The sequence below is a fragment of the Pongo pygmaeus genome, chromosome 6, assembly GCF_028885625.2.
Source record: "Pongo pygmaeus isolate AG05252 chromosome 6, NHGRI_mPonPyg2-v2.0_pri, whole genome shotgun sequence".
NCBI lineage: Eukaryota > Metazoa > Chordata > Mammalia > Primates > Hominidae > Pongo > Pongo pygmaeus.
The window spans coordinates 83,499,740-83,622,808 of record NC_072379.2 but is presented as its reverse complement, the minus strand read 5'-3'; the positions used below and the strand labels follow the sequence as shown (position 1 = coordinate 83,622,808).

Here is a 123,069-nt window from a genome sequence, read left to right as displayed (position 1 = left end):
AGCCATTAAATGCAGGCACTCCTCCAGGTCCAGTCCCCTGGCTTTTTTCTTTTCTTTTCTCTGTATTTTTTCCCCCATTGATTCTGGCACTCCTCCAACTTGTTTTCCAAATTGCAGCCATTATGACCTTTTCAAAATGTAAATCTGATCATGCCACCCTTGTTTCAAACATTCAAAGGATTTCCATTGCTTTGGGATAATTAAGGGGGTCTTTAACCTCCCTGAACCTGTCCAGTCTTGCCCACCTTCCTCTCTGGCCATCCCTCTCACCAGGTGCTCTGTCACTCTAGGAACCCTGTCACATGCCCTCCTGTCCACCATGTGCCTTTGTTCTCACCACTTTCTCCTCCTGAACTATACCTTACTCTACCCCATGTCTTAATTGTTCATTTCTATCCTTCACATCTGTGTTTATTCAACACTTCTGTGAAGCAATCCTTGACCTCTACAGTTTGGCAAAATTCTACAAGTTCCTATAGCACTATTATAAGCTGAATTGCATCCCTCCAAATTCATACACTGAGGTCCTAATCCTCAGTACCACAGAATGTGATTGTATTTGGAGACAGGACCTTTAAAGAGGTAATTAAGGTTAAATGAGATCGTATGGGTGGGCTCTAATCCAATATGACTTGTGTCCTTAAAAGAATAGAAAACGAAGACACAGACAATGCACAGATCAAGAGGTGGTCTGGGAAGACACAGCGAGAAGGTGGCCATCTACAAGCCAAAGACAGAGGCCTCAGAAGAAACAAATCCTGCCAGCACCTTAATCTTGGACTTTGACCTTCCAGAATTGTAAGAAAATAAAGTCCTACTGTTTAAGTTACCCAGTCTGCAGCACTTTGTTGTGGCAGCCCTAGATGACTACTACGATTAATTACTCTGTACCTGTCTCCCTCCAATTCACTTGCCAGAGAGTTCATTTTATCTTTTATTTGCTTTATTTTTAAAAAAATTAATGCCCCTCTCTCTCTCTCTGTTTCTCTGTCTTCCCCCCCGCCACCCCCCAACCCCCAGCGCCTCTTGTATAAGTTCCATGAAGGCAAGGATTATTCCTATTCTTATTCACCATTTTATTTCAGGTACACAACAGAGTGATTGGCATAAAGCAGGAATTCAATGTACAGGTATATTTCTTGGAGAAAAATGGGTGAAGAAATGAATGAAAAAATAAATGAATACAGATTTATTTAATTGAACTAAGTTTCTCTTTCATTTATTAAACTTTTTTTTTAATTCAGCACCCATGAAATACCAAGCCCTGTGGTGGATGGTCCCTGTCTTCAAAGAGTTCCCAATTAAGTTGAGAAGTCAAAAAGCAAACAAAAAAACTAAAGCAGAAAGGGCTAGTTCCCCAGGTAGTGACACATACATACTTAATCTGGAGCCCAAATTCAGGAACAAACAACACTGAAGAGTCAGAGGTTTCATTTGAGCAGATGAGCCAGGGTCTAGGTCTTGAAAGAAGAGTGAGAAGAAAGAACCAAGAAGAGTAAAAGGAAATTCAGGCAGTAGAGAATGGAGAAGCAAAGCTTTGATGTTTGGAAACTAACAAGGAGTTTTTTAATCACTAGAATTGCACTTGTCATTAAATTCTGCAGGTTATGATGTAAGAGTTCTTGAAGCTAAAGGGGGTTAAGCTCAAATGTAGTTAATGACAGACTAAAATTAAATAGGTATCTTTACTACAGGACTTTTCTGAGCATTTAATATGCTAATGTGCATGTGAGTTTTCAAAAGAAGAATGCGATATTTGTTTAATGCCCTTTTTCTTTCCATAGTGTACCTTTATAAGACTACTAGTCTGTTTTATACTCTTCGGGAAACACGAGGTCAAAGCACAGTGTATTAGAAGGAGGGTGGTAAGAGATCATCCAGAAAAATAGGTTGCTATTTGATAATAGGTCCAAGAATCCATAAGAAATAGTCAGACCATGATAACATATCATTTAAATATTTTAAAGAAATATGATCCCACTAGACAGGAAGAACTGTTAATGGAATCTGTCAGTAAATATATTATTTGAATCATATCAGGCAGTGAAGCAACTTGAACAGGACACTGAAGATTTAAATCACATTTCAGAATTAAGTAACCTGGTAACTGATATGGTTTGGCTGTGTCCACAGCCAAATCTCATCTTGAACTGTAGTGCTCATAATCCCCATGTGTCATGGGAGGGACCCAATAGGAGGTAATTGAATCACGGGGACAGTTTCCTCATGCTGTTCTTATAATAGTGAGTGAGTTCTCACGAGATCTGATGTTATTATAAGGGGCTTTCCCCATTCATTCTGCACTTCTCCTTGCTGTCATCATCTGAAGACGGAATTATTTGCTTCCCCTTCTGCCATGATTATAAGTTTCCTGAGGCTTCCCCAACCATGCTGAACTGTGAGTCAATTAAACCTCTTATCTTTATAAATTACCCAGTCTTGGGTATGTCTTTACAGCAGCATGAAAACGGACTAACACAGTACATTTAATTTGGGGTTTCTTTGTAGATTAGGGAGCCCATGTTAAAATGAGTGTAAATAGGATTCAGTGTGCCCCCTCAGTGTCAGGAGCAAGAGTCAAGTCATACATTCAAGATCAAGCATTTAGTAGAAATTCCATATAAAATTGGTCAATAATATAAGTAATTAATATAGTTGATGTATAAGTAACATCAGCATACTGAAATAGAAAAGGCACATTGCTTGGAATGACAGAACTATCCCCTTGGTAGATCGACCAGGCTCAGATAGGATTTGATTATATGTAACAAATAAACAGAAATGACACTTTTTTTCTTGAAAGAAAACTCCAAATAGTTTAGAGATATCATAGAAGGTCTATGGTTATCAAGAACTCAAATTCCTTCTATTTTCTACTTCGCCATCCAGGATTATGGCTTGGATGCTCAAAATCACTTTGTGATTCAAGATGGCAACAGGAAGAAAGAGGAGATATCAAAAAGGTAAAGGAAAAAAAAAGAAAAGTCTGATCACCAAATAAGTCATTGCTCTTTAAACAGCTCTCCTAGAAATCACACACAACACTTCCACTTCTCTGGCCAGATGTTGGTCTCATATGCACCCCAAAATGCAAAACAATTTGGGAAATGTAATTTATCTGGCCTACTGTTACTCTAAACAAAACCAAGATCTTGTTACTAAGAAAGAATAAGAGATTAGAAACTACATGGCAGCCAGCAGTCTCTGCTACAATGGATGTCATATAACCCTGGGGAATTTAGAAATAAATACGTAGACAATAAAGTAAACTAAAACCACATTATTAACTTGGGAGTTATAAATAGGAGTATATGTATATATTTGGTATTTTAATATTTTTAATGCATAAGATAATTTGGCATATTGGAGCATCAGATAAATTAGTTCTGCAATTCCCATTTAAATTATATAATTAGATAATTTATCAAACTTTGCACTTTAATTTCAAAGACATAAGAGAATTTTCCTAAGTTTAGAAGTAGTATAAAGGCATTTAAAAAAAAAAACATGTCATCATACTTGAAAATTTAATTTATTGTCTTTCTTAAAATTCACTTAAGTAATTAAAAGATTTTATATGTTATTTAGTTTAGGGTCTTAAAAAATCAAGTATTTTAAATTTAAAAATTCAGTTAGAAATATTTAAGCAATTTTAATTAATTAGGTTTGGAAGACCTGCTTGAAAGTGATTGCTGAGATGTGCTTTTCTAAGTTGAATGTAAACGATAGAGGAAAAAATATATCTGTAATAAGTTAAATATTAATTTGAAAATCCAAAAGAATCACAAGTAGTCTTTTCTGCACATAAAGCCTGGCCTCAAAGACACCAGAAAAACATTATGTTGTTAAGCATGCATTTATGAGAGTGTTAAAATAATGAGTTCTAAGTATTTGGGGCTTTTTTTGTGTAAGTAAAGTGAGTTTATTGGAAGCTTTGGAGCAACAGAATGTCATTATCACATTTTTATCTCACAGGATAATTCTGATGGCAGTGAAATGCCCTTTCCCCACTTTTCTGCCAGGTGACACCCTACTCAATTCTTCAAGCACTAACTTCAACCACACCTCCTCCAAGAAATCCAAACCCACACATAATCAATCCCAGGCAGAATTAAGAGCTTCTTCTCTGTACACTGTTGCACTTTAACACATCCTGTATAATGATCATTTCATTTCAACGAGGTCTTTTGGGTTCTGTCTCCCAGTAAGCCATGAAGCAAGACCATCATACTCATTTTTAGATTTTTTTGTTTGTGCTTAACATGGAACCATATTTCAAGTGGATGGAATCTAATTGAAATGCAAAGCCTAGGACTCCATTATGAATTCAGTACAATTCCACCGAAGTGCAGATATCATATGACACCCTACCTAAGAAAGGGCAATCTCCTTTTTCCTCTTGAATTTTGATTGCAATTATAAGTAAATAGCAAGTCATAATTATTAATTCTTTTTATCCAAGATACATTTAGCACCACAGAAAAAGAAATGGCTCTTCTAGCATTTCCTATCAACAGGTTTTCAGCTGTGTACTCACTTGCAAATGATTATACATTCACAGGAAAGAAATGTATTTAGGTTGGAAAAAGTCCCAGAAGGCCCATAGGGTGGGCATTTGATTCCTTGATAAAAAGCCAAGCCCCACTGTCTGGAAAGGAGGAAATCAGAAAAGGGGGAAAGAACCATTTGCTTCAGGGCCTAAAATAACACCAATTTCAGCAAGAACTATGAGCAGCAAGATAGCAGAATTAAACAGTAGAGAAAAGTTGCTGTCTAAGACTTCTTCAGCTACAAAATAACTTAGAAAATAATTTCAAAATAATTTCCCAATACACAACAATATTTTCACCAAGAATATATCGAAAGGCAATTTGGCAGGATGTTTTGGAGGACTTTAACACAAGAAAAGATGAATTTTTACATTAAGAAGAAATGAATAAATATTAATGTAACAACAAAAACTATTGATGTACATTTTAATTCTGAGATTGCATTTGCGTATGTGAGTTATTTCCTTTTGTGCATGTGTATGTGTCTCTTCTCACCCGACCTCTCTCACTCTCTTAATTATACTGTAAAAATGAAGCCAGCAGGAACTGCTTCTCAACCGTTAATCATTATCTGCCCTGGCTGTTGTAATTTTTTTTCTTTTCTTATGGAGAAATTTTTCTTTCCATTGCCTATACTTCTCTCCAGCACATTAATTATCTTTCCTGTGACAAGCCCCTAATCCATTTTTGTTCTGTGAAATCTGTAGCACTTAATGAAGATTATTCTCACTTTGTAAAGGCTTTAGAAGGGACTTTTCAGATCCTGTCTAAATGAGGGCCTCTTAAGTCATATGATGAGCTTAGATTGGAGCCCTGGTCTCTCAGATTTGATTAGCAGGTCCCGATGGCTTGCTACTACTTTGCTCAGCTCTGTGATTTTAGCAAGAAAAAAAGCAAAAATGAAAAACAAGAGTAGCTATCTGGATAATAGCAGGAACATGTCGGAGAGGAGAACATTCACCTGCCATATGCACTATAACTGAATACAGTCATTAGCTACAGATGCCTGGTAATTTGAAATGGGGACCTTTTTGCCTCTTATCTTAGGTAGTCTCAGACTCGAGACCAGTATGTGTAAATAAGAGCCTCTTCATCTTCCACTGGGGCTTAGAATTAGTAATTCTAGCTTGTGGTTCTCCTTTCCTGTATCTTTGTGACCTTTCTGCCTTTTAAACAATCAGCACTTCATGATTATGCTTATTTTTAGGTCTGCTTTCACTATTCTCCCCCAGGAAGAGAAAAATATATAATGCATTAAATCCCAGTTCCAGGAAAACAGCATCCAGGTCTAAAAAGCAGATGTCATTGTGACTATCACTAACAGAACTTCAATGACATGCTTTCCATCTTCTCTCACATTTGAGGGGTATGCCATTACCAGCCTTATGCTGTTGGAAACATATACACCTTACCAGATGTTAATTAGATTTGGGCTTCCAATATTCCGATATTCCCCAAAATTAGTGATAAACACACACTCAGGGATTTTAACTCAGAACTACACATCAGGCAACTTATGGACCACCTGTGGCTGAAATAGTGAAGTTAAAGGCTGGGAACAAGATGTCATGATTTTGAAATAAATCTAAAGAATAGAAAGTAAGAAATGATAGTTTTCTTCAGTAACTGTGATTAAACTCACTTCTGCTTCTTCAGATCAGATGAGAAAGAAATTTTAACAACAAGAATAACAATAACAATACCTATTGAGAATGTACCAAGGGATTTCTTTAATTGTACCAAGGGATCTCTTTCATTAATTTGTTATAACAAATCTATATGTAAAATATTTTTTTGTTAATGTTTCCATGTTAAATTTATATAAGTTTAGAAAATAGAAGAATTGAGACTCCAAGCTGAGATTTTGTTAGGTCAGAGCCTGCGCTCTTAATCACTAACTTTTTCACCGCAGGGCCACCAGACCCCAGGTAGAACTCTGCACACATTCCTCCTTCCAAGCTACACCTAAGCCCAGGCCTAGGCCTCTGATGGAGTTTCACCAAGCAACGAGCACGGAAAGGAGTGCAACTAGTTTGCAAACCTTTATGATGTGGATGAGGCACGATTCGGAAAACAAACACAGGAAGACTACCTCTCATGGGAAAGGCCATCCTTAGCCTGATGTCCAAGACAATAGAGATTCTAGAACATTGCCTGAAACTTTTATCTTCTGGCCTTCACACTTGCTGTTCCTCTCCCTAGAATATTGTCTTTTTTCCCCCTTTCCTTGCCCCACCCAAACCCTGACTTCACTTGAAAACTCTTATTTTTGCTTCAGACTCAACTTGAAACTCACTTCCTCCATCAAGCCTTCCCCAATCCCCTAGACCAAGTGAGAGAAGCCCCCATTATGGGCTCCTGTGGCCCCCTATACTTTGCTTAGTATAACATATGTCATCATTTATCATACTTTCTTGTTTTATTGCCCTTCTTCCTTACTGGATTATGAATTCCATGAAAGCTGAAAAATTATGTCTGCCTTATTGCTCAATTCCTACCATTCCCTGTATAGGTAATTGCTGAATAATAGAGTCAGTGAATGAATGAAGAATCAACACATCTCCTACCAGTACAGAGTACTGAATTCTGAATTCCTTTTTCTGAAAATCCTAAAAAGCAGGGTCAATGGTTATATATCTAAGATGAACTGTCTTTTCCAGGTCCCTTCTAGTCCCACAATTCCTTTATTTTTTAATCAAAACTGCCAACACAAGTTTTAAATTAATAATAGCATTGTCGTCATTATTTCACCACTTCAGTAGATGAGTGCCTGAGATGCAGGTGACTAGAAGGACTGGCCTCAGCTAATCAAGCCCTGAACAGCACTTGTCTCGAGGTGTGAGGGCAACCATTCCACTCTCCACATTAATGCCATTAGGTAAAAGAGGCAATAAGGAGATTTTTGTGAAGTAGAATTCTGTAGCATATGCAATTTTACCCCTGCCACTGATTAATTTACCAACCTCACAATCTTTACTCCAAGGTAAACAGATTTAAAACAAAAAAGTTGAAGTCTCATGGTAGCCAGGTGAATTTCTGTGCAAATATTTTACTATGTTCATCTAACAAAAATAATTCAGGACATGCCATTCTTAACAATCACCTCTGTCAATACTACTGATTAATCTGCAATTTCTTTCACAGTCGGAATAATGGCATTGATCAATTCAGTGGACACCTTTGAGCATAACATAAAGCATTTGATATACCCTTCAAGATGAACTAGGGGCCTTTGTGTATGGCAGTTTCTATTACTTTCCTGTATGGCCAAATTATGAGACTCGACAGCTTAATCTTGAGTTTGTAAACTGGAATATTCAACAAAAACTAAAATTGCAGAAAAGCATCAGTCATTCATATGCTTTTAAGTACTGCTTCTTAATTTCCATATTCCCTGAAGGAGCCACCTCTACCCATTTTAACCTATGTTAGATGAGAAAACTGAGGCACTGAGGAGTCAAAGTCATAATATATTTGAGTAATCTGACAATCATTTTCATTTTTCCTCTTGACTCTCTTGATGAAGTAATGTTCATTTGGAAGAGAAAATATGAAGAACCTAAGAAAATAAACTGAATTATTACAAATTTTAAATACTTAAATCCAAGAAAAGTCATTGGACTATAATCTTCAGAGACAAACTATTGTCTTCTGTCTCAAATTTCTGGCCCAATGTCTGGAGTATAGCTAGTGCTTAATATAAAGCAAATAAGTGATATACCCATAACATTCTTAACCAGTTTAGGAGGCCTCACAGGATCTGCCCTTTGATTACTTCTCTAGAGTCATCTCTCGATATTCCTCCCTTGCTGACTACCCCCAGAGATAATCAGGACTTCTTCCATTTTCTCAAACTTGCTTTGCATTCTTTTGCCTTGGAAATTTCAAGCATTCTGTTCCCTCTACCTGCAGCACTCCCCTTACTCTTCACCCACCCCCTGGAGATGCTTCCGTCTTACCTCAAATGACACTTCCAGTGAGAAGTCTTCCCTCACACGGTCAGCTTCTCTTCCTATGCATTCCTACCACTGCAATTATCTGTCCCAGATCTTACCCCACCTCCTTGGCATTGCCTACCTAACTCTGGGCCTTCCCAGGGTAGATTCTCTGTCCCTTGAGGACAAAAATTGTGTCTGTTTAATATTAACAAGGTCTCCTTTTGTTGCAAGTGACAGAAAGCCTACTGAAATTCATGTATGATAAAAAGTGGATATATTGCCTATATATTCAGGCATTCCAGATACTTATCTGAAATTATCAGTCTTCTCTTTCTCTTTGTCCATCTCCATCTCTCACCTGCGCTTCTCTCTCTATGCTCCTTTTCTTCTACTTCTAGCTCCCTTCATCATGTATGGTCTCTATATCTCTATCTTCTCTTCATCTCTACCTCACCAACTTTCACCTGTACTTCTTTTGATATGTTAGTGATCTTCTTTCACTATCGATAACTTCCTGCAAATGTTAGGAGAGAACCTAGGATGGGGGCTGGTTTGGCTATAAACAGCTTTAGATTACATCATCACAATTCAATAATCAAAAAAAAAAAAAATTCTCTGTCTCCTAGCATCCAAGTACAAAATCTGAGCTGGGTTTAGACTAATGCTCTGAGATTGGTCCAGTGTTTGGACCAATAGCTATAGCCAGAGGTAGGAACCACTGTGGCTAATCAGTCATGTAGCATACTCCCAGCCATCTGGCCTGGACCAGTGGGGCCATGTGATAGGCAGCCCTACCAGAATTGGAATTGAGGAGGGAGGTTTTCCTCATATGAAAAGGGTACTGTCACTAGAAGAGAGGGGAAGTAATGCTGTGTGAACAAACAATAAAATCCACCCACACCAGATTCACATTTTATTCTCAGACCCTACCATTAAATCTGTCATGTGATTGTTGGTCAATAAATGCTTAGTGAATGAGTGAACTTAGGAAATGCATTTTGAGGCCAATATATTCCCTGTATTAATATTTGGGGTATTGGAACTCATGAGTGAGGATGAAAAGAAACATAGCTATTTCTTATAGCAAGTAAAAGAGAACAACGTGTTTTCATGGCCAAAAAGCTAATCCTATGCTTAATAAAGATTGCAAATGCAATGTACTTAAAATCGTGTCACAGAATGTCCACTGAAAGATCAATATATTTGATTGAAGATTGTGTAATGATTAATTATATAATTGATTATTATATAATGTCCTGCCTGGCTCCCTATTCCTAGTCTCAAATAAGCCTGACTAACAGATATGCCTGTCCTGTCAAACTCTCATCTTAGAGCTTAGGTCTATCTTTTAACTGAGGCCAACCCATATTCTAAGCAGGGGTCACTTATACGTCTCATTTGCATGGGTCCCTGTATTAGTTCATTTTCACACTGCTGATAAAGACAAACCCATGACTGGGGAGAAAAAGAGGTTTAATTGGACTTACAGTTCCACATGGCTGGGGAGGCCTCAGAATCAAGGCAGGAGGCAAAAGGCATTTCTTACATGGTGTCAGCAAGAGAAAATGAGAAAGAAGCAAATGTGGAAACCCCTGATAAACCCATCAGATCTCGTGAGACTTATTCACTATCACAGGAATAGGATGGGAAAGACTTGTCCCCATGATTCAATTACTTCCACCTATGTCCCTCCCACAACATGTGGGAATGCTGGGAGCTACAATTCAAGTTGAGATTTGGGTGGGGGAACAGCTAAACTGTATCATTCTGCCCCTGACCTCTCCAAATCTCATGTCCTTACATTTCAAAACCAATCGTGCCTTCCCAACAGTCCCCCAAAGTCTTAACTCATTTCAGCATTAAGCCAAAAGTCCACAGTCCAAAGTCTCATCTGAGACAAGGCAAGTACCTTCTGACCATGAGCCTATAAAATCAAAAGCAAGCTAGTTACTTCTGAGTTACAATGTGGTTATAGGCATTGGGTAAATACAGCCATTCCAAATGGGAGAAACTGGCCAAGGGAATACAGGGCCAATGGAAGTCCAGAATCCAGCTGGACAGTCAAATTTTAAAGCTCCAAAATGATCTCCTTTGACTCCAGGTCTCATATCCAGGTCACACTAATACAAGAGGTGGGTACCTATGGTCTTGGGTAGCTCCACCCCTGAGACTTTGCAAGGTACAGCCTCCCTCCTGGCTGCTTTTACGGGCTGGCACTGAGTGTCTGTAGCTTTTCCAGGCACAGAGTGTAAGCTGTCAGTGGATCTACTATTCCAGGGTCTGGAGGACAGTGGCCCTCTTCTCAAAGCTTCACTAGGCAGTGCCCCAGTAGGAGCTCTGTGTGGGGGCTCTGACCCCATATTTCCCTTCTGCACTGCCCTAGCAGAGATTCTCCATGAGGGCCCTACCCCTGCAGCAAACTTTTGCCTGGGCATCCAGGTGTTTCCATACATATTCTGAAATCTAGGTGGAGGTTCCCAAACCTTGATTCTTGACTTCTGTGCATTCACAGGCTCAACACCATGTGGAAGCTGCCAAGGCTTGGCGCTTCCACCCTCTGAAGCCACAGCCCAAGCTCTACATTGGTCCATTTCAGCCATGGCTGCAGCAGCTGAGACACAGGGCACCAAGTCCTGGGCTGCACACAGCATGGGGACCCTGGACCTGGCCCATGAAACCACTTTTTGCCCCTGGGAACCCAGGCCTACAATGGGAGGGGCTGCCTTGAAGGTCTCTTACATGGCCTGGAGACATTTTCCCCATGGTCTTGGGGATTAACATTAGGCTCCTTGCTACTTATGCAATTTTCTGCAGCTGGCTTGAATTTCTCCTCAAAAAATAGGGTTTTCTTTTCTACTGCATCGTCAGGGTGCAAATTTTCTGAACTTTTATGCTTTGTTTCCCCTTTAAAATGGAATGCTTTTAACGGCACCCAAGTCACCTTTTGAATGCTTTGCTGCTTAGAAATTTCTTCTGCCAGATACCCTAAATCATCTCTCTCAAGTTCAAAGTTCCACAAATCCCCAGGGGAGGGGCAAAATGCTGCCAATCTGTGCTAAAACATAACAAGAGTCACCTTTGCTCCAGTTCCCAACAAGTTCCTTATGTCTATCTGAGACCACCTCAGCCTGGATTTTATTGTCCATATTGCTAGCAGTATTTTGGGCAAAGCCACTCAACAAATTTCCAGGAATTTTCAAAATTTCCCACATTTTCCTGTCTTCTTCTGATCCCTTCAAACCGTTCCAATCTCTACCTGTTACCTAGTTCCAAAGTTGCTTCCACATTTTCAGGTATCTTTTCAGCAACACCCCACTTCTGGTACCAATTTAATGTATTAGTTCATTTTTATGCTGCTGATAAAGACATACCTGAGACTGGGAAGAGAAAGAGGTTTAATTGGACTTACAGTTCCACATGGCTTGGGAGGCCTCAGAATCATGGTGGGAGGTGAAAGGCACTTCTTTTTTTTCTTTTTTCTTTTTTTTTTTTTGAGATGGAGTGTTGCTCTTGTTGCCCAGGCTGGAGTGCAATGGCACAATCTCAGCTCACTACAACCTCCACCTCCCAGGTTCAAGTGATTCTCCTGCCACAGCCTCCCGCATAGCTGGGATTACAGGCATGCACCACCACACCCGGCTAATTTTATATTTTTAGTAGGGATGGGGTTTCTCCATGTTGGTCAGGCTGGTCTCGAACCCCTGGCCTCAGGTGATCCTCCCACCTTGGCTTCCCAAAGTGCTGGGATTACAGGTGTAAGCCACCGTGCTGGCCTGAAATGCACTTCTTACACAGCAGCAGCAAGCGAAAATGAGAAAGAAGCAAAAGTGGAAACCCCTGATAAACCCATCAGATCTTGTGAGACTTATTCACAATCAAGAGAATAGCACAGGAAAGACCATCCCCCATGATTCAATTACCTCCCCCTGGGTCCCTCCCACAACATGTGGGAATTCTGGGAGCTACAATTCAAGTTGAGATTTGGATGGGGGCACAGCCAAACCATATCATTCCCTATCTCAGAATTGAGGTATTGAGGTATTCTTGTAAACTGTCTTTTGTCTCATCTGAGCTCCTGTACACCTGCACTCTGACCCCAGTTGCTCTAGCTCTGGCTATGTTTTCTTTCATATTTGGATCTAAGTGGTAGCATCACTGTTTAGCTTCCTACAAATTCCTTTGATCATTGGACTTTAGATAGGTTCATGTTTGTTGGACTTCCCTTCATTGTCTATTCCATTCCTAGCTGGATCAAAATGGAAGATTCAGAAACCTGGACCAACTCACTTCACTGTACCCAGTTCAGTTGGATCCTTTCCCCTGAAGTGATGTTTTTTCAATGTTCACTGCTCACAGCTGAGTAACTCCTGGACACAAACCTTGTTTCAACCGATAGGTCTGTCTGGTCCTTTCCATCGTGGTCTATATTTCCGTGTACTCACTCGAATTAGGATAAATGATAATTTTCCAGAAAATTTGTCAGATACATTAATGCCTTCAATTATGTAATCTAGCACTAGAAATTCACCACATAGAAAGAATAAAATATTCAGCACCATTTCATCATGCCTATTGGTTTCCGCATCATGCCATTTTATCCTAAAGCACCCTTATAAAAACTTCTATTCAAGTGAAACACTTCCTTGTCCCAACAAAGAAAAAGCCTAAATGACTTACTATATAGTGTTTTATCAAACTTACTACATAGTGTTTTATCAAGCTAATTTATTTAGTCTCCTGAAGATACAGCACTCGCTTTAAATTATAGCCTTAATATAATTCCCACAATATGCTCATTAAATGTCTGGCTTATTGTTTGTGGTTATACCATTAAACATAGCATCCCTAGTTGTATCTTCCTAAAATCAAAGAAGCTAAATAGTTCCAAAACGTGAATGTTGACCAAGTCCTCTATTCTCTGGGCATACACATGTGTCAGAGAAAGCAAAAATAGCCACTAAACTAATCACTGGGAATAGAAGACTGCTTACCCCTTATGTGTCAAAATAATGATCATTTCAGTCACATATCAATTTGAATTTCCAAGACAAGTAATAAGACACCTCACTTTTCTTATTGTTTTTCAAGACAAACATCTGAGAACTAGCAGGAAAACTGTGTCTTATACATTCATTTGATTTTATATTTTCTATCATGCCAATTGGCATTCATCCACGAAGCAAACACCAGATGCCTAATACATATAAGGACAATGCTAAACACCAGTTTTGATATTCAAATAGCAGATCTTGAACGCTAAAATCCGATATTCTATTTCACCAGTAAAAAAGAAATGCCAAGAGAAATTTTCTTCCCTCAGAGTTTGGTGATAGAGCTACACTTACATTTTCTATAGCTATTCTGAAGAACATAACACACATCAGTGTCATCGTGACTCAGATTCACACAGTAAATCTCACACATGAAAATTCTAAGACATACAGATTCAAACAATAATCCATCAAAAATTAAGCACGAGGGAGCCAAATAAAAGTTCAGATCAATTTGTCTGCATTTTCATTTGTTATTCCTAATTCCTTAATAAGGCATTTTTTATTTGATTACGGAAACCTTAATTAATTGTATAGAAAATGCTCAGAGATGATTGAGGAATGTAATAGAGGAATAAACTTCATTTTGCCTCCTTGGAACTATTAAAATAAAAAGCAGCCATTTAGGATATTATCCTCTGATACAGCCAAGAAGAGGTCCCCAAGAGGTAGGTTTAGGGCATTCTCAGGGATTTCTTTCTGTGATTTACTGGGCGGGGGTGGGGTATCACACAGGACCTGACTCCTTTGGTTTTCTCTCTTTGGTCCAATTGCTATACATCTGTTAAATTTGGGGTTCTGTTCAGGCAAAAGTTTTAGCAGGGAAAGGCTGAAGGAAAGGACTAAAATAAGGACTGACGAATATAAGTTTTCCTTTTGCAATGACCACAAATAATAAAGAGGATATTTTAAAGGTTAATAATTAAAGTCAACTCCACCCCCTTCCCCTTTGGCAGACGAGGAAAATAGGCAGTGAGATGGTGTAGCCTGCAATACTGTGGTTCTGAAGGAATGAGTGCTAACGTGGCCTCCTCCCTCTTGGAACCAAACCTATATCATTTGGAAAACCTTTATTCATTATGCAGAAGCTAAGAGACACACAATATTCCAGCTGGTTTCAGAAACTAATGTTAACAGCCACGTCACCTTTTCTTGCTCCCTTCCTCTTTTTCTTTTTCTCTTTATTTTTCTCTTTCTTCTCTTGCTTATTCCTTTCTTTTCCCTTCCTTCCTTCCAAGTAAGTGAATTTCCAATTTCCTCTGTTATTCTTAGTTCCCATAGCTTGTTCTTGGAAAACTGTTTTTTTTTTTTTTTAATGACAGCAACCAAACCTTATTGAAGACATTCAAGAATTGGGCTTTTTCCTCCCAATCAACTTGCTTTGGTGCAGTTAAGATGAAAGTAAATAAATCCTCTTAGTTGGGCTGTTGCTACTATTCTAGAAAGTCTGCCCTTTGCAGTAATAACCAGGAGACATGGGGTAGAGAGGCAGTATCCAGCTCCTGGGAAACATGAACTGCCAAGAACAAGGCAGCTTTCTGTAGCCAACTGAGATCAAATTCCTCAAGCTTCTGGATGGAACCCCATCCCGGATTGGAGGAAGAGGTCAAGAATATGGCCTGGAATGATGGGCCAGAAATAAGAAGGAACTCTATCATTTCAAGATTATGTGTTTGTGTGTATTGAAGAGAAATAACTTTTATAAGGATAAAGAAATTTAAAAAGAAATAAAGTTAAATTCTAGCTAAAGGAAAAAGCATACAAAATCCCAGGATTTATAACTGAAAGTGTTTATCAGACTCTACAACTACTCATGAGCTTTTAGTCTTCTTAAAAACCTCCCTAGTAATAAAGAGAAAAACATTTATGAGTGTCGAGTTTCTCTAGCACAGCTGATGCTGGTCTGCCTGTCTGGAAACACCAAGAGTGGTGACATATGATTTCAATTAGGTTCACAGTTCCACAAAAATACGCTCTCTACAAAATGGAAAAAGAACTAGAATAAGTACCAATGTCACTAAAGATCCTTTGGTTTATCCTTGGGCATTTTATTGCATTGTTCCTGATAGACTCCCAGTAACAAGATAATCACATCCCCAAAGTCTCAACAAGACCTGACTTGGAACAATACTGACTGATGAACGAATGAATGAATGAATAACATTAGTCACATGACCCAACAGGAAATCAGATGTTGAATGGTTATATTCTGGAGAATCTGTGCTTTCATTTTCTAGGTTCCCAGGCTTTGCCCTGTGGAGACTGGTCATCTGAATCTTATTTGCTTTGTATTCTCAAAGGAATTTGGTGTAAATTTATCAGATAACACCTCAAAAACATTTGAAAATAACAGAAACATACATTTCAAAGCACCATGATTCCAAATAACAAAATTAAATCAGAAGTTACTTTTATGCCTCTCGGCTGCCACTTCCATGAAGAATAAAACCAGAAAATGTCTTTTTTATACAATCATTCTGGTTAATTATATAATCACACCCTAGAATCCATAAGTAGTTATATACCTAGAAGTTACTGCTTACAAAATATTATTTGCTTAAATTCTATATAGAAATAGTCTTTAAGTACTGATTAAAAATTATAGTTTAATAATTATGTTTAAGTAGAGTTCATAAAGAAAAAATGATTTGTTAACTTGATAATTTAAGTTGGCTGTTATTCACCAGTATTGTTTGTGAAGGAAAACAAAGAGAAAACTGATCTTTGTCAGAATTAAAAGTATTAAGCACATTAGACTGGAAAAGAGCCTTCCCTCCAAAAACCTTTTGAGTATTTACATTAAAATATTCAGATATCTATGATTTTCTGATCATTATAGTCACACATAATAAAACTCTCAATTCTAACAGGAAGCTTTCAAACACGTGGGAATGAAGCAGTTGCTGAGTGTATGCATTCTACTTTGTCTTTTTGCATAACCATCTAACACTGAAAATAAATGCACAGGTATATTTCTTAGAGTTGCACTTATTCTAAACTCTGAGGTCTCTGTGGTATGAAAGCGTATGAACAGAACTATAATAAGAAATATCTACAATCATACTCAATGGGAATGGTGCCATGCTACCCAAAGCCAAGGGAGTTTGTCTCTAGTCATCACCTTGCATATGAATATTTTATAAGACCAGTTGAAGAGTCCATCATGACTATGAGGGAAAATGTCTGATTTTCCTCCTTTAAAGGAAGAATTCTAAATCTAGAAAGGAACTTGGAGATCATCTACCACAGTATCCTCATTTTATGGATGAGGAAACCAAGACCCAGAGAATTCTATTTCTTTTTTTAAGGCTTCCCAACTATTCAGTTAGTCAAAGTGACCTGGGACAAGCAAAAGCAAACACACTTTTAAATTAGACTTATTTCAGAAATGCAACATTTGCCTTAGTAAACATCTCATGCTGTATTTAATACTTCGTACAGGAGCTGAGTTTGGGGAAAATGGGACCTGTATCTCCTTCACTGATAATAGACTTTCAAGATCAAATCTAACTATTCAGTTTGGCAGGTTCAAATTGGTCTCATAGAATTTTTAAAATATTAGAGCCCAAAGGGCTTTATGGAAAATTGTGTTTATATCCCTAAATTTATAATGAGGAAGCTGAAACCTAGAGAGAATAAACAAACTATCCAAAACACGAATAGAACTCATGAATGTGAACATAAGATATGCTGTTTCCACTCTAGAGGCACAGATGGTAATTTTTCAAAAGGGCATCAGGGAAGCCCTCATTAAGATGATGACATTTGAAGAAAGACTTGAAGGAGAAAAGAGAGTGAACCATGTGAGTATCGAGGAAAGAGTTTTCCAGACAGAGTCATTTTCCAGGAACAGAAAGGAGGCCAGTATGGCTAGAGCTGCATGAACCAGGTAGAGAGTAGTTGGAGACAAAGTCAGAGAGGTAATGGAAGGCCAGATCATGTAGAGCCTTGGTAGCCATTGTAAGGGTCGTGGCATTTACTCTGACTAAAATGGAGAGATACTTGAGGTTTTGGATCAGAGGAGTGGTATAATATACCTTTATTTTTAAAGGAACAGTCTGGTTGCTATGCTCAGAATAGACTGCAGGAGGGCAAATTTTGAAGCAGAGAGTACTCAGAGGCTCTTGTAGTAAACCCAGGCAAGGAATAATGGAGGCTCGGACTCGACCAGTAGAATGAAGTGGTAAAAAGTGGTCAGATTCTGTGTGCATTCTGAAACTCCATGGATTGAGGCTAGGGAAAGGGAAGAGTCAAGAGTAACTTCCAGGGTTTTGACCTGGGCAACTGGAAGGGTGATGTTGTCATTAACTGAGGTAATGAAGGCTGTGAGGGGAATAAGAATGGATCTAGAACTAGAAATACCATTTGACCCAGCAATCCCAACTTGGTATACACCCAAAGGATTATAAATCATGCTACTATAAAGACATATGCACACGTATGTTTATTGCAACACTATTCACAATAGCAAAGACTTGGAACCAATCCAAATGTCCATCAATGATAGACTGGATTAAGAAAATGTGGCACATATACACCATGGAATACTATGCAGCCATAAAAAAGGATGAGTTCATATCCTTTGCAGCGACATGGATGATGCTAGAAGCCATAATTCTGAGCAAACTATCGCAAGGACAGAAAACCAAACACTGCTTGTTCTCACTCATAGGTGGGAATTGAACAATGAGAACACTTGGACACAGGGCGGGCAAGATCACACACTGGGGCCTGTCGTGGGGTGGGGGGAGCGGGGAGGGATAGCATTAGGAGAAACACCTAATGTAAATGACGAGTTAATAGATGCAGCAAACCAACGCAGCACATGTATACATATGTAACAAACCTGCATGTTGTGCACATGTACCTTAGAACCTAAAGTATAATTAAAAACGAAAATAAATAAATAAGTAAAAAGAAAATGTGGCACATATACACCATGGAATACTATGCAGCCATAAAAAAGGATGAGTTCATGTCCTTTGCAGGGACATGGATGACGCTGGAAACCATCATTCTCAGCAAACTAACACAGGAACGGAAAACCAAACACTGCATATTCTCACACATAAGTGAGAGTTGAACAATGAGAACACATGGACTAAGGAAGGGGAACATCACCCACTAGGGCCTGTCAGGGGGTGGGGGCTAAGGGAGGGATAGCATTAGGAGAAATATCCAATGTAGATGATGGGTTGATGAGTGCAGCAAACCACCATGGCATGTGTATACCTATGTAATAAACCTGCATGTTCTGCACATGTATCCCAGAACTTAAAGTATAATAATAATAATAATAAAGAACGAGATCATGTCCTTTGCAGGGACATAGATGAAAAAAAAAAAAAAGAATGGAGGTGAGGAAGGCCAGGCACTCGGTTTAGGATGTCTGAAGTTTGAGCTATTACTGTATTATGCTTTTCTTGCATTGCTATAAAGAAATACCTGAGGCTGGGTAATTTATGAAGAAAAGAGATTTGATTTGATCACAGTTCTGCAGGCTGTACAGGAAGCATGGCACCAGGCACCTACCCAGCTTCTGATGAGGACTTAGGAAGCTTACAATCATGGTGAAAGGTAAAGGGAGAGCTGTCGTCACATCAGATGGCAAAATCAGGAGCAAGGTGGGGGGCAGGTGCCACATACTTTTAAACCACCAGATCTCTCGAGAACTCACTCACTGTCACAAGAATGGCACCAAGCGGATGGTGCTAAACCATTCATGAGAAATCCACCCTCATGATGCAACCACCTCCCACCAGGCCCCTCCTACAATACTGGAGATTACAATTCCACATGAGATCTGGGCAGGGACAAATATACAAACTTTATCAATTACTATACATAAAGTAGATAAGTCAAGTGTGCAAGTCTGGAGTACAGAAGAAAGTCTAGGCCAGACATGCAAATTTGGGAATTGTCCATATATATTTGGCACAAGTGGTATTTGAATCCCTTTTCTTAAGCTAAAGAAATACAAAAGAAACATGCAATACATGAATTATATTTAACTGTACTTCAATGTCCACTTAAGAAAATAGTTAACAAAAATATCATGAAATAATAAATCAAACCTTATTAAATTTTAGGTTCACTTTGTGGTGGGTTTCTTTGGGATTCTAAATGTTAGTAAATATTTTTTTTCTGGATGAAAATAACAATCAGTCTACAAGATATCATAGGGTTCCCTCCTTATTCTTTAAACAATTTCTTTGTGAATATACATTAGATTGGCTTTTACTATTATAGTCATTGTATCAAAGATGACCCCATTCTGAATTCTTACATGAAATGATGTTTTAATTTGACAACTAATTACAGTTTTCTTCACATCTCATGATCTGAGAAAATCAAGAGACCCAGTCTGGGATATGCAGAGAGACATGAGACCCTGACTGCCTTACCAACAGTTGACAAGGTTTGATTTACTATAAGTAACATCTTGTCTTTTTCCCAAGACAGCTATTCAGAAAATACACAAAAGATGTATTTTGTAAGTATATAATACCCTCTAACAAACAATTTAAAAGTCAATCAAATTGATCATCAAATTTTCCCTATTAGGTACTTTGGGTTATATCTCTATGGTAAAGTCGCTAATGAAAGTCACATACACTGCTGTTTCATTTCCCTTGAGAGAGTACATATCAAATTTAATTAGCCCCCTTTAAGTATATTTAAATCTCTTACATCTAGAATATTTTAAATAAAAGTTCCCACTTAGGTTTACGAATTCTCCACTTAAAAAAAAAAGAAAAGAAAAAGAAGTGGGTCCAATTAATATATATTCCTGGAAGGAACATCCCTGTGATGATTTTATTTTAAACTGAGAAAATAATGAATAAGTAGGATGGTGTTGAAGAAGATACTTAGCATGCAAAGAATCTTTGGGAAAGAACTGAAGTAAGTTAGTTCCACCGCTAGACATCTAAGAGTAAATTATTGTGCTAAAACAGGATTGACTGACTTGGCTTTCTCTGCAAATTCCTTCCTCCCCAACAAAACGTACTTAGGATATAGTTAAAGAAATGGGAGATTGTAAAACAATACTAAAGGCAACACAAGTGGAGGCAGCTGTTGGCTTTATTTTGTTTTGGCAGTGTAGAAACGTAACCAAAAACAGAAAGACATACGGAAGTGGGTAAAAAACAAAACTTACAAAGGCATAAGCCATTCAAATGAACAAAAACACACACTAACAATCAAAACACTTTATGCAGAGACCATGATCAGTGAATAAACAATCTGTACATGACGTGTGTTCTCCTTTTCTATTTTTACTGTAAAAGACTCAACTGTCATGTCATTCAGTCAAAAAATATTTCTAAGCTCCTCCTCTAACCCTGCACGATGCTAGGCATTGAGAATACAATGGGGAACAAGCTCATGAAGTTTTCAGTTGAATAGGAAAGATGCATAATAAAGCAGGCAAGTGAGGCAGGATGAGTGCTTGTAAAGGGAAACCTCAGACATCTCTGCTTTCTGTCACTCTAACTAGCACCACCTGTCACAACTGGTTCTTTTGCTAGTGTCTGCCATTCTCCCTCTGCTCTGCAATTGCCGCTTGATCATCTAAGGGAGTTCAGAATCCTACTGCGCAAGAAGGAAAAGGTAAATTTTTTATTTCGTGGCTTGTCATTGCCATGAGTTGCTCATACAAATCCTTAATTAAATTCGTCCCATGTGTACTTATCTCTTCCTACGTACAAGCCAAGGAAAGCCCAGAAATAACAAGCCATGTTCTTTGCTCTTATAAAGCTGACCCTCCTAAGAAGAGACAGATATGAACATGAGTCATTCTCACACATATCCATATGATAAAGCATCCAAAGTCATGTATAAATAGCATTGTTTTGAGAGGCCAAGGCTAAGGAGGGAAACAGTCAATACAAATCAAAAGAATACCAAATGAATTAATTGTATCTGAGATGGAACATAAACAATGCTTAGAATTTCAGTAGGCAGAAAAACAAATAAACGAGAATCCAATCTATAGAGAAAAAGATAGCCAAACTCACAGATATAGAAAAGTAGAGTGAGATGAAGAGACACAAATGGCCGAGAAGAACTGGAGCACGGAAGGAACACTTCACTTTGTCCGAGCTGTGTTTGTGTTCACTTGTGTGTCAGCGAGTGCTTTTGGTGCATTTCTTGCATACAGACACCCCATTCCTTACCCAAAAGTATTTAAGTTGCAAAGTGCCAGCCATGGACTTAGAAAATCTAAGATCCAATCCCGGTGACTGTGTGATCATGAGTAAGTCATGTTATCTTTCTGATTTCCTCTTCTTTCTGTAAAGAAGACAATCATATCTTACAGAAGAGTCTGAATGTGTAACAATATAATGCCTTTGGAAATATACCACACAGTAAAGGTTGTGGAAATGCTTACAATCTTCCCTGGGACTTAATAGGTGCTCATGAAAGGTTTTGTTGTTTCATAAGTCAGTACAACTACAACCACAAATCTTTATTTAATTTCAAGTTACCAGTTTCACTTGACAGTATCACTGGAGATCACTCTGTCACAGCAAAATAGAACCCACCATTATTCTTCTAAACAGATTTAGTCTTCACAAAGTAATGACACAGATATCAACATGATCTTTAATGCTTAACCATATTTTAATTTTTGGTTTGAGATTTCTGTTAAGGAAAGATGCTGTATCACTTTTATTAAAAAAATCACAGCATCTAACATGGCCGTTATCACTTTCTACAAGAATATTACAGTTTATGAAAGTTCAGGCTAGCACTATAAATTCTTAAAATTAAGGAGGATAAAAAGAAAGTGCAGAGAGGATAAAGGAATAGTTAAGAGGTGATGCGATTTCATTTCCTCTCCATGTCTGGAGGACATATGGAAAATGCACAAGAAGTTGAAGAATTGAGATAAGAGATTTACTGTTTTAAATTCATATATAAACATAAACTTAAAATACAGGTTTAATAAATATTCTATTACTTAAATCTCCAATTAAAAAGTTTGGGGTTTTATTTTTGCCTAGAGTGCCATTTTAGTATACAAAACATCAGAAATAAACAACCACTCTAAGTGTTACGTAATAGAATGTTTTTGTGAACTTCTATTATTGCTAAGTGTAAACCAATCTTTTTTGAAACTCAAATTCAAATTGCATTTCAATTTCATGTAATTCTAGTGCTCCCTTCCTTCCACAGTGGCAAGCATACATTATTAAAATGTATTTAATTTTTTAAATTGAGTATTCCATTGGAAAGAAAGGCCTAAATCTTGAAATACATGCTATTTAGTGTGTATAGTGCTAGCAAAAAAACTGAACTAATACTACTTGGTATGAGCAAATAAAAGAATCACCTTCAAAACTGACTGGGCTCCTCAAGTATGATGTAAGGACAATCTTTGTCACTGGACTTGTGGTGAAATCTGATATGATGTATAAGAAATCCAGGTGGAGTCTATGGTGTTTGCACATTAGGTAGAAGGCAGTAAGATGTCATGGAAAGAGCAGTGGTTTGGAAGACGGCGAATCCCTGCGCTCTTCTCAGTTCATGTGAACTTGAGTAAGTCATTGAACTTTTCAGGACCTTGTTTTCCTCATTGACGAAATGAAAAGCTGGCCCTGGACAGGGTTCTAAAACACATATGCACAGAGAAAAAAAAAATTATTCTAATCATCATTTACTTTCCAGTTACAAATAGGAGGAGCTCCACAGCAAATTCCCACAGAAAGTTCCAGAAACAAAATTAGAAAAAAATCACATCATTAGAATTACAAATCCTCTTTCCCTCATCTTTTCTCTCCTTTGCACCCCGTAATTTGTATGGGGGTGGCAAAGAGGGAGGAGAGAATGGAGGTGAATTGTTGGAATGAGGCTCTGAGAGGATCCTGAAATATTTTAGAAAGGAGTAAAGCTATTTGGTTTGGTTCCTGTTTGGTTCCAAGTACGTCTCCAATAGTCAGCCTTTAATGTCTCACTCTGTAGCAACTGTGTCAGATGGGAGCATGTCTCTCTCTTAGATTGAATATAGTTCTTAAATTGTCTCCACGGTGAGTTTTTCCCGCCTTCATAATTGTCTGAACACTTAGTATATACTGACGTTATTGCAGGATATTTTTAAAGTATAAATGTTTCTTCTTAGATAGATTGTAAATCACATTTTGAGAAATACAACACATTATATACTCTTTGTTTTTGCATTTGGGAACCATCTAAAACCTTAGTTCATAGAGCAAAGCTTTCCTTGCATGTCCTTAATAAATATTCGCTTATTAATTAATAAATTAGTATTGTAGGAGGTTCTATAATAGCTCCCAGTGGGAGTGATTTCCCACCTACTGATACTCATGCCCTTGTGTTATCCCCTCTCCTCAACTGTGAGCTGGATTTAGTGACAGGAGTCTAATGAACAGTATACAGGAAAAGTGATGGGATATCACTCCCAAGATTAGGTTACAAAAAATGTGACTTGCATCTTCTTTGACAACAGTCACTCTTTCTCAGAGCCCTTAATCTAGGGGAAGCAAATGATTAGGTTGTAAGTACCCCTATGGAGAAGCCCACATGCAAGAAACGGATGTCACCAGCCAACAGCTATCACGAGTGTGCCAACAACCACATGAGTAACTCTGGAAATGGATCCTCCCCAGGTAAAGCCTTGAAGTGACCAGAGCCCTAGGCAACACTTTGATTGCTATACTGTGAGAAACTCTGAACTAGAGGAACCAGAGAAGCCACCTTCAGATTTATGACTCACAGAAACTGAGATTAGAAATGTTTATTGTTTTAAACCTCCAAATTTTGGGACAAGTTTTTACACAGCAATAGATAACTGCAAAGTAATGAGAATCTCCAAAGAAAACATTTAGGAATGTAGCATCCAAGGATGTATAAGCTTCTTGTATTGATTTGCCTTGAAGGAATATTGAGGAAAAAATCCCTTTCCCTAATCTTCCTTACCACTGCCTCCTACACACATATAAACCTTCAATTAAAATGGGCCACAAAACTGTTCCTGCACTTGTCAGAATTTTTTGTTGGTTCATAACCATATTCATGCTGTTAAAAGATCAATGTTTGCATCAGTTTAAGAATCTTTTGCAAAGCAAACAAAACAACAGGGTAAAGACACAAGCCACCTCATGGGAGAAAATACTTGCAAATTATATATTTGAAAATGGGTTAATATCCAGAATATATAACGAACTTAAATAACTCAACAGCAAAAAAATTAAAATGGACAAAAGACTTTATTAGACATTTCTCAAAAGAAGACATACAAATTACCAACAGGTACCTGAAAAAAGTATCAACATCATTAACCATCAGGAAAATGCAAATCCAAACCAAAATGAGTTATTACCTCACTCAAATTAGAATGGCTATTATCAAAAATAAGAAAGAAAACAAGTGTTGATGAAGATGTGGAGAAAAGGGAAGCCTTACACACTGCTAATGGGAATGTAAATTAGTACAGCTATTATGGAAAACAGTCTGAAGGTTCCTCAAATAACCAGAACTATAGCTAGCTTATGATCCAGCAATCCCACTACTGGGTATATATCTAAAGGCAATGAAATCAGTACATCAAAGAGATACCTGCATTCTGATGTTTACTGCAGCACCATCCACAATAGCCAAGACTTGGAATCAACCTAAATGCCCGACAACAGATAAAGAAAGAAAATGTGGTATATCTACACGATGGGATACTATTCATCCATAAAAAAAGAATAAAATCACGTTATTTGAAACAAAATGGACAAACCTGAAGGAGATATATTAAGTAAACTAGGCCAGGCACAGCAAAACAAGTACCACATGATCTCACTCATATGTGGAATCTAAAAAAGAGTTGATCTCATAGAATTAGAGAGTAGAATAGTGATTGCCAGAGTCTAGGGAGGAGATGGAGAAGGGAGGATTGGGAGAGGTTGGTCAACGGATACAAAGTTATGATTAGATAGGAAGAATAAGTTCTGTTCTGTTGCACAGTACGGTGATGACAGTTAACAGTAGGGTGTTGTGTATTACAAAGTGGCTGGAGCAGGGGAGGTGCTGGGTGTTCTCATCGTGCAGAGATGGTAGATGCATGAGGTGATGGATATGCTAACTACCTGATTTGAACCCTACAATGTATAGATGTATCAAAACATCAAATTGTATCCCATAGATACGAATAATTATAATGTGTCAATTAAATTTTGAAAATAAAAGAAAGATCAATCCTTGAAGTAAGAAGCAAACAAGAATGGAGAGGTTCACATACAGTCTTCACTAATGAAATAATTAAAGATATAGTTTTTCCACAGGCACAGTCCATTATGACCCAGATGAAGAGGCTAAGTGGCTGTGGCTTCAACTATCCTCAAAACCAGTCGATGACTGAGTGCTTGTGTCCAGAATTCTCTCCTCAGGACTTGGTAGAGGAGACAGATGGGATAATGTGAAAAGCATCTCACCTCAATTCAATGATTCAGTCTGGACATGTAGAGACATGAAGCTTTACACTAATGCCTCCACTTTGAGTTAAACCTTTAAGTCCAGAGAGAGGAAAACATCAGGCTTGCTAGCAGTCAGCCCATGGAAAAAGAAGAGCATATTTGGGAGGAACCATGAAAACTCAAAACCTTTAAATACTTTTTGGGAAAAGAAAAAAAAAAAACCAGCATCTGGGATTTTCATTAAGGCCAACATTTTCAGAAGGCTGGCCATTCTCTGCAGAGATTCTGCTACTTTATGCCAAAGGATTCTTTGTTGTCATTACAGGGGAGGGTGTGTTTATTTTAAAGCTTTCTCAGCTCATTGCTTATACTTCACCCATCTGGGGCACTTTCTTGTGCCTATGTGCAATATAGTGGAAGTAGTAAGTCCAGGTTTCACCACCTTGAAACAAAAAAGCCCTACCCCAAAGTATGGCAAGCACAACTTCCTGCTTTCCTAAATGGACAGGAAGTCCCTGTTTCTCCAAGGTTCCACTAATCTAGGTGTGTATAAAAGTCCCAGAAGTAAGGGTCAGGTGCCCTTGGTGCTGGCTCCTAGAAATCCACACAAGCTTTGTATGCTAAAAGCTAGTGCAGCTGAAGATCAGCACGACAGGACCAGGCCTTTATGTAGAGATCCACAGCTCAGGGTTTAATGGGCAGAGACTCAAAGAGCATCTTTCTTAGAGGTGCAGTTAAAAATGAGCAGTGATCACGATGTACTACGCAAAGGTCACAGACCTAGAGAGGTATCTCTTTTGCTCTCACCCTCCTATCTTGATTCTTCTCTTTTCCTCCCAAACTTTATCTAATCTAATTCTGTGGGCTTCACTTTCAGAGTTTATCCTCAACGCAGCACTTCTCACCATCTCCACTGTGACCACCTATGTCCACGTGAATGGTTCCTTTTTCTTTTCTTGCTTAAACTAATGCAAGTTCTCCACCCCTGCCACCATCAGTTACAGTGTCAATGATTATTCAGAAAGATAAATCTCACCTGCTGATGGTTTCCAGACTTGCATGGCTCTTCAGGATCCATCATTTACTCACCTCTCCAGCACTGTCTCCCGCTACATTCTCCTTGTTCTCTCTGCTCCCACAATGCTCCTCAATATGCCAATCTCCTTCCCTCCTCAGGCTTTGCACTGCTTCCTCCGTGGGGCCCATTCTTACCCACATGCCCATGTGCTTCTTGCACTGATTTCATTTCATTTTCTGCTCAATATGCTTTCCTCAGAAAGGCTTCTCTGACCACTCTCTCTCAGATGAGCCCCCCCATACTCACAGACTCACTCGCACCCTACCTCCTTACCCTACTTTGTTGGTTCTTTCTCTCTTCATGGCAATTATCTCTACTTAAAATGATATTTTATATGTATTTATTTCTAGAAAATAAGCTCCATGTGGGCAAACATTTTGCCTCACTTTTTACTTTTATATCCCAAATAATGAAAGAAGTGTCTGGCATATAGTCGATCCTCAATAAAGAGCCTTGACTAAATGAAGTACTGAACAACACTCCGGGGGGCTTCACAACCTGATGGTCTCGCTGACATATATTTCTAACAGAAGCATTTGCCCCGGCTGATCCCTGTGTCTCAGCTGTTATCATTCCTAACTGATTAAAAGAAAAAAAATGCCACAGGTGGGCCATCTACTCTGTGCTCAAACCCCCCCAACCTGATAACCACCCACATCAGAGAGTCAGGGGTCTGCCAATTAGTCCCCAGGCATGGTATTCCCCTCAGTGTGAAGGTGGTAGAATCTTCCTTTGATATTAGGCTCACTCAAGAATGCTTCCTGCCAAGCCTGGCATTGATAGTTTTAATACAGCTCTTCAAATTCACTCATGGCCACTTTTCTCGGAGCTAAGGCTGCTACGAGAAGAGAGGCCAGGATGGACTCTGGTATCAATTGCCACAAGAAAGCAGAAGCAACTCTTCAACTTTTGTACTTCAACCCTTGACTCTCAGTACTGAACACACCTGACATATACCCTTCTTCCCAAACTTTGTTCATTCAATTCTCACAAGAAACTCAATCTTTAAAGTGAACAGTTTGGAGCCCTGATCACATTTCTCCTGAGAGCCATGCCTGCTTATTATATAAACCTGTGGAATCAAATAAACAACTCCACTGAGTGGTTTCCTAGCCCCCATATATCACTGGATATGGATATGTTAAAATAAGTGACATGCACCTACACAACCCCAGCCCAAGACTTAAGTTAAAAAAAGTTTCATTACCCATGGAAAAAACAGGACACTTTAAAAAAGCGTGACATTAGCAAATGTTCCAGATTGAAGGCCCCTTCATAATCGTTTCCTTGCTAAAACAAGGGTGATATAAAGACAAATAAATTATCCAGCTTGCCCTCCATGAGCTGACCCTGTAGTCAGAGAGACAGATATTGTGATATGAGTGTAAACCCAAGTATGAGTTAGATAAAAATTGTACCCCTGAGCAAGGAGAGGGAGAACTGTACAGAGGGGATAATATTTAAGCTGAGTCTAAGAGTGGTAGGAGGCTGCATGGTGGACAGGAGTGGAAAGGACATTTCCAACAAAAGGAACAGCCTAAGTAATGGTCTCAAGGGTCTGACTGTTAAAGAATGTATCTCTCCAGCTTCACCTTCCAACACAGCTCACTCAGCCACTTCTGTTCTAACTGCAATGAACTACTCACTATTCTCTGAACATGAATTACATGCTCTTTCTTACCTTTGAAAATGGTGTTCTCTCTGCCTGAAGCAGTTTCTCCTTGTCTCAACTCCTAAGCACTGGTGAAACCTGAATAGCACTTCTCAACCTTCAGGACTTAACTTGGATATAACATACTTTCTTTGACCTCTTCAAGTCCAAGTTAGGTATTACTTCTACATCCCCTGAGAGCATGCCATAACTTCTCTACTGTAGCGCTTAATACACTCTAGTCTAACCTCTGTGGATTTACTCCATAGTTTCCTGTAGATTACACCTTCCAGGAGGACAAGACTATATCTATCTTGATTATCATTGTATCCCCAAGGTCTGGCAGACGGCCTGCCAAATCGTTGTCAATGCATGCAGAATGGATCAATTGTTCAAAATTTCCAGGCATAGGATGGGGCTGGAGAAAGGACAAGTGATAAGATTAAGATTGAATTGATAGATTAAAACTAAGCCTGAAAGACAACGTGTGCCCTGCTGTGTACATTTGTTATCCTCTCTTCCAGAAGTCATGAAGGTGTTAAACACAAGAAGAGAGCAGCAAGTCAGCAATAAGAAGGCCTGAGATAACAGCAAGGGACTAGGGACCAGAGACAAGACTGATTGCAAGAGATACAGTATTTAAGAAGTTGTAGCTCTAAGACCTGATGATTTATTACAGGGTTAGGTAACAGAGTAGGAAAGAAAGAATGACTCACAAAATTGGTAAAATGGAAGATCTATGGGGAGTACCTTTATTTTTCTCTTACATGAGAGAAATGAGTAATGTAAACAGTAGGATGGCCCTGGGTATTCAAGACTAAAACGTGTCTGTTCTTCATTACTGTGTGTCTTGATATTGGCAATTCTATAAGCTATGGGGACATTTGCACCCCCACAGGTGGAGAATTCAAAATTTGAAAGAACTGCTTCATAATTAAATTAGCAGAGAAATGGGTAGAATGCTTTTTTACAAAAATAACACAAAATAAATCATCTTTAAATTATTTAAAAACTGGATAGTAAGTAGAGTTTAAATCACTAAATCTTGACTTAGGAAAATGACAAATTATCTGCCTATTTTTCTTATTACTTCTCACCTCAGATCACCAAGAACTTTCCAAAGTTGCAAACAAAAACAACAAAAGGCCAATGTCTTTCAGGAGATGTTTATCTAAGTGGAAACATTGAGGAAACAACACTGTAATAGAGATGGGGAAAGATACACTTGATAAGTGAGAAAAAAAACCTCAGAGGCTGAGAGAGGAAACAGTTTTCAGAAAACACTTTGAAGAGATGAAAGAGGACACAAGACAATAACAAAATGCTTGCATGGGGATGGGAGATACGATTTTGGAAGAAATCAGAAAATTGAGAGTGCTGAGTGTTGAGAGAATAATTCTTAAGAAAGACTACAAAAATAAAAGGGGAAAATGGAAGCAAACTTGTGGTTAGAGAAAAAATAACAAAGCAGCCCCCCACCAAATCTCACCCTGAGCTGGAAAAGACAGAGAGGTTAAAAACAGGATTAGAATACTGTCAGTTCTTTAACTTAGTGATCTAAGTAAGCCTTAGGTTCTTCATCTATAAAGGATTGCATTAGTCAGCTCAGGCTGCCATAACAAAAAGACTGGGTGACTTTAGAAAAAAAAATTAATTTCTCACAGTTCTGGAGGCTGAAAGTTCAAGATCAAGGTCTGGTAGGACCAATTTCTTGTAAGAGCTCTCTTCCTAGCTTGCAGATGCCCACCTTCTCACTGTGTCCTCATATGATGGAGAGAGCGAGCCCTCTGTGTCTCTTCCTACAGGAACACTAATCCTATTGGATCAGGGCCCTACCCTTAGGACCTCATTTAACCTAAATGACTTCCATAAAAGCCTTGTTTCCAAATACAACCACATTGGGAAGTAGGGCTTCAACATACAAATGCAGGGGAACATGATTCAGTCCATAGCAAGGTTGCTATAAGAAATCTGAGAAATTATGCAAAGTTCATCATGCCTGGCACATAGCAGGTGCTCAATAAATGCTAACTAATGTTAGCTATAAAATCATCATTGTAATAGGCATCATATCTGAAGTAACTTATGCTTTTTATTTTATATTTTTAAAGGAATGCTACAGATGGAAAAGCCACGTGTTGCCTACTACCCCCTTGAAAACTGCCCAGTTACTCAGTTATATGGTTTGGCCATGTCTCCACCCAAATCTCATCTTGAATTGCAGTTATAAAAATCTTTTTGGGTTGCTATTATTATTATTATTTTACCATTTCACAAGTAAGTAAACCAAAGAGCTTGCCCAAGGTTATGTAACTAATAAATGAAGGTTCGAATTCAAACCATGTCTGAATGCAAATACATCTCTCCTTTATGCCAGAATCATCATCATCCTTAAGTTATAGTGACATGTGAGTATGACTAGGAAAAAAATGGGTCAGTAAAACACACACACACACACACACACACAGGCATTGATTCTTAAATCAAAGTATTTATTTTCTAATGTGGTTCTTATGAGTATTTGCTTACTCGAATTTTTAAAATCATCTGAAAAATGCCTCTCAATACTGAAAAATTGCTCTACCATTCTAGTCATATGATCACATAATGGGCTTTTTCGTTTAGATTCTAGAGCAGAAGATCTGGGTTGCAATTCAGCATTGCTACTTCTGAACTATGTGATTTTGGGTAAATTGCTTATCCCCCCTTAGCATCCATTCTCAAGGGAGCATTCTTGCTCATGTCACAGGGAAATTTTTAAAATTACATAAAACGCAGCCTGCAAAAGCATAGTAAGCTGCCACATTAGCACTCAGCGTCTATATTTTAAAAGTTAATGAAAACGTTGCCAACATCTCTATTTCTGAATAAGGGCAAGCAAGAGAGACTATAAAGATTTTTACAAAGAATTCTAAAGCCTGAGAATTAGGACTCATTACCATGTAAACTGCAGACATAATCAGAGTTGTTTTCAAGCTTCATTGTTCCAATCCAGTTTATCTCTTTTCTTCCCCAGTTATTTTGATGGGTGTTTCACAAACTATGCAGACTTCAATAACTCACTCTCTAATAATATACTCTGGATAATTGTTAGCTTCATGAAATGCAATTGCCTATACTTTAAGTTATAATTAGAGGAATTACTTAAAGCCTCAAGTGGCCTTTGGAAATCTGAAAATGGAAGCTGAATTTATAAATGCTAGGAAAGAATAGGAAATCCCAGAATCCTAAATCACCAGACTCAAATTCATGTGAACTCACTGAGAGACATCCTCTTGCTTTGGTTATAACCACCAGACTTATACTGACATTAACACCAATGCTACAGTTACTAAATGAGAAAACTGAGCTCACAGAGATCAGTTTTTTAATGTACAATACATTTACCGAAGAAAAGTCTTTGTGACTCAGCTCAACAAAGGAAGTGTAGTTTTTAAAACAGACTTGTTGAGGAAGGGGCAACTCTAGTCATAAAGATGGAAAATTAGCCTCTGTAGCATCTGATTCAATGACAATGGTGAATTTTGCAAATTATGTGTCTAAGACTTGGTCAGTCTGGGACCATTTGCCTCCATTTCCATAATATTATTGGCTGTTGTCAGAAAATGACTTGAATAGCCATATATAGAAAGACCCATAAGTTGTTGCTATTATAGACAGTTTGAGCATTGTATCATTTTCTTCAGAGAACTCAGTAATTTGTCTATCTTTCCATAACTTTGTCAGATGAATTCCATTGCACCAACTATTCTAAAACGAAATTAAGATCATCTCACCCCAAAGTCCTGGTCCAAGCTCTACCTTCTTTTCCATCACTACTTAAGCTTAGTTCTCTACCAGACATATGTATATTAAGATAAACTACTTTTACCCTAACTTTTACCCTTTCTACCTACACATATCATTAAAATGTAAAATATAAGTCTCTAAATACAGAACTAATCCCCTCCTCCAATGAACAATAGTGCTGGTTCTTCTTTCAAGTAAGTTCAAATTAATACACTTTTTTTAAAAAAAATTTATGGCCCAAGCAGTGTATTTAGGGTCAGATACACTAAGGTGAATTAGCCAGGAACCCTATCCTCAAAGATGTCTACTAAAAGACATAAATAATACCTCTATTTTGTGAAATGTAAATGGTCTATCAGTTCATACTGTTCCCATTTTCCAATCAAGACCTGTATTTCCAGATTTCCCTTATGTTATCTCTGACTACATTACTCCATAGAACATCATTGTTTTGCCCACTTGTTTTGGTACTTTAAAAAATAAAATTAGAATCAGATTAATAAAGCAGAAAGTAGCCTGAGATCATTGATTTCAGACCATGCTGCGGTCTGAGACTCTCATTTTATAGATGAAGAAAATGAAGTCTTTCAATTCTGATAACATGGAGAATTGAGGAAACATGAACCTGTTCCTGTTCAGCCATATAGAAATATATGATAAAACAGGATGAAAAAAAGTGTTCAATACATAGTCTACCTCCAAAGAAACAAAGAGGAATCCTCAGAGCCAACAGGAGAGAGGGATTTATTCTGGCAGGAATGGTAAGCTCCAAGTAACCCTGCCACAGTTCCTAGAGGTTTGGTACCTCACAATTGGTCAGATCTCTGGCTGCCTCTGCCCTTCTCAGCCACTGTGGGCTGAGGCAATCACTATCTGCACTGGCCATACAGGTGTGTTGCTAAGATTTCCTTCAAGAAAACTATGCTGGCAACTTAGCTGATTATTAGCTCCGGCTGTCACCTTTGGGATTCATGCTTTCCCTAGCTGTCCCTAGCCCATGCCTGAGCATAGCACAGGGTAGTAGAGCTAGCCCATTCCTACCTGACACTGGACTCCTCCAACCATCAACCTTTGGTGGAGGAGTTCCCATCAACCTGAGGTATATCGTCTCAGAACTGTGCTGGGGTCTGAGTTTTCCGATCCAACACTCCCTTTCCTCTCTTCTTTCACAGGTGTCAAAATTGCGTTGACATCTCAAGACTCTTGCTACCACATCTTTCTTTCTCCTTCAGAAGCGCTTTCCAAAATAAATTTCTTATACATCTAATCTCATCTTTCCATCTGCTCTTCCAAGGACCCAAAGTGACACCCAGTCTGAGCACACCATTGGAGAACCTAGGAAGCTCTACGCTAAAGAACTTTCATACATGTGCACAAGAAGACCTGTAAGCAACAATGTCCATTACAGCATGGTTTGAAATAGTAGAAAAGCAGCAACAACCTAAATTTTCAAGCATAGAGAAAGGGAAAATTTGGGGGTGTATTTACTTAATGGTACAGTAGATAGATAAAAAGAATAAATAAAACCATAAGTATCAACCTGGATGCATCTTACCAATATAATATTAAGTGAACAAAAAATGTTGCAAAAACACAGAAACAATATGACACAATTTGTTTACATTTAAAAACACATAAATAATACTCTAGATAGTTTTTTTTAATTACAAGAATTTGGGTGCAAGAACACACATCAACTTCAAGAGAGTGGTTATCTCTGGGATAGGAAAGAGAGAAAATAGGATAGGGTGGATTTTAACTTCTTCTGTAACATTTCACCCCTTTTTAAAAAGGATAACAACTGTTAAATTTCATTGGTGGATATATGAGTGTTTGTTATAGTATTTGTTGTATTTTTCTGTGTTTGAAATATTTCCAGATATTTCAAATGAAATAACATAAATACATCTTGAAAGAAAAGAAACTGAGCCCCAAAGAAATGAAATGACATGACCAATTTCACATACTTAGTTCATGGCAGAGCAGCTGGTAGGCTCCTGGACTGGCCCTCTGGCCATCACATTCTGTTGTTATATGCCTTTCTAATATACAGAACTATGGTCAATGTGTCTTCGGTATCCTTCACAGTGACTGGTACCATTGTGGGTGCAGGAAAGCACTAGATGTACTAGAGCAAATTGAATAATTAGCGTTCAACCTTTAATGCAAAATTATTTTATCACTGGAATTATACCCCAAGAGAAAAAATTCTTGCTGCAGTCTGACTGCTAAATGTTCAGAAATGTGTGGGCCATGCACCCAGCAGGACCTGTGGTCCTGTGGTCCTAATTCCTGGCCCAGAGCTTGTCCAGAAACGCCAAAAACTTTGTGTTAGACATTAAGATCAGCCATCTGAAAACCGTTAAAGTGTGCCTATAGCATGTAGATGATTTCGGAGAGCTTATATTCTTCCTCTGAAGATTCACATCTGTAAGAGTCCCACCAGCAGCTGTACTCAGGAACTACTTTGTTTAGAATCTGGAAAATTTAACTGACTCCACTCTCTACACTCCAATGGTGAGGTAGGCCCCTTCTTCTCCTGAACAGAAAATGAGGGGCATACTAATCCTCTAGTGGTCCTACAGAGCCCAAATGAAGACACACAGTGCCTGCTCTCAAGAGCTACCCAATATACAATAGAATGCGAGGCCAACAACAGCCAAAATGAAGCACCCTTAAATATTTTAAACCTGAATCATGGGCTAAAACCACAAGCAGAAAAGAATAATCAGTATGTACATTTATTAGGGTCATCTTTATATATTTCTATTGTGAAAGGAAATTATTTTTCTACCTTTAGTAAAACGTAACACCTTTTTACTAATTTTGGTTACATAAGAATTTGAGGTGAATACATCCTTGAGGGTAAGCTTTGACTTTTTTATTAGTGTATTTTTAAAAGCTGACAAAGGGCTTGGCACATTATTAATGTTTGTTGATTGAATGAAAGGATGAATAAATGAATACAAGCGAAATTAAGACATATTTCTTACTGACAGACACTAATGACTAAAAAAGGCTTCCAACAAATGAGCAGAGTTGACAATTAAAGTGTAAATAGGAATCTAATGAATGTTCTAATTGATCTTTCCTGCTTTAAAATGTAGCCAGAATTTTTTAACCTTGAGATACAATGCTCAGCAAATTAAGAGACTGTCCTTGTGTGAAAATCTCTCTAATCAATCTAATAGTTTGTCTACTCAACTACAGACTTTAAGACCTCTGCCAAATTAGTGTTTTGTTTTGTTAGTCTTAGCAAAAGTTATGTCTTAATAATAGATTCATATATGAGGTTTAGCTTGGCACTTTGGACTTCTGTGAAAATAAAGAACATATGTTAAATTGTTTTTTAAAAAGTCTTCAAAGGTAATAAAGCTGGGAGGAAAAAGGAAACTTTCATTCTTTCTTGGTGATTCTACCTACAAGAAAACAATAAACCCTTAATATCTGAATCAGGTTTTAACAAGATTTTTTTAAAAATTGATTATTTCTCTTTAGTTGTGCAGTGGCTTCAAGATAATGAGTGTCAAGCATTCCTTCAACCCATCGAGAAGTTAGATACCATCTATACAAGGCTTGCTAAGAGATGGCAAAGCAAAAAAAAAAATTTTTTGACCCACACCAGACCACCCACCTCCAGCCTATGAAGGAGAACAAAGGCTGAAAGGGAAACTGACATTTACAAAGTGGATTTTGTGAGGGAGCTGTTAATGAGTGTTGAGTCCCACACAACTCCCATGGGGAGAAGGATTAGGGGTGTTTTCCTTCATTTCAAGCCCAGGGAATGTGGCTTCAATGGGACCATGTAGAGAGCTCAAGGTGTGCCCCAGGTACTGACAGAGGACAGAAGAATATGGGAAAACTCTAGCTGACTAGTAATTCTGATCTGATGGAAGACAAAGAAAAGCTGACACGAAGAAAGGTTACAACAGAATTTCTTGATGTAAAGAATATGCGTATTTATATGAATTTAACAGAAAAGAATCAACCTTGAGGTCCTCTAAATATTGGCCAAAATAACTTCCTAGAGGCACACAGTAGCCCCAACACAGGAGTGTACCACTAGGAGACTATCATGTAAGTGAGCAACAATAGTGAGGAACGTCCCTGAACATCAAAAGAACTGCAGGCTAGGTACCCTAGTGATTCAGTGTTGGTGGGTGGAAAGTTTTCAAATAATGCCCTGAAGTTTGCCAGGAGAAAGTGTCAGCTTTAAACACCTGCCAAACCCAGAGACCACATCATCATTAGTTGAGAAACATCAACTAATTTCAATAGTGATCAGCTAATGCCTTTGCTTTTGTCTTACCTCCCCTCTCTCTCTCAGCCCCCTCCAATCCCAAAGGGGTCAGAAACTGCAATCAGCAAGCTGGAGGAGGAGGAGGAGGAAGAGGCACAGAAGCAGGAGGTAGAGAGCCTGAGACAGAGCTCATCCTGTCTGCCCTTCCCACTTCAGGCCACCACCTCTTGCAGACCTACGTTAAACGAGATGAGAAGCCTCAACTTTGACTACTATTAAGGTATTACATAGAAGTAGACATTTTAAGGGCCAAAATAAAACTTTCTGGGTGACTAGAAGAGCACAAAGGATCTCTCATTTTCTGAAAGTGGAGTGATCAAAAAAAGCCACTGTGCCATTCCTGGAATTCATTCAAGAACAGAAAAAAATTTGTCCCACTGAGTAGGCTAAAAGAAATAGGGGAAAGATTAAAGCTGTCATGTGATTTCATTCCAGGAGACCTGCTTTTTCACTATAATGAGGTTATTTTCCCACATCAAAAAAAAACCTCCAATAAGTTCTATTTTCTAGTCTTACTGTAGGTATTCCATGAACAATGAGGGAATGGTTGCACTTAATTGTTTGATGTCCATGTAGTCCAGTGGAATAAAATTCTGTCCAGGTTCTCCAGTCCCTACCTGCTGAAGCCCAGTCCCTAACTAACTCATTCAGGCAGGCAAAAAATACTGTAAATTCATTTTGCTGCCCTGAGTTCAGTACCAGCTGATGTTGGGTTGGGTTCACTCTTCACCCCCTGCCCATCACGATTTTTTTCTCATGCCCACTATTAACTGAGCAGTTTGTTTTCTGATGGTGTAATGGTAACCTGCTTTCCCACAGAGACCTGGATTCTTTGGCCCACATGCCCTACCATGAGCAAGGGTCACCATCCTGACAGATTCATCTCTTAGACTCTCAAATGCACATCACCTGACATGAAGTTCTGTCCAGCTCTGTGCTTCCTCTGCTCTGCCCCAACAACCAGATTTGACCTCTTTGTAGCAACACCAGCCCACATCAAAACTGGTCATGCCACACCCTCAGGGAGGAATCCCAGCCCTTCCCAGTTATGCCTTCAGCCTCCACCTGTCCCATCACCCTTTGCTGCTGAGATCCTAGTGTGCCTTGCAGTTGAACCCATAGAAAGTTGGAATAAAAAAAAGAACTAGGAGGCACTCATTTGCAACTATTTCTTGTGATGAAAAATGGTGCAACCATTAAAGGAGAAAGGAGGAAGGGAAAAATTGGGGTCTTAAAAAGTACCCTTCAGTTATCATATAAGACTAGAAAAGCAGCCACAAAGTGTTCTTAATGTTACTCAGTGGTTATCATTTCAATCAGACTCAGACCAGGAAGATGCAAGGATAATCATGAAATATGAGGCACACCGCTGCTGAGCACCAGTTAGTTCCAAATGTGTTCATTTATTCATTTGCAGTAACAGCCTCGGAAATCAGTGGAGTGGTCTCTAGGAAGTAAAGGAATAAAATAATTTTCCAACTCTTATAGTCAGAGGGCTAATTCAAATTTCAAAAGGAACACTAACTTGCTTAAAGTACCATAAAAATAGAGAGGGGGCGGGGAGAGTGGAAATTCCATCCTGCTTTAATCACTGTCCCCTGCAAGTTTCCTTAATGATTTCCAGCTGCCTCCATTTAGGCTGTTGCTTTGACAGAACTTTCATACAAACTTGGAACATTTAACGTATCCAAAATTTTTTTTTTACTTTGCCCTCAACTGCATTCTAACCAAAAGCAGATTTTTCTTGGATTATATAAGAATATGATGAGCTGGATAGGGGCGGAGTGAGGCAAGGAGTCTGCCTCTGCTTTTTGCAGTCTCTACAAACCATTTCACAAGAGGCACAAAGGAAAATGTGAAAACCCAAGGAGAAGCCCACACCCTTGTAGAAAGCCAAAATATGCTTTCACTTCAACATACTACTGCATTCCAAAGAGAAACTGACTATTCAGAATTAGGCTACCACAAAATAAATACCTCCAAATTTTAATATAGTTAAAATTTTAAGAGGGGGAGAAAGAGAGTGTAGTAAGTTGGTGTGGAAATACTTACAGCCAAACTTGTGCTGACCAAATAGCCTGTGACCCTAAGTCATCCATTTTTCTGCATGGGGAAAGGAGCAGAGAACAATGGAAATATGGATATACAATATCATAAAAGATTAGATATTAACACTTGAATAAGGAAGTTTATTAAAAATCATGAGCTTGAGGCTTCAAGACCCTTGAAGGTCATAATTTCCTTTCCAACAGGGTTGTATGCTCTTTAAAAGAAAAGAGTAACCATCTCTTAATAATTTTTGTCTTCTCCCACAACCCCTAGCAATAAGTTCTTATATACGGAAGGTCTTCAATGAAGGCATGTTAAAGCGAATAAAGAAAAGCTTTCAGAGACTGATGTTAATAAAACAGGGGGATACGTGTAAAAAGAAGACTGTTTGCAAGGAGATTAATTAGTAGGCTATTTTATCCTCATGATTCCTTGAATCTGTAATTTACTCAGCTATCATTAAGTTTTCCACATGAAGATAGGTCCTATATTTTTACTTGTGAGACAAAAAGGGACTTTGGTAGGTCTTCAAGTTATTCTCCTGAAAACTACCCCAGACTACTGAAGAGCTACTCTTTGAAAAAGGGTTCTATAAGTTAACCTATTCCTTCTTGTCCAACAGGTCAGTAAGGAAATACTCTATGTATCTACCCCAAATCGTATATATTGCACACTGAATTTTTTGGGGGGGTAGGGTGGGTAGAGGGAAGTTCTTAAAAATATTAAAAAATGAATAATAATTTTCTATTTAAAATCCAAAAGAGGTACAGAGGAAGTATAGGAAATAATAGCTAAGTTAGTCTTTGAGTCACTTCTCATCCCTATCTTCATTCATTTTGACAAATATTTTCGAGTACCTAAGGCAGAGCAGATGTTGAAAATCCCATAGATTTTCCATATAAATCTTATTCTCCATCACTTAGGGACATTCCGAGGCTCCAGAATTTCTGCTAGAAAAGCTTTAGGCCGGGCGCGGTGGCTCACGCCTGTAATCCCAGCACTTTGGGAGGCCGAGGTGGGCGGATCACGAGGTGAAGAGATCAAGACCATCCTGGCTAACACAGTGAAACCCTATCTCTACTAAAAATACAAAAAATTAGCCAGGCGTGGTGGCACACGCCTGTAGTCCCAGCTACTCCGGAGGCTGAGGCAGGAGAATGGCATGAACCCGGGAGGCGGAGCTTGCAGTGAGCCGATATCGCGCCACTGCACTCCAGCCTGGGCGACAGATCAAGACTCCGTCTCCAAAAAAAAAAAAAGCTTTGGGGATAATAATCTGGTTATTGGAAAGAATGCCACCCTTTGTCCTGAAGCTGCATGTGGATGTCAAGCACTGGTTTACTTACATTGCATCTCTATCTAGGGAGCTTGGAAAGTTAAAATCTCCCAAGCCACCTGGTGCTATTGCATTAAGGACCTATTTTTAACATAGTTTTGAGATTTAATTCTGAATCTTTCCAAGTTCTCTATATTATTCTCAAATTCTAGTGCCACAAATTGTACACATTCTAATGTGGGCAAACAGTTAAAAATAAACCAATTCATCAGTTTTTAGTGGCTGAATTTTGCCTATTTGTAGACTCCAATAATTGTACTTGCTTTTTGAACAAATTCATTATTCTTTTGATTCCTTATGACTAATTTCAGCAGAGTGTCACCACAAGCAATCAATTTATTTTCAAAAAAGTGTTATGCAAATGAAAGGAATCAATAATACAGAATGGGAGTATATCTGTATTGAGCCTTCCTTTCTTTTGCCCACTTGTTTTATAAATTCCTACTCCTCATGTTTATTCCAGTATGCCATCTATTAACTATTTAATATATAAAATGTTATTAATAAATATTCCTGTACTGCACTATTTTTTTCTTTCATGGTCCATGGGTCTTATACCTTCTTTATTAGAGTATAAATTTTTTAGTTATAAAGACAGTGCCTAGTCCATTTTTGCATCCTGCTGGCCAGCATCTGGCCCACTGAAAACATCAAAAATGGTTTGTTGAATGAATGAGAGAATGCACTGACCCTTGAACCCTCGAAGAAAAGTATAAAATAAACCTTCAAAACTTTTATAAATGAATTCAAAAGCTGTTTCAGATAAACTATTAGCGAGTCCTCAAGTCTAACACTTCTAGAAGGCCCACTAGGGAGGGTCAACATAACCTGGTAAGGGTGTAAACACAGCTATTGTTCTCTCCCGGATATGCTTACTTTTGATTTATTGCACATGTCCACCTGCAAGGCTTCTCCGAGCACACAGAGTCATAATATCCAAAGTCACCTAGTGACAAGTGAGTCCCTCAGCTCCATTGCTCACTTGGATCAGCAGCTCTCATTTATCTCTCAGGCAGCTCAGAACTGCTCCCAGCCTCAAGGCCCACAAACTCAGACTTTTTCAAATCAAATGGGCAATAATTTACCATATAAGTATCTTTTATAGAATAGTGAGTTATTTCTCTTCTTTGTCATCTTTTTTCCTCACAAAATAAAACCCTGGAATTATAATTCCACATGTAGATTTATAGTTAGTTTTTCTTCTTAAGAAGGTGTGTCCATTATTATTTCATTGATCACAAGGAAGATGAGGTAGGGAGTTTAAAGGATTTAAATAAATATATCAACACTTGCCCTCAAAAGACTCAAAGTACATGGAATAGTTGCATATGGTGATAAGCTGAAGATTCCAGAAGAAAGGAGGGAAATCAGGTAAAAACCAATCTTGAAGTAGAAATGTAAAATCGGAAGGAAAACAGAATAATCCACAAGGAAAACCCTGCTCCCTGAAGAGTTAAAATGCTAAATCCTGAGATGCTAAATTCTACTCAGGCTTTAAATCAAATCGAGCTACCTTGTACACCCATAATTTATCTCTTTGGTGAAGTTTGTTCTTATTTTCAAGCAAAATAATGCATAGGTAAGACTTGACTATGTACAGAGAATGCCATAAATGAAAGGCAAACTGAGCTATGTGAGTCTCCAGTGGAAAAGGGTGAGTTATGGTCGTGGTTATTCTACATGAAGAACACTGCTTAATAACACAGGGTTCCTGGATAAGGCATCCCTTGCAATTAATATTCTCATCAACACAGAATGGCTGTTCCCTTTCATCCTTTCTTAGCAGTCTCTATAAAGGAAGCATTTCAAAACTCTATTTCCCTACTGGTATAGAGTATGCACTGCCACCCACACAAGGTGGAAAGCAGAAGCAGCTACTGATTTTGAGGTTTCCCACGATTATTTTTCTCCATTACACAATAACACTACCTAACTAATTCTACGTATTTGGGAGCAAACTTTATTTGGTGAAACACTCAATTAGGAATTAAAATTTGTGTTCAATTCTTGGCTCAATCTCTTATTACATATATATATGATTTTGAGTAAAATACTTAAGATCTCTTGAATTTTTTTCAACAATAAAATGGGTGTTAGTGATACTTGCCTTAATCACCTCCCTATATAATTGAAATAATCAAATGAGACGATGTAGTTAATGTGCTTTGTAAATTCTACAGTGTTATGCAAATATAAGATCCTAATTAAGCACATTCAATAACATAAATGCCTTTCACAGGAATTTCCCTCTCATCCTATGAGATGAAAAATTGCTTTAAATCTTTCCTATAATAAAAGAGCATAAATAAATGACTCTAATGATACAGAAAGAGCTTTCTTGTGACTACAAACCATCTGTACCTACCAAAAACAGCTACTAAAACTACAGAAATAAGGAAATTCTTCCAGGTAGTTCTCTTTTCTTGTTTCATTGAGCTTTGGGGAAATATTTTTTAAGTTCTAGTCTATTCCTTTTAACTGGTTTTTGATGCACATATGAAGGATAACTCTCTAGATGCTTACTCTTTCCAGAAAGTATTTACTTAGAGAAAATTAGAATTTAATTTATACTGCATGATCAATATATAGACCTTTATGTATGCAATACATCTAATACACCGCAACCAGATTAATTTCCCTAGTCAGTGATTAATTGCCTACTCTGTCCCTGGCTCTGGAGAAGGTGCCTGGAATACAACAAAGAGCATAATGGGCACGGTTTCTGCCCTTCGAAATATCACATCCATAGTCTTGTTTCAGAGCTCATCTTTCTCAACCTCTGTGATATTTGATTTTGTTGCCAATTTGCCTTCTCAAAACTTTTTCTCTCTTGATTTTGAAGATATTATTCTTGCCTAATATAGCAGACACCACTGGCAAAGTGCTCCAACCTGCATTTCCAACCCCTTCTCCTTCGTCACCTTCCAGCTTTCGGTGTGACATGGTTTTGACCAATTAGACGTAAAGTGAAATCTACCCTAATGTTTCCACAAATATATAGGCATCATTGCTTCTACTTCCTCATTCTTTCTGCTAAAACGTAGACATAATTACTAGAGCTGTAGCTGACAACCTGCATCCAGGTCAAGAAAATAGCAAAACTTGGGGCTGATGGTGGTAATCTAAGCACTCCGAGTAACTACCCATGTTCAGACTTCTTGCTTTGTGAAAGAACTAAACAAACAAGAAACTCCTTTTGTTTAAGCCACTATGTTCAGGTTTTCTATTACTTGCAGCCAAATACGTTTCTAGTTGACACGCCCTGTTTCTCTTTTACTTATCTGTCCAATATTTATTTCCTCCAGAAACGTCACATTTTTTTTCAGTCTATTCTTTGGAGGTCAATTTTCAGCACTCTTCTCTTCCTGTATTCTTCCTGGGAAATCTCAATTCACCCATTCTACTTGTTCTTTCATTAAGTTATTCAACAAATAGAGATTAAAAGACTGCCACATGCCTGGCACTGCTCTGAGCACTACGGATAGAACAGTGAACAGTAAAGCTTCCACCTTCATGGAAATTACAGTCTAGGAGTAAAATACATCCACCTAATTCTAATTCATGCTCAGTCACAGATTAAGTCTCTGCAGAGACTTCCCCAAACTTCCCAGTCTAAATTAGCATATCCTGCTAGATATTTTCATAGAATCCTGTGATTTTCCTTTCCATAGCATATATTTTTAGTCATATACTTCACTGTGTATTTATTTTACATCTTTCTCCTCCAGTAGAAAGTGGTAATTAAGTCTTTTTATAACTATCCTATATTCAGTGTTTCACAGATTATCTAGCACATATTACATGCTCAGTAAATACATGTTGATATTTGATGACTTCTCTAGACTTATATTTCAAATTACCTTCTGGACATCTCCACATGAATATTCTGCAGGAGCTTTGAAACAAAAGACCCAAAATAGATTATATTTATATTTGCACTGAATTTTTTTTTTTTTTTTAGATAGAGTCTCGCTCTGTCACCCAGGCTGGAGTGCAGTGGTGCAATCTCAGCTCACTGCAATCTCCACCTCCTGGGTTCAAGCAATTGTCTGCCTCAGCCTTCCAAGTAGCTGGGATTACAGGTGCCCGCCACCATGCCTGGCTATTTTTTTTATTTTTAGTAGAGACAGGGTTTCACCATCTTGGCCAGGCTGGTCTTGAACTCCTGACCTCGTGATCCACCTGACTTGGCCTCCCAAAGTGCTGGGATTACAGGCATGAGCTACCATACCTGGCCTGCACTGAATTTTTATTCCCAGTTAATGGCATCACCAAAAACCAAAGTCAGAAACTTCAAAATCATCCCTGCCATTGACTCCTCCACTCCCTCTCATCTCCAACTGGTACCTAAGAGCTCTATTTCTATCAATCTGATATTTCTTCACTCTCCCCTTCATTCCCATTAGTACTGTCCATCCTTCTTTACTGCAGATCCTCATTTTGCCTGCATTACTACAGTATTACTGTTACAGTAGGCTGCTCATTCGTCTCCCTGTGTACTTGAATCCCCTCCTTACTAATGCTCCTCAACTAACCAGGTATTACACCCATTTCACAGATTGGAAAAACTAGCCTTTGAGAATTTAAGTAACTTTTTCCAGGTCACCCAATTAGTAAGTAGCGAAGCTGGAGTTTATATTGGCCTATACCCCTAATCAAGAGGCCTGGGAGAGACCTTCCAGACCTCAGCATGACAAAAACCCCCAATCCAGATGCCCTAAATTATAAAGGTATGTTATACATGCATCACCCTCAGAAGTCTGCATATTTCTTGGGAAGAGATAAAAGGTCTTCTGCATTTCATCTCCCCCCACCTCCCACCTCTTGCCCAGCATGGCATTCTGCTCCATTATAAGCTATCAAAGGATTTTTGAGACAAGAAGGGGAGAAAGGAGAAAGAAAGATTAAAAAAAATGATTTATCCAAGGTAAAGAAATAAAGGAGGATCAAAGGTGACAAGACCTGAGGGAGAAAGAGATAGGAAGATAAAACATAACTTACTTTGTTTAGACTCTGGTTCAGAAGTTATGCCTTTGCAAAAACTGTTGGCTGGAATTTTGGCTGATGTTTTACTTAGTTCAGCACAAGGAAAATTTCAACTCGGCCTTCTCCTTGAGGAACATTTATGAAGAAATAAGAGTTACATGAAGATGTGAATGAGGAGTCAACTCACATATACCCTTACTTAAAGTGAAAGTTAGCAGTTAAGTGCCACCAAGTAAATCACCTGTCTTCTAAAAGTTCTGCCCTCTCCCTTTCAAAACAATTAGAGTCTAAAAACCCACATCGATTTCTCACTTTTCTTTTTTTTTTTTTTTTTTTTTTACCATTTTATGCTCTAAGAGTAATTTGGGACTGTATCTGGGACTGTAGTATCTCCTCTATAGCAACTAAAAGGCTTTCAATCTGATAATTAACCTACCATGCCATTTCACCCAAATAATCTTCTGGAAATTTGCCAATGTACTTCCAAATCTTTCATGGGCTGGCTTTGCCTCAGCACCACTAAATCACTCAGGATCATGTTTCTCACAGGCGGTGGCTGAAATAAAATATGCATACCATGTAATTGGAAAAAGATTGTCTCATTTGCCCCGGCTGTTCTTCCTTGTTGGCAATGCAGAGGGAAAGAAGGCAGCAAGAATATCTTCCTGCTGACAACTTAGAAGACAAGCCATCATCACAGAGCCACATCAGCAGGGGTGGGCCTGAGTCCTCTGAAAGCATCTGATGGGGCCCTTCGCCCTGGGGACCCTCATCACACAGTCCCTTGATACTGAACGAGAGTTTCAATAAAGCAATATGGTGTGCAATTCCAAAACACATCCTAAGTGCCCTCTACACATTGGCTCTTTTGCCTTGCTCTTTTTCAGCTTTTCCAAAAACAAAATGTTTACCTCCAGCCAAAGTGCCACATGTGCAGGGAAGGAACACATTCTGTGTTTATTTTTTATGGGTTTCCATAATCCTTGTAATAAAACATATTAAAATGAGAACCTTCTTCATTAGTCTGGGGTTTATACAGGAGATGATTTAAAATTTTATAAATTTACAATCACTTTTATTTTCAGTTCTCTATTATTCAGAATTTAATTGTTCATGAAATAATAATAACTAGGACTTATTGTGCTCTCCATGTTCCAGGCACTGTTCTAAGTGTCTCATGTACATTAATTTTGTCCTCAAAACAATCCTATGAGGCGGGTGCTATTATTATCACTCCTATCTTTACAGATAAGGTAGTTGAAGCACAATGGGTTTAAATAATCTGCTGAGGTCATCAGCTAGTAAATAGTGCCAGTACCATATATGTGTTCACTGCTTCTTTCTTCTTCCTTCTGTGTTCCCTTTAGGACCATTTTATCCATGTATTCTTTAGAGAATTCTTACCTTTAGAGAATGTTATCAATATACAGTAGAGACGCGATGCCAGGAGGCACACCCCAAAATTATGGAACTAAGGGAAATAAAGCAGGTTCAGAGAATCCTTCAGAGCATGTGCTAGAAGCAGTCAGTGCTCCCTGAATACCTGCTGTTCCCTTAATTTGCTAGCTTTCCTTGAAGTTGGATGAACCCATGTCACTACTTCTGAGCAATGGTCTTCGAGCAGAAGTAAAGCCAAGTGAAAAAATGCACCTGGAAGACAGAGTGTTCAACGGTATCAGATGCCACGGATAGATCAAATAAGGTAAGAATTGAGAAATGATTATGGGGTTTGGTAAAATGTAGGTCATCATCGACTTTGAAAAGAATAGTTTTTCTATAGAAATTCATTACGAGCATCACTGAATCAGACTATAAGGAACTACTTCACTAGTGAGTATAGAACTTAGGTCTATACAAGTTAGTCAATTATTGACATGGAGTTAGACAGCCTAGATCCTTCCCCACTCAAACCTATGCTGTTCTCTCACCTAACCCACCAGAAGTCTGGTTTGCTTTCCTTGTTCCATTACACATCCAAATACATATAGGTCACATTGTCATAAATTTTAATTATCGGCCCAAATTCTTTACTCTCCTCTAGTAGTGCTACACATCTGTACCCTTGCCATGGTCTTATGGATGTGTAGTGTACTACTGAGCCCCTTAACTATGTAGTTGGTAATATTATTTACATTGGTCAATTGGACATTAGCAAAAACAACCTAGGTGGAAAAACTGTTATTTGCTTGAGCAATTGGACTTGCCCTCTGCAAGTCTACATAGCCCTGAGTCAGTCCACATACCCAGGATAGTTCACTGGTCCCATAGAGACACCCAAAGCTAACCACAGCCTGGAACCAAGTCTAGTCTACATGAGCCAAATTTCAGTCAACCTGCAGAAGCACAAGTGAGAAAGAAATGACTTTTTTGTTAGAAGCCACTGAATTTTGCAGTGGCTGGTATATAGCATTATTGTGAATATAGCTGATTAAGACACAAGTTGCAGTAGAAATATTTCAAATGTCCTTTAAAAATAAGTAACATAGTTCTTCCTGAACTCTTCTTTAATTACAAACTTCAGATTACTCCCAAAATGCCATGAAGCCACTCCACCCAATACCCACACCACAGTAAAGTTGGTCCCTCTCCTCTTAAGAATTCAGTCTTTAAGGACTGGAAGGGACCTGAGTAATCATTGCCAACCACCTCTTTTTACCTCTGAGAACACCCAGGAGGTGAAATGACATGTCAAATATCACATTACTAATCACTGAGAACAGTGACTGGAAACTAGACTTCTCACTGTGATTTCACACCTATTTGTACTGTGTCACACTGCTTGTCTTAATTCCAAATTGAGGACTCTGAGGTTGAAGTTAGAGTCAGAAACAAGAGATCTAGAATTAACATTATAAACACTCATTCTCTTATCATCTACTGTAACATCTTTCTCTTTGTCTAAGTCCCTTTCTCTCCAGTGTCTGAACTACCACCACTAACACACACACACACACACACACACACACACACAGTTTTGGATTTGGTCTTTAGTCTTTGTTTTGATTATGATTATGCATCCTTCAAAAATCTCTGTTCCATCAATAATTAGCATATATGTTGAAAATATTTCGCTGGAATCATAAATGACACAAACTACTGGAAAAGCATTCCATGCTCATGGATTGGAAGAATCAATATCACTAAAATGGCCATATTGCCCAAAACAATCTACAGATTCAATGCTAAACCTATCAAACTACCCATGTCATTTTCCTCAGAATTAGAAAAAACTATTCTAAAATTCACAAGGAACCAAAAAAGAGCCCAAATAGCCAAAACAATCCTAAACAAAAAGAACAAAGCTAAAGGCATCATATTACCTGACTACAAACTACAATACAGGGCTGCAGAAACAAAACAGCATAGTACTGGTACAAAACAGACACATGGACCAATTAAACAGAATAGAGAGCCTGGAAATAAAGCTGCACATCTACCACCATCTTATCTTTGACAATGTCAACAAAAATAAGCAATGGAGGGCCGGGCATGGTTGCTCACACCTGCAATTCCAGCACTTTGGGAGGTCAAGGCAAGAGGATCACTTGAGCCCAGAGTTTGAGACCAGCCTGAGCAACATGGCAAGACCCTGTCTCTACTAAAAATAATAATAAGCAATGGGGAAAAGACTCCCTATTCAATAAATGATAGTGGGATAACTTGCTATCCTATGCAGAAGAATGAAATTGAACCCCTACTTTTCACCATATACAAAAATTAACTCAAGATAGATTAAAGATGTAAATGTAAGACTTCAAACTATAAGAATCCTAGAAGAAAACCTCAGAAATACCATTCTAAACTCAGCCTTGGGAAAGAATTTATGACTAACTCCTCAAAAGCAATTGAAACAAAAACAAAAATTGATGTGTGAGACCTAGTATTAAACTAAAGAGTTTCTGCACAGCGAAAGAAACTATCAACAGAGTAAACTGACAACATAGAGAATGGAAGAAAATATTCTGAAATGATGCATCTGACAACAGTCTAATTTCCAGCATCTATAAAAACTTAAACAATTCAACAAGCAAAAAATGAATAATCCCATTAAAAAGTGGGCAAGAAACATGAACAGGCACGTCTCAAAAGAAGACATACAAGCAGCCAACAAACATTTGAAAAAATACTCAACATCACTAATCATCAGAGGAATGCAAATCAAAACCACAATAAGATACCACCCCGCACCAGTCAACATGGCTATTATTAAAAAGTCAACAACAACAACAAGAAAAACAGATGCTGTTGAGGGTGCAGGGAAAAGGGAACTCTTATACTGTTCGTGGGAATGTAAATTAGTTCAGCTGCCTTGGAAAGTAGTTTGGAGATTTCTCAAAGAACTTAAAACAGAACTACCAATTTACCCAACAATCAATCGCATTACAGGGTGTACATATCCAAAATAAAATACATCCTTCTACCAAAAAAGACACATACACTCTTATGTTTGTCACAATGCTATCTACAATGGCAAAGATGAGATCAACCTAGGTGCCTATCAACAGTGGGTTAAAGAAAACATAGCACATATACACCATGGAATATTATATAATCATAAAAATGAATTAAATTATGTCCTATGCAGCAACATGAGGTACAGCTGGAGGCCATTACCCTAAGTGAATTAACACAGAAACAGAAAACCAAATACCTCATGTTCTTACTTATACACAGGAACTAAACATCGAGAAAACATGGACATAAAGATGGCAACAACAGACACTGAGGACCACTAGAAGGGGAAGTGGAGGTGAGAGGTGAAAAATTTACTGTTGGGTACTATGCTCACTAGCTGGATGGCAGGATCATTTGTATCCCAAATCTCAGAATCACACAATATACCCATGCAACTAACCTGCATGTGTATCCCCAGAATCTAACATAAAAGAATTACCAAATAAAATAAAATAAATTTTTTGGAAAATGTTATAAAAAGTGGTATGCCCAATAGAAGCATAGTTATTGAGCTAAAAACTTCATTTTACAGACAAGGCAATTGAGCCCTAAAAAAGTAACATGACTTGCCCAAGGTCATGCAACTAGATAGCAAAAAAGAAGGAACTGGATCCCAGGATTCCTTACTCTTCTGTTCCTCCCAAACCCTCCCTTTTATAACTAGCCATATATGTATATTTGTGCCTTGGCGATTATTAACCTCATTACCTCATTCCTTCAGAAGAAACTAATTTTAGATTATTTTTTCTATATATTTCTTCTAACTATCTCTCTTTCTAGAATGAAGATAGTTTTTATATTAGAATCTAATCCAAATATTCTTGAAGGATTTCAAAAGTCAATATAACATTAACACTTTCAAAAAGACAATCTCTCATGAGGATAGTGAGGATAGCAGTCTTTAAACTGCTGTGCTTTCAAACAAAAAGCTATTTTGCATACTTAAAAAGCATCTTCATTTTCTTATCAGTAGAGCTCAATACTTTCAAAAACAACTCATTAATTCTTTCTTACTTCTTGTATCCTTAGAAAAGAAGCAAAACTTAAACACTCAAAAGTTAAGTCATTTGCCAAAGGCTGTATAGGAAGTCACCAACTAAGTACATTGCCTCTGAAAGATTTTGGTATGAAATTCCACATATAGTACCACTAATGATAACTGCTGTTCCAGGTATAGTGGCTCATACCTGTAATCCCAGCATTTGGGGAGGCCAAGGAGGGAAGATCACTTGAGGCCAGGAGTTTGAGACCAGCCTGGGCAACATAGTGAGACCCTATCTCTACCAAAAACTTCTTTAAAAATTAGCCAGATGTAGTAGCACATTCCTGTTGTCCCAGCTACTCAGGAGGTGGACATGGAAGGATTGCTTGAGCCCAGGAGGTGAGCCACGATTGTGCCACTGCACTACAGCCTGGGTGACAGAGCAAGACTCCATTTCTCAAAATAATTCCCACAAAACTAGCATTCATGGAAGTTATACTGTGCTCTATGCACCATGATATGGCTTTTGTATGCATTAATTTATTCCATAATGATGGAAATGTTAGTATGTAACATTATTGTCCTCATTCTAGAGATGAGGAAGATGAATTTTAGAGATATTAAGTAACGTTTCCAAGGTGACATACCAGAATGAACACACCCAATTTCTGGCAAAGATGTTATGTCTGTCTTACAAAGTATTACCAAATCAGAGTAGGGAAAAGATCTTGCTTGACTCCAGCATTGAAATAGTGAACAAAATGGGTTCTGATGTTTTCATAGTGGATTGCTGTAGGTACATTTATTTATTTTTCTGGGGCACAGTGAATCTATTTTTTTATTGTATTTGAGCTACTTCATGAAAGTAAATTAGAAATTAGCCTTTAATGTTAGAAGTCAGGATGGTGGTTTCCAGTAGAAAGGAAGGAGTGGTGATGACTTGAAGGGGAGCTCAAGGGTGATTTTTAGTGCTGATTGTTTACATCTTGTTGTAAGGGATCATAATACAGTTGTGTTTATTTTGTGAAAATTTGTTGTTCTGGACACTTATGATTCATACAGTTTTCTTTATCATTAAAGTTCATATTAAAATTAATCTTTGAAAATGTCTAAAAACATATTTGAAATAGATATACTAAATACCTCTAAAAAAAACTGATTACATTTACCAGCTGTGAAACAGGTGAGGTAGTGTAACAGAGCCTATCTTATAGATTTTGAAGATGATAGGTCTTGTTCATTTCCATCCCAATTCAGGATTTTTAAGCCTCAACATCCTTGCCTATAAAAATAAAGGCACTGGCTGGGTGCGGTGGCTCACCTGTAATCCCAGCACTTCGGGAGGCTGAGGCAGGCGGATCACTTGAGATCAGGAGTTTGAGACCAGCCTGGCCAACATGGCAAAACCCCGTTTCTACTAAAAATAAAAAAATAAGCCAGTGATGGTGGTGTGCACCTGTAATCCCAGCTATGCAGGTGGCTGAGGCAGGAGAATTGCTTGAGACCAGGAGGCAGAGGTTGCAGTGAGCTGAGATTGTTCCACTGCACTCCAGCCTGGACAATACAGTGAGACTGTCTCAAAAATAAATAAATAAATATTTTTTTTAATGAAGATACTGAGATCAATGAGATCTATTATAGTATTAGCTATATCTTTGTTACTTCATCCTCCAATGAAGGTTTCTGTTTGCCTTGTATATTAGTGCAAAAAACAGATAATAAGATAGAATTAAATGTGCAATCAATTTATTGGGGGAAACATCAGAGGAAGCTTGGAGAGATGCCCCACTGCAATGCAAGTGTGAACTTTGTGAAGGTGAGAGGGCAGAGTTCGTGGAAACAGATTATGCTTCAAAAGAACCAGGTTTGGGGAGAATTAGATTGTTAAAAAGAATTCCATTTTGATATAATGAGCCTGAGGTATTTTTTAGACATCAGTTTTGCACTGTCATAGAGAAATATAGGTCTGAGTTGTGCTAACGTTGGACATTTGTAAGTCATCTGCATATAGGCAGTAATGGAAGCCAGAGGCATGACGAGAAAGCATAAGATCGTGATACTGAAGGAAAAAACAGCCTCAAGCACTGAGGAATTCTGGTATTTAATGTCAAAAGAAAGAAGGAGAAGCCCACAAAATAAGTCAATGAAGAGGTAGGAACAAAGCAGAAAAGGATTGTGTTCAGGAAGTCAAGAAGAGTAAGAAATGATCCACAATGACAAATGCCACAGGGAGGTCAAGTAAGAGGAGGCCTGGAAATGCCCATTGGATTTGGAGACCCAGAGGCTATGGTTGTTCTAGCAAGAATAATTATAGTTCAGTGATGCATACAAGCCAATTCCCCTATAAAATGGTGGGGATGGGGGTGGGGCAGGAAGGGAGACAGAGGTGGAGATGGCATACAAATCTAAAATGCAACTGAATATGTTAGTGTCAGGAGGATGCAAACAGCTCTTCTATTAAACAAGAGGAAAGGAGATTAAATTAGATACAGATGTAGGCAGATATGTATATTTGGAAAAGGAAAGATGAGATATCCTAATCTTATATAATAGTTACCATTTTCTCTTGAAAATATCGTCTCTGAGAGCAATGAAAAAAGTAGAAAAGTTGGAAGACTATGAAGAACAGAGAGTTTGAAAATGTCTTTTCAGAAAATAGGAGTGGGAGTTGAACAAAAGATGCAGCAATGTGAAAGATCCATTTGCTGTTGTTGTCTGTACACTTAGAGTAGATCAAATGTCACCTTGCACTGTTGGATGCAACCACAGGAAGTGCAGATCACTGGGTTAATCTGGTACTGACCTTATTTCTCCAATGAAACATAAGGAGACATGTGACATGTTTCATTGAAGACAATGAAAAGCCAAAGGAGAATGCATTAATGATACTGGACATGGTGTTCCTGAAATAATAGTGTGTGGACTCATGGTTGAGCAGGGAAGTTAAGAAAGGAAAGGAATAATGGGTTGAGAGAATGCAGAGAATCCTGGAGAGAAGCCTGGTACCTGAGCTTTTTGACCTCCAACATTAAACAATTCTTACAAAACCAATCAATTTGGTTCTCAAGAAAAAGCATGTTATACTTCTTACAGTCAAAAAATTAGCTACATTTCTGCTGGCAAATACAACCAAAAAACCTCCCTTGCCTTCATGAAGTTTGTGTTCTAGGGAAGTCATATTAACAATACTTATTATAGAGAAATACTATCTAATAGAAATATAATATGAGTCATATATATAATTTTTAACTTTCTAGTAGTCACACTAAAAGAAGTAAAAATAAACATATAGGCTTGTGAGATTTAAGAAAAAACAGGAATATACTTCTATTAAAAAATAATCCTGTTTATCTGAAAATTTATCCTATTATCATTTCTGATAAGCATGTCTGTTTTCTCTAAATTCTTTCAGGGTGTTTTTAGTTTTCCAAAGTGAAACCACCTGGAAATTATTTACTTCATAGTGGATACCCAGAAGAAGAGTAATGGCAGGCAGAAAGCTCACAAAAAAAAAAGAAGGTTGAAGCTGTCCGTTACCTTGGGGAGAAAATAATCTGTCTGACTGCAATGCAGTCATTTTTCCCTGCCATTCCTTTTATCTGCTGAAGCTGTGCTTTCCTAGAGCATTCATCAAGCAGCTTTTTTTGGTTAGCAGAGAGAGCCCCGTATGCATTCTAACCTTGCAATATAATCCATCTTGGAGAGAGGAAAATATAATGAAAAAGGAGAAGGAGATAATTCTCGTATTGCTATTTACATTTCCCAGAACATACAAAACCATTATTTAAAATTAACTGCTCACTAGACCAACATCTCACTGAGAAAATGTCGTTTCATTAAGAGAGGAAATTGACCTGGAGCCCCTTTGAAATGGAGACACTATTTTAATTGCTATTCTTTCTTTACCCCCCATATGAACCCCCTTTAATGTTTCCATTTGTAAAAAGTTCTCTTCCTTTGTATTTTTAGTCTGCTGAAGTTTAGAACTCATTATATCATTTTTAATTAGTAAAGAGGTTACAAGTTCTGACCTGCCAAAACAGTAATTTCTTTCCAGTCTATAAATGGATGTTTTTCCAATGACAATTATGGAACCGATTTCTAAAGTTTGAATCTACCTGTGGTAGTAAAGTTAGTGCCCCAGTTTGCAGAAGAGGATGGTATAAAAATTTTAATGATCTCACAGTGGTTGGGTAATGTTTGAACATTGGAAAGATGACAGCCGAAATATACTACTGTTAAATCAAGTTAGCCTAAAGCTGCCTCCTTACACATTTTAGGTTTGCCCTAAAAGTTTCTCTGTACATCGTGAACTATAACAAGTAAACAGACCATAGCCTGCTCTTCTGCCTGTCACCGAATTTGGGCCAATCAAATGTAGCCAACTGTTCAAACCGTGTTCAAATAAGACAAACGCCAAGCTGTAACCAATCCAGCTGTTTCTGTACCTCACTTCCATTTTCTGTACCTCACTTTCCTTTTTCCGTCCATAAATCTTGTTCCACCACATGGCTGCGCTGGAGTCTCTGAGCCTACTCTGGCTCGGGAGGCTGCCTGATTCGTGAATCGTTCCTTGCTCAATTAAACTCTTTTAAATTGAATTCAGCAGAAATTTTTCTTTTAACACTATCCACTGGTACTTTATTCAGGCATGGACTCAGGAGCAATAAAAAGAAAAGAGAGGTCACCATTTAGAATCATTTATTTCCGCTACTTATCATTACCAAGAACCAACAAGTTCTTAGTCCTTGAATATATTCAGCACATAAGCACAACTCTTCTCATCCCTTTCTTTTCCTCCTTAATTTCCCAAACCAGTATAAACAATCCTACAGAAACATAACATGACCTAGGATAGAATTAGGATTATGGCTGGAAAATATTCAACTGTCCTTTACCCTAAAAATGATCATTACTAGTTCTCTTAGAGGTACAAAATTGTTACGATACAATTCTTTGTGGGTCTCACATTTCTGCACATTTTTCAAGAGAAACACCAATTGGTTTTTATTCTAGGCTATATTTGCAAGAATGTTAATATAGTGAAAAGCCTTAGAAGAAAGAGATGGTATATCCCTCTGGAACAATGGGCAGGCATGCTTCTCATCCGGTAAAAGAGAGATGATGCCTCCCTACAAGCAAATAAAGCAAAACTTACCGCCCAGTGTAAAATATTTGGGTTCCCTAAATTCAGTTTTCCTCTCCTAGAATCCAACCCACTGCATGTGCAAATGTCATTTGGCTCGTTTTTACATCACTCTATGGGGCTCAGAGAAGTATCAAAAAATGTTTACTCTGACCGATACTATTACCATAAATAATAAACAATCCTTTGTCTCTGACCCAGGAGTCTTGTGTTTTCTACTAGTATTCATGAAACTGTGGAAAGTTTAATGTGGCCGGCTTACTTGTTAGTTTGCAAGCAGGATAAAATCTCCAACCCTTCATAGTTCTTCATAAGAATCAGCAACAGAAAAATGCAAAAAGTTATAGACTTTTACCACTCAAATGCCTATGTCTGAAATAGACCTTCAAGCTGAGGCTGGAAATAGTCAGAAAGTGAGGGCTTTCTGGGGCAGTTTCTCAACTGGTTGCGGCACACTGGTGTACGGTCAACTCTTCGTCGTTGTAGAGTATCAGCTCAGTGTGCAAAATGTATTTTTGCTGCACTGAGGAGATGTATCATCATCATCATATACATCAGATAGGATGCTGAGCTGACCTGATCATGCTGTATGATATAGAATATACCTTTTTGAGGGTAAGAGATGAGAGGTTAAACTGAATTCAGCATGAAAGGAAAGCTGAGCATTTACTGGTACATGTGAGGATCTCGCTTCATTAATGTAAAAGTGCTGACAGAGCATTCAAAAACTTGATTTAAACAGGGTCTAAAGCTGAATGGTGACTAGTTGGAAAGTGTGGTAACTTAGGGAAGTTGTTTTAGTTTTCCAAATTTTTCCCCTTCTTTAAACCTGCTATTCACCTTGTCATCTTTTCAAGTGTGCTTCCCCCAATCTAGAATCCAAAAACTGTGCCAAAATCACACAAATAATGCAAGCCACAGATATGCAATGTCCACAGCTATGGATTAAGTTGAGGCTGACAATCGCAGTACCTGCAAGAAAATCCTCTACGAGATTGATTCTCACAGGAATTTATAGGTCACTACAGGGTCTAAACTCAGAGCTGAGCAGATTAGATAGTATCTACTTGGTGTCAAAATTTTACAGTGAGAAAAACCTTCTCTGCCCTGTAAGTTCCTCTTTAATTCTCAAAACTAACTCAACCTAGGTACTATATGAAAAGATTCAAAGGTGTATTCTTCTTGAGTTTGCCCTAGACCTCATACATACAGCATTACTAGTCTTACCTAAGAGGTAAGAGATACATGGAGAGAGAGATGCAGTTCATGAGTCCCTGCCAGAGAGAAGCCTCCAGGAGGAGGTCTTGACCTCTGGAGAGAAATGCCAAGATAGGAGAGGAATTCCACAGACCACAAACAAGAAGCGGCATTATGCAGGAAGAACCAAGGACAAGTCAGCTTGACAGAGCCTATCTCCGGCCTGCGCTATGACGGATGTGGTGAACACTAAAGTGAGTGAGCTCCCTTAATGCAAGTAAGAACACATTGCCACCATCAGACATTTAGGTTTCCTCCCTAATAGCAAGGTTTAATTTAAAAAATAAACACACCAGCCTCCATGTCCACGAAGTGCTGAAATCCTGGAGGTTGGGCTATAGAGAGTGGCCTCCTCTGACATTATCTGGAAAATAAAGAAAAATGATTTATCTCAGGAATAACCTCATTCTTCACCTTTGCTGAAAAGTACGAAAAAAACACAAATAAATATTTTAGGTGGATATGCTACTTGACTACATGTTTATAATTTTACTTTGTAAAGGAAAATCCCGCCGTCTTTCTACTTACAAAATGCCTTAAATAGGCCAGGCACGGTGGCTCACACCTGTAATCCCAGCACTTTGGGAGGCCAAGGCCAGCGGATCACAAGGTCAGGAGATCGAGACCATCCTGGCTAACACGGTGAAACCCCGTCTCTACTAAAAATATATATTAAAAAAAAATTCGCCAGGCATGGTGGCAGGCGCCTGTAGTCTCAGCTACTCAGGAGGCTGAGGCAGGAAAATGGCGTGAACCCAGGAAGCAGAGCTTGCAGTGAGCCAAGATCACGCCACTGCACTCCAGCCTGGGCGACAGAGTGAGACTCTGTCCCAAAAAAAAAAAAAAAAAAAGAAAAAAAAGAAAAAAAAAATGCCTTAAATAATAAAGCTCTTCTCAGGAAAGTCCAATATGAGGATGGCTGTGTGTTTTAATGAAGGCTTTTGACTCCTGGGAAATATAAGAAGGAACATCCAGAAATAGTGATAATAGATTTTCTGTCTTTTAATCCTGATAGGAAAGGCTATTTTAAAGAATTTCAATTCTTAATGAAGATACACAACAGAAGACAGCACTGATTAACTGTTAAGCAGTCAATTCTTCCCCAGCTATCTAGTCAGGTTTGGATTCTCTATTAAAATTCAATACTTAGGTCCACCAGTCAGGGAAGGAAGGAAAAGAATGTCTCTTGCTTCAAACTCCTAATGGCCTCCAGCTCTGCTGTGCCCAACTTTAAGTAGATTGCTTGGTTTGGCTACTTATACTGTTTTTTCTGGAAACCACTCACACTTCTTCTGGGTTGCACTCCTAAACCACTGGAAGTAGTCTGGCTGAGAAGGAATTAGAGTCCAAGTACTTTTTTTCTTTTACCTGTGCCTTTTGAACACCCTGCACTTTAAAAAACAGAGAAAACAAATTTATTGACAACTTCTTACAATTATGTCCCACAGGAAGATTTTGTTGTTACCCACTCCTTCTTTCCAAGTTTTACTGCAAAAGAATAAGCACTGTTAAATCCAGCTGGTGACTCCTATGGAAAAGTTTACCACAGAAACATTTGCAATCAGTTAAGACTTTGGTCCCATAATGCTTAGCAAAAGAAGCTGAAGATCATTCAGAACGGAAATGGAATTCTGTGTGACAAGCCTTAGAGCTAAGCTTTAAAAAGTCACCCATGAACGATGTGCACTTTTCTCTTTGTTTGGTGCCTGGTGAATGGAGACAACAATGGCTTTAAGGAGATTTTTATCCATTGTATTTGTGTCTGCATCTGTATAGAACATACTGTTTCCTTGGCAGGTCACCAAGACTTGCTCACATCTGTTTCTGCTTTCATTTCTATTACCCTATTCATTTCTGGCCAGGAGTCAAAAGAGCTCTAAGTTTACAAGTGCCACGAAGGCATTTGGTTGAGGAGAATATTTTTTCTTTTATTAAACGTGTATTTCTGTTTTGATTTTTTCCTGTTTTTCACTTAATCAGGATTAATCACAATGGAATAGAGGTTTTTATGAATATTCTGGAAAATGACATTTTAAAGGTGCAATTTACAGTGATCTAAATGGTTAGAAATTTTATGTTTACCACTGAATTACAGACCATATAGAGGGGCAGCTCTTTATTGCAAAACCGTGGGCTTCAGAGTTAGGCAGAGTTAATTCTAAGTCTAGCTCTGCCACTTATTGACGATCTGGCCTGAATCCTAGGCTTTCTCATCTGTATATAGGTGATGAAAAAGAAAATTCAACATCTTTAAGTTGCTGTGGAGATTAACTATAAACGCATGCTAAATGCTTGGGAAAGGGGGAGAATTATCAATGAAGAGTAGCTCTTATTAATAATTTGTGGCAGTAAAATGCAATGTTCTGAATTTTTTTTGAAAGCTTTTTTTTCAATGTTCAGCAATTTTTTTTGAAAGCTTGCTGGTTATCCTCTCTATGAAATTTAATTATTATGTAGTGGTTTTTCATTAGGCCCAATAGCATGTCATCACTAATAATAATGGATGCAAAGGCTTACTGAGGCAGAGAAGTTTTATTTGCTTAGCGTAGGCAAATGGGTCCGAGGACAACACATTTATGTTTGGGGAAAAAGAGACAAATTCCTATAAAAGCCAATACCATAGCGAACATTTCAGAGAAAAATGCAACACTGGTAGATGTGAAAATGAGTCCTGATGCCAGGAATAAGGGAAAACAGTGGTTATCTACTGAAAACCAGATAGTAGACCTAAATAAAATAAACAGTAAGACTAGCCAAAGGAAACTATTCTCCATCTCTCACCTCTATTCTTTAGATTATAATCAGCATTGGCTCTTAACTGAAGGAAAAAGCCAGGCCCCAGCTAGGTAAGACCAATGCCAATCTCAGTTAACCACTTGAGATGACAAATGGATTTGCCTCAGAATGTCAATTTTGTTTTGACCCTGCAATCAGTAAAATTAAGCAAGGAGACTTATGTACACACATCTAGCCCAATCATAAACATAAAAAACACTGAAATTTAAAATAAAGAATTCGAACAATATTTAAAAGACAGCATTTTAGGCATTCATTTCACTTCTGGAGTCAAGTAAAGTTGAGGAAGAAATATTGTACTATTTCGATAGGATTTACTCAACCAGCTGAATTGATACATACCACATGGGTGATACTGTTTGCTGTATCGGGGGAGATGTTTATGATTCTTATCTTTAAAGCTGTGATTATTTTCCATACTTCCTAACAATTTTTCAGGTACCCCAAAGACAACCACACTCATCTATCTTTATTCTCTAAAAATGTATTTTGTTTTTTTCTCGCTTAGGTGAGGTTGACTTTCATAAAAGAAGACAGGTAATTGTAAACATTGGAGTTTTTTCTTTAATCAGTTTTCTTGCCTCCTATTTGGTATCGCTTACTTCCCTCTGGGTCATTTCAATGAAATTAGACCTCACCATGCCATCCAAATAAAGGAAAAGAAAACTATGAATTAATGAAGTTTGGATAATGTAATTCTTTTAATGAAATTCAGGCTTATTGCTTTAAAGAACCTACGGTAATTAAAACAAGACTGAGAACTGCTTCGTTGAGATTCAAATTTAATAAATAACGAAGCGAGATTTGCAATTAGAATAACAGATCAGGCACCAGCCCAAGTATTGCCAATATCTGCTTATATTGTAAATCTGCTTTTTATTCATCTATTCATTCTTTCTTTCAACACAAACTTATTGAGCGTGTATTATTTTCCAGGCAGTATGCTAGATGCTAGAGATAGAGTGGTTAACAAGAGAGAATTACTTCTTTACCTGCTTTATTCTGGTATACTTGGAAAAAAATTTTTCTCTAATTAACCTTTCCCTTTGTTATCTTATTTATATTATTCAATGTTTTCATATAATCAAAAACTCACAATTAAGATTAAATTAATGAGGTTTTATTCTACTTTTTATAAGGGCAGAAACTGATCAGCAACTCTTTCTTTTTCTGCAGCTGTGTGTCTTAAAAGATTAAAAGCTATTTCAATCTGTTTCTTTTTTCCTGACAACTTGGAGAAAACGGATACTTTTTGACTAGAAATGACTAGAAATGGCAAATCTTCTCTTTATTTCTGCTATAACATTATTATAAGAGTTCAAACCAACAACAAGTTAAGAGATACAAAGTCAAGCAAATACTGCACAGTAAAAATATGGTGAAAGTAGATTTTGATGAGAAAAAAACACTGCAACCTCCAATAGTGCATAGTAAAATAGTTGTCTCAGGAGGCAGAATGACCTAGGAAAGTTAAGCATAAGAACATAAAGTCTTATGGTGCTCAGAAGTATATCTGGCACCTCTGCAGGATACATTAACCAGAAAGAGCACAGACTTCTGGAAAAAGAACTGAGTCTAGTGGTCCCAAGCTCTGCTGGAACCTTGGGTCTGTCCCTTTACCTCTTAGGGAAACAGTTTACTGGATAAGCAATGGAGTTGAAATCAAAGCCTGATTAAATCCGATCAGGAGTTGTAACTGTGGCCAAGCTCCTTCCCTGAGGGGGTTCTTTCATCAAAATGACGAGGTCAGACTAGAAGTTTTCTAAAGGAAGCTTTGGTGTTGACAGTCTTCATTTTTAAAATTAGAGTTAACCAAGAGCTGTTCCCTAGGTGAAAAATTTAGTTTTATTTTTTTTCTGCATGGCACCTGTTCCACTCACTACCCTCCTATAAACTACTCCTTGTAGGACCACCCAAGCATACAGGAAAAGGTGGAAATGCCATGTTATAGGCTGGATTGTGTCCCCCCCAAAATTCCTGAATCTTAGCCCCTAGTACCTCAGAATGTGACTTTATTTGGAGATATAGTTTTTAAAGGGTAATCAATTTAAAATGAGGTCATTAGGGTGGGCTGTAATCCAATATGATTGCTGTTTTTATAAAAAGGGGACATTTGGACACAGAGGCAGGCACAGAGGAAAGACGAAGTGAAGGTGGAGGGAGAAAATGGTCATCTATAAGCCAAGGAGTGATGCCTGGAAGAGTGCTCTCCTTCACAGTCCTCAGAAGGAAGCAATCCTCCCAACAACTTGATCTCAGGCTTCTAACCTCTACAACTGTGAGACAATACATTTCTGTTGTTTATGCCAGTGGTTCCCAACTCCTGGGCCAAGGTCCTTGGCCTTTAACAGGGCCACACAGCAGGAGGTAAGCCCAGGATGAGAACATTACCATGGCATTAGATTCTCATAAGAACTCGAACCCTACTGTGAACTGTGCATGCGAGGGAGCTGGGTTGTGCGTTCCTTATGAGAGTCTAACTAGTGGCTGATGATCTGAGGTGGAACAGTTTTATCCCGAAACCATCCCCCTCCCACCCCTGTCCCTGGTGCCAAAAGGGTTGAGGACTGCTGGTTTACCGACCCACTTTGTGATACTTTGTTACAGCAGCCCTAGCAAACTAATACACCCCACTGAGCTAGTTTGAAGAAAGAAAGAAAAAAAAGAGGTCTGACAATGACAAATATCAAAATACAGTGGCTTGGATCCTAGTCTCCCTGCCCCTTCTAAAGACATACCCCAGTTTGCATGTTTTCCTTTCGTGGCATCTCCCTTTTTTCCTGCATCTTCCACTCCCCAAAGCTGCCTACAGACATGTTTTAACTAGATATAAGTAGGCCAATTTGAGGTAGAGGATTTATAACCTGATTTGTCACACTCACCCACCCTACTTGCCTGCCTCAGAATATTTTTTTTATGGCCTGACTTCCTCATAAGGGCCCCTTTTAGCTACAATATCTGTAGAAATGGATGTGGTAGGTCATCAGTGGCTTCCTAGAAATTCTGAGAAGAGGAATGGCATGATGAAAAAGGTACTTTAGGAAATGATTAGTGACCATGAAAAGGAAGATGAGGAGAAGGACGCAGATGCTGAGAGACAAAATTTGTCATTTTTCAAGTAGGTGATATGACCAGGTAGTCAACAGGATTAGATTAGATCTGTGGTTCTCAAACTTGAGTGGACGTTGGAATGAGCTGGAGGGTTTGCTGAAACACAGATTGCTGGGCCAACCCTTGAAGATTCTGTTTCAGCAGATCTGGGGTAGGGACCCAGAATTCCTATATGTGTAACAGTGCCAATTCAATGATAATTGATCATGCAAATCATGCAAATTCTATCTTATTTTGTCACCATATTAGCCAGGAATTAGAAGCCTCCATGCCTAAAATTAAGTGAAAATATGAACTGATGCCTTCAAATCTGGCTATAGTCTTAAGAGGTGACTAACATTTCTATTCCTCCACTCTCCCCACTCCAGTTGGGAATCACTGATTTATAATTTGCAAAACCCTTACATGTGATTTTATTTTTAAACATTTTTATTATTTTATTTTTTATATTTTTATTTTTTATTTTTCCACAAGTTATTGGGGTACAAGTGGTATTTGGTTACATGAGTAAGTTCTTTAGTGGTGATTTGTGAGACTTTAGTGCACCCACCACCCAAACAGTATATATTACACCCTATTTGTACTCTTTTATCCCTTGTCCCCCTCCCACCCTTCCCCTCAAGTCCCCAAAGTCCATTGTACCATTCTTATGCCTCTGCATCCTCATAGCTTAGCTCCCACATATCAGTGAGAAGAGGCATCACGCTACCTGATTTCAAACTATACTATAAGGCCATAATCACCAAAACAGCATGGTACTGATATAAAAATAGGCACATAGAACAACGGAACAGAATAGAGAACCCAGAAATAAACCCAAATACTTAGAGCCAACTGATCTTTGACAAAGCAAACAAAAATATAAAGTGAAGGAGGGACACCTTTCTCAACAAATGGTGCTGGGATAATTGGCTGGCCACATGTAGGAGAATGAAACTGTATCCTCATCTCTCACCTTCCATTTGACTTTCAAGAGCAATTGATGAATTCACAAATAATGGTTCTGTTCATCATTCTATTAAATAGGCTTTGAAAATATTACCCCCAATTTACAGATGAAAGAAATGATGATCAAAGGGCATTTCACCCCTCTCTCATTCCTGTTCTTGCCAAGTTTTTAACAATTTGCCCAAAAAATTAATGTCCCAACTCTGGAAGTCACCCTTAACATATACGATGAGAACAATATCAGGCTGATCATTAAATTCACACAACTAATTTAAAGCAAAGCACCACCCAATCAGAATCCATTAAAAACAGCCAGTCAACCTTAACAGACTTCTTATTGGTAAATTATGGATTGTGCTTGAATGTTCATCCCATAGAACTGATCAAGTTTCTGGGTTTTTTTCTCTGTCCTTAGACTTCATGTTATATAAACAAGTGTCAGGGTACACCTTCAGCAAGTTAGTTCCTTGTGAAATGAGGAGAAAATAAGCTTCTCATTTCTGATTTCCTTCAAGTTCATGAAGAGAAAAATCCCAAGAACTGTACTTTCTATTAAATTGAGAAGAGAGATATGTAATGAGGAAAGAATTTTGTTCAACAATAGCAGCAGTGCCACATAGCTGACCAGCTGGAGCTTAGCCTGGTGGTGGCTCCACTGCCCGCCCTTCCAGAGAGAAGCCAGCGTGGCTCAACCCCTCTCTGTGAGGGTGAGAGACGCCTTCACAGAGGGAGTTTGCCCTCAGCCCTCATCAGAGAAACCAGCCATCCTTTCTGTAGTGGAATGTATGCACTTATAAAACTTTTGTGATCTCTCTCTCTCTCTTTTCCCAACTGCTACCTTTTAAGTCAGTTTGGTGGCTTTCACATGAGCATTTAAGTGTATTGGGTCCACCCAGGCAATCCTTGGATTTAAGTGAGTTGCTTTTATTTCCTCTGGGACTTAATTTTATTCAAAAGATGAGGGTTACACACTGATGCTTTATGTGAGAGAGAGAAAGAGAGAGAGAGAGACAGAGGCCATTCTGAGATCAACATTTCAACCTCTCCTTCCTGATTGCTATTTAAAGCACTTATTCCAACTTGGGGAGATTGTAATATATAGTTTCTTAATGTGTTTAGTTAAGGACTTCATGAATCATGTGGATTTCTCCTCAACCTAAGTGGTTATTATGCTGACCCAAGGGTGTGCCGTTTTGTGGACACTTCATTTTTGTGTCCCTGTTTATTTGTAGCAAGCAAGCTCAGTTCTGTAAGACACTGATTAGAGGGACAATGGAAGTTGTTATCTACTGTAAGTCGCATACAGCAAAAAGCTGCCAAGTGGTGTTCACATAATTGAAGAGGTAGAGCTTTCAGACTTGATTGTGATTTTGGGTTTGGGGCTTCCAATTCTAACTCAGGCTCTCAATAAGGCTAAGACCACTCCTTATCTTGAATTGTTCCTTTTCAGGAACAACACTCTAACTACAAATCTTGGAGATCTCATACAAGTTGTTGCATTTAAAACCTCCTTAACTAGGACAATCTCTTCCTCAGTCTTCCTAAAGCTAACGAGCCCAAGCTGCTTCCTTTGCTTGCTGCTGGATATCAACTTTGCAAGGGATTTTACTAAGCAGAGAGAGGCTATGGGGGATGGTATTGGCAGTGAGTTACTTAGTACAACCCCAGGGCTGGGAGGGAGGGAGATGCTGTGCTTTCTTACCAGCTGTTATACTTCAAGAAGAAACAGGATTTTGTAACCCTTTCCTGGCATACCAGTCTCAAAACAAAGGCCAGACTCAGTTTTGACAAAGATTTTCTTGTGAAAATACACACAACACAACAGTATGAATGCATTCCTATCTAAATATGATTAATAAAATGTGACATTGCTTCGGTGTTTTGGATTTTCACAAGAAAGTGTGAAAACAGAGGCATTAAACAGTGTTGGTCTCGTTGACATCCAAATGGCGCTGCTATTTGCGTCTCCCTCAAGGAAAGCCAGTCTTTTCCACTGAGGAGTAGGGAAAGAAAACACCAATCTGAAAAAGAAAAAGTGGAGGGTTGGACCTCCTCTTGATTAAAGCCCAGAAGCGTATTCAAATGTGCTTCCCTTAAGAGTTAAGCACAGGCACCTCCCAGGAAATGACAAATGGTCCTACAGCCACAGCTAATTTCCCTGCCCCCAATATCCAGACTTCCAGACATCAAATGGTTAGAAAAAGTGTTTAGTTTGAAAAAATTCCTGAGGTTTAGCTTGCCTCACAAACCACATTCTTTTTACCCTTCTCCCCCAGCCCAGTTTAAAAAAAAAAAAAAAAAAAGGAAAGGAAAGGAACATGCCTTGGAATTCTGATGATAGATTTTCATAAAATTGTCCACGTTGCTTGCTGAGGCAAAAAAAAAAGGAAAGAAAAAAAGAAAATCTATATAAAGTTACGACTTTTGTAGCTGTTGGTCTTCAATTAGAGATATTTGTCTTCTATTTTTACTTCTTTACATCTTGAATTTTTATTTTATTTTATTTTATTTTTTGATAGAGGGCCTGGGTCTATTTCCCAGGCTGGAATGCAGTGGCATGATCATGGCCCACTGCAGCCTTGACCCCCTTGGGCTCAGGTGATCCTCCCACTTCAGCCCCCTGAGAAGCTGGGTCTATAAGCATGTGCCACCACACCCATCTAATCTTTTTACTTTTTGTAGAGACAGGGGTCTCACTGTGTTGCCCAGCCTGGTCTTGAACCCCGGGGCTCAAGTAATCCTCCAGTCTCAGCCTCCCAAAGTGTTGGGATTACACATTTGTGCCACCACACCTAGCCACATCTTGAATTCTTGTTGTAATTTTCATTTTGCAATTTTTTATTCTGACAACCTAACTGCATATTAGCCCTACCCCCATAAAGATATCAACTATTTTCTGAAGCTCAAGGTCCCTGGATATACCAAAACCCTTAAGTCAGTCTGTGAGCATTTTTTAACCTACAAATACATGGGGCCCAGCCTCAAAATTTCTCGTTCAGGCCCAGCACAGTGGCTCAAGTCTAATCTCAGCACTTTGGGAGGCCGAGGCAGGTGGATCTCTTGAGGCCAGCAGTTCGGGACCAGCCTGGCCAACATAGCAAAACCCCGTCTCTACTAAAGATTAAAAAAATTAGCCGGGCATGGTGACACATGCCTGTAATTCCAGCTACTCAGGTGGCTGAGGCAAGAGAATCACTTGAACCCAGGAGGTGGAAGTTGCAGTGAGCCAAGATTGCACCACTGCACTCCAGCCTAGGCAACAGAGTGAGACCCTGTCTCCACATAAATAAATAAATAAATAAATAAGTTTCACTCAGTAGTTTGATTTGGGCCTTAGAAAGTGTGATTGGCTCCTCCAGTGGTTTAAATACAGATCTGGGCTTGGAAGACACTGCTGAATAGTATACACCTACACACACACACACACACACACACACACACACACACACATTACTTTCCTTAATGACTACCATCCAATAAGAACAGTCATCATTAAAAGTTTTCTTTGTAATTCTATTGTAGAAGATATCCTATTTTTCCTTTACTGCTAAACTTCCTGAAAAAGTGGCCAGTATGGCCTCACTTTTCCTACTTCTAATCCCATGGCCCACTTACATTGGATACAATCAGGCTTCCTCCTAACAATTTCTAGATCAATAGTCAGTGACCTCATGATCATGTCTTCTTTAGTCCTCTGCTTCTTAAACACATTTTCAGCATTTAACACTTGATCATCCTCACCTTCTAGAAGCTCCCTTCTTTTTAGGATTATGAAGATCTGCTCTTCCTGGCACTCCCCCAGGTCTCTTCCTCTGGATCATCATATTCTTTCTGCTCCAAGTCTGTCTTTGGCTATTTTGTGTTCCATCTCCACAAATTCTCCTCTGGAAAGCTTATTCAAGCCCGCAGACTCAACTAGCATCTCCTTGCCTGCAGGCTCTCAGATCTACTTCTCTAATCCTCACTTCTTATCCAAACTCCATTTCTCTTTATTTATTGCTTGCACAACTCCTTCACCTGGCTCTTCCACTATGCCTCCAAAGTAACATATTTCAAAAACGAATTTACATTTTCTCCTATACCCACTGTCCATCTAGTGTTTCATGATTCTGTGAATGGTAGCTCAATCCTCTCAGCTATCGAGGCTCAAAGCTACAATATCATCACTCACCGGCTCCTATTGCTAGCCTACAACATCCAAATAGGCATTTTGCCCTGTTAATTCTTCCACCAAAATATCTCCAACTCAGTCTTCTCCTTTCTATTCCTATGTCAGACTATAAATGCTATTGTATTTCTAAAATGGGGAAGATTTTTTAAGAACTAGAGTATTCAAAGAAAGATTGTAAATGCTCAAGTTGAAACTGAACAAGCCTAGAAGGACAGGTAGGGTCTAGGAAAGTCAAAGGAGGAGAGGGAAGGAACGTCTTGGGGAGATCAACATGGTTAAAGCTCCAGATGCAGGAATAAGCATGGCATGAGCTAGTACAGTGATAATTTGTTTGACTAAAGCCAAGTGTGTATAAAGCCATCCCCAAAAGTTGCTCCCTAATGAACTATGCTTCCAGGTAATGATGTCCTTGTGCAATACCATCCTCTTCAAATTCAGTTGGCATTGTGGCTCTCTTTTTTCTACAGAATGTAGTGGAAGTGACACTGCATAACTTCCAAGGCTAAGACAGAAAAAGTCTTGCAGCTTCCTCTTTGCTGTCTTAGAACACTCTCTGGGAGCCAAATAAGAAATCTTCCTGCTATGCTAGAGGTGCCTGATATAGGCATTTCAGCAAAAAGTTCCAGCTGAGGTCTGCCTTATAGTCATTTCTGTTAAGGCAACAGACATGTGAACAAAGCCATCTTGGATCCTTCAGACCAGATCAGCTGCCATCAGGATCCTGAGACCTCAGTCAGTACAAATTAGAATAGAATAATTGCCCAGCTAAGCCCTACTTGAATTCCTGATCTATAAATCAGGAGATATAATAAAATTCTTGCTGTTTAAAGCCACTTATTTTTAAGGTAGTTTGTCAGGCACCAACAGATAACCAAAACACAAAGTCACAGTTTATTGAACAGTAAAAAATAATATTAAATATGTATAGTGGTTCCACATTGTGGATAGTCTTGAAAACACCAAGCAAAGAGGCTCTTCTTGCTGATATAGGATAATTGGAAGCCAGTGAAAGTTTTTGAGCAGTAGGTAACCATTGCATTTCTAGTTTGGCAGAAATATACAAATGCATAGACATTTTGGCAGAAATACTCAAAATGCATAGATAAATGACAAGTATTTGGCAATTTAATTTAGAAGACCTAGAGTTCAAACTTAGTTATGTAATATTGAGAAAGTTACTAGCTTGAGCATACTACCTCAAGGAAGTGTTGTAATGGTTAAATGGGTGACATACATGACAGTGCTTTGAAAATTCATTCTAAATACACTTTAAAATAAATTCTTGTTAAACCGATGAAGGAGAAACTAGAGGCATCAGAAGCAGCTAAAAAGTTGGGTCAACAATCTGGGTGTGGTATGATGCATTTCTTGATTAGGATGATTTATTTGGTCCCTTTACAGCCTTATTTTTTGTAACTTTCTGATTCACAATTTGTAATCTGGCCATACTAACTACGAATAGTGGATTCCAAATGCCATACCTTGTACATTTTTCCTTGATTTTCATATTTTGAATTAATCACTCTCTCATTGGTGCCTCCACTCTACATTGTACTCTATGAGGATTCCATACATATTAAACAGTAGTTGTTGGTTCATGCATTTGTCCCTTCACTAGCACTACACTCTGAGCACCTTTGATTACCTGGCACATGGTAGGGCCTTAATGAATGTTTTTCTATTTATCTATTAGCTAGAACATTAGGGGTAGCAACATAAGAAGGACTGAAATAAGAGGCATCTTAAAGGAAAAAAAATAGAACTTCATGATTTCCTGAATTTGAAGAATGAAGATTATGGAATGATCAGAGATGATCTTGAGGTTTCAGACATGTGCAAGTACAAGAACATTAGTGCACTAAGAGACTTGGTGGAAATAAGGATTCTGGACATAATGGAAGAATTCTGGAAAGCTGAGATATGAATATGTTGAACTGAGAAAACGGCAAAGTATCCAAATAAAAATATGGCCAAGGCAGGCGGATCACCTTAAGTCAGAAGTTCAAGACCAGCCTAGCCAACATGGTAAAACCCTGTCTCTAGTAAAAATGCAAAAAACAAATTAACTGGGCGTGGTGGCAGTCGCCTGTAGTCCCAGCTACTCAGGAGGCTGAGGCAGGAGAATGGCATGAACCTGGGAGGCGGAGCTTGCAGTGAGCCGAGATCGCGCCACTGCACTCCAGCCTGGGTGAAAGAGCGAGACTCTGTCTCAAAAACAAAAAACAAAACAAACAAAAAAAATAGCTGTGTGTGGTGGTGGGCACCTGTAATCCCAGCTACTCAGGAAGCTGATGTTGCAGTGAACTGAGATCACGCCACTGCACTCCAGCCTGGGTGACAGAGCGAGACTCTGTCTCAAAAAGAAAAAAAAATCCAGGTAGCTGTGTATATAATGCTATCATTGAGTTCATAAAACAGAAGTCAACCTTTTTTAGTTGCAGCACTTACATCAGTGATGATATTTGGTATCTTCTTGATAAAAGGTTTTTTCCAAGGGGTAGTGTAGGGAGAGAAGAAGTCCATCCTTAGAAACCAAGAGAAAGAAAGAAGTTATAGAGAGAAACTGAAATGAGTCAGCATTAATAAAACTATCCATGACAATGTCACAGAAGCCAGCAGCTGTTGCCTGGAGTGTGTTCTGCAAAGCATCCCATGTCCTAATATAAGTTCAAGTTCAGAAGTCTGCCTTTCCCCTCCTTGCTTTGTGAATGACACCATCATCCATTCAATGCTTTAAAGGAAATTTAGATACCATTCTCAATTCTTCCTTTAACCCTGATATTCTATCAATAAATATTATGAAGCTATCTCTTAAATGTAATTCTTAGCCTCTTTCTACTGCTCAACCTACTACCACCATGTTTCATGATGCAACTGCTCCTTAGCTGACTGTCTCCAATATTAGCTCTCCATGATCCAGCCTTCCCACTGCCAGAATAAGTGTTCTAAACCACAAATCACACCAAGAAGTGTCCTAAAGAGAATCCCTCAATGATTCCTCATTTCTAACAATATATACCGCTGCCTCTATGATTTGAGTGCTGGTGCCTACTTCCTCTTTTCTGATGCTTTCCCACAGGCAGTCCATGTTGCAGCCATAGGGAATTATGTGCAGGTATTTCAAACACAGCATGCCTAAAAGGGAATTCACCATATTTTAAAGCCCTCAAGTTCTGCCAGGATTCTCTGTCTCAGAAATGTTACCACAAGGCAGAAACCTGGCAGTCATATTTAATTCCTTTCTTTGCCTGATTCTCACATCCCAAATTCACCTAATTCTCTTCACCCTCAATGTTATCACCCCCACATCCTACCACAATTCATCTATCATCATGAAGATTCTCTTAAGTTCCTCTTACCTGCTCCAATCCATTCTCTAGACCACGGAGTTATGTTTCTAAACACACATCTGATCAGAATTAGAATTACAGCAAGGTTAGAGTTAATATTTGGGTTAGGATTTAACACTTTCAGAGAGCTCTCATTGTTGTTAGAATAAATTTCTAACATGCCTTTCAAGGTCCTCCCTAATTATCCTCTGAATAACTTGGAATGTACTTGCATTAATTCAACCCCTATCTCACTCATCTTCCTTCCCTCCACTAACTTGTACCCACTGATCATGGACTCAATGTTTGTGTCCTTCCAAAATTCATCTGTTGAAGCTCCCAATGTGATGCTATTTGGAAGTGGGGCCTTTGAAAGGTAATTATGTTTACATGGTGTCATGAAGATAGGGACCCCACGATGGGATTAGTGTCCCTGTAAGAAGAGACACCAGAGTGCTTTCTCTCTCTCTCTCTCTGTCTCTTTCTCTTTCTCTGCCATGTAAAGACAAAATGTGTCTGCAAGCCAGGAAGATAGTCCTCATGGGCAACTAAATTTGCTGGCACCCTGATCTTAGACTTCCTAGCCTTCATTGCTGTGAGAAAAAAATGTTGTTTAAGCCAACCAGTCTATTTAGTTACAGCAGTCCGAGCTATGACACCGTTGTAGTTCTGAGTTTGTCATTTCCTCAGAGTCCTTCTCTATGTCCCATAACTAGATCAGGACCCCTGCTATGTACTCCCATAGCATCCTACATATTTCCCATAAGATGTTTCATCACAGTTTATTCTGTAGACTTCTTTAATGCCTATCTGTTCTGCAGGAATCCTCTTGCCTTAGGTTCCCAAATCCCATCACAGTGACTGAGACATAGTAGATATAAAATACATATTTAATAAATGAGTGAACCATCTGATTGAACCATGAAGCCATGATTTTGCATAGTCCTCTTTACTTCCTGGAGTGCCAACCCAACAAATCCTCACCCATCAAGATTGATCTTCTGTTCTTGGTGATCCATCTTAACATTCTCAGGCAAAGCTAGAAGCCTTATTTCTGTTTTTCCACGGAAAGACTTCTATCACTAATCTTTTTCACATTATTTATCTCTCATGCATGCCCACTAAATTACGAGCAACTTGAAGGCAATTGTCATCTAAAGCATCCTTCTATCCTCACTGCCTATGATTCAATACATAGTTGCTGAATGAATGAGAAATGATTCACATGTCAGCTTCTTAAAAACTGGAATTATATATCTGGATATCTTCTATACCTGGGTAATGGTTATATAAAAAGTCTTGTTGATAGCAATACAAACTAAGGTTTTAATATTCAAAGGCAAGTACATGTACATGCATATGTACAAATCCTGCTTCTCCTCCTGTCTTCCTCATCCCAAGTAACCAACACCCACTTAGTAGCCCAAGCCAGAACTCTCACCTCCACTTTCCATATTTAATTGATCACCAAGTCCTGTGAATTCTAGGTCCTAAATATCTCTCTCCTCTCTGTCTTCACGGCTTCAGCTTTAGGTTAGGCCCTCGTCATCCATTGGCCTGCACTGTTAATTATACCCCAAGCACTAACATACATATTGCTCTTTCTCAAACACGACTTCTCTTTCATGCCTCTCTTCACTTAGCAAAAGTTAAATGAGTACCAACACTGACTGTAACCATGCTAGGTTTTATGACACAGTAGTGATTAAGACAGGCAAGATTCCATCCCTTGTGGGACTTACCTTATAGAGCAGTGGCAATATTGACATTTGAGGTGAGTAAGTCTTTGTTATGGCTCTGTCCCATGTACAATAGAATGTTTAGCAGCACCCCTGGCCTCTATCCACTAAATGCTAGTAGCATACACCCCTGTTCCCAGTTAATGACAGTCAAAAATGTCTCCAGACACTGCCAAACATCCCCTGGGGAACAAAATCACCTTGGATTGAGAATCACTGTTCTAGAGGGAGATTATGATAACATTAATTATGTAAGTACAAATTATGATAAATGTCACCTCCCACTACAAATATTATGTCATCTTTCCTAGAAAGGGTTTTCCTTTCCTTTCTTTTTTGGTGAATTTCTCCGGGATTCACTTCCAATGTTCCCTCCTCCTGGAAGCCTCCTCAACTTCCCCAAGCAGAACAAGTTACTTTTTAACTTCCTTAGACCTTGTTAATACATTGTTCACTGCATTAAGGAAAAATGTATTTGCTTTAAAGAGCTAATGCATTATTTTCTCAGGTAAGTTATAGTAACCTCTACCCATGCATGAATTGCCCCTATATCAAGTTTTAATAAACAAGGTATTTCAGTATATGCAGTTTAGTTTTGTATACTTTTTCTCAACCACAAGAATTTTAGTTCCAGTATATAAGAATTATGAGTTACTCCTTTTGGGGATAATTAGAAAAAGAGGAAATTGGGTGATGGGAATAAAAAATAAAGGAAGGCAGATGGCATGACAGTAACAGAGGTTTTTGCCTTGAGGCTTTAGGAAATTAGGGAATCTGAGGAGACGTCAACCAGGACCTTAAAATGGAACTCCCACAGTTGCAAGGAAGGAGGGAAGTGGTATTTGTGTAAGAGGGGCCTGATGGCATGTACTTTGGGGAGTTATCTCTGGGATTGAGGATGCAGAAGTCAACAATTCCAAATCATGAAATCAGAAAGGCATTGCACATTTGGATGGAGAACCAAATTCAGGGGGAAAGATCTTTCATATGCATATTACTTTGGCAAAGCAAAGCAAATTTATGGGCATTTTATTGAAATAGCAGAGGAGAAAGGCCCTGAGAAATTTCACCTGAGCAAGAGATGATAAATGGAAAGCAGTTGTACCATAACCATTATTAGCAATTTAAGATGTAAAAAATGTTACTGATATTCTTTGTTTAGCATGCTGTTCTGATGGTTCTATTTTAGAGATAATGCAAAGAAGATTTATGCAAGTTTGCATTTAATCCCTCTATAACTGTATTGTCCCCCTAAAATCTTAAGTACCTCAAACTGCAAAATCTTGTTATCCTCACAATTAGGGAGAATCTATCTTTAACAGTCTCCTGAGGCTGGAATTTCTATCTTATTCCTTTTTCTATTCCCACATCTACACTGGGCACATAATAAGAACTTAATCATTATTTGTTGAACATATAATTAAAAACAAGATGTGGCAGGAGGAATTGGCAAAACCTATCCTATTCTCTCAGATGGAGATTCTGAGAGCAAAGTGAAGATTGGGAACAGGCAGAGCAGAAATGCACTCAGCTGCAGACAATAGACGGAAGTCAGAAGCAGAGAAAGCATGGAGGCAATAAGCCAGAATGGCCATCAGAGAGGTCCTGCACGAAGGAATGCAGGTGCCGCAACAAGTGTAGGACTGCAGAGTCCTGGGGAAGCACTATTGGAGATCCAGGCAGTTAGGTCTGCAACAGTAACTGATGTGAATATACAGACATGGCACTGAAGTTTAGGAGAAGAACTCCAGCCTTCAGGGTGTAAGGAAGGGGTAATAAATGGCTGGTTGCCAAGATAATAGCTCAGGCCCAATTGTTTTTCTTTCTTTCTTTATTTTCTCTCTCCCTTTTTTCTTTTCTTGAGACAACATCTTGCTCTGTCACCCAGGCTGGAGTGCAGTGGCACAATCTCAGCCCACTGCAGCCTGACCTCCTGGCTCAACTGACCCTCCCACATCAGCCACCTGAGTAGCTCAAACCACAGGCACACACCACTATGCCTAATTTTTATGTTTTTATTTTTTGTAGAGACAAGGTCTTTCTATGTTGCCCAGTCTGACCTCAAACTCGGGCTCAAGCAATCCTCCCATCAGGCCGAGTTTCTAACATTGTGTCTTACACAGACAGTAGTAGTTTTGTTGAATGAATGAAGGAAGGAGTGAATAGAGTGATTGATTTTTACCAATAATAGAGGAACCAGGCACATTATCAAAAGAAAAACTCAAGTGCAAGAAAACGAGATAGATGATATAAGAATGGACATACAATTTAGTCTGGTTTCAGAAATATGAAGCCCAGACAAAAGAACAGAGCCCCAGAGAGAAATACGATAAACAATGCTTAGAAAAGGCTAGAACAGCTTCTTAAATTTATCCTATACAACAGGTCCTGTTCCAAGTCTGGGCGGGAGTATGTCTGCTGGTGTGCATAAATGGCCGCAGTTATAAAATGAGGTGCCTGTCAGAAAACCCAGTAGGGACTCACAGACATGAACAATGACTTATGTGACTGTTTTAGTCCAGCATGTTGCACATTCTGAAGTTCTGAATAGGAAGATCTATTCTCTTACCTACTCTCCTGGGTACTTCAGAAGGAAAGTCCATTTTTCAAGACTCCAAAGTGTCATTTTTATTCAAGTATCAAAACGTGACACAGAAACTACAGGGAATAGAAGCATATGTCTCTGATGTCAATGTGTAAATAAAATGTTTCAAAACATCATCTAGGCCTCTGGAGGCATTTTCTAGGAGGAGTAATGAATTTACAGTAAAGTATGCATCATTTTTGCCTCACCTGATCTGCTTAATTACCAAGGGAATGGCACCCCAAGTCCACAGAGTGGTGAATTCCAAGATACTATAACTGGGAGAAGTTAATTGGTCCATAGAGGAACTGAGGCTACAGCCCAGACTTCATTAGCACCAGGTTTTAACCATCACTCAAATCACATTCAGCTTTATTGAAGAGTTCATGTATACTCTTCAGTACACATTTTTTCACTGTAAATATGTTAACTAAATAACTTTAAGTAGAGTTAGGATGAGCAAAAAAAAAGGATTAAAATTCTTCCTTTCATGCTACAAATACTGTAATAAAGAATAATTAATAGGCTTCCAGAATGTCCAGCTACCCATCTCTTTGTACCAAGGAGAATCAAGAAAAGAAGGGGCCTAGACAGGCAAGGGGAGACGTTGGCAATGGGTACAAAGTTCCTGTTAGACAGAAGGAATGAGTCCTTGTGATCTACTGCACAGCATGGTGACTACAGTTAATGATAACGTATTGTATACTTCAAAGGAGCTTTAAAAAGAGGATTTGTTCATGTTCTCACCAGAAAGAAATAATAAATATTTGAGGTGATAAATATGTTAATTAGCATTATTTGATTATTCCAAATGTATACATGTATTGAAAGATCACATTGTGTCCCATAAATATATACAATTATTATTCGTCAACTAGAAATAAAATAGAATAAAAGTAGTAAGTCAACAGACATATTAAAGAGAGAGCAAAAAAATGTGAAGGAGGCTTTTTGGAGTGAAGGAGAAGAGAGAAAAGAAGTTATCTTCATAACTGGACTTCCAGGTTTCCATCTTGCCCTACTCTAATGTATTCTCCATGAGGCTATCAAAGTAATTTATCTAAATCCAACTTTAACCATAACAGTCACATTCCTCAACACTAGTAGTTCCCTAACTGCCGCATGATCAGAATCACCTAGAGGGCTTGTTAACCCACAGATTGCTGAGAAGCCACACCCAGAGTTTCTGATTCAGTGGGCCTGAGATAAGGCATGAGAATTTGTGTTTCTTACAAGTTCTAAGGTGATGCTAATGTTACTATCCAGGGACCACGCTTTGAGAACCAGTGATCTGGAGAAAGTCTTTAACTTTGAGCTTCAATTTTCTCCTTGTAAAATAATTTTCCCCTTGTAAAACTCTTCAGATTGTTGTGTTAAATATTGAAAAATATTCCAGACAAATGCTAGATTTTATTTTAATTTAAAGGAAGGAGCAAGAGGCTTGCAGTCAAGAGGCCAGCCCCCTAGTTACAGGTCTACCATAAGCTGACCAGTCAAATAACCTCTCTAGTCATGTTTTCTCATTTGTAAAAGGAATTAATTCGTGCAACTAGCACTTATTGAATACCTGTTGTATACCAGACACTTGTCAGACAATAGAAATATGGTAGAAAAACAAATCTTGCTTCCACACATTTATAATTATGATTATGATTTGGATGATGTTTAAATTGTCTTCCAACTCTCAGTTATTTCATGACTTTATAACAAATAAAATCAGCTTTTTCCTATTCTTATGGTATTTTGGTCCTTATAAATTTGACTTAAATGTTTATGAGCTATTAGGTAACAATTAGGGGCGGCTATTGGGTGAACTGCCTAAAATACATTTATGTGTTAAGTACATTCCATGTGTTGATTGCCATTATATCAATAAAAGAAAAATTTTAATGTATGGGTTAAATAGTAAATCATCAGTGAAGTAAATAACCAGTATTTATATTTATGTTCCTTATTTTCCAGCTATGTCATGCCAAATCAGTTGTTTATTGGGTAAATATTTGTTGAGCATCTACAAGTCAGCAGGCACTATGCTAGGATCTAGTGATAGAAGGGTAAATGAAATTGGCATTGTGTCTGCTATAAAAGACCTCACATTCAAGTGAAGCTAGTCAATGAATAATTAGCATTTTAATTAATTAACCAACCAGTCTTGTGGTAGATATTAGGTATTAGAAGTACAAGGCATTTTGAAAATATACAACAAAAGGACTTGGCCCATTGTAGGATATCTAGGAAGCCTTAGACAAGTCACTTCAGCTTTCTGAGCCTCAATTGTCTTGTAAAATTGGAAAAAAAGTAATAAAACACACCCCTTAAGATGTAGATAATGATTGTTGGCACTTTGAGATAATTTATTTAAAATTCCCACCACAGTACTTAGCACACTATATAACAGGTAGTTATGACATCACATTAACTAACTGAAAGATTATTCACATAAAGAATTCCAATGGTCGAAATCAAATTTTAAAGAGTTTATCAGGGCCAGGCGCAGTGGCTCATGTAATCCCAGTACTTTGGGAGGTCGAGGCAGGTGGATCACTTGAGGTGAGGAGTTTGAAACCAGCCTGGTCCCACATGGCAAAAGCCCATCTCTACTAAAAATACAAAAAAAATTAGCTGGGCATGGTGGCAGGTGCCTGTAATCCCAGCTACCCAGTAGGCTGAGACACAAGAATTGCTTGGACCCTGGGGACAGAGGTTGCAGTAAGCCGAGTTCATGCCACTGCACTACAGCCTGGGCAACAGAGCGGGACACTCCATCTCAGAAAAAAAAAAAATAGTTTAACGGTAATATCAATAACTTATTTTGCCAGTTTTAAAAAGTAAAATATAAACTGTATTAATTGCACATACAGTCTCACACAGAATTAAGTCTTTATAATTGTTTTTCTATATGTAATATACGAACCAAAGAGAGATCATGGACAAATTCAAATTAATCAATTATCAACACCCAGATTCTTTCTTGCAACTGGAAGTAAATGTCTCCTTATTTCTTTCAGCTACTTGAAAAGAATTGAAAAATACGAGTCTGGAAGCCAAGCCAACCAAAGTTCTAATAAACCAGGTGGACTTTTGGAATGCATCAACATTCTGGTGTTTTTCAACTTAAGGATGGATTTGGAACTGGCTGCGGAAATGTAATCAGCATCTTCTCAAAGCAAAAGGCAGACTTAACTGAAAGTTGAAATTTGTGTGCCCAAATACATCCCTCTGAATTATGGGGCTTGGAATAGTCAATAACAAGATACCACAAAACAACTATCTCCATACAATCTGTATAAAAGAATACTCAGAATCATGTGTAAGTAAAGAAGTGGTTACCTATTTCATATTTCTAAACTTGAAAAATGGGGCACTGGAGATTAAACTGGGATTCATGAAATATGAGATAAATCAACTCTGTCTACACATTGTAAAAGAACCTCATGAGAAAAATTGATGATTCACTAACAAGTTAGGAAAAAAATCCATACACACTTAAATGTTCCTTGCTTCAATACTGAAAAGCAAAGGAAGAGAGGCATAACAGAAAACCTAAAGAATATTTTAGTGGAAGGCTTTAAAATGGGGGTTAGTGTTAAAATTCAGCAGCTTCTTCAAATGATCTTATTCTAAACATGCATAATCCTCTTGCATAATAATCCTAACATCATCCTTAAACTCTATCCAGCTCCTTCTGGACTCCTGTTATAGCTAAAATTCCACACCACTTGTGTTTATTACCTCACCTTTCCCTCTTCCACTTTCGCTCACCTGGATTTTGTTCCACTGAAACCACTGTTACCAAGGTCACCAGTGACCTCCAAGGTGCTAATTTATGTAACCTTTTTAGTCTTTTCTGGACCTCTCAGAAAAACATGAAACTTTCCAGCACCCTAAAAAACTATTCTTTCCTCCCTGCAAAGCCTGTTTTCTTTCCTTCTGTGATGGGGACATTATGGCTTTTCCCCATCCAAAGTGGCTGCTCCTTCTCAGTTGCCTTGATGATTTTCCTCTTCTGTTCATTCTTTAACATTAGAGCTCTTCAGAGTTTTGTCCTATGTTTGATTATTTTCCACTTTCACATGCGCTTATAATCTGGGGGATTTCATCACTCCCATGACATCAGTCATCTGATGACTCCTTTATCCATAAGTCAAAGCCAAATAGAGATTGTGGACTTGAGGCCTAAGTATCTAATTATCTATGAGATTTCTCCTCTTAGATGGCCCACAATCACCCGAAATTGAACATGAATTGGCCTCTTTATCCTCCCCTCCCCACCCTAAGCTATCTCCTCCTCAAATGTTCCCCAAGTCACTGGACGGCACCTCCAGCCATCCAGTTGCTAAAGCCAGAAACTGGCAGTGCTCCTTGAGTCATCCCCTTGAGTTCTTCCTCTCTCTCTCTCCCCATTACCAAACATCAGAGCACTTTTCTTCTACTTCTGAAACATTTCTAAAGCTCATCAACTTCTCTTGAGCTCCACCACTTCTATCCTAGTTCAGGCCACCATCGTTTCCCTTCAGAATTCCTGCTGCAGTCTCCTTACTATTCTCCCTGTCTCTACTGTGCTCCCCTTCCAATCGTTTCTCCACACTGCAGCCCCAGTCATCTTATTCAAAACACTCTCTGGTTTCCTACCTTCCCTGTTTAAAATAATCTAAACACTCCCATAGCACACTTGAGAAAACACAAACACCAGAATACAGCCTAAAAGGTCTTTTTTGATCTGGTCCCTGCCAAAACCACGAATCTCATCTCTAGCTCCTTCCTCTATCCTCCCTCTTTTCCACCACAATCCCATCATACTGAAATGCTCCATTCCTCAGATTGCCAAATTTTTCAATGCCTCTGTGCCCACACCACTCTCACACCTCTTTTTAAAATTTTGTTTGTATTTAAGGGTTGAACAAGGATGTTGCATCCTCCAGGAAGCCCTCCTTGATTCCACTTACCTGAACCTAGATGAGGTGTCCATCCTAAATCCTCCCATAAACATGTAAGCATTCTATTCCTCCATTACAGTATTCATCACACTCCTCTATCCTCCAACAGACTATGAGCCCCCAGAAGGCAATGACCTTGGCATTCTGTTTCATAATTATATACCCACCAACCCAGGAAGTGCCTAGCATAACACTAAATATTGCTTGAGTAAACATACATCTTACCAGCCGGGTGTGGTGGCTCATGCCTGTAATCCTAGCACTTTGGGAGGCCGAGGTGGGTGGATCACCTGAGGTCAAGAGTTCAAGACCATCCTGGCAAACATGGTGAAGCCTCCTTTCTACTGAAAAATAGAAAAATTAGCCAGGGGTAGTGGTGGATGCCTGTAATCCCAGCTACTTGGGAGGCTGAGGCAGGAGAATCGCTTGAACCCAAGAGGCAGAGGTTGCAGTGAGCTGAGATCGTGTCATTGCACTCCAGCCTGAGCAACAGAGCAAAAACTCTGTCTCAAAAAAATATATATATATATCTTGACTCATTTAAATAATCAATGGGAACTGAATATCCTAATTGATATGACACAGAGCAGGAATCTCTATGCCTTTCAAACAGATATCACGGAAAGAAATCAGCCCTTGCTGGGCACAGTGGCTCACGCCTGTAATCCAAGCACTTTAAGAGGCAGAGGCAGGTGGATCACTTGAGCTCAGCTGGAGTTTAAGACCAGCCTGGGCAACATGGCGAAACCCCATCTCTACAAAGAATACAAAAAAATTAGCCTGGCATGGTGGCATGCACCTGTAGTCCCAGCCACTAGGGAGGCTGGGGCAAGAGGATCACGCGAATCCAGGAAGTCGAGATTGCAGTGAACCCAGATTGCGCTACTACACCCCAGCCTGGGTGATAAAGTGAGAGCTTCTCAATAAATAAATAAATGCAAAATAAAAAACCAGCACTTAACTCTTCAGCTACCACATTAATTCTCAGCAAATACCTTCTTAGCAGTTGTTTGACAAGTCAACTAGAACTGGAACTAGAATGAGATAACATGGTATTGCTACTTCTCACAGAGTAGATCCTCAATGAATGTTTGAAAGGAGATGTCAGTCCGATGTTTAACTTTAATCAAAGAAAGAAATATAAGATGAAGACATCAGGGCCTCGTCAGGCTGTTCTGCATTTCTGTATTAGCCAGACTCTCAACCGTCTTCTTGCCGTATATAAACATGTGGCCCAGTTTGTAATCAGTGGGTTATAGGAAGCTAAATAAATTATCTTTTCTTTCATAGAAAATAATTTGGGAATAGGGACCCAGGTATTAACCGTCTAGCACCAAAGTTGTAGGAATCTTTAGTCTCCTCTGCCTCCCTTCTTCCATCCCTCTACTCTCAGTCTTGACCCCACCCCACTCCCTTACTTGTTTTTCCTTCTACTCATTTTCTCCTCCCTCCCTCTCCCCTCCTCCCCACACTAGAACCATCAGGGCCCTCATCAGGGCACTCAGTTCAGGTTCTGGGTCAGCTCTCGAAGCTCTACCAGTCCCACCCCCATCCCCAGGAAAAGCTGCTCCTTATTTGGAGTCACAAAAATATTTAACAGAGATCTAACTGACCACTAAAAATTCCTCCTTTAAAACAAACTCCTAATCAACTATTTTCCCCCAAGTTATATGTAAAAACAGCTGCAATTAGAACTTGATTCTCACTTTAAGAAAGAAAGATTCTTGTTTAGTTTTCTCCACTATGTTTCTTTCTAGGTCCAGGGCCTCCCACCAAATGCTGATGGCTGCCTGCTTCAAACCCTGCCACATCAGCAGGGAGCGAGCACAGCGGCATTTGGTATTTGCATCAGTTTCCAGGAATGCTTTTCAAGTTATCAGTTCACTCTGCTGCCTTTAGCAGAGACGTTTTCCCTCTAAGTTTATAGATGTGTGCTTCAACTTACAGTCCTCTAATTCTCAAAAACATGCCGAGGATTTTTCTTTTTTGGCTAAAAGAGAAATTATAATCACACTTCTAAAAACATTCTAAGTTTTAAACTATTTTGACAACAACAACAAAACCTACAATGAAATGTTTAAAATTTGGGGTATCTATTGCAAATCCAATGACTGAGCCAACTTGACCCCAGAAGTGTTATCAGATAACCTCACTGAAGGGTATTTGGAGGGTTTCTTTCATAAATCTGTTGCATTAGGACCCTGAGTCATTTTGCTCAGAATTAGTCTCTGACTCTCAGCAACACAGGACAAATGCACACATATGCCCTGCAAAGGCAATTCAGCAGAGTGGTAACAATGATTCTTAGAAATCATTGCTCACTCTTCTGATATGCAGAAAAAAATTTCATTATGATGTAGTATTGAAGTTTTTCTTTCCTGATAAAAACGATTTCCACTTTAAAAGTTTTTTGTTAGTTCTGTAACGGTGATATTTCAGGGAAATGTTAAAAATGTTCTTGGAATATACAATTCAACCTCAGGTCTTTTGTTGTTGTTGTTCCTAGAACCTAGAAAACTTCAAACTTTGTTGCCTAGTTAGAAAAAAAATTGAATGTGGATTGCTCCTTGTAAACCCCCTTCTAGGAATGACCAGTAACCCTTTCAAATTCTTTCACTCCCAGTTACTTCAAAAAATCATCCAAAGTTCTCTCCCAAGTGAGTGCCTTTAATTAGAATAAAACAAGAGTTTATTATAGTTTTTGGTTATCCACTTTTACTTGCATTAATCTTTTTTTCTTCTTTTACATTTAGAAAGAGTAACCTGCTTTAGAATAGTCCCTTTTATTTACAGAAGCTGCTGATGGAGTTAACTTCTGCGGAAATTCTTTCTTAAGGCAAAGCAAAAAAAGCGGGGAGGGGGTGGGGGGAAGGAAGGGAAAAAGATTCTCAGGGAACTACAGCCCACTCGTTTCTGTTTCTTAGAGACAGAACTGACCTAAAGATGCCCCCTTTGCGATGACTTCTGGGATAGAGCAGCACTCTGACTAGGCCCCCGCTGCCTCATGGGGGCCTTAGGCAAGTAGAGGAGAGGCCTGACACACACACACACATACACACACATACGCACGCGCGCGCGCGCACACACACACACACACACACACACACACACACACACACACACACACACAGCCTTTCAAACCTAGGGCCTGGAATGCCATCCCAAGAGGCTTTAGAAAAGGGCACAGGACCTTTGGCCTCCCACCTCAGGGTCAACGTACCAGCTCCTCCTCTCCCTAGTAGGGAGTGGAGGGTTGGATGGAGGCGGCCAGAGAAGAGGGATGTTGGGTGCTGGGGAGAGAGTTAACATCCACGTTGGTGGGCGCACTGCTTGGGGTGTTACCAGTGAAGACTACAAAGACCCCAAGCTCGAATCAGAAGGCCCTCTGGATGTGCTAGGGGAGGTGCTTGGGTGTGGCTGTAAGAGATGAGACAGAGAGTAAGCAGCAAGGTCAAGTGGGACCGGGGGCTCACGGGAAGGTTGAAGGGTCCAGGTTCAGGGTAGAACTGGCAAATCCAGACAAGGAGCCCATGGAGAAGGGGAGGGGAGACTGGAAACCATGAAAGATCCCCCACCGCAGCCTCAGAAAGGAGAGACTGAGAAATAAGTTCTCGGTCTCCAGGTAGGTTGGAGTCGTTTCGGAGTGCCAGACCATCCTCCAAAAGACCCTCTTTAGAATGAGCCTCAGCAAAGGCAAGCTAGGAGGTCGAAGGACTTCCCAGGTGACTCGGTCTAGTCTAGAGTTCGCAAAGCCTATCCTCCCTGTAGCCGGGTGCCAAGCAGCCTCGAGCCTGCTCCCCAGCCCACCTGCCAGCAAAAGGCGCCCTCTGACTGCAACCCAGTCCTCCACAGACAGGACCCCCCTTTCCCGAAGTCATAAGAGAAAGAGAGTGCATCACTGCTGAAACAGTGGGCGCACACGAGCCCCAAAGCTAGAGAAAAGCTGGACGGGGCTGGGGGCGGGGTGCAGGGGTGGAGGGGCGGGGAGGCGGGCTCCGGCTGCGCCACGCTGTCGAGTCTTCCCTCCCTCCTTCTCTGCCCCCTCCGCTCCCGCTGGAGCCCTCCACCCTACAGGTGGCCTACAGGGTACAGGTGAGGCAGGACTGGACAGCTCCTGCTTTGATCGCTGGGTTCCCGATCCCTCTCTAGCTGCTTAGCTGCCCGGAGATCTGCAAATTCTGCCCATGTCGGGGCTGCAGAGCACTCCGACGTGTCCCATAGTGTTTCCAAACTTGGAAAGGGCGGGGGAGGGCGGGAGGATGGGGAGGGCGGGGGAGGGCGGGAGGATGGGGAGGGCGGAGGTATGCAGACAGCGAGTCAGAGTTTCCCCTTGAAAGCCTCAAAAGTGTCCACGTCCTCAAAAAGAATGGAACCAATTTAAGAAGCCAGCCCCGTGGCCACGTCCCTTCCCCCATTCGCTCCCTCCTCTGCGCCCCCGCAGGCTCCTCCCAGCTGTGGCTGCCCGGGCCCTCATCCCCAGCCCTCCCATTGGTGGAGGCCCTTTTGGAGGCACCCTCGGGCCAGGGAAACTTTTGCCGTATAAATAGGGCAGATCCGGGCTTTATTATTTTAGCACCACGGCAGCAGGAGGTTTCGGCTAAGTTGGAGGTACTGGCCACGACTGCATGCCCGCGCCCGCCAGGTGATACCTCCGCCGGTGACCCAGGGACTCTGCGACACAAGGAGTCTGCATGTCTAAGTGCTAGACATGCTCAGCTTTGTGGATACGCGGACTTTGTTGCTGCTTGCAGTAACCTCATACCTAGCAACATGCCAATGTAAGTGCCTTCAAGTTGTTTGGGGGAGACTGGGTAGAGAGGTTAGATGGGAGGGCACCCTGCCCTGAAAAGGAAAACCTGTAACCTGAATTCCAGGTACACTTGGAGGGCAGACTCTCAGGCATGTGGGAAAACGCCGGAATTGATAAGAAACATGGAAATTACTTTAAAAAATGAAAACATAAAAGCTTTGCCAAAAGTTAGGGAACTTTTCCTCTAAGTTCAGAGTGAAACAGTTAACTCGGTCTGGCTCCTCACTTTAGTAACCCCCAAAGGGAGCGGAAGGTCTTTTCCCTAAGGATGAAATATTAACGACCAATGTGGTGGAGGAAGTCAAGGACCTGCACCCCACAGGCCCTATAACCGCACTGATGTCCACCTTGTAAAACTTGAGGCCTGCGTTAGAAAGCCCTACAATTGAGTAATGTAAAACTCACCTCCTAAGAGCTTTTATCTTCTGGGCATTGTAAGACTTGTCAGGAGGAGGAGGAGGATGCGGACGATGATGATATGATGATGGTTATAAGGCGCCCTCTGCAGGAAGGAAAATGAAAGTACAGGGGACAGGGCCTTAAGCAAATGGAATCCCAATTAAAGCTTCTACGGATTTATACAGATTAATGATCAGCATTTCTGGTTGGAGCCTTTCCCAGTGGCTAGTCAGTGAACCCTGGAAAGAAGAATGGATACTACCTGGAATGGGTACATTCTGTAAAGTAATATAAGTGTCTCAATTCACTTTCTAGTCATGGAAATGGTAACATTTTTTAACTCAAATCTGCTCTAAATTTTGTTTGAGCCTGAGAATTACCCCTTTGACATGTTCCCAGTGATAAGCAAACATTATGAACGCAGCAAGTTGAGAAATATCAACATTGACATGAGACTCAAGAGACCGGGGTTTTTCCCATGAGTCTGACACCAATTTGCTGCGTGACTTTGGGCAAGTCAAACGGCCTTTTCTAAAATGTGAGACAGAGATTAAAGGGACCCGAAGGCCACTTTCCAGCTCTAGGTTCTATGGCCAGACTTTCATGTCAAGAGAGAATGAAGAAGATCAGTTCGTTTTCATCTTGAAAATGGCTGCCAAAGTGCTAGACAAAGATATTGACTAGGTGGGGGATGGTATTGTCTGACCACACCCAGTACTCCAAAAAGTTGTTCCACCCACACAGCACGGTGTCTACTGCCGCATAATTTCTAATGCATTTGTGTGCATGCGTGTGTGTGTGTGTGTGTGTGTGTGTTCCCCCTTCATTCACTTTTAGTATACATACTGTGGATACTAAGGAGTAATTGCAGTGAACAAATTCACATTACCGAGTTCATATTTTTAATGAGATCTGAGAGTGGGAGGAAAGAGTCGGCTCCTAGAGAATAAAATGAAGGCAGACTTAGGGAAATTTGAAGGTACAAAGGCAACTTACCTTCTGATCAACAGCCAACCACAGTCTGGAATAAATGTTATCAAACACACATTCTTCAAAATGGTCCATGTCTGAGTAATTAAAAGGCAAATTTCCAAAATCATAAGGACTTCCGTCAATCAAGTCAGGCATAATTATTCTTCCTACTGATGGACACAATGAAGTAAACATATCATTCTTGTAATTTAACAGTAATTCTCATAAATTGCCCTTAAATGTCAGTGCTGGATGTGGTCCACCTTCCTAAATTGTGACTGTTGCAACAGATGTTCTCACTTGAAATAACGCACTTCTTGGCCACCTAATTAAAGCAATTTTAGGGGTGATTCATCCTATTGCAAGCTTGGCCACACTTGTATCCTGTATTAACCTATAATTTTTATACCATAGGAGAGGAATTCACTCTTTAAGGACTTATAACAATTATGGCAAAAGGGGGGATAGTACTTTCGTTTATTTTTTCTATTATTTTTCAAGATCTTTAATCCAGTTTTTCCATTTATACAAAACTCTTTCTCCGAGACAAAAATGATACATATTGGTAAAATGATCTTAGCTAATTTAAGTGAACTAATTTAAAGCAAAATTCAGTTGTCTGAATTAATCCATTTTCATAGTTAATAATGTGCAAATTAGACCTTTTGAAAAAGGATATTAAAAATGGTACAAACTCAGTGAAGTACTAGGTAACTTCAATGTTTTATAAAAAAGTAAGTCAGCTTCAATGTTTTATAAAAAACAAATTCAATATAGAATTTTAAGGTAACATACTTTCCTAAATTTTACCTTTTTAGATATTTAGGTATTAAAAATGATTTAAATCATAAATTATTTCCTCATCAATCTACTAGTCTTACACTCAGCGATTCATCTGTGCAGTTTACCAGCTTAATTGCTAAGCATTCAAAGTATCCTTCAGACACATTAATATTTCACAGCATTTATAAAATAGCAAATAATTAACAATTTAATTCAAAATGTATTTACATATTAATATTGCAAACAAATCACCCTGCTGATCCCTGCTGTACTTTTGACCTGCATAATTTCCAAGTCATTAAAATATTCTTAATAAAAAAATATAATAGGTCCTTTAATTAGGTAACTCAATTCTATAAACTTGTTTCTCTATTTGTTAATTATTGCTATTGATCCATGAAGTGATACTAATAATTATTTCCTACCTTTTCTTTTTTTTTCTACAGCTTTACAAGAGGTGAGTAAAACTTTTTTTAGAATTTTTTAAAATACTTTGATTCCCTTGGCTACACTGATGTCTTCTCTTGGAAGGGAAGAAGTTACATTAATATTGACCATCCTAGATTCCCAAGAAAATTGTGAAGAATTATGATAGTCAAAACCTTTCTGGCTGCCTTAGAAAGTACCCACCCAATTTTCCAAAATAGGCGGGGCTACTGAATAAGACTAGGTTTATAAAATACTCATAAGAAATATAGAGTAAATAATCCAATAGAAGTTTGAGTTTTAGGATCAGCTTCTATGAAACAGAAGATTTCACTGAGCTAGAGAATCTTTTCACTCCTTTGGAATCATTTGCAAAAGCATTTATTGTTAACACATTCTTAGCTCATGAATTGAATTTGAGGCATAAGTACAGGTACGTATTGCTATGTATTTTTTGTTCTGTAGGTACATATATTTATTTGACATGTTGGTAAAATTTTAAATTGTAGTTTGAAATATTAAACTAAGATAATAGTGAATGCATAATGTAATGAATTGTGAAGGTATATTTGTATACTACACCAAAATGGAAGCTGTTTTTAAATATATATATATATACAATTTTCTTCATAATAATCTTTGATTTATTCTTTTCTAGGAAACTGTAAGAAAGGTAAGAGTACACTACTTCTCCATAAATATCTAAAATTATCAGGGATAACATAATTTAACTAAATTTATAGTAGAATATAGAAGGAAAATACTTTATCAAAATTTTGCTCATATGAATATGCACTAGCTAAAGCATAAAATAAAGTAGCTTTGATGTTTAAGATAAGAAAGTTTAATTATCTTCCAGAATCATCTGTAATTATGTTTATGTGATACAAACTGGTGATTTACATACAAAAGGAAAAAAAGACTCGTTTTTATTCTGGAGATGGAAGGCATATTATGTTAATTATAGATAGTAAAAAAAGTTTATTTTAAAGGGCTTTGACTATATAAATGTGCTGTTAAAAATGTAACAAAATGGTCATTTCATCTACAGTTATCATCTTATTCAAAATGCTATGTATAATATTGACCTAATAGCTGAAGACTATAGCAGCTTACAATCCCCCAGCTGAAAAAAAATTATGTATAATTATAATTAAAATATATACTTTTATCTATTGCATTGTGTCGATTTCTTATGTGCTATCTAATAACATTGTAGTTACATCAGTCTTACCAACTAATTATTATGAAAAATGATTTGCTTGTTCACTGGAAATTACTTCTTAGGCATTTATTATTGTCCTGTTTGTATCTTTCCGGTAGGGCCCAGCCGGAGATAGAGGACCGCGTGGAGAAAGGGTGTGTAATTTTTGAACTATAAAGGACTTCGCCCCATATTTGAATAACTATATATTAGAAACTACAGGAACTGGCAATTTATAAGAATATTATGTATCCAGATAATTGTACACCCCTTTAAACAGGTAATGCACTGCAGAAGAAGTGAATGAGCATTATTATACACGATCAATATTTGTTTTAGGTCAAAATTACCGTTAAAAAAGAAAAACTGTTACAGTCATATTCTTTGCATGGTCTACTTTCTTTGTTTGTAATTGACCCATCCAACACATGCATAAGGAAAATGTATCTACCTACCACCACAGTCCTCTTTTTAACATATTTCATTTGCTTTTGAAGTAAGATCCCTTAGGTAGCTTGGAAATAATAGTGAATTAGTAGTCAGTAACATGTTTCTCTGCTCAAATTCATACATGTACAAGTCAGGCTTACATTTTATTTGTGGCATTCTTAAATCTCCCTGCAATGCTTATTTGACATTTATAACTACATGGTTTTGCATTATACAACACTTTCACCAATATATGAATACCTATATCTTGTATCTATTAGGAAGTAGAGACTTACATGTATTCTACTCAATTTATTAGAAACAGAATTATATCAGTTAATTATTTTAACAACACAAGTAGTTAATGATAGTAAATCTGCAGGATTTTCTGTCCTATGATAAAGTGACCTTAATAACTGTCATATCAGTTAATTAATTCACATGTAACATACCAAAACAATTGAATCAGTTTGTCACAGTCAGAGATCGGCAATAAAAATACAATGTAAGTCCTTGTGCACTGTTAAACATATGAAGCACGTGGAACCATACATTTTGGCTATAATTTTTATGTTTGAATACTGGAGCTTCAGTATGAATTAATATTCAATGGCCGAGATAGTTCTTTAGGAAAACTACCCTGTGATATCTTGAGAGTTATTAACCCACTTTCTAAAATAGACTCATAAGTGAATTTCAATCAGTGACAAATATAGTATATTAAATTTCCACCCTACTTGCACATAGAAAGGTCTGAACAACTGATCTTACCACATGTAATTCTTAGGTTTCTACAGGGCCTGTCTAACCTGACCTTACTCACTTTTTACATAACAGGGTCCACCAGGCCCCCCAGGCAGAGATGGTGAAGATGGTCCCACAGGCCCTCCTGGTCCACCTGGTCCTCCTGGCCCCCCTGGTCTCGGTGGGGTAAGGTGTCTTAAGTATTGCTAACTTTTAGCTAACTTTAGTTGAAAGAAGGCTTATTGTGGAATTTATTTTTAGCAGTTAAGGGATAATTCTTCCATTTGAAAATTAGTATATTTTATTTCATTTATTTGGTTTCTTCACTCAAGATTCTGCTTTACCCATTCTCTTTGTGAGCCCTTGTCAATTACAGGACTGGTCTTTGTGTGCACTGAAGTTAGCTGTGGCCATCATTACCATTATTTAATTTGGAGATTTAATATCTTTTATCAGTAAGGCACAAATAAGAGGTGTTACATTATTAAGGATTTTGATTAGATTGAACTACATAAGTGAAATCCCTGATCTTAAGCAATTTTACAAACACCCTATGCTTTTTATTCTCCTTGACTTGAAGTCTGCTGAACCAACATTCAAAGCAGTTTTAGGTTTAATTTGCTTGAAACTAATTTGAGAAAAGTACATTTCCCTTTTTCATTAATATCTTCTTTTAGCTGCATGTCTTTAACAATGGTATGAGTGCCAAATGGCCTCACTGCAGGAAGGAAAACATATTTGCTTAATCGGTTAGCACTATGAATCAGAAGACTGATTCTAATACCCAACTGTATGCCAGTAAAATAAGACCTTTCTCCCCCAAAGATCTTATTATGATTGCTTATCTATGAATTGCATTAAAAAGCAGCTTCTTTAATAGAGCTACCACTATAAGAGAGATCTTTAACAGTAAAGTTATTACTGTGAACTAGTTTTTAGAAGTTTTATCTTCCAAGGGGCATTTTAATTTAATTTTCCTCTAAACTTGAAAACTCTTTATATCCTTCCTGAAACTCCAGCAAGAAAAAGATCTCTTAGTCATTTTGTGTAGCTCCGGTGGCCGAGGGCAACAGGTGAAAGTGTGAAGATGTCCTCTTGAGCTCTGTCTAATTTATCAGGAGCCCTTAGTAACATTAAAAGTTTAGAAAGCTTCCCTTCCTCAGAGTAGAGGTAAAAGGTGGGAGTGGAGACACCAAGTTAAGGCAGAAGAAGGGCTCAAAAAATAAAGTAGGGAAGTTCTCCATTTCAAAGAGGTGTCGGCCAAGTTTTAAACGTACAGCTCTCCTGACTTTTTAGGAATTTAGTTCAATATAGAACTTTAAACTAATAATTATATCAAAAACATTGCTCTCTTTTAAATAACAACAGAAAAATATTTACAAGTAGAATGAGAAAGTGAACTACATGACTAGTAACTAAAAATATTTTATATATATATATAATTTTTTTTTTTTTACTTCTCTAGAACTTTGCTGCTCAGTATGATGGAAAAGGAGTTGGTCTTGGCCCTGGACCAATGGTATGCTTATCTGTTTATCTTAGCCAAAAAATTTGCTAAATAAATAATTCATTTTATGTCACATTTTACCACGCCATTTATTTAGCTACCTAAGTTAACACTCAATACTTGGATTATATAAAAACAACTCTTTTTGTCTTCAAATTTATGAAAACATAAGTTAAGGAGTTCACTTTTCTTTACAGAAGTGCCTCATTAAGATAGATCATATACATATGTCCAAGAAATAATCTTTGGACATAGTAACCGTAACTTGGGCAAATCAATTTAATTTAAAACAGTAATCACTCTGATTAATTTTTTTAATATTCTTTAACATTGCTTAGAATTTTAAGTAACACTTAGAGGCATAGAACTATTTATTAAGTGCTCTGAACTTGTTGGAAAGGATCAACAAGTTCTAGTCCGGCTAATTCATTTTAAAATGGGAGAGTTTAAGCCCTTTTCTCAAGGTCATCCAGGTAAATAATGACATAACTAGAACTAGCTGCCAGGCAAGATGTCTAATATTTGTTTACAACATGGTTTATGTACCTAGTCCTTGAATAAACCACTCATTTAATCAACAGATATTAATCAGGTACCTTCAATGGGCCCTGAACTGTATTAGGAACTGGGGAAATTACAAGGAATATGACAGATTCTGATCCTTCCTCAAGGAGTTAACAATATAGAAAATGTTTCTTTTTCTACATTTTGACAAAAAAAAGAATCGTTTTTTAGTCTATTGATTGTAAATCAATATAGAATAGAGTATGAGTAAAAATCTAGCATTTATGTCACTCTACAAATAATCAGCACCATACCCTATCAGTGGAGCACCGCTTAGAAACATTCCCTATATGATGATGATGATGATGATGATGATGATGATGATGACTATTAACAAATGAAGCTTCTAACAAGCATTAGAGAGAAGTTTGAAGGGAAAAATGCTAATATAAGCATACAAAATGTATACTAGCCTATATGAAATAGAGGGAAAAATTGCCAGAAGTCAAAGTGTTAGGTTGATTAAGCACTACAGAATTTAATGTATACACACACGTGCAATTTAGTGATTTTAATTAATTGTTTCAAAACAAAGGTATTTATCTGCCCAAAGTCAACATGGTCTTTAAAATGTAAATTTTACCTGGGCAGTGCACTTAGTGCTCTATCTTCAAAAGAAGATGTTCTGCTGGAGCTAATGGCCCACAGTAAGCTAATATACTCTAAGGGTGAGATAATATTTTCTGTAAATTAAAACTCTTCACTTGAGAAATAATGTACCTTTAATTGATGACTTCTAATTCTCTAATTTTTTCTGGTAATTTAAAATGTTCATATCTGAAATGAAAAAGTGGAGTGTTTCTTTTGGCTTTGTTTATGTTGGATATTTGAAATTAGCTGTTTCAGCTAATGCTGGACATTAGTCAGTTTTAAAGCAGTACCTATATCTCAAGAAGAAGCAAAGGGGTGGAAAGTAAAGAGCTACTAAATGTCATTTTTAAAAAGCCCACTAAGCTGGGAAAATTAATATGGATTTCAGATTCCCCTGTTTTTGGAACATCTGTCTTGGGGGCATAAGGCAGAGTATTTTACTTTGAAATATCAGTGAAATATAATTTGAGCTTGCACATCCACACACATGCACAGACATACGTAACCAACAGATATCTGTTTCACAAATAGGGAAGATAGGCAGCAATAAAGTATTAAAATAATTTCCATGTTGGAAAATCAATAACTATAAAACCCTACAGGGTTCTTCTCTGAATTAATGAGTAATCATACTGTCTCACAGCCTCCATGAAATACACTACATTTTATGTAAATGAAATTGTTGCAAATACATGAAAAAATAAATATAATTAGAAATTCATGATGTCAAAGAAAATTATTTTTTAATGTATGCCTAAAAAGCTATTGTGATTGAAAAGTGACAGTTTCTTTTAATGTCAGAGCAATTTCTAAAACCAAATGAATAATTCTTATAATGAAAATGATGTATATTTTAGATAAAATCCATGTTATTTCACTCTAGGCATTAATACAGTAAGGTAGGTTTGACTGGAGAGTCCCCACGGCTGATGTCATGAACAAATTACTTGAGACTGGTACATGAAATATTTTCAGCATTATGAGGAACAGACCCTAAGGATGAGCTTACACAGGCATTGATTAGTGCAAAGAGGAGTCAAGAAAGTGTATTTAGCTTACAAACTAGTAACAGCCTGTTTTACCCTACTTTTGTGCTACGGAAACAACAAAGGGGAAAACAATCTTTCATCATTTGGGCCATATTTTCAACAATAATATCACATAATAGACTCTTCCAGAAGGCTGTTTCAATAATATTTTATTTTTCCTTCACCCCTCGTTACATCCAATTTTGTCTGACATTTTCATCGGTCACCAATAACCCTTAGAGGAGCGATAAGGTTATAACAAACTTCTCTCTAATCATTAAGAAGGACTTTTGATTCTTTTCAATTTATGTCCTTTGTGGCAATAAAAATACCAATTTCTTAGCTAAATATGACATAGAAAGATGACATATGATCAAAGAAATCCAAATGGAAATGCTTAATCTGCTACATAGAAGACAATTGTATATTCTGCACTTCTGCAAAGATTGATTCACTTCATTGCATCAGAACAATCTCAATATGCCCAATTGTGCACAACTTTAAGGAACCTATGACTGCCCCGTCTAATTCTCATTGATTTCTGTTGATTTGGATTGGGAGAAAAGGAAAAGCAAAGGGAGAGAACTAGTGCAGGAAGTTTGAGTCCTTAAATTCTTCCTTGGGAGGAATAAAAACTATGGGATTAAACCACAACAATGGCACTACTAAGTTGGTCATATCTGACCCCAGCCAACACCATGACAACTTATCAGTGCTAACTATTGATACATCTGCTTTCTTTACAGGGCTTAATGGGACCTAGAGGCCCACCTGGTGCAGCTGGAGCCCCAGTAAGTACTGAAAGCTTGTAATGCCTCTTGTGTAAAAAGACAGAGAATTAAGAAAATCTTAATTCTTAATTCTTAATTCTTAATTGGAGTATGACATTCTTTTTTTCTTTTAGGGCCCTCAAGGTTTTCAAGGACCTGCTGGTGAGCCTGGTGAACCTGGTCAAACTGTGAGTACATTTTTCCACCTTTGTGATAAGTTTTTTTCCAGGAAGTTTATGAATATAACCTTAGCGAAATGATGGGTCTCCCATTTTCTTAGGGTCCTGCAGGTGCTCGTGGTCCAGCTGGCCCTCCTGGCAAGGCTGGTGAAGATGTAAGTATTTACTCTTCAGCACTTTCAAAATGCTATTTAAATACTCTTGCCGCAACAAGATTTTCTAGATTCAAATTAAGTATTCTGCTAAAAGCTGAATATGCCTGACAGAACTCTTAATGTATGGGAAATATTATTTTAATGAAATATTAACTAACCTGCTTGTATTAAGGGAAATATTAAATATGTATCTGGATCCATATTTTTGTGTGATAATGTTCTCCCCTTTTGTAAAAACCAAGATTCCCCCGTTTTGTCTGATAGTTTACCAAGAAGAAGTTGACTCTACAATGTTTTCATGTTTAGGGTCACCCTGGAAAACCCGGACGACCTGGTGAGAGAGGAGTTGTTGGACCACAGGTGAGATTTTTTACATTGGTAGATAGCACAAACATCATAGGCCTATAAGATAGTTGCTAAAACTAGCATCAATCTAAATGACAACATAGATGTCACCCAAACTCATAGCATGAATCGGAGGCATCTAACAAAGAAAAAAACCTAGTAAAAAAATGCATATACATTTTATTCATGCAAATAATGGAATATAAATGACAGCAAGCATACTATAAGCAATTAAATTGTGTTTTCTACAAATACCGTATTATTAGTTACTCACATTAGAACAAGTTAATTTGTCGCTCTGTGCTTAAAGGTATACTAGACTTTGATTCAAAGCTTGAACTTTGATGAGAATAAATACTTTGGAGGGAAGAAGTCACTGTCTTTTTATTTATAGTAAAACATTATTCACCATCTTCTGTATTTCTTTCTAAGGGTGCTCGTGGTTTCCCTGGAACTCCTGGACTTCCTGGCTTCAAAGGCATTAGGGTGAGCACATTCTTTACTCAGATGAGAGAAAATGCCTATTAATTTTTGGAAAAAACTCAAGTATGTTTAAAATCTTGTGTGACATATACTCACTTTCAAATTCCTGGAGTTTGCCAAAGGGAAGAAAGAGTTAAAGAGTCAGATTTCTTGAAAGTAAAGTGGGGTGCAATTTTTTCAGTCTGTTCATAGCTACCAGAAAACAGGCTCATTACAGAGAAATTATATAGAACATGTATTACTTATTGAGTATTTACAACCATCTGAAAATCCTAAAATTAGTAAGGATGGAAAAGATGTGAGAGAACACCTGGTCCTCCATCCTTCTCTCTCAATGGCAAGAAAGTTAAGTGACGTATCTAGGGCAATAGACTGAGTTTGCTGGGACCTAGAACACTGGACTTCTTTCTACTGCAGCAGACAAGACTTACCCAAGAGAGATTAATGGCAAAGATATACAACTTTTATTTGACCAAACACTATCATGGAACAGCATTTTATAATAAGGCTTGCCTTTCAGGGACACAATGGTCTGGATGGATTGAAGGGACAGCCTGGTGCTCCTGGTGTGAAGGTAAATATTAAATTAGAAGCACTGTTTTTAAGCACTTGATTGAAATTCCCCATGACCTCCAAAAAAGTATATTATACTGAAGGCTACCCATATTACAAAAAATATTTTTTTTTCTTTTCTGTACTTCAAATCCCTCAAGGATGGGGACTATGAGAGTCTGTGAAAAAAGGTCAATTATTAATATTTATTAAAATTCAATATCTATTAAACAATTGAGATAAAAATAACATTAATAGTTTCTTCTTCCATTTCCTTTCCTCCCTCTATAATTTCAGTGTATCTCTGCAGCCAAAATAAAAGTAAATAAACATATAATCAGAGATTAGGACACTGTATTATTTTAGACTGTAAATTCTCCTTTGCCACACACTGATTAGATAGGTACATTCATGTCGCTATACACTTTTCAACCTCTTTCCTGTGATTTATCTGTGCACACTCAAAAAAATTTTAATTGGGTAATTAAAGTCTCAGAAGTGTGTTATCTCTTGGCTAGGCGCTTCTCTGACAGCGTTTTCAACTATAAAATGTTCTCTTTCCTATTAAGGAGATAATGTGATATTAAAGTGAATACCAACGTAATTACAAATTAATGAGTAACGAATACTAGCGGGACCAGAAATGAACATGAATATGGAGAATCTGTTCTAACTTTCCAGCTGCCACACAAATGGATAAGGTCAAACTCATTCTCCCAAGAGTCCGATATAACAGCTCAGACTACTAATCACTGTATCATAAAATGTTAGAGCTGCAAGGAGCTTTGGAGACCCCCTCATTTTGCAGAGGTGGGAAACTGAGGCTTCATGAGAGCAATTGACTTGCCCAAAGTCACACATCCAGAGGTTAGAAAGTCATAGGCTAGAAATGATCCCCCCCCTTGCCACTTCAATGCTTATTCCCAAAGAATAGACTTCACATAGAATCCTGGAAATGAAGGGTCCTTATGAGGTCTCTTAAACCATATTTCCCCTATATCTAAATCAGATTATCTTTAAAAAAAGTTCTTTTACATGTGCCATAGTATTAAATCCCACTACTACTACTACTACCCTGCTTTTTACTCAGGATAAGAATATAGATTGGAAATAAATATGATGGCGCTAAAAAATACCACGAAGCTTCAATTTTTCATGCACATTTTATGAAAGTGATAACACTGAGTGTTCAAAACAACTTTAAAGAGGATAAATATGGTTACATCGATAGTAAATTTACCCTTTGCCATCTCTTTTTATGATATTGTTTCTAATATATAATTGATATCCTGAATCTAAGGGAGAAATTGGGGAGGAGGTACACTCAAATAACCACATCTCCTTAGAACCTGGATATGTGGTGCTATCTGAATAAAAACTCATGTTAGCACATTTTAAAATCTGTGTGTCTGGCATAGTTGAAAAACAATCTACATGTGTAAGAAATGTTATGAAATATATGAATGGTTCAAAGTAAAAGAACAGGGTAAAATTGCACTATCAGGAAAAATAATTGTTATATTTAATGAACAAAAGCTCGATCCTTCTCCATGTAGGGTGAACCTGGTGCCCCTGGTGAAAATGGAACTCCAGGTCAAACAGTAAGTATTGACTACTTCATTGTAAATTTAAATGTGTACACTCTTTATGAGATGGAACTTCTTTAATGTTTTCGCTAATCACTGTATCTTTCAGCATTGTATTCTTTGATATTTTTCTAATAGCCTTCTGATACTTAATTGAAATCCACTATCGTTTAGTTGGAATTAGAAGGCAACTTATTTATTTTTAGTGTATTCTTGTACAGGTTGGAAACTGAACAAAGCAAATGATGCCTGTGACTTTTTTTAAATTAGCATTCTGGATTTTATTGAAACTATTTCTGCTTCTAGGGAGCCCGTGGGCTTCCTGGTGAGAGAGGACGTGTTGGTGCCCCTGGCCCAGCTGTAAGTGCTTCCATTTTTGTTCAGTTTCATCCTTTTAAAAAATCTTCTAATGACTGTCATTTAAGTTTCCACCTGATCTTCCCCTTTATTTTCTTCCTAGGGTGCCCGTGGCAGTGATGGAAGTGTGGGTCCCGTGGGTCCTGCTGTAAGTTTTGACACTGGGGAATTTGAAAGGAGTTGAGAATGTGGGGTGGGCGCTGTCTTCTTCATTAATCTCTTATGAAATAGCATCATTTCAGACACTTTACCAAATGTTCTGTGAGGTCTTTTGAAGGCTCCATTTATAAGTAGTGTACGCCATTTATAAGTACCTGGACTTTTGATTGATGTATAAAGCAAAATATCCCCACCCTGGATACCATGAATGTCTTGCCTTTGATGAGATCCTAATGACAACAGACTGGCTGTCAGTTTTTTTCTTTACTAATATAAATAGTGTTATGCCACTGTAAGCAACTTCAATCTTCTGTCATTGTTATTGTTTTCTTAATTTACTTGGAGGAAATTTCTTACCACCTTCTGCTTTGATTTCAGGGTCCCATTGGGTCTGCTGGCCCTCCAGGCTTCCCAGGTGCCCCTGGCCCAAAGGTAAAAACATTGGTGACCATTGTCACTACTTTGATAAACTTCTTACTGTGATGTGAAAGATTGGAACTGTGTTTGCAGATAAAGAGATAATTATGAAACAGTTACCTTAATTAGTCCTTCCCTTCAAAATGGACGTAGAATGACCAGTTTTCTCACTCTACATTTGAAATAGATCATTTCTCTGCACTGTGCACTGTGCCCATCGATATAGATGGCAACATGGAAATAGACTCTAGGACTAGTGAGTTAGGACTGACTGAGAACCAGAGTCAACCACAGAGAGACAGAGGAGAGAGAAGGTAATAACAGTAGCCGAGATGGCAGAATCAAGCAAGGAAAATAGGAAACCAAACTCAAATCTTGTTGTAATAAAACGGATAAGAAAAATAATTGCAATTTTGAAGTTTTATGAAGACATTTCATAAAACTTGGCATCTTAAAAACAGATATGCTGTTTCATTATTTGCTGGTTAATTCCTTGGTTTAATTTCCTCTTTTAGGGTGAAATTGGAGCTGTTGGTAACGCTGGTCCTGCTGGTCCCGCCGGTCCCCGTGGTGAAGTGGGTCTTCCAGGCCTCTCCGGCCCTGTTGGACCTCCTGTAAGTATTCATTGTCTTTAAACTTTATTGAGTAAAAGAAAACGAAGATGGGGTAGGGGGAAGAAGAATAATGAAGATGGGGTCAAAGAAGAACTGAAATATTCCAATTAACTGATATCCTTCTCCTTTCCTTTTCCTCATAGGGTAATCCTGGAGCAAATGGCCTTACTGGTGCCAAGGGTGCTGCTGTGAGTATACCTGTGTAGCCAAAATGTGCTGCTATGATTTTAAAGGCATTTAATGTGTGCTGCTTCTACAGCCTATCACCTCCCTAATGGACCACACTACATTTTCCTTCATAGGGCCTTCCCGGCGTTGCTGGGGCTCCCGGCCTCCCTGGACCCCGCGGTATTCCTGGCCCTGTTGGTGCTGCCGGTGCCACTGGTGCCAGAGGACTTGTTGTAAGTGGTCATGACTGTGGTTCTCATCATCCTGAAATACCAGCTCTGCCGTCATTTCATCACTATCTAGACTTCCACTTGTAGTTTTATTATTCCTATTTTTCTCTTCCTTAGCATTTTTAGTTTATATTTCTTAAATATGTATGTACACTCCCATCTGCTATATGCACACAGACATGCCCTTCCTGTTATCTTAAATCATTACCTCAAGGTAAATGAGGCAAAGTTCTACAATATCAGTTTTGTCCCTTCGACCAATACCATTCCCCTGTACGCAATTTAAATATGAACAGGGTACATTTCCTAGAGAACTTGAGCTTCTCTTTACCTTGACCCACAAATATTCTGAGAGATTTGTCTGCAAGAGAGTTTCAACAAATGTTTGTCGTTTGACCACTGTTCTGTATTGAACCCTAGGGTGAACCTGGTCCAGCTGGCTCCAAAGGAGAGAGCGGTAACAAGGGTGAGCCCGTAAGTAGCTCTATCATCACACTTTTATAAAGTTAATTGTTTTTCTCATTCCAGTTTCTCCAGCTGGACATAGTATAAAAATTATTTTTTTACTCCCCCTTCTTTTGTTCTTTTCATTAAACAGGGCTCTGCTGGGCCCCAAGGTCCTCCTGGTCCCAGTGGTGAAGAAGGAAAGAGAGGCCCTAATGGGGAAGCTGGATCTGCCGGCCCTCCAGGACCTCCTGGGCTGAGAGTAGGTTTCAAATGCTCCCAACACCCAAACACACCAGAGGCAGATTATGACACCCCTTCATTGGGAATTGGTCAAAATTACTGACTGTGTTTTCTTGGGCAAAAAAAAGCATCTGCTTTCCATCTGCCTTATTAAATCAGTGACTCTCAATTTAATATGTTATAAAATTGGCCTGGAAACAATGTTGACCTACTTTTGCAGGATGCTCATCTATGAATTCCTCTAGGGGTTGGGTGAAGTGTTTTGGCTTGGTTTGTGTCTGTATCTCCCCTGTAAGGAGATCATGCTATTTTTAACAAACTCTACCTTATCAAAGTCAAGAGATTTCTTTAATTCCCTCTATTTCATGTACTTTCTTGCAGGGTAGTCCTGGTTCTCGTGGTCTTCCTGGAGCTGATGGCAGAGCTGGCGTCATGGTAAGCTGTCCATCACTTACTTCCTAGAAAGGAACTTGATGCTTCTGGTGGTGGGTGTGTCATTAGCTTTAGCATCCTCGTCCTCTATCTCTTTTTTTTTTTGAATAGGGTCCTCCTGGTAGTCGTGGTGCAAGTGGCCCTGCTGGAGTCCGAGGACCCAGTGGAGATGCTGGTCGCCCTGGGGAGCCTGGTCTCATGGGACCCAGAGTAAGTTTCAAACTGATTCTGAGCAAATCACACCTGGCATTATTTCCTTCTTTAAAGGGTTGGTTAATATTGAAGATAACAATAAAAATATCAAAAGTAAATTTGTTAGTAGTCTTGCTGACAGTTGCATTTTTAACTTTATCAAAGCTCAGTAGATATTTTCATGTATTTAATTAGTTCATAAATTTTCTATTTATTACTTGATACAATGACTATGAGGTTTTTGGAAGAATAGATCTATTTTAATATATCCAAATTAGATTGGTCCTCCTATCAGCATGAATCTTTTATCTTAATTTGTGAGTTTTATATAAGGTGTTCATGAAATATATTAGGACTATACATTATTCGTTTATTAGATTCATAAGTGAAGTCTTTTTCCTAGCAATCACAAAGTGCTGTAATGTATTCAGCATCACACTAGCTATGGAGAAATAACCTCTAGGTCCATAGACACACTAATCCATAGCAATAGAGTAATTTTTTTTGCCTCCATTACCTCTTATGGGTGAATATCAACTGTAATTGTACCATAAACAAGTAATAGGGACACCAAAGATAGCAATAAGAAATCCACTTTGGAAATTGCTTACTAAAAGTATTAGTTTTTCTATTATGAGGTAAATAATGTGATACATTTTGCCCATATAGCATGTTGCTTAACAGTTTCTTGAGATATCTGTAAAAGGAAAGCCACAAAAAAATAGAGGGAAAATTTCAGAACTCTTTTCACACTTCCCAGCTAGTGGCTAATATTCCTAATGATTTACCCTAGGCAACAAACTAAAAGTGGAGGGAAAAGGTGCCTTTGTTAGACTTCAGTTAATCTGAGGCTTGAGTATGTAAGTTAAAGTGCCAATATAAAAGCATCCTCATTTATTTTATAGGGTCTTCCTGGTTCCCCTGGAAATATCGGCCCTGCTGGAAAAGAAGGTCCTGTCGTAAGTATTGCTCATTTTCCATTATATTTTCAAGGACACTTATTGCACCCTTATCAAGTCTATTTTGTGGCTTATTTATACATGAGCACATTGAAAATAAATATCAGACACATACATCATCTGGGAATGCAGAGTAATAGATTGTAATTATGGAGTCCAAATGAATGCAGGACTGAAAGCAGAGCAGGGGAGAGAAAAACATGGCAGGGAAAATTGAAGCAGGTGACAAGGGGATGCAAGAGAAGGGAATGAGGGAAATTGCATACATACGAGATTGAATTGGCTATGTGTGTACCGACATCCTAGTTAGAAAAGGAAAATGGATTCATAATTTATTAACGCTTTATACAAGAAGCTCTATGCATTCAGAAAACTATTCTGTTTCATCCGTGGCAGCATCATAAGCCTGAGGTTGTGAGAATATGTTGACGCTGAGTGAACTTGAAATAACTCTGCTTTCAGGGCCTCCCTGGCATCGACGGCAGGCCTGGCCCAATTGGCCCAGCTGGAGCAAGAGGAGAGCCTGGCAACATTGGATTCCCTGGACCCAAAGGCCCCACTGTAAGAATCACCACAACTTTCTTACCCTCAGCACTTTCTGTAGCCAAATTTTACCAAACCCTAGTATTTCTCTCCTGCGAATCAGTCCAGTCTCAGGGAGTTTCCTTTCAACACAGGAAAACTGCAGGCCACTTATCACATTAAAAGTTTACCTCTAGTGTATCCTTATATCCCTGCTAAAAATCCGTCTCCTGAGCCCCGTGCTTCCACAGACACAGGGACATCTTACTGTACATGGAGCTGCATGGTGATGGATCACCCTTAGATAACAGAAACCACAGACTAGGGATCTCAAAAGAACACAAAAACAAGCAGGAATCAACATTCCAAAATCATCGTGGTTAATTTGACATTAAATGTGCAAGGCTGCTTTTTGTTTTGTTTTGTTTTTCATTTTTACTCTAGGGTGATCCTGGCAAAAACGGTGATAAAGGTCATGCTGGTCTTGCTGGTGCTCGGGTAGGTGCTAACTTGTGTACAGATCTATTCACATAGCATTCATCTAAGAACCACACTTTTTTTTTTACACCATCTGATATCATTTTGTCACTTTCTTTTCAAGATGGCATCCCCAGGGGTCCTTTTACCATCATAAAATGCCTTTTTAAAAACCAAACTTATAAAACAGTGAGCAAAAACGAATCAGAATATACATTAGGTCAAAAATACAGAAGCACTTGGCTTTTATTTTATTCATTTTGTGATTAAAAGGGTATGAATATGTAGTAGCATTCTCTGGCCTTTATAAATTGCCTTGTGTCGCATACTTTGCTTGAGTCATATCAAAAGTTAGTAGGCAAACCCATAAATATATATACCTACTATGTACCCACATAAATTAAAAATTTAAAAAGTTAGTAGGCAGTATTTGGGCTTTGGTGGGAACCCACAATGAGTTTAATTCATGCTAAAATCACAAACTTGTTTTAAGGAAGTAATACCTGAGGCTTTGAGACATCTTAAACTACCTGGCTTACAGCTAACCATCAGCCTTTCTGTTAAATATTTTTAGGGTGCTCCAGGTCCCGATGGAAACAATGGTGCTCAGGGACCTCCCGGACCACAGGTGAGGATTTCTCCCACTCTTGTGCTCTTCTGCACTAGAATGTATATAGTCCCTCAAACTGACCATCTCCATTTTCATTCCAAAAGTTATACAGCTAGACAACAGTGGTGACATACGTTGCTATTTATGCTCTTTCCTGTCACTTTCAGGGTGTCCAAGGTGGAAAAGGCGAACAGGGTCCCGCTGGTCCTCCAGGCTTCCAGGTAAGTCAACTCAAACATACACAATACTGCCTTTGGTTAGCCTATTCAGCTGTAAATCACCGTACCGTACCTCTCTTCACCACAATAAACATGATTTCAGGACTGAAGCAAAGAAAGGTGCATTTCTTTCAAACAAACTTTTGTGTAATGCTTTAATAACATACAATCATGCTCATGTTGATATTTGGTAGCCACTACCCCCAAACTCAATTATTAGCAAATCTCCTGAACATAGCCATAGGATTGAGATTTGTATTTCTTTTCATTTTTAGGGTCTGCCTGGACCCTCAGGTCCCGCTGGTGAAGTTGGCAAACCAGGAGAAAGGGTGAGTAAAACAAGTAATAGTAAGTAGTGACTACTAAACTTGAGAATTTCCCCCTGTTTAATACCCCACTGCTATGCAATTATAATATGTAAAAGAAAATTTCCTATTTCATATGTTAATGATAGTGTTTTACATACATTGGTGCTGATGGAGAGAATGAGCCAAATTACTTTAGTTCTGATTACTTTGTTTTACAGATTTAATGAAACATCACCTTATGAAAGTAAAATCTATCAACGAATATTTTATTTAATAGCCTTACTTTTTGTATTGTTCTTGATAACGTTAAGATACAAATTATTTCCTTCCCCACAGTGAAAAAGTAAATGCACAATTTTCAATCAAACTAGATCCTGAAAAATTCCTTTTGTGTTTTTCTTGGCATTCAGACATGACACTGCTATACACAATCAGGGCATGAGTTCTGAGTCATTTTCTCTCTAATTGTGATGAATGTGCCCCAATTCAGTTACATTCTGTGGCCTGGTCTCCTTTGTCAGCAGTAGGACACATTAAGGAGACAGCTGGTCAGTAATAAAAGAGATACACTTGGGTATACAATTAACTAGGTAATGTACAGAATATGGTAATTTCTCTTAAGAAGACGATCTGTTATTTAGCTAAAAATAGGCAACGTCTAATATTATTCATTATTATTTATCTTATTATTGAAGGAAATAGTCTGTTTGTCACTTTTTAAAAAGCAATAAACTAAATAATGGGAAACAAATTTTTTGATACCAAGTTCTGGGATGGATACATTTTTGTCACCAATAAAATTCTCTCTTTCTGTATCTTTCCATACTAAAAGTTGTTCTTATTAGCCTGTGTACTCATGCAGTCATGTAGATACTGCCAGCTTTATTTCACTCTTTCCAAATTTTTCAAATATCTTAATCATAAGTAATTTAGAGATCACACACAGATTTCATGCTTTATTCTCATGTTTTGTCTAGGGTCTCCATGGTGAGTTTGGTCTCCCTGGTCCTGCTGGTCCAAGAGTAAGTGTTACTTCATTAACTTTCATAAACTCTGGCAACGTATTTTTAAAAGTAGTAGTGCTTTCTCCTTAAAGCCACTGATGACCCTGCAACAAGTCTCTGATGCTCTTCTCTAGTAAAATGTAATCTGTAGAGAGCATTAGATTTCTAAGTTGATAGTAGAATTTTTTGTTTCGTTGCTCATATTTCCTATTCAGTAATTACATAGTTATAAGAAACAAATAAATAAATACATATTATAGTCAGTGATTTATATAGACAACTATGCTACATTTGTGACAGTGGCTCAACTTGAGCTAAGGAAAAATAATATCTTACTAAGATCTAAAGTTAATTTTGGCAATGTGTGTTGATGTTCAAAGCCTAAAGCCTAACTTATGAGTAGTCATATAAAGAAAAAATACTTAGTTTCTCTGTGGGTATTAGCATCACTGAAATGATTAATTTTCCCTGAAAGTATTCCATCATGTCACTAGTTAACACATATGTAGGAAGCTCAAAGAACCAACTTATAACAAGGTCCTTTGAAACAGTTACAACGTGGACCTATGTGATAAATATTTTGGGCTATAGAATGCTATGTTCTAGTGATATTTAGATGTAAATTGGGAGATATTTAGATAGACATATATATATGCAAATACATATATCAAATATACATATGAATATTATAACTGTTATATCATTATTACACAAGGTTATAAAAAGGGGGCATAGATAGGAGAATATCTAATGTTATCTACACCTGCCATTGCTATTCAACTAAAATTTCTTTGAATACTACACATAACTGCCATCTGTTTTTACCTATGGATTTATCACAGAAAAGACTCCCCAAAAAAGGGGAATGAATTGCAAAAATTGAATATTATACTCTAGAAGCAACAAATTCTGGAGTTGTAGTCACGGAACATTAGAGCTAAGTGACACTTTAGAGAATATCTCATCAGTCTCTTCATTTTTCTAGTGGAGAAATTAGGAACAAAATAAATTTTAATTTGCTAGTAAATGCAGAACCAGGGCTCGGAAGCTACACAAGTGTAAACTCTCATATGTAAAACAGTATCACTGAAAGTGATGAATGGTGCAACACTTCTTCTAATCACTTTTTTCAGGGGGAACGCGGTCCCCCAGGTGAGAGTGGTGCTGCCGGTCCTACTGGTCCTATTGGAAGCCGAGGTCCTTCTGGACCCCCAGGGCCTGATGGAAACAAGGTAAAATCTTATGTTTTATATATTGCTGGTTTGGCCCAGTCGGCCTAGAGTAAGTAGACCCTTTACAATAGAAAGATAATTGTTTTTCAGATTTTTATTTATTTCCAGTTCTGTGATGACTTCCTTCTCAGTAAACAGCAATCCGATTCCAGTGGACCTGAATTATTCTAAACAAACAAACAATAGCAACAAACTGTGGGGGAAAATTCAGTGTTCCCCAAATATAAATGAATTAGTATGGGTTGTCACTCTTTTCTCATCACACTGTTTGTGCTTTTGTTTTAATCTAGAAACATTGTATACATTGGACATTATTTTCAGAGAAAAAAACTTTTTATCTTAACATCTCATCCCATAGAGTAAAATTTCAAAAAGTAGTCTGAATTTTAATAATAAGAGTTTATGATGATGAAAATTCATTGGGCAATACATTCACCCCAAAAATTTTTCTGGAAACTTGTGTTCCAAAATAGAATCTGTGGTTTAGATTTTAAAATAGATTTAGCATACATTCCTGAAAAAGAGATTACCTTAACCACAATAAAAAGAAGACAATTCATATTATTTTAGTTCTTAACTCTAGGGGAAAAAATGTAAACTTTAGTTGCAAAAAGCTATTTTAGTGTATGGAAGGATGTTCTTGGGAAAAAAATAAAAACGTAAGAGGGAGAGAGGAAATAAAGAAACCACGGTTTTGTGAGGTAGTACTTTCAAAGGGATCTATTTATCTCGGAAGCTAGTCAACAGGTTTTAAGTATGTGGAATTGTAGGGTTTTATATAAAAATGGAAGATACAGTCTCTACTCTTAAGGAGATTAAAACACAAACATCTCCTCAATTGACAGGGTCTCTTTCCATGTTTTCTATCTGGGCTAAGAGACTTATCCTTGAAAAATGTCTGTGGGTAAACATTTTTTACTCTTTGCTTCCCATTGTCCTATTCTCTTCTTCTCCATGCCTGCCATCCTTAAGAGGATTGAAGCAGGTTATAGAGGAATCACAGCTGTGCACTCCCACTACCCTCATCTCTTCAGTCACCATGTCATTAACAGCATCTCTCTCTGCTATATTCTCCCTCCTTTCAATAGCCCAGCCTTCTTTGTGTTTCAAAGCAGGCAAGAAGCCTGTCTAGCTAACTGTTTAAATTGGAATTCTTCAAGAGTTTGATTCTTCATTTTCTTCTTTCTCCACTAAAATTGATTTCACATGTGTTTGACTCAAGGGTGAACCTGGTGTGGTTGGTGCTGTGGGCACTGCTGGTCCATCTGGTCCTAGTGGACTCCCAGGAGAGAGGGGTGCTGCTGGCATACCTGGAGGCAAGGGAGAAAAGGTACCCTCCCTGTGTTGAACCCTATTACATATTGTTGATGAACTCTAGCGAAGAAGGCTGCACAAGGATGCCCAAGTTTTCACAATTCTTGGCAGGTGGTCTGGTAGCATTTTGATATCTATCTATATATATTTCCCTCTGCCACCTAGCACCTACACATTTCTAAACTCACTAATCTGGCAAAATTCCTTGCTACCATGGAATTTCACACAAACAGATGGTGTTGAGTAATACATGAGGCTCATTTTAATGCCACTAACAATAATGCCTCATCCTGCCCTAATTAATGGGAAGAAGCTACATTGAACAGCTGTCAACCGTGCTGCTGCATTAGTTATGCCATAAGAGTGATCAGGCGCTGCAGCCCATTGTGATGTTGCCTTACTATGCTGTCCACATGAATCTGTACCTTGCTTGATTATGCTTCAGGAGAGTGTACGGAAATTAGAAAAGATTGTTTAACAATAATCTGGAAATGGCCTTGAATTATTTTTTCCTCATTATTTTTCTCGATTAACATTCTACAGAATGGTAAGGAATCGAGACATTGCTAAAAATCTTAAATGACTGAAGGTATCATAACATCTTCTGTAAAAAATAAAAAAGCTTTATATTAATTTTGATTCAAAATTTTGGTCAGAAAACAAAAAGTTTCTCTTGCTTTATACTTTCAGGGTGAACCTGGTCTCAGAGGTGAAATTGGTAACCCTGGCAGAGATGGTGCTCGTGTGAGTAGAATTTTGTTTGTATGTTTGTTTGTACTTAGATTTTTTTGATGTTTGAATTGAGAAGTTTTCCAAATTAGAACTACACACACTTTATTTATCAAGTTTAATAAAATATTCCTTTCTCTCCTGGGTCTATGACTAATAATATCATTTTACACGTTCCAAGGGAAAAATTAAACGGGATTTAACCTCTTTGAAAATAATATCTTGAATTTTCTAACTTCCCTAGTGTCAGCGATACCAACTACAAACTATAGACCAAAAGCTTTAGGTTTAATAGAATATTAAATGATTGTTTCAAGTGATAATAGAGATTAAAATAAATAAATAAATAACTCTCTTATGCTTTAGGAAGCCGGAACCTCTAACAAGATTCTATAGTTATTCAAACCTACTCCCTAGAAATTTGTCACCCAAAGAGCAGCCCCAAAGATTAGCTGTTAATGCCATGAAAATGCCAAAGATAATCCCATGACAGTCTAATTACCTTATCTAGGATGTCAGCCTCATGGGTCTTCCAGGCCACAGTCGGCCTGGATTCCTTTATTCACCTTTCCTTCGGAGCTGAAAACTGACTATAGCACATCTGTAATAGTCTTTCTTTTGAATCACATAGTTCTAACAGTTTCAAACAAGGCTACTCATTTGCTGCTCTCCAGGGAATTTTACAATAGCAGAAAGTTCAGATCTCCCAAATTTCTGACCTGCTATTGACTTACACATTTCTATAACCTTTATTACTGGAGTACCCTCCTTCTGAGAGTGGCTTCTAATAGTCTTGATAATTAGAACCAAAATGCATCAGAGGCCCTCTTGATATCCAACCAGAGTGCAGTGAAAGTGTTCAGTCACTGTATAAGCACAGCAAAAGAGAATGACAAGGTTCACTTTTGATGATATGGGGTGTTATTAATAAGACATGTTTCCTTTTTGGTACTAGGGTGCTCCTGGTGCTGTAGGTGCCCCTGGTCCTGCTGGAGCCACAGGTGACCGGGTAAGCATGCATTTTCACTAAGCCAACAGCAATATCTAAAATTTCCCGCCTTCTCTAGTCCCAAAGAGCCCCAGCAATTCATTTTTATGGCTTGGTATAAAACCTACTTATTTAAAAACCTAGCTATTGTGATAGAGCAGCAGGAAACAAATGCTGTGTGTTTAAAATTACTTTTCCTTCCTATAGATGTGCCAGCTATCTGACCTATACTCTAATCCTTAGCATTTGTTTTAAAGTCTTTCCATGTTGCGCATTAATAATATCCTAATGCACTGAGGCTTCTCAAAGCCTTCAATCATAAAAAAAAATCAATAAAATACATAGTGTGCCCATTTCACATTGAACTCTCCACTTAAAATAGATCTTATTTATTGTATTGCAAAGATGGCCACAAATAGATCAGCTGCATGTCCATCTAAAAATTAAAATGTCCTCCTCCTGGTATTGTGGGCACTGATTTATAGTGTTTTCTCAAGTGTATAACCCATACCACTTAACCCCCAAAATGAATATAGCATTAAGTAAAAATCCACTTCATTTTACTCTGTGAGATGTGCATTAGTTATCTCTTCCAAGGCAACTACAGACTCTGTCTGTCCACCACTGTTCTCTCTCCCTCCCAGTTCGTTGAGCATCTATGTCAGGCACATTAACAGACTCATCTTTGCTCCCATTATAGGGCGAAGCTGGTGCTGCTGGTCCTGCTGGTCCTGCTGGTCCTCGGGGAAGCCCTGTAAGTAAGAACCTGGGTCATTTTGTATACTCACACCTCACGATGTTTAGACATTGATGAACCTAGGATTGATAACACATTTTTAAATCCCTTCTCCCACCTAGGGTGAACGTGGTGAGGTCGGTCCTGCTGGCCCCAATGGATTTGCTGGTCCCGCTGTGAGTATCACATAATGAAGATTAATCTGAAAACATCCTACGTTGGGGAGTAGAGTGGGTCGGAATACCAGAGCTGTAACTGTTTCTTTCCAACAGGGTGCTGCTGGTCAACCTGGTGCTAAAGGAGAAAGAGGAGCCAAAGGGCCTAAGGGTGAAAACGGTGTTGTTGGTCCCACAGGCCCCGTTGGAGCTGCTGGCCCAGCTGTAAGTTGAATTCACTGGTGGTCCACACAGCAGCTGCCCATTAGATCTTACAATTAAATATATATCCGTCAAGTGCCTACTATGCAACAGGGAATATACCAGATAGAAGATGGAAAATAATGGAAGGATTAACATTTGCACACTGTTTTACAATGTATAAAAGTTTCATAAATATTGTTTTATTTTAATTCTCTGATAAACTCATAAGGGTGGTAATATTGAAGAGCATACTGACACAGATAGTCATTTTTTACTTCTACATTTTATTGTAAGAGATGCGGGAATGATACCCCTTGAAGAAAAGAGTAGCATTTATAAGGGTTTGTTTGTGATTTGACCCCATCTTTTTGTTTGCATTTAGGGTCCAAACGGTCCCCCCGGTCCTGCTGGAAGTCGTGGTGATGGAGGCCCCCCTGTGAGTATTTACAATGGACTCTCGCCACTTTTCTTTCTTCAGAATCTGTTAAGGACACTTGAAAGTTTTGAAATTTTTGGTAAATTTGGACTACCATGAGGAAACTTTTGAGATTCAAGTTCATTCTATTCAGAGCAATTCCAATATTGATGTTAACTTGAACTCAGCTGGAACTCAGTGTATGTTGCTATCACCTCACTTGAGATAATAACCAAGGTGGGCCCTAGGCAGTTTAATTGTAAAGTCAGAAAAAATATTTCTTTGGCGTCTTTCATCTGTTTATTAATATGCCCCTTCTTCTGCCTGACCACGTCCTTCCCCTTTGCAGGCAATGCTATCACAACAATTCTCTAGAGACCCAGAGCTCCCCAAAAATGAACTTTACTGACTTCTTCTCTCACTGGATAGTGCTGAATGATCTAGGTCATTTGTTATTCTTTCGTCCATGAACACCATTACTTATTAAGTGTCCATTTCCTTACCACTTAGCCAGGTGATAAAGATAGTTGTTAATGTATACACATTAATGTGTAATAATGACACAGTGTCTTATCTTCATACCTTTACAACCATAAGATAATATGTCAGCATTTCAGAAAGGACCATCCAAACCTTAACGCAAAATATGGGCATTCCAACTGGTGGCATGCTGGTAAGGAAGATGTGTGGAGAAGGAGGGCCTTCAGGGTCCTGGCTAAATAATGCCCTATATAAAGCTGCCTACCTCCTACTCCTTGGTCTATCCCTGGTCACATGTACTGATTTTCCGAAAAAAAAGAAATTCCCATCTTACCCAAATTCTTGGAGTTGATGTTGACTGTGGAATTCTAATGTGCTTGGCTCTTAGGGTATGACTGGTTTCCCTGGTGCTGCTGGACGGACTGGTCCCCCGGGACCCTCTGTAAGTAAATCACTACAAACATGTGTCTTCATTTACTCTAGCCAAAAGGCCTGCCTTCTGGTAGGAAACTGGTAAGAAACTCTTCATGAAAATGCATCACTAATATTTGCTATTACTCTCCTGGTCTGAAATCAGCTTTTCTGAACCATTAAGGTATTTCATCACAAGTTATATTTTGTAATATCAGTTTAAGAGGCTTTTATTCATGTGAACACCAGTCCCCTTTCAGGGGCATGGTCTCTTTGAAAAAAAAAAAAAAAGAACAGTTTTAGCCACATATCAGATATTTCTTTATCTAATTACCCTTTATGGCTAACATTCTGCCTCCATTGTTAAGGTATAATTGTTCCTGAATTTAAAGGTGGTTTGGCGTCTAATTTAATTCTGATTCAGACTCTCCTGTCAGGACTCAAGAAAATTTAATTAATTACCAAGGATTAAGTCTTCTGGTTAAGGTTTCGGGGAAAAAAAAATAGCAAAGATGTTGATTTCTTGGAATCCTTTTACAGGTTCATAACAGAAAAATCTTCATTCCCTGTAGGCATTTAATTAAACCTAGTTGAGAAGCGTGTGTGATTCCTCAATTATGAACAAAATGCCTATATTGGCTTTCTTTAAAAAAAAAAAAAAAAAAAAAAGAAGAAAAAAGAAAAGGCAAAGTCCTTCGAAACTCAGAGTCCCATTCATTTATCATTAACTCCTATCATTCTACATAGTTCTGATTCCAATATGCCAGGGTACCAGTGGCATGACATTGTTTTTCGTCATAGAAATTTGCCATAGTCTCTCCTCCATTATTTGGTTTGTTACAGCCTCATAAAGGAAGACAGGAGTTGCTTCTTTCTGTAAGAAAGAAAGAATGTTAAAAACTATAAATATTTCCCCCAAATGGCTAGGGTATTATTTTATTGCATCACTTTGTTTGCATCTTAAGATCTAGAATCTTCGCTGCTCTCTTCCAGGCCCTTGGTGATTAACAGAAAGGAAATGACCTTGTACATTTGCTCATAGGGTATTTCTGGCCCTCCTGGTCCTCCTGGTCCTGCTGGGAAAGAAGGGCTTCGTGGTCCTCGTGGTGACCAAGGTCCAGTTGGCCGAACTGGAGAAGTAGGTGCAGTTGGTCCCCCTGGCTTCGCTGGTGAGAAGGGTCCCTCTGGAGAGGCTGGTACTGCTGTAAGTGATTTCCAACTCCTCTTTCTTAATACCTTATGCTGAATTAAAATAAAGCCCCTACACAAATCTTCAAGTGGCATCTATTTGTTGATGAGTATTGTAGGCTCTCAAGTAGAGCTCAGTTGAGCCAGGAAATCTGTCCAGCACACACTGAGGGGCTGTGGCTTCCAAGATGCTCAGAAAGCACAAAATCGGGAAGACAATAAATGAGGGAACTCGGTTTTATCACACAGCCCTTTAAGCTATTGAAGGCACCTTACTGGTACCAGGATTAGAACAGAGTCCCATTGCTGTGGCCATCCTACTACATATTAATCAATCTCAGTAGGCTACCAATTTCTTAAGCATACACTGTCCAGTATTAGTGCTACTCTGAAAGGTGCCCCTATTAGACCTTAGAGGCCAAAGTCAAAATTTGCTTCCTTTTGATATACTGATTTTACTGATTTCCTTTTTGTTTTTGTTTTTGTTTTTTTGTTTTGGGATGGAGTTCCCCTCTGTTGCCCAGGCTGGGGTGCAGTGGCACGATCTCAGCTCACTGCAACTTCCGCCTCCCCAATTCAAGTAATTCTCTTGTCTCAGCCTCCCGAGTAGCTGGGACTACAGGCACACACCATCATGCCTAGCTAATTTTTGTATTTTTAGTAAAGACAGGGTTTCACCATATTGGTCAGGCTGGTCTCGATCTCCTGACCTCAGGTGATCCACCCACCTTGACCTCCTAAAGTGCTGGGATTACACATGTGAGCCACCCCACCCAGCCTGATTTCCTTTCTTTTGTGTATATACCCAGCAGTGTGATTGCTGGATCTTATGGTAGTTCTATTTTTAGTTTTTTGAGGAACCCCTCCTACTATGTACAACTATTATGTATCCATAATAATTTAAAATAAATTTTTTTATTTGTTTCCCTGCCTAGAGGCTATAAAAACTCTATTTCACCACCCCAAGTGTCTTTATAAATCTCAACCACATATTTTTAAATGTTGTGCCATTAGTCTCAAGGATGAATCAGATACAAAAGTATACATGCCAAGATGTAAACTCACTGTCATCACTAGAGAAAAGATATCCAAGGATATGTCCTAGTAATAAGAGGTCATTAGCCTTTTTCTAAGCTGAAGACAGTTTATTATCACAATCTTCAAGCCAATCTGTGTTATCACCTAGGGTCTTACCCATAATACTCAGTATTTTTTCTCTATTTAGGGACCTCCTGGCACTCCAGGTCCTCAGGGTCTTCTTGGTGCTCCTGGTATTCTGGGTCTCCCTGGCTCAAGAGGTGAACGTGGTCTACCAGGTGTTGCTGGTGCTGTGGTGAGTGCTTGACAATATTCTGACTCCATTAACATAAGAAAAGATTTTAAAAGCTGCCACTTCAAATGTGACAGATTGATCACTGAATAACTTCACTTAAGATTTTTATTCATGGCATTTTCTTTATACAGATCACATGTCACTTATCTAAGAAGCTTCAATACCACCTTACTTAGACATACACTATAAAGACACAGCTTAAAATTATGCAGAATGATTTTTGTTCTTTCCACGCACTTAGGAACGATACAATCTCTAATTGCATTTACTCCTCTGCAATATGAAATGCTGGCATCATTTATCCTGTAGGAAGAATGAAACTCTGGAAGTTCTGAATCATTCCATTAAACCTTATACGTGACAACAACTAGAAGCCATCTCATCTCCATAAACTCCATCAACTTTTTGAATTCATTTCATTTGGGATACTGAATGACACGAGGCTCACTTTTTACAGAGCGACATCCCATGATTACATAAAGCTGGCCACCTACATGTGGAGAAGGAGGGCGGGGATGATGCTAATGATACTTCTTACCATTGTGTGACCCATTCACATTCAATTTACCTTCTTTCTTCAAACTAGAATCTCCTGAGTAGGGTTGTTTTGGAGGGGAAGGTTAGCATTCCATCGAATGAGGGGAATGTCATTTTATCTTCTCTGCCTGTTTAGGGTGAACCTGGTCCTCTTGGCATTGCTGGCCCTCCTGGGGCCCGTGGTCCTCCTGGTGCTGTGGGTAGTCCTGGAGTCAATGGTGCTCCTGGTGAAGCTGGTCGTGATGTGAGTCCAACACTTGGTTTGTAAAATAAAACTGAGCAGGATTTCATTGTGTGAAACTTTATGTCCTGAGCTGAGGTTCTCTTCTTCCAAATTTCTGAACAAGATGGTCAGCTTCTCCATAGTATCTACACCTAGTATTGAAAATATGAAAAATGGCTTAGGCCAAAGAATGGGCTTTTCAATAGCACACTGCAAAACTGGGCCCAAGTATTTAAAACATCTCTAAAAAATATCTAGGTTGGCAGGTTTTTATCCCTAGTTTTAACAGTCTGAAAGAGGGTTCGTTACTGAGCACTGGAAGTGATGAAGACAGAGTAGCCACAATATAGGGGCTGCTAGGCAGCAGAGCCTAACCAACAGCCTTAATTTGTGTGGTGTCTTCACAGGGCAACCCTGGGAATGATGGGCCCCCAGGTCGCGATGGTCAACCCGGACACAAGGTCAGTACACTTTTCATCTTTCTCTAATTCAAAAGTGATTAAAATACAACCCAGATTGATGCTAAGCTTCATTTTGCCTTTGGTAGGGAGAGCGTGGTTACCCTGGCAATATTGGTCCCGTTGGTGCTGCAGGTGCACCTGGTCCTCATGGCCCCGTGGGTCCTGCTGGCAAACATGGAAACCGTGGTGAAACTGTAAGTCTGTGAATACCAGTCCCTCAGTGTAGCATTCTTGTGGGCTTCACTTCTGACTTCCCCACACTTGGGGATGGTGGGGGAGTGGGGAGGGTTATCTTGGGCCTAGCTAAGTTGTGTTTTTCTTTTCCATTTCACAGGGTCCTTCTGGTCCTGTTGGTCCTGTTGGTGCTGTTGGCCCAAGAGGTCCTAGTGTATGTACATGCTGAAGATTTCTTTGCAACACTAACATTTAGAGAGAATCAGTCCAAAACATCTGTTAAGAAAATAAACAATGTATCAGCTAGACTTAATATTTTAAAAAAATTTCAGTCCGTGCTGAGAATTGATACAAATAACTTGAGCTATTTTAAATCTCTTCTGCTTGTTTGTATTAAACAATTACAAGGATCTAGCCACTTTACAGATAGCACAACTAAAGCAGATTACCAGCAGAGGTGAGAGCCTAGCTAGACCGTTACATGTCCTGAGTTACCTTTGTAAACGAATTAAGCAGTATTTGTGGTGAAGTGAGTGCCATTTTTTTAAAACGGTAAGTCTTATCCATCCTTCTGTTTCTTCATAGGGCCCACAAGGCATTCGTGGTGATAAGGGAGAGCCCGGTGAAAAGGGGCCCAGAGGTCTTCCTGGCTTAAAGGGACACAATGGATTGCAAGGTCTGCCCGGTATCGCTGTAAGTAAACTGTAGCCATCTCGCGCATAAACTGATCCTGAAGGCCTTCAGCTCAGAAGGATTTTCATATTTTCACTGCTATTGTTCCAGTATAGCCTATATAATATCCATTTCCCATTCTCTGGCTAACTCCATCTCACTCTTGGAGATAATGCTATTTCATCCCAACAAGAAAGGTGAGGATTAAGGGAGATAGAAATATACATACATTAAAATCTCCTGGCAACAATGTCCTTCAACCCCACTTAAAATAAACATAATTAGAGGAATGACTAATATTGCACTGCTGAAATAGGTTGTGAAAAAAAATAATTGAATATAATAGACATAATGGGAGAAAAGAGCCCCACTTTACATTTTCAATTTTCTCAATCCGGAGTCCATTTAAACTAAAGTTTCCCATTCAATTTGGGAAAAAAAAAAAAAAAAAAAAAATCTGTCTCTTGACATGTGCTCTGAAAGTGTGATTTTCCTCTTCTGTCTTTAAAGGGTCACCATGGTGATCAAGGTGCTCCTGGCTCCGTGGGTCCTGCTGGTCCTAGGGTAGGTGGACTCAAGAGAAGATAGTTCATCTCTGAAATAGAGGCTAAAGCGAGCAGTGAGCCCCAGGCTGCTGCTCCCTTGGTGGGATTCACCAGCTCACATGCACTTGGTGTCTGTTTTCCTTAGGGCCCTGCTGGTCCTTCTGGCCCTGCTGGAAAAGATGGTCGCACTGGACATCCTGGTACAGTTGGACCTGCTGGCATTCGAGGCCCTCAGGGTCACCAAGGTCCTGCTGTAAGTATGATTTGGGGAAATAATAAAGAAGATCACTGACCTAAGGAATGTTTTCTTCAGACTAAACCAAGACAACTATGACAACCCATTAAAGTTAGCCCCATTTCAATATATTCTCTAATATATCTGGAAATTGTCTATATGCAATGGGCTTGTTAAGTCCATCCCTGCAAGTGTGCCTGGAAGCACGTTATTTATTTATGTGAACTTGATTATTTTTTTACTTATTAGAACATGCTTCCGTGTGAAGCTCAACTGAAAATCTGCTGCCATGGATGTCTGTCACGGTAACAAAATATAAAGCCTCTCCTGTCTCACTTTCACCTTTGCAGGGCCCCCCTGGTCCCCCTGGCCCTCCTGGACCTCCAGGTGTAAGCGGTGGTGGTTATGACTTTGGTTACGATGGAGACTTCTACAGGGCTGACCAGCCTCGCTCAGCACCTTCTCTCAGACCCAAGGACTATGAAGTTGACGCTACTCTGAAGTCTCTCAACAACCAGATTGAGACCCTTCTTACTCCTGAAGGCTCTAGAAAGAACCCAGCTCGCACATGCCGTGACTTGAGACTCAGCCACCCAGAGTGGAGCAGTGGTAGGTCAAGATGTCCAGACCAGACTGACCCTTCTCACAAGTTGAGCTTTTCAAAATTAGTTTCCATTGACATTTAGAGTGAAAATGCATTTGGGTAAAGATTACATTATGTGAAATCACACCCAATTAATGAAGCATCATCTTCTCCCAACCAGCACCCAATCTCATTTCTCTTAAAATGTATTTTTGCACTTTTCATAGTAATAAGACCCTGATTTGATTTTTCATGGAGGAGGGGAGGGAAGGAACTGTCTAATCTTAAAAATAGCCACCATCTTCCTCTTAAATGTGGGGTAGACAATCAAAAATATTACTTATGAGAGTTAGTATCTTTCATTAGTTATTATTAGAATCTGTGTTCTTCTCAATGAGAAGTTTCATGATCTGAATGTTATTTTCTTAAAAGGTTACTACTGGATTGACCCTAACCAAGGATGCACTATGGATGCTATCAAAGTATACTGTGATTTCTCTACTGGCGAAACCTGTATCCGGGCCCAACCTGAAAACATCCCAGCCAAGAACTGGTATAGGAGCTCCAAGGACAAGAAACACGTCTGGCTAGGAGAAACTATCAATGCTGGCAGCCAGGTGAGGAATCCCACAAACACCTCTCCTTCTGCTAAATAATATTTTCATAGGACTGTTTGTTAATTATCTGCATTTTAATCTCTGACAAAAAATGGGCTTATTAAAAAAAGACCTGTTCCTTTCCTGGGTTCCAATTTTGTCCTAAATTGCACATTAGAAGATGGATTGACTGGACACATCCATGTAATTCAAAGCTATTATTCAAATTTGACTTAATTGGTAATCATTGAAAAAACTGACTGATGTCATTTAGTGTGAAGGAGCACTGGCCAGCTATATGCCACACTCATACATATGCATTTTCAGAATGTGAGCAGCTTTTCTGAATTTTTAATCAAACCTTTTCACCAACTTTACTGAATGCCTACTGGAATTCCATAAATTACAAAATTACAGAAAAAGAAAAATGTCAGAATTTCTGCCTCCTCATTCTCTTATTCTAAAGAAGAAGCATATGCAAAAAGGATTAATTGAAACAGATAACTTTTTTAGATGACCTTGCCTCAGTCTAGTAGGTCTTGTGTTCATCTCGGTAACTGATATTTCAAAGACAAGTGAATTAAGTTTTCTTTAAAAGTACTCTTTTCCTAAGCTTGGATCTGAGTCCACTCTTCCTGAGATTTTTTTTTTTTTTTTTAATGTTTGACTCTTAGTATCTGAGTCCTTCTCCACTTAACCGGAATTTCATCTTATTTTCTGTAGTTTGAATATAATGTAGAAGGAGTGACTTCGAAGGAAATGGCTACCCAACTTGCCTTCATGCGCCTGCTGGCCAACTATGCCTCTCAGAACATCACCTACCACTGCAAGAACAGCATTGCATACATGGATGAGGAGACTGGCAACCTGAAAAAGGCTGTCATTCTACAGGGCTCTAATGATGTTGAACTTGTTGCTGAGGGCAACAGCAGGTTCACTTACACTGTTCTTGTAGATGGCTGCTCTGTAAGTAATACTGAAATATGGTAATAGCTTTGGGAAGTGGGATGGGGGGGGTTCTAACTTAGACCCCCCCCAAGGGGGGTTTAAAGGGGGGTTAAAAGAACAGAATGAGAGAACTAACTTATTTCATTTTTATTTCATAAGTAAATTCAGTTTTTGTATGTATTTTGTATTTATTTATACATATTAATTTCATATTTAAATTCAGATGATAAATTCAGAGTATTCTTATCAGATAGTGCCTTCTGAAATACTGAAATGTATACTATGTCCATGTATTGTTTTTTCTTTAGCATGTTGTTTAAATGATAATGTATGCCCAGAACTTAAAATTTCTTGAGACTTCAGTGGCCTAAACTATAATTTATAGTTATGTGTATTTTATTTTACTTATTAGTATGGCCTACATTTAACTTGTAATGTTTTTTCTACAATATGCTGTAAATATAAGAAAAATTAAAATTCACTAGCAGCAGCACTACATACCCACCCAGGTCCCGCTCCCAAAGACACACATAGAGGGACATACACACGACAATCCTAAAAATGACTTTGTAGAGATAAGTCACTTGCAATGTGTGTTGAAATGTTGTTGGTTTTTTTGGCTCGTTTGTTTGTTCGCTTTTTGTTAGACTGATAGGGAGCTCCTCTCACTAAACACACCCTTGATACTGTTATTTCAAAGATGAACTTATTTATCTGGGACAGACATCTTCAGAAGTACACATGCCAAACAGTGGTTCTTATTAAATCAAAGGTTCAGATATTATCAGATTCAGAAATAGTGATGCTTTGTGTATCTATTTTCTTCTCTTTAAACAGAAAAAGACAAATGAATGGGGAAAGACAATCATTGAATACAAAACAAATAAGCCATCTCGCCTGCCCTTCCTTGATATTGCACCTTTGGACATCGGTGGTGCTGACCAGGAATTCTTTGTGGACATTGGCCCAGTCTGTTTCAAATAAATGAACTCAATCTAAATTAAAAAAGAAAGAAATTTGAAAAAACTTTCTCTTTGCCATTTCTTCTTCTTCTTTTTTTTAACTGAAAGCTGAATCCTTCCATTTCTTCTGCACATCTACTTGCTTAAATTGTGGGCAAAAGAGAAAAAGAAGGATTGATCAGAGCATTGTGCAATACAATTTCATTAACTCCCTCCCCCGCTCCCCCAAAAATTTGAAATTTTTTTTCAACACTCTTACACCTGTTATGGAAAATGTCAACCTTTGTAAGAAAACCAAAATAAAAATTGAAAAATAAAAACCATGAACATTTGCACCACTTGTGGCTTTTGAATATCTTCCACAGAGGGAAGTTTAAAACCCAAACTTCCAAAGGTTTAAACTACCTCAAAACACTTTCCCATGAGTGTGATCCACATTGTTAGGTGCTGACCTAGACAGAGATGAACTGAGGTCCTTGTTTTGTTTTGTTCATAATACAAAGGTGCTAATTAATAGTATTTCAGATACTTGAAGAATGTTGATGGTGCTAGAAGAATTTGAGAAGAAATACTCCTGTATTGAGTTGTATCGTGTGGTGTATTTTTTTAAAAATTTGGTTTAGCATTCATATTTTCCATCTTACTCCCAATTAAAAGTATGCAGATTATTTGCCCAAAGTTGTCCTGTTCTTCAAATTCAGCATTTGTTCTTTGCCAGTCTCATTTTCATCTTCTTCCATGGTTCCATAGAAGCTTTGTTTCTTGGGCAAGCAGAAAAATTAAATTGTACCTATTTTGTATATGTGAGATGTTTAAATAAATTGTGAAAAAAATGAAATAAAGCATGTTTGGTTTTCCAAAAGAACATATTGAGTAAAATTCCTTGCTTCAATGCTCTTTGCAATATAAATATGCATCTCTACCAGCCATTAGACCAAGTGCCTCTGATTAGATAGAAATTATGCAAAAAGGGCAGTTTGGTGTGGTAGAAAGAGCAGAGAACGAGGACCCAGGAGAGCTGAACTCCAGTTCTGGCTCTGTTCCTTGTGGCTGAGTGACCTTGAAACTCTGAGCCTCTGCATTTCAGTTTCCATAGCTATAATATGAAAAAATTCCTTTTCAGCACTATTAAGCATTTGCCCTACTCAGAATATGTCATATTTAAGCAACATGGCATTTTTGGCCTAATTTTACTATAACCAAAGGTCTATAGAAACTTTTGGTTTATTATATATTAAGCACTTTATAACAGTGGCTGAAAGTTGGTCTATGAGCAATTAATACTATTAACTAAAACAGTTTCAAATATTCAGTAAAAATGCCATACACTTAAATCTGAGGCAACTGAATACAATGCCTGTTAAGAGGTAATGTGTGTGCTGTCAATCAGGATAGACAGTTGTGGATAATAGTACCACGAACACCTACCTGCCAAATCAAGTTCATTTTCCTCCCCTGCACCTTTCAATGACATCTTTAATACACTTAAACATAGTAATGTGTCAAGTAAAATGTTAAGATTCATTTAGAGCTTATTTCCTGTTGCAGAACATAATTGTGATTGTAATATTTGCCTCGTGTTATAAGTCATCTCAAGATTCAATTAGTTTTAAAGGCAAAAGACTGAACATGGTAAAAATGTAATATTAACCCTAAAAAGTTAGCAAGGTCTCCTAACCAAAATGCAGATTCCTGGTCCTCATCTGCCAAATTCAGATTTAGTAAGAAATTGCTATTCTTATGCATCCTGTGAAATTCAGATGTGCACCAATTGAAGGACCACCTGATGAGGTTACTGCCATAGTCCTTTGTAGCTCTAATATTCTGTGTCTGACAAGAAGGAATATATATACCTGACCAAACCATATAAAGATAACTCCTGGGATCCGAATGCTGGTACTCCCTATAAATTAGTAATTAAAATGACCATGCAAACTTACATGATAAAACAGAAATCTCTGGATCAAATATGAACTATACCCTCAGACTTATAGCAAAAGAAATAAAAGAGCATTTATTGAGTATCTGCTGGAGGCAAAAGCCATAATAATAATGACCTTTGTCAAACTGAATCTGAATTAGCAGATTTCCTAAGCCAATGCTCACTTAATAATCACTTAATCATCATCAGTGTGAGACAACTGAAAATAGTCAAATAAATAATAGTACACCTAATGGATTACAATGAGGAAGCAAATTATGGTATATCCAGTAAACAACAATGAGGAAACAAATTACAGTATATCTAATAGATAACGATAGGATGAATAGTGAAATAAATTTTGGTATCTCAATACATTTATGAGGATGATTGAACAAAAGAAAAACTTCTTAGAATAGAATTTTCAATCTTGAAACTCTAATATTCAAGAACACTGTCGTTATAATTAGATATTTTAAACATACAGGTAAAAAAAATGCTGAGAGTAGGCACATTTGTATAGAAGTTTAAGGATGAT

The 123,069-nt window shown here is 38.4% G+C and overlaps 1 protein-coding gene and 1 long non-coding RNA gene across 2 annotated transcripts; one reads left to right on the top strand and one right to left on the bottom strand.

Annotated features, from left to right (window-relative positions):
• Positions 1-20,604: 20,604 nt before the first annotated feature.
• Positions 20,605-82,385, bottom strand: LOC129040274 (uncharacterized). The gene is made up of 10 exons (XR_008503583.2): positions 82,315-82,385; positions 81,604-81,728; positions 80,834-80,952; positions 75,657-75,745; positions 70,468-70,543; positions 57,287-57,357; positions 45,590-46,803; positions 45,169-45,278; positions 22,877-23,153; positions 20,605-21,831 (listed from the first exon to the last, which is right to left on the bottom strand). It is a non-coding gene; the product is annotated as an uncharacterized LOC129040274 (long non-coding RNA).
• A 2,493-nt stretch (positions 82,386-84,878) lies between these two features.
• COL1A2 (collagen type I alpha 2 chain) lies at positions 84,879-120,945 on the top strand. The gene is made up of 50 exons (XM_054494583.2): positions 84,879-85,427; positions 89,322-89,357; positions 90,469-90,561; positions 91,841-91,894; positions 94,812-94,856; positions 94,970-95,023; positions 95,116-95,169; positions 95,476-95,529; positions 95,947-96,000; positions 96,518-96,571; positions 98,106-98,150; positions 98,442-98,495; positions 98,596-98,640; positions 99,030-99,083; positions 99,584-99,682; positions 99,826-99,870; positions 99,985-100,083; positions 100,501-100,554; positions 100,679-100,786; positions 101,149-101,202; positions 101,311-101,409; positions 102,297-102,350; positions 102,813-102,911; positions 103,317-103,370; positions 103,924-103,977; positions 104,127-104,180; positions 104,453-104,506; positions 105,463-105,507; positions 106,623-106,721; positions 107,944-108,051; positions 108,726-108,779; positions 109,720-109,773; positions 110,453-110,506; positions 110,611-110,664; positions 110,761-110,868; positions 111,230-111,283; positions 112,131-112,184; positions 113,196-113,357; positions 114,567-114,674; positions 115,348-115,455; positions 115,842-115,895; positions 115,982-116,089; positions 116,230-116,283; positions 116,655-116,762; positions 117,252-117,305; positions 117,432-117,539; positions 117,872-118,130; positions 118,537-118,721; positions 119,424-119,666; positions 120,486-120,945. The coding sequence occupies exons 1-50, from the start codon at positions 85,317-85,319 to the stop codon at positions 120,630-120,632; spliced, it is 4,116 nt and encodes a 1,371-aa protein (XP_054350558.1). The 5' UTR covers positions 84,879-85,316; the 3' UTR covers positions 120,633-120,945.
• Positions 120,946-123,069: the final 2,124 nt, after the last annotated feature.

Bases quoted from the DNA above. Each gene is read 5' to 3' on its own strand.
- COL1A2 (XM_054494583.2), top strand. From the start codon at position 85,317: ATGCTCAGCTTTGTGGATACGCGGACTTTGTTGCTGCTTGCAGTAACC. The intron at 103,371-103,923 runs GTAGGTGCTAAC...AAATATTTTTAG, and splicing joins CTGGTCTTGCTGGTGCTCGG to GGTGCTCCAGGTCCCGATGG. The intron at 117,306-117,431 runs GTAGGTGGACTC...TGTTTTCCTTAG, and splicing joins TGGGTCCTGCTGGTCCTAGG to GGCCCTGCTGGTCCTTCTGG.